Source organism: Eublepharis macularius, chromosome 1, assembly GCF_028583425.1.
Source record: "Eublepharis macularius isolate TG4126 chromosome 1, MPM_Emac_v1.0, whole genome shotgun sequence".
Classification (NCBI taxonomy): Eukaryota; Metazoa; Chordata; class Lepidosauria; order Squamata; family Eublepharidae; genus Eublepharis; species Eublepharis macularius.
Window position 1 is genome coordinate 81,067,633 of NC_072790.1, and position 144,179 is coordinate 81,211,811.

Sequence of the window (144,179 nt, forward strand, 5' to 3'; positions counted from 1 at the left end):
AACATTCCATATCAAGAAACTCATCATGCTAACAAATTTTGTTTACTTTATTCCCTGTGTTACTATATTAAGATTACAATAAAATGTGCGACGTCTAAACCACAAATTTTAATTTCCGCAGCATTTTTGGCTTTTTCATCAAACAAAGACTCTAAGGGGTTTGGCATGTCTAGTGGGATTTATCTATTGCTTTGAACAGCAGTTCTTCTGTCACATCACAGATCTTCCTCAATTTCAAGACAGGGATGCAACACAGCAGGGAATGGAGGAGGGGGAGGAGGTCTGCTCTTCAAGAAACACCAATTCAAAATTTACATTCCAAACTAATGTGGAACAAGCTGTGTTGTTCTTTGTCTCCAAGTCAAAGTGATGAAATATCCTCTATGGAAGCAGTTGAGTTTAGGAGTGCTTCGCAGCGAATGAGATTAGGTGAATCTTGACACCCCTTTTCACCCTCTGCTTCTGCCTGAGTATCTTCATAAAATAATATTCTTTTCCTTTCATGGAAAAATTGTCATATGTCATTCCATAAGAAGGCAAGGGATGCACTCTTGTGAAATGGCTGCCATTCTGCTCATTGTTCCTAGAATACTCTGTGAATTCTCACCCTCACGAAACAGGCTTATATAAAGGTTAGGTTGCAGTACATTCACAACGTCCCTCCACACGGCAACCCAACTGCGTATTGTCCAACTTGACTCAGCTGGAGTTTAACAACTGGCTTAAAAACTTATGCGCTAGAGATGTCAATGAGACTTGGTTGTGTGTGTCCATTCAAGCATAGAATGCTTGCCAGTGAGGGTTGCCAGCCTCCAGGTAGTGGCTGGAGATCTCCCGGGATTACAACTGGTCTCCAGGCCACAGAGATCACCTGGAGAAAATGGCTACTTTGAGGGGTGGACTCTATGGAATTATGCAATGCCAAGATCCTTTCCCTCCCCAAACCCCACTTTCTCCCGGTTTCTCCAGGTTTCACCCCCCAGATCTCCAGGAATTTCCCAACTTGGAGCTGGCAACCCTATTGCCAGTCAAAGTGAGAAGCTGGTCGGGGGGAGGGGGGGAGAACATAGTCTTATCAGAAGGCCAACTTTCTGGTTCTATTCCAAAACAAGATGTTCCTGTGACATTTCACAGTTCCTAGAGTGATTCACTAACCCCCACAAGCCCAAAGTGCTATATGTATCCAGCACTCATGATAAAACTTGCTTTCCTTGGGGCAGTGATTCACTAACCCTCCCCCCGCCCCCATTCACAACCTACTGCTGTTTGTCTTTTGGATAATGAGAGAATTAATCTTTTATGGGCTGGGGAGAGGGCACATGCTCAGTGCCTCCATTTTACAAGAAAACTTATAGCAAATGTTTCTTAATGGCTGGAGCGAACTTGAATTTGAAGTGAGTTAGCAGGAACCCTAATGATGATAAGGAAGATGCTGGGAATCAAACAATAGTTGTGGTGTATGTGAGAACAACTTCTGTGACAATTACATTTCTGAAATAATATCCTACAAGAAAAGAGGATTCTACCAGTAAGTCTTGGTGGGGTATACTCACTGAAGGACGGGCAAACTTTTAACAGCAAAGCTAATGAAGATTTCATTCAGAGAAGTCAAGCAACAAGAAAAAGAATGTGAACCTGAATAGGATGTTTGTGGAAAACCTCATCAAACCTGTGTTTAACTCTTTGATTCAATGGGATTTAAATGCCCCTAATTCTGCCTAATAAAATATATACTGTAGTACATCCCAACTCTTTGTTGTCTTCACCAGTGGGCATCTCAGTGTTCTTAAGCCATCTTGGAAATGATTGTTCTTGTGTGCATCCATGCACTTTAATTTTTGCTCAGCTTCAAAGCTCTAGGACTACTCGTTTTTGAGTAAAGTTGACAAGGTAGACCAAAATAAACATCAGCCTTGAAAATTAAGTACTTCAGAAAGCCTTTTGATTGCAGCAAATACCTTTTGCCACAAAGATCACACAAGCCATTTATTTGCTTGCTTGAAGAGTATAACGGATGATTCACGATGTTTAATTTACTGAAAGCGGTGATAGCTAAAGGTTGCTTGAAACCTGTGTTTTGAAAGTTAAGCTCATCCAGGGAAAATGTCTGTGAAAACTGTATCATCCTACTGAGGAGGCTGCTCCTTGAAGGGTGGGCTCCTTTGCTGAAGCTCGCCTTAGCACAGAGCCAGAGGAGTTAGCCATGTTAGTCTGTAGTCACAATATAGTAAAGAGCTAAGTAGCACCTTTAAGACTAACCAACTTTATTGGACTCTTTACTATTTTGCCTTAACACAAAAATGGAAGAATTTAAACTCAAGCCCTGTTTCTTTCTCTCTTTTCTCTTCTTGCCAGCTGTCCAGACAAAACTTGATGCTGCAACTTATGCTTGACTTTGTTCTGTCCAGCTCCTTCACAGCTTTACTCTGGATGGAATCATTGTTTTCTAAAGAGAGTATCCCTTGGGTTCAAGTCCTGATGTGAAGTTAGGCTGTGGACTTCCTATGGTGAGGCAAAGGCCCTGTTCAGAAGTTTTCTTCAGCATTAATTCATGTTCTCCAAAGTATTCAAAACAAGTTCTAGGGCTGAGTTCTGGCTCATTTAGAACCAAAGATATAGATATAGATATAGATATAGATATAGATATAGATATAGATATAGATATAGATATAGATATAGATATAGATATAGATATAGATATAGATATATGCCCCATGCATGTGTGTGCATACCAAATCCCAAGCAACTTATGGTAACCCTACCAAGGAGTTTTCAAGGCAATTGAGGAGCAGAGATGTTTTGCCTTTGCCTTCCTCTGCAGAGCAACCCTAGTCTTCTTTTGTGGTCTCCCATCCAAGTACCAACTTTGCTTAGCTTTGGACAAGATTGAGCTAGACCATGCTGTTAGCAGCCATACCCTCCCTCACACTGAAAGAACAACTTATGAATATGAACGTTTCATAAGTCTTTCCCCCATGTGTTTCAAGCACCATACATGCTACCTGGCTAAGAAAAACAGTTCTGGGTGGAGATGGAAAAATACTGGAATGTGAGTCATGAGGCAAGACTATCAGCGCCACACCCCGGAGATGTGCAAAGATTTAAGACAAAAGAGGTCTTCCAGAAGCTCCTGCTTTATCTCATCCACACCCTGCTGACCCTAACCCTCCCTCCTTCCTAATCCAAGTTAATCAAACTCCTGATAATATCTTCCCTTCCTCTAATTGGGGTCATCAATCACCTTTGCCTACCTATAGTTACTCCCAGGAAAATTTAATCAAACTTTCCCCATGTTATTGTCTCACCTCCAGAGCCAGATGTTAGTTTTGCCCCTGGATATGTTTTGCAGTATAATTGGGCTCTCAGTGACATGCTCAGTGTGTATTATGGACCCTAACACACACCCTCAGATTACATCTGAGACCCCCTTTCCCCTTCCATGCAATGCTGGCTGTCCTTGCTGCTATTTCCATGGACCTTCTTCTCTCTCCAGGATTGGTAAATATCACCCCATTCCAATTGCTCTTTCCATTTTCCTCCCTGTTTTCTAGTTAGCTCTGTGTGTATGCTGTGTGTGTTTTCTGTTTGCTTGCCTTTTACCTCTCTGTTAATAAAGAAACTTTTCCTGTAGAATATCTGCCTGCTTATTTGAAAGTTCTCTAACGGAACAATCCTGGTATATATGGGGGAGATCCCTTTTACTCCTTTTCACAGCTTTTCCTTGTATGCTAATTCCCCCAACTCACAAGGAGACCCCCCCATTTAGAGTAACAATGCCACCTTCCCACCTCTATAAATGCCACAGTCCAACTAAAGTTAGGTGTGACCAAGTCCTGTTAAAAAAGAAGTACTTGAGTTAGCCACTGCTAACTCTGAGATGTGCAGAGATCTTATACATGTTATCTTGCAAGTAAGCACTGGAGAGTTCAGCAAGACTTATTCCCAAATAACTGTGCCTAGAATTGCAGACTTAGTCATTACTAGGCCACTTTAGGTGGACTAGGGCCATATTCGCCCACGGTGGAGAACAGTTCCGGTATATAGGCAGCAGGAGTGGAACAGACTTGCCTTCAGTCACTCAAGAATCAGTTAGTTTTACATGTCACAGAACTGATTGAGAGGAGCTTTAATAACCAAAGAGTGAATGTGGGCTACTTCTGCAATTTCTGCACATGGCCTTTTTAGTGAAATAAATGACAGAACTCCCATTTAACCTAAGCTGTATGAGTAGCAAGACAGAATGGCAATTGAACAAGGCTGTTCAATAGAAATGAAAAGAGCAGTGTTGTGGAGCTGTTATTTCATAGTGCTGAAAAAATTACTAGGTTGCATCTACCCAACTGCATGAATGTTAAAATTTTGTTAGCAAAAATTCTAAATGCCAAGAATGTCAGTGGCTGTTTTAGAAGTATTTTAAAAGTTATGGTTTCTTTGCTATCATGGCCATTTATTTTTTTATTATTCACTTTTAAAGAATAGAACTGTCTTACAGTGTTTGGAGAGATAGGCTGGGTGATATAATGAAACACACTTTATTAACAGGCTGGTGGCAGCGGCCTCCATTAACGTTTCTATATGAATGCCTCTTTTTTTTGCCTCTTTAAGTTTGATTTCTTCTTGCTATTTTGTGGCAATCAACCATCCAAGAAACTCGGTGCCTCCTGACAAATATGGGGTGTTTCTTTTAATAACTTGAATACAGTTATTCTCTCCTCAGGTTATTAGCTGCTAGAAAAGCTCTTGTACTTTTGGAGTAACTTTAAAATATGGGTATTGAACCAGATTAGGCACTGTCGTGTTCACATTGCTTTTTGTGATCAAATACATATTGTATACTTGGAGCAACAAATGCAGCCGCCATCCTTTAAAGAGCTTCTTTGTAAAGAATTAGAAGCCTAAAGGACAAAAGGAGGAAGGCATGTGCACAGGAATGCTGCCTGCTTGAGGCTGCATCTACACACTGATACCTACACATATTGCACCACTGTTGAGCTACAACAATAATTTCCAATAGGTTTATCTAATGTGGACGAGACAATCCAGTTGCAGATGACTGCTATATGCCATGTGACAGCAATAGCCAACAATAAGTGGCCACATCCTCTGTAAGCATTTACCATGCATACTGTTTGGGAGAACTACATTGCAATCCTAAACAGAGTTAGACCCTTCTAAGCCCATTGACCTCAACAGACTTAGAAGGGTGTAACTCTGCTTAGAACTGTACTGCTATTAACTAATAGGGAAATACTTTTTTTTCTTTTGGCACACCTTTGCCATATGATTATCATAACATCACTAAAGTATGTCCATAGATACAAACCACATGAGCCTCAAGAGTCAATGCTAGAGTTGCATATAGTCTTCTGAAGAGTGTGCAGAACACCAGAAACATTCTCTCTCTTAAATTTTTTTTTTAATTTTATTCATAGAATTAAAAACGTATTCACAGAGTATATAGAGTCAAGATTCTTAGGCTTCTTTTGCACTGTGCCCTCATTTCTGTTGGTCTGGAACCTCTCAGAAAGGCTACATGCAACGTTAGGTGTTCCTGTTATAGAAATGATCAAAGATAATTTTGTTGAGAAGGAGTTTTGCTAAAGGAACACATTCTGTGCACATAAAAGTCGCATAATCACAGGGGATATTTTCATCTATGATATGCCCTTATTTAGGGCCTCCAGTCTTTTCAATCCACAAACTATGCACCAAATCTGAGCTGCTTATCTGCACATCTGGGAATGGTATGTCCAACACAAGCACGGTCTAGGTCTGATATTTGCAATGGGTTTCACAAGAAACATCATTAAGACAGGGAGAGGCTCTCTCAGAACTCTAATTTAACAGTCAGGTATTGAATCAGGAATTCTAGAATTTCCCAGTGCTGATGTGCCATAGAGGAGAATGCTTAGTGAGTGATAAACCAAAACCATGATTTTATTTTTTGACTAACTTCAGACTTAGCATTTGGTGTAATATTAGCCTGACATTACTCTCCTTGCCTGCATAGCCTAACTACAGGATAATTTTACAGATGTGCATGAGAATATTTGAATAGATCAAAGGTCCATTTCACCAAGCATTCTGTTTCCAGAAGCACCCAAACAGATGGGTGCTCACAAGAGGTTTATGAAAAAAGATGGCCTCCCATTGGTTATTGGTCCCCAACATCATTCTTCCTACCCAACCCGCAATCCTCTGAACAGTGGTGTTACAGCTGAGGGTCCCAAGCAGGCTGTACATGCAGCATATAGGACCACTGCATTTCTGGGTGCTATCTTTCTCCTTCTAAGAAGACATTTCATTCTCTGGGTCAGATCCTGGACAGCTCACAATCACAATTTCTTTCTTGCCATTTCACATGCAACATATAATGCTTCAGTTCATAACATGTAGCTCAGGAAACAAAGGCAGTCGCCAAAAGAAAAGGGCTGCTTTTAACAGAAGAGTAATAACTAAGATGTAAATATTGACTCTGAAAACAGAGTGTACTTGGTGACATTTCAGTATGATTATCTCCATGTTAATTCGGCTAGCACTATTTTCTCTGAAGCAGATTTCCTGGTTCTGAGGTAAATATTTGTACTTGTTTTGTCTTTAAGCAGCAACATAAAAAATGAAGAAGTAAAACTTATTGTCTCTATGGAGAATGTCTGGCCATGTTGTGCCTTTAGTTGTGGTTGTTTGTACCTCTTCATCCCCCATAGTTTTGGACGATAGCTGAAGGGGATAGAGTTTAGTTTTTAGCATTGTTCTGAGGCAATTAACTTAGTTACGTATTTAGTCCTGCCCCTTGACCTCATTTCTTACTGCTACCAAATTTAGCAGTGTCCATATTTTTAAAAGATACCTGAATAGGATAGAAGTACTTGTGCCAACTACACTGCTGGTGTTAAATAAATGTTAAATGGGTAATGTTTCACCAATAATGTTCTCAACTACACACATAAGCATTATCACTGCTATACATGAAAGACAAGAAAATAATCAGGGACACACTCTGGAGGTTATTCTAGCATCCCGCAACATTTGGAAGAACTCAATAACTTGTAATCCAGTAGTCATTTGGTTAAGCCACATAAAATAATCAAGTGGTTGTCAGGTTTGGGCAATAAGCCGAACCACCAATTTTATGAAGCAATTTCATCTATTCATGCCCCTTGTCCCATTTGTTGCATACATGCTTCTCAGTATGGGTCCTAGACTGGCCTTTCATTGGCCCAATCCAGGTCCAGTTTGGGCTGTGCAAATATACTCTTTATACATACTATGGATTGTATCTTGGCACAAGAAAATAGAGGAGTGATGTCGTCTAGTTCCTCTCCTCATTGGAGCCCATATCCCAGAAGGCTCCAGCATTGTCTTAATGGGGTAAAAAAGGCCTCTCCTTTATCCTGCACCAGCAGAAAAGTTATTAGGGTTCAACCCATATTAGTTCATACATGTGTTTGTGTGTGTGCATGTCCAGTTGCCTCCAACCCATGGCGACCCTAGGAATCAACAACCTCTAGACCATCTTATCATTAACAGCCTTGCTCAGATCTTGCAAAATGGAGGCCATGGCTTCCTTTATTGAGTCAAGCCATCTAATTTTGGGTCTTCCACTTTTCCTACTACCTTTCCTAGCTTTATTTTCTTTTCCAGTGAGTCTTTTCTTCTCATGATGTGAATGAAGTATGATAGCCTCAGTTTCATCATTTTATCTTGTAGGGAGAAATCAGGCTTGATTTGATCTAGAACCCACTTATTTATCTTTTTGGCAGTCTATAGTATCTGTAAAACTCTAGCACCCCATTTCAAATGAATCAATTTTTGTTCCTGTCATTTTTTTTTTCATTGTCCAACTTTCACATCCATACAAGGTAATGGGGAAATAATATAGCGTGGATTACTTTATCTTGGTTCCCAGCAACACATCCTTATCCTTAAGGATCTTTTCTAGTTCATTCATAGCTGCCCTTCCAAGTCTCAATCATCTTCAGATTTCTTAGTTTCAGTCTCCCATTTGGTTGATGCCAAGGAACAGAAAACCTTTAACAATTTTAATTTTTTCATTGTCATCCTTAAAATTGTTTATTTCCTCTGTAGTCATTACATTTGTCTTCTTGATGATCAGATACTGTATTTCCATATTGATATTTCAGCATCCCTTGCTATAGTTTGGTTTTTCCTTTGATTTCCTGAATCTTGTGGAACAGATCTTTTGTTTTTCCTTTGTTCTTGTTCTCTTCTATTTCTTTGCACTGGTTATTATAATAGTTTACTTTGTTTCTGCATACAAGTTGCTGAAAACCTGCATTTAGAATTCTATTTCTGTCACCTTTTGCTTCTCGTGTATTAAGCATTTTTAAGAGTTTCATTATTCATCCATCTAGGCTTCTCCTTTCTTTTGGCTATAGGAATAATCTTAGCCTCTTTTTCCTTGATAACATCCCTGGTTTCAGCCCATGGTTCTTGCAGTTCATGATCAATTAAACTTAATAATTCACACCTTTAAATTGTTCAGGAATGTTACTTAGATTATATGATTCTTTTAGTATTTCTCTTTAGCTTTATTGTAATTTTTGATATTAACAATTTGTTGTTTGTACCACAATCAGCTCCTGGTCATGATTTAGCAGACAGAATGGAGCTTTTCCATCTCCTGCTTCTAAATATGTAATCTATTTGATTCCTTTATTAGCAGGACATATAAGTGGGGTCAATTAAGTATTGTTATTGTTATCACCACCACCACCACCACTATCATAATCTCTTTCAGCTGAGAGGTTGGGCCACATGTGTGGCAGAATGAGGTGCAAATTCCATAGTAAAAACATGAGGCGGTAGATTGGATTTTAACATTTCAGACAGGAACATTTTAAAATGGTTGGTATCTCCAATTGCTATTGAAGCATTTTTGTCAGATTTCATTTTATTTCATGTTTTTGTCTCCCACAGGCACAAAATCTTTCTATGTATCTTGTATGTGTGTATTCCACTCACTCAGAATTGCATTTTCTATGCTGCTGGACCTGGGCAATTGCATCAACACATCTATATAATTTACTATACATTTTATGCATTGTGCTGGAATATTGTTGTTGGACTTGAGAGGAGTAAGGAGGTTGAATGGGGTCATAAAGTACCTGCTTTCCAATATCCAGGTCCCTGTTTACAGTGTTTATTGTACTAGAAGCAGATTCACTATAAGAAAGTGCATGCAGGCAGACAAAGTTTAACAGAAAGCTAAGCACTCAGGACAATGACCAGGAATGAGATTCAGTAATATATATGAAAAAAATAGGGAAAACTGTATAGTACATACAGCCCAGATTAGCAGTACTGTCTAGTGATCTCTGTACAATATGCCTGCAAAAGTCTCCTGATTCATTTCAGTAGAGGAGGATACTGTGAGCTTTCAGAATTATGCATGTGTGGAACTAATTTTTCCATTGAAATGAATGTGGAAGAACATATGTGCAGAAGCATTATAGATCACTGAAGTCAGTGGTTAGAATGGAGTAACTCTGCATAGGATTGCACCATAAATCTCTCAACAGTATCATAAACAGCAAGGCTCAAGTAGTTTCCTACATCTTATTGTTATCCTCATTTAAAAATAAACTTTATTGTGTACTTCTTGTTCAGTTGCCTCTGATTTAATTCAAATTGTAGACAGCTGTGTTTACAATTCAAACTTCAGGACCTTGGACAGCAAGTCAGAACCTGTTTGGAACAACAATTAAGAATGACTAAAGAGATCCTATATATAGAATTAGATTTTAAACACTTTGAAACGTGAATACATGAAACATTCATTTGTTCAAGCCAAGACCCATATCAGACATCCAGCTGTTACAATTAAACTGTACTAATTTCCCTTAGCTGTCACAGACAAATTTGGCCATCTTCACCCCAAGTATTCTAATGGATCAGTTGTTAACAATGTTTACTGTATAAAATGGCTCACATAATTTGTCACTACATAAACAATCCCTGGACATGTGCACTCCTTCTTCCTGCTCCCTCTTTCTGTCATACATGGTCAGCTACCAAAAGACTTCTGCTTTCATGGCAAGCCATGGTTTGTTGTTCTGTCCAAGTGACACAATATGACTTTGACATATCAACGTAACTGAATGTATTTATTTCATTTAATTTATTTATGTTATTTATAGTCTGCCTTTTGCATTGGGAGTCAAGCAGGGCTTTTTTTCTGGGGAAAGAGGTGGGGGAACTCTCACCTGGGGAAACTCCCAGGAGGAGGTGGTAGGCCTGTGAAAACATGCACGTGCATCCACGGCACACACATGCGCATGCACGTGCTCCTGGGACTGCACGATGATGTGACTTCAGGAAACTGACATCATCACACAGGCCATGGCTGCCCCAGGAGTGCTCCTGTGTTCCATAGGGGGGTCCAATTTGGCCTGGATAAAGCAAAATTTGGCCCTAAATGGGCTGCTCCACCGCAGGGGAGCACTCCCTCGCCCTTGCAGGGCAGCGGCCCACTCCTAGCCATTTTGGGCCTGATCCTGGCAATTTTAAGCTGGATCCTTGCCATTTGGGGCCTGGATTGGGCCAGGATTGGGCAGCTGCCAGCAGAGACCCAATCTTCGCCATTTCAAGCCCAATCCTGGCCACTTCAGGCCTGTTCCTGGCCATTTTGGGCCTGAATTGGGCCCAAAATAGCTGAAGGGGCCCAAAATGAACAGGATCGGGCTGCTGCAGGGCAGGGGACTCTTCCCCCGCCTGGCAGGGGCCCAATGCTGGCTGTTTCGGGCCCAATCCTGACCACTTGGGGCCTGAATTGGGCCAAAAACAGCTGATAGGGGCCCAAAATGGCCAGGATCGTACTGCTGCCGGTTGGAGGAGTGCTTCCTTGCCCGGCAGAGGCTCAATCCTGGCTGTTTTGACCCCAATTCTGGCAGTTTAGGACCTGAAATGGACTCAAAAAGGCCCAAACAGCCCAGATTAGGGCTGAAACGGCCAGGATTGGGCCAGTGTCAGGCAGCACAGCCTTTGTCTATATTCACTAATTAACTAGAGCCCATAGCCCAGCCTGAAACCACAGCGAAAGGGGTCCAGAGCACAAGAATTATGCAAGAGGATCTGAAGTTTGTCTGCTGCTGCTCTTTCAATCACTTTGCCTAGAAAGGGAAGATTAGAGACTGGGCATTAGTTGGCCACAACATTTTTGTCTAGAAATTGTTTTTGTTAAGTAGTGGGCAGATAACTATCTCTTTGAGTGACCAAGGAAAGGTGCCTCGAGGTAGTGAGTGATTTATGATAAACATTAAGGGCTCATTTATGTGGTCCATGATTTTAGCAGCCAAGGTGGGCAAGGATCCAGTACACAAACAGTGGTCTTCACAAATGCTGAAATCCTTTCAATATTCATTATTGTGACTGGGACAAAAATAATATTACCGCTTATTTCTTAATATAACTGATTAACATGGCCCTTAATATAAATATAAAGTACTATAGAAGATTCTAACCTATTTCTATTCCCTATCTTGAACAAGAAGAAAGAAAAAATTCTAATTTCCCTTCTGCATATTATTACTGTTATGACCCCTTTCTTTTTCTTGGGTAGATTTTGCCTTTAATCTTTCTCTTACACCCTCTGAGTAGATTGCTGCCACCAGGAATTATATTCCAAGATATTTTATTTAAATTTCCCTTTTGTTAAAGTGTCCAAGGGTCAGGATTTTCTTGGTACTATGTGGCCCTGAGGATAGGAATGGGATATAGGAATGACAGATAATCTGGGATATATTTTTTTTTAAAAATTAACCTTTTTTTTTTAAGAAGCATATCGGTTTCATATTATTTCTTAAGCTTGATGGTTTCAACGAGTGTTATTGGTTCTTAAAGTTTCCTTTCATAGACACAGTCACACAGATCATCTCTCAGGCTTCACACACAGTTTGCCTGCTTCAGATATCAATCTCTCACTCAGATACACATAGACTTTCTCTCTCAGGCGCACACACAGTTTGCCTGTTTCAAATAGAATAAATATATAGTCTCACAGACACACAGTTCAGGCTTCCACACAGGTTGCCTTTCTCTCAAAAATACAAGGACACTCTCAGGCTGCACATAGCTTGCCTCTCTTGCCCTGACTGAATCTTTTTCTCTCCCTCATTCTAAAAACTGCATTCACTCTGCCCACACTCTCAGTTATCAACCAATCATATCACTCACACGTCCCTCTCTTTCACCCCCACACTTGATCTATACCACACCAAACATTTAAAGACACATACACACATTTACTTAAAATCATTACAATTACCTTATACTTTACTTTTCAGTAATAGTATTGACTTTATACCAATATTTCCATATTATACAATCTATTTTGCCAATTATTTACCCAATCTACCAATTAACTTTATAAAACTAACTATGGTACTTTTCGTACTAGGGTTTTAAAGTGTCTGTACTTGTTCCGCATCCCATGTTTGCTGGGGGTTGTTTCACACTTGCAAGCTAGTCATGGCATGCGATGCCTCTCTTTTTCCCCCATTACCCTGATATTTCTCTCTGCAGACATACCCCAATGTTAATTTTTAATCAGCTGCCCAGTCGAGGCAGACTCAATTAATGCCAATATAAACGTTTTGCAGTGCTTCCCCCCCTCCTTTTCCCTGGGAGCTGAATGCTTTGTGTGGAATTAACCACACCCACCGAACTCGGCTCTCTGAACTCCTTTTTTCCGCCATTTTTTTTGTCCGCTTTGCAACTTTATCCACTTTGCACAGCACATTTTTTAAAACTCGGAGCATATGCTGTAATGTTCCTGTATTACATCTTTGTACAGACAAGCATCCCCCCATGCTGCCCTTTCAACCACTCACCCCCACCCTACTCTTCCCAGGGTAAGGCAGGACTTGCCTCCCAGGGGTAAGGTACGGTGGAGGGAGAACTCATACCCACCTCTGGCTCAGCTGAGACACGCTGAGCCGGGACTTGGCTGGGACAGCCACTCTCATGCTCCACAGCCAGGCTGCGGAGCACAAGAGCCACCTCGCCCCAGCCCCGGCTCGCTGTGCATTCAACTGAGCATGCAGCGAGCCAGGGCTCGGACAAGGCAGCTCAGACGAGGCAGCTCTTGTGCTACACTGCCTGACTGCAGAGCATGAGAACCGCCTGCTCAGCCGAGTGTGCAGCAAGCAGGGGCTCGGACGAGGAAGTTCAGGTGAGGTGGCTCTTGTGCTCCGCAGCCTGGCTGTGGAGCATGAGAACGGCAGTCCCAGCCAAGCCTGGCCCAGCTGAGCATGCAGTGAACCAGGGCTCAGACGAGGCGGCTCCTATGCTCTGCAGCCTGGCTGCAGAGCACAAGATCAGCTGGCCAAGCCAAGCCTGAGCTCAGCGCGTCTCAGCTGAGCAAGGGGCAGGTATGAGTCTGCTCCCCCCCCCATTGTGCCTTACCCCTGGGGAGGCAAGTCCTGCCTTACCCTGGGAAGAGTGGGGTGGGTGGTTGAAGGAGCAGCATAGGGGGAGGCCTGTCTGTCTGAAGATGTAACGCAGAACATTACAGCATATGCTCAGAGGTTTTTTTAAAAAAATGTGCTGTGCAAATTGTAGTCCTGCCTTGGAAGAGTGGGGTGGGGGGGTGTGGTTGAAGGGTGGGCATGGTGGGACCTTGTCGGTAGATGTAGAAACATTACCACGCATGCTCAAAGTTTTAAAAAGAAGGTTACATGCACTGCAATGCCCCGAAAGCCCGAAACAAAACAGAGGCTTCGAGGCAGGATTCATGAGAGGCCAAATCAAAACTGCTGGGAAGTGTGAAAGGATCGGTGCCAAGCCAAAGCCACTGCAACTGCTCAAAAACACCTATCTTACAATCAAATTATAAAATATATCACTATACACAAATTTTAACTTGTTCTGTTTCAGTATCCTATTGAAATAAAAGTTTGTAAATTTGACCCAAAATATTATTCTTTTTCTGCGTGATTATCTTCTCAAAATCAGTAAGATCCCTCAATTGACCTCTGTATTCCTTAAGGGCTTCTTTTAATCTAAAGATTGCCTGAAAATATATCAGCCATTGTACTTCCTTTCATCATGAATTTCTTGCCATGATTTTATCTTTCCTTGAGAGTTTATCATATCTTGATAACTTATAAAATCATTTTCTCTGATTCTTATCACAAAAGGCGTCAATTGGTGAAAATATTGATGATATTGAAGGGCTTATTCTCATTTTAACCAAAACCCAAATTTGAATCAGGCTATCTCTTATCATATGACTCTTTTGTTGTGTCCTTGCTCTTCTTTTCACCTAAAGGTAACTATGTAGCCCATCAGGCAAGTCAGCCACTTCTAATCATATTAATCTGTCTTTAGGGATTTTAATCCAACCTGTAATCCAAACCAGACCAGCTGCTTCATAATATAACTTGATATTTGGGACCACCAATCCTCCTCTACTTCTTTCATCTTGTAATACTTTAATCTTATTCTTGGTTTTTCGCCATTCCAAATGAATTGATTTAACTGTCTCTGCCATTCTTTCAGTATCTTATCTTTTATACTGATTGGTAACGTTTGAAACAAAAAAATAATTTTCGGTAAAATATTCATTTTAATTGCAGCAACTCTTCCTATTCAGGACACTTTCTTTCTAAATCTTTTTGAATTCTCCTCCCTAATGTTTCATAATTGTCTTTAAATAATGTTTCCTTTTGTCCTGTTAGATTTTTTTTCTTATTTTATTCTTTTTATTAACTACATTAACTAACGATACAGAGGTAAGGAAGGGGGACAGGGGAAGGAAAGAAAAAAAAACCAACAACATATAACAACACTACACTACACAAAATGCTTTCCCTTCATACTGCCATTATTTAAAAAAATTAAAGCTTTGTATGATATTGATGGAGTGGTTGACCTTGCGAAATACAAATTACAATTCAAATTAAGTCTTCCTCCCCCTCCTGGGCCCCGGACGTAATTCTCTCTGAGCAACTGCAGCCGCAGTGCTCGTTTCCTCCCCCCCCTCAGACTTCGCCTTTTCTTCTTGCTTGGTGTTTTGCTAGAATTCCGGATTTTTGTCCTCAAAATCCCTTAGTTGATCTTCTGATATAATCTTGCAAGCTTGATCTTTGTAACTGAACCAGATACCTTCCGGAAATAGCCATTTGTACTTTATTCCACGTTCCCTCAGAAGAGCTGCGAGCTTTTTATACTTAAATCTTCTTTTCCGAACTAAAAATGGGACGTCTTTCAGTATCTTGACTTTATTGCCCAAAAAGTCCAGATCCGCATTATATGAGTTGTATAGGATAGTGTCTCGGATCCTTTTAGATGAAAAATCGATGATGATCTCGCGAGGCAGCTGACGCTTCGTTGCATATTTTGAAGAAGCCCGACGGACTTCCAAAATGGCGCTTTTAACTTCTTCTTTAGTTGCCATCGCGGGTGTCGCCAATAGTTCCGAGACCAAACCCCATAAATCCTCATTTTCCTCCTCTTTCACGTTCTGGAGGTGCAAAATTGTCTGTGTTCGTTCCACTTGTAGTCCGATCAGCTGGTTCTCCACCAGCTTTAACTCTTTATTCGTAGCCCTCACGAGTGACGCACTTTCCCGAGCAGACTTCTCTGCCCCCCCGCTACTTCCTTAATGGTTTTCACTTCGTTCTCAATTAAGCCCACCCTTTGATCTGTTTCATTCAGCTTGTCAACAAAGGGTTTTATGGCTTCGATAACCGACCTCTTCACCAATTCCTCGAGCAACTCTCCTTTCCCCTGCAGGGCAGCCGAAATTGACTTGCCTAAAGCGGGACTCTGTTTTTTCGCTGCCATTTTAGGGGGGGGGGACCGCCAGCCGAATTCTGAAACTCAGCAAGGGGGAAGAACAAGCCTTCTTAGCTTCAGATCCCACCACTCCTTCACGTGCTCTTGTAATAACAGAAGGGATTCGCTTACTTGCAGGCTTCCGCCTAGTTCTGCTCTTTGCCGTTTTCCATGGCCCGGCAGCACTCAAGGCTCCGCGCACGTCTGCCAGCCTCCATAGGGACAAATGGGCAATTTACCCCCCGCATTGATTTTCAGGGGGCTCTTCCCGCAGCGCCCCAGACCCTGCCTCCCTCACTGGGAGTCTGGGGGCTAATCCTCGCAGATCAGCCGCCCGGTCAGGGTGCTCGGGCGCTTCCTCCCGGACCTGCGGAGAGGAGCGTCCGACATGGCCGAGAAAACGAAACCGAATCCTGTCCTGTTAGATTTATGTCCAAATATTTCACTGGATTCACTGCTATTTCACATCCCGATAGTTCCTGAATTTTTTCTTCTTGTTGTTAAAAACTTGGGAATTATTTTAGGTTTTTTACTGTTGACTTTAAATCTTGAATAGTTTCCAGAACTCACAAGGGGCTCCAGAACATATTGTAGTGTCTCCTGTGGGTTCAAAATTGTCAAAACCACATAATCTAAACATTTCAGTTTAAATTCATCATCCACTTTCTTTTTTTTTTTATAATTTTTTTTTATTTTTCATAACTACAAAACACTACACAGCACTACACAAGACTATCACAAGGAAAGGGGAGAGGGAAGGGACAAAGGGGGGTGGAAAAAGAGAAAAAAGAAAAAGGGGGGGAATGAACTACAAACACTAAACACTACACTTCAATGTTTCCCTTCATACTGTCATAATACAAAAATAGCTCCATAGGATAATGATGGAGTGGTTAATCATACAGAGAATAAACATTTCAAATTCTGATTAAACTTTCCTCCCCCTTCTAGGTCCCGGACGCAGTTCTCTCTGTGCAACCGCTGTTGCGGTGCTCTCCTCCTCCTCCCCCCCCCTCCGGCTCCTCCTTTTCTTCGTTCTCGGTGCAGCAGAGATCTGGGTTTTTATTCTCAAAATCCTTTAGTTGATCTTCTGATAATATCTTATAGGCCTGATCTTTATATCTGAACCATATTCCTTCCGGGAATAACCATTTGTACTTTATTCCATGGTCCCTCAGAAGAGCTGCAAACTTTTTATATTTAAAACGCCGTTTCCGGACTAGAAATGGAACGTCCTTCAAAATCTTGACTTTCAAACCCATAAAGTCCAAATCCGCATTGTATGAGTTATATAGGATGGTGTCCCGAATCTTTTTAGATGAAAAGTCAATAATGATCTCACGAGGCAACTGTCGCTTTGTTGCATATTTTGAAGAAGCCCGACGGACCTCCAAAATGGCGCTTTTAACCTCTTCTTTAGTCGTCCTCGTGGGTATTGCCAATAGTTCCGAGACCACCTCCCACAGATCCTCTTTTTCCTCCTCTTTCACGTTTTGGAGACGCAAAATTGTCTGCGTTCGTTCCATCTGTAGCCCGATCAGCTGGTTCTCAACCAGCTTCAGCTCCTTTTTTGTAGCCTTCACAAGTGACGCACTTTCCAGAGCAGACTTTTCTGCCCCCCCCCCCGCTGCTGCCTTAATGGTTTTCACTTCGCTTTCAATTAAGCCCACCCTTTGATCAGTTTCGTTCAGCTTGTCAACAAAGGGTTTTATGGCTTCCACCACCGCCCTGCGCACCAACTCTTCGAGCGACTCCCCCTTCAAGGTAGCCGAGATTGACTTACCGAGAGCGGGACTTTGCTTCTTTGCTGCCATTTTGGGGGGGGCGCCAACAAAATTCTGGAACTCAACGAAGGGGAAGAACGAGTCTTCTTCAGATCAACCTCTCCTTCACAAACGCTTGTAGAACAGAAGGGATTCACTTGTTTACGGGCTTCCGCCTGTTTCTTTTATTTGCTGTTTCTCGTTGCCCGGCGGCACTTGAGGTGCCGCGCACGTCTGCCGGCCTCCATAGGGACAAACGGGCAATTCCCCCCCTGCATTGATTTCGGGGAGTTCTTCCTGCCGCGTCCCGGACCCTGGCTCCCTCCCTGGGAGTCCTGGGGGCTAATCCTTGCGGATCAGCCACCCGGTCAGGGTGCCCGGTCGTTTCCTCCCGGACCAGCCGAGAGGAGCGTCCGGCATGGCTGAGAAAACGAAACCGACATCCACTTTCAAATCTTTAATTTCGAAGTCTTACCTTAACTTTGAAGCAAAAATTTCCATTGCCAAGATAAATAATTGTGGTGACAGAGGACAACCTTGTCTGGTAACCTTTTTAATTTGTAATTCTTCTGTTAATACTCCATCAATTAAAGTCTCCATTAATTAAAGTGCTTTGTATAAATTCCATGTAGGGGCATGCACCCCCCCAAAATTTGGGTTTCCCTCTTCAGATTTACCCGAAGCGGGAAAATGCTCTGGTATTACCTGAAACCAGGTAACTTAAATCACTTCAGTATGCTTCGTAAATATTCGGAGCATACTGAAGTGAGGGGGGAGCTTTGCCCAAGCTGCTCCAACCACCCCCATCCCAACTTAGCTTCCCTCCCACCCCACTTACCAGGCCAGGAGGCAGCCAGGACGACCAGCTGGGCAGCAGGATGATCAGCTGGGTGGCAGGATGGCTTGCTGCTGCAACCTCTGCTGCCATGGAAAAAACAACAACACCAGGGAACCAATTCACAATAGTTGTATATTCTGTATATCATATGAAAGTGCAAAAGTGCAGTAGTGCAATTGTACAGTTAATAAATTCACAATACAAAAATACACAATATGGTCATATTCAGTACACCTATCATTGAAAAGTCTTTGTTGTCCGTACAGTTCATTACATTCATTTAAAGTGCCAAGTGTCTTATTTTGATGGAAAGCCGAAGGTGGAGAGTCATAGAGAGGTGTTGTATCATTCACAGTCCAATAATTTAAATTATTCAAAAAATGCCGACGGGGATGTGCAGGCAAGTACCATTAACCCGTTTCGTGAGTAAAAACTCACTTCATCCTGGGCATGAAAGAATTCGGACTGGACACACTGTAAATATAAAATGCAATCAGCAAATACATACATAATATTACATATAAAGATACATTTAAAAATCAAATACATGTTCACTTACAATGTGTTACAATCTCCAGTTATGCTCTCCTATGGCTTATGAAGAGGTGGTGCTAACGGACAGATAATTGATTAGGTAATGACTGTGTATATATCTCTCATTTGGGGCCGAATCAATGAATGTTCTATCTAAACCAATTACAGCTGGAGGAAGGTCCGGGGGAAATCCACTACTTACAATGAATCACAATTCTCATAGGAAACAAGAGTAGACAATCTCTAAGTTTAATCCATGCGGTGAAAGAGTGTTAAGTTGGAAAATCCATTTGGATTCCAACTGCATGAGTGTTTTACCTATATCCGAAGCGTATGGACGGTCTAGATGTTCAATGACAGAGACTTTAAAGTCATGATGTGAGTGTTGACACTGATGGAAATGGCCAACCAAAGGTGCTTCTATTACCCCGTTCTTGATCCTAGATATATGCTCTTGGATTCTTGTTCTGAGTGGGCGAATGGTACTGCCTATATATAACAAGGGACACTGGCATTGGATGATATACACCACATTTACTGACTTACAGTTTGTAAAATCACGCCGTGCAAAGGTGTGGGTTGTCACATCATGACTTTAAAGTCTCTTGTGAAGTCTCTTGTACTGTAATATTATGATTCAACACCTCATTGTCTTCTATCTTAAACTTTGAAATTAATGTATCTTTAACGTAATCCTCCATTCCTTGTTCTATAGAGGTTTCTTTCTTATATAATTTGGGGGAAAATAAAATAAATTGTTGATGTATTTCTTTTTCTATGTAAGTGATTCTGTTATGCACAAACTTGTGCCTTAGGTGTCCCTCTCGCCAATCACAATAAGAGACACACACACCACGGGGTCCTGTAGAATGAAGCAATATATGATTCTTTAATTCAACAATGGAGGAGCAATTTACACAGGAGTAGATGGTCTCCTTGTGTCCAAAGCTCATTAAAAATACAATAGAAGTGCAAAGCAGTTTATACCCTCAGGTTAATTATAATAATATTACAATATTCTAATATTTGTTATCTTATTGGCTCACAGTCTTGATGTCTAGGGTTAGTTTGATTGAAAGACGCAAGTCTAGGTCAGCTACCTAATTGGGAAAATTCCAAGATTTGCAGTGCCTTATCTTGTCCTTGTACCTGTTCCTCTCGGAAGGACACCTTCTGCCTCCTCTTGCCCACTTCCCTTTTGCCAATGTTACCTTCGACGGCACCATGAAGTCTCATCTTGGCAACCTTGGGGCTTTCAGATAGCTGGGATCCGTGGGCAGAAAGGAATGTTCCCTCCACTTCTGCACTTTCTCCCTTTCGCAGCCTTGAGAGAGATAATACTGAGAGCGGCTGACCTAGCTTGCTACATTAATCAATTTTTACAAAAAGCTCTCTTGTATTGATTCCTATTAGAATCCTATAGGGTAATATAACATTTGTGTGACATTTCTACAGGTGCATCTCTACAAGCAGTATATTGTTTAGTCCTCAGTTCTTACAGAGTTTTAACATGTGTTACGTACATTCTTCTTTGGCCTTCTTGTTTCAAGTGTCATATTCTTGCAGGTTGCATTACAAATACTACAATGGCTCCTGAGCATAGAAAAGGTGCAAGGCATGTAATACTGAAAGGCACAGAAGTGGTATATAAAATCCGTTTCTTCAAATCCATATTCCTCAATTCCATTAGAATTTTTAACTGCTGTTATCCTTTTTTTTCCAGATTCTTTCCTTAAACAATAAGCCAGAAAACGACCTGGTTTATTTGTGTGTTCAAAATGTTTCAGCTTCATGAAGCTTAATTTCTTCTGCATTTCTTCAACTTGCAATAAGTTCAAATGATTTCTTAATTGCTTAATTTTGGTTAATATTGTCTTCTTGAGAGATTTCTTATGTTGTTCTTCCAAATGTTGAATTTTGGCTGTAATTCCATTCATCTGTTTAGTTTTCTCCTTCCTTCCTTTTTTTTTTTTTTGAGATCAAAGCTATCAAGTTCCCTCTCATGAAAGCTTTACTTGCTTCCCAGGCTGTGGTGATAGAGACATCATTGGTACAATTCAGTTTGAAGAACTCTTCTTAATCTTTCTTACACTTCTTTAAAATATCATCCTGTAGTAATATATTATCATTCAGTCTCCATCTTCTTTTCTTAAATTCTTCTTGCCACTCTATTAAAAGGGGATTGTGATCTACATAAATTTTCAGTTGTATCTCTACTTTCTTTAAATTCATTAATGCAATTTTTGATGTCCAGCACATATCTATCCTTGAATATGTTTGGTGCCTGTCTGAAAAAAGGTATAGTCTTTAGCTTTTGGGCTTGCAGTTCTCCAAGTGTCCACCAGATGTAACATTTTCATGTAATGTGAGACATTCTTGGGTAGTTTTCCTCCTCTTGTTCTTTTCAATCAACCCGTCTTTAGATCCAGTACTCCATTCATATCCCTGCAAATAATAATTTCTCCTTCTTGGAAGTTTAACAATTTGTCAAAAAAAACTCTCATAAAATTTTTATTTTGCATTGTTTGATGCATATATTGTAGCTAGGCTACAAATTCTCCCTTCTGGGCACTTAATTTTCAACAATATATATCTTCCTTCTGAATCTTTCAATTCCTCCATAATATTAACTTATTGATTCATCACATAGACCGCCACTTCTCTCCTCTTCCACTGATGATGTGTTACCCGTGCCTAATTTTTTATTCTCTAGAGTATATTCATAGGTTTTTCTTGATATGAGTTTCTTGAAGACATATTATGTCCACTTTCTGCTTCCTTAACAAATTGAATGTTTTAGATTGCTTTGTTGGGGAGTTTAAACCATTAATATTTATTGATAGTATACTAAAATTTTCCATTTTGCTAATATGCTGCTGCTTAATCCAGTTTTCCTTCCTCACTTTCTAGTATATTTTTACCTTCTTGCTCCTGTTGATCTTCAGGTGGATTTTCAGCTGTCAGTTCCTCAAACAGTTGTTTAGCTTGCTCAATGTTGATGATGATGATGATGATGATGATGATGATGATGATAATAATATAACATTTGATCTATATACAACTTAATGCCCACTCAGAGTGGTTTACAAAGTATGTCATTATTATCCCCACAACAAAACACTCTGTGAGGTGGGTGGGGCTGAGAGAGCTCCAGAGAACTGTGACTAGTCCAAGGTCACCCAGCTGGCTTCAAGTGGAGGAGTGGGGAATCAAACCCAGCTCTCCAGATTAGAGTCCCACACTCTTAACCACTACACCAAACTGGCTTCTCCCCTTTGGTAGTAAAACTTCAAGAGCAAATGGAATTCTCCAATAGTATCATCTCTTTTTTACATAGAAGTTGCCTCAGGAAGTAAAAATCTTGACCAGACAGTGTATTAAGTATTTCTTCCACCTTACCTACTATTACAGCTGGTTCCATACCAGTGCATATTCATATTTTATCAGCAAAAAACTTAACAAAGGTGTCACAAGTAATTGTGGGTTCTTGAGACAATAATGTTTCAGATTTAGGAGTCAGAAGACGTTAAGCAACCTTAAACAATTGGTATGGACATGAACCAGATGATGCAGTGGTTACAGAGAATTAACATTTCTTTGCAACGATCACCACCACTTCATAGGTCTTCCAAAGGGTTCTATAGCATGCTTTATCAGATTCAGAATGTTTCAACATATCCTCTTTCAATGTCATGAAATACAAATAAAAGCTGGTTCAACAAAGATATAACAAATGGAGACTTTATAGCATATTCACAAGACCTGTTCAACTCACCAAAACTCACTGGGCAAGTCAGTGGACTTTTCCTCAATAAAAAGGCCCTCTAAGTCAGCCTCCAATAGCTGGGCATGAACCCATTGCTATGTTCTAACCTCATGCCTCCTGAAGCATGAACTGTGATAGAGGAAAGGATGTGAAGGCACTTTGCATACAACTAGTAATACACTAGTATTCAGTATAAACAATGGACTCAGATTCAGAAACAAAAATGCAAGTATTTAGCAGGACTAATAAAACCAAGCTTACAAAATTCTATTTCCTACTTTATTGACCTCTTATAAAAATAGTTTTTCTTCCCCGTGCCTTTCCTTACTTTTTTTCTTTGGTTTTGAACCCCCACTGTGTAATATATAGTAGTATAAACCATAAATGATACTCTCCACATCTCACCTTCATTTTTTTTTAAATAAAGCTCACCAGGTTGCCAAAGCTAAAGGCATAAAGGAAATGAAAATGAAATGCAAGTGAACAAGTACTAGCTTGTTTCACAACCCACAACTATATCTGTAATAATCCAGCTGCTACCATAAGGCCATAACAAAGCAGTTCTCCAGCATGGAAGAGAAACAGTCCGAACCATTAACAGTGCGATCCTATGCAGTTTCTCCAGTCTAAACCCATTGATTTCAATGGTCCTAAATGGGAGTAAGTCAGAATAGAATTGCAGTGTAACAACTCTATAATGCAGTCTTCTGCAAGAGCTTAGCATGATGCAACTATCTTGAAATAAAATTTGTTCTAGGTACCAAAGTACGTTCTATTGAACCATAACGTGGCTGCCACACAAGAGAAACTAAGAGTTTTAAGTTAAAGAAAGTATATTGTTACCTAACAGGCTGCATTTATCAAGGTGGATGAGTAAAACATCAGAGGATAATCCGTGAGTTTCTGAGAAAGAACCCTGAAAGTCTACTAACTCACTTGACTCTTTCCTTAATAGGGTTCCCATCCTGGAATCCCCATAGAGCTCCTATGCCTTCATAACATTGCACTGCAAAAATGTTGTCTTCTGTGTTAGTCTTGCAGCAAACAAGGCCTTCGTCCACCTTCTTTTTCCACATCTGCTACTGAATAGAGCCAGGATCCCACATGTGACAGCACAAGCAGCAGGACAAACCAGCATTTGGAAAAATGATACTGGACTAAATTTTCAGAATGTGACTAACCACAAACTGCACGGTTTGGAATTTTCCCGGTCCGTGCCCATCTCTAGTCATAAATAAAACCATTCTAAAACCAGAATGAATCTGTTCGGGTTTTTTTTCACTTTTCTGGATTTCATTCAACAAGAAAAACAGCACATATAAAGGCAAATAGTAAAGGATCCTTAACTCTCTCCTAAAAAGACATTCTCAGTGGGATATGTGGCACATCAGCAATAATTACTAGAGCAAACTGCATGAGCTCCTAAAGACACTAATCATCTGTATGTTTATAAAACTGAATAGTTTAATGACTCTTTATATCTTTGCTTGAAAATAGCTTATTATAAAACTTGTACTTTTAATGTAGTGTTTCTACTAGGTTAAAAAATCTGCTACCAGACTATGAGAAAGTGCTTAAGAAAGGTTTTTTTCCTGAAACAAGAAAATTTCTCTCTTAAAGTGAAGAATAAACCAGATAAACAATAATTTGTCACCTTTTCATGGCACCAAAAATACACACTTCGCTCTGGATCATTGTGAGTGGCTCAAGATTCATCCAGAATGTTCTGTTTACAGTGTGAAAAATTAAGAATTAGCATCCCTCAGATAACATCCTTTCTGTGTTTATGCATGAGTCACCACTCTGTGCTTGACTCCTGAATGGAAGGTGCCAAGCCCAAAGCAGTGACTCATGCAGAGATACAAGCTGCCCCCTTTGAGGGTGGGTAATTATGCTCAGGCCCTACATTGGGATTGATTTGATGATGCCATTACACTCAATTCAGAGGCCCAGCATAAATATCCATCTTCATAGGAAAGAAGGAAAGGCTAGTGCTGTAAGCAGGGCTTTTTTTCTGGAAAAAGAGGTGGTGGAACTCAGTGGGTTGCCCTCGGAGAAAATGGTCACATAGCTGGTGGCCCCGCCCCCTGATCTCCAGACAGAGGGGAGTTTAGATTGCCCTCCGTGCTGCTTGGTGGCACGGAGGGCAATCTAAACTCCCCTCTGTCTGGCGAGCAGGGGGCAGGGCCACCAGCCATGTGACCATTTTCAAGAGGTTCCGGAACTCCGTTCCCCCACGTTCCCCCTGAAAAAAAGCGCTGGCTGTAAGTCATTCAGAATGACAGTAGGCAGCATTCTGTCAGGTGAGCATTTTAAGTTGTGATGCAGTAGTGGTTTTCTCACAGCCCAGCTGTGTGCCCAATACAGTTTGGACATTTCTGGGTTAGATATAGGAGGTCCTTTCTTAACTACTCATTGAAAAAAATATATCATAGAATCATAGAGTTGGAAGGGGCCATACAGAACTTCTAGTCCAACCCCCTGCCCAGTGCAGGATCAGCCTAAAGCATTTCTGACATGTATTCATCCAGCCTCTTCTTGAAAACTGCCAGTGAGGGGGCTATTACTTTGAAAAAGAAAAATATAAAGCTATATAAATATAAAAAATATAAAGCTATATAAAGCTATTACTCTGAAAAAGAACAATATTCTGTAATAAACTGTGACTAGATTACTTTTTTAAAAAAATCCTGCACTAATCTGGTAGATTATAGACATGATCAGAGTAAGTGATGCACATCAAGAAAATTCTACCAGGTTACTGACTATGGGTCTCACCACACAAGACAAAATGCACTTGAATTACACTCGAATTACACTCAAATACACTCAAATTACCTGTGTAATTCGAGTGTATTTTGTCTTGTGTGGTGCGACCCATAGTCAGTAACCTGCTAGAATTTTCTTGATGTGCATCACTTGCTCTGATCATGTCTATAATCTACACAGGTAATTCGAGTGTATTTGAGTGTAATTCGAGTGCAATTCAAGTGCATTTTGTCTTGTGTGGCTTGACCCTAAGACTGATGGTGACATGGAACAGATCTGGATTGGGTCCTGATACTGTGGCATACCTCTTATGACTATTTTATACTTTAGCTGATACAGAACCAGAATGGAATAGATGTTCGTGTGCCATAAGAACATGGTTTAAATCTTTCCCTAATGCTGATCACATTGTGTTGCACCACAGGGTAATTCAATCCCCATTATGACAAATTCATTTGAAGGTAAACAATTGTGTGTTGCATTGCAATGCATCCATTCGTACTTTGGATGGTGAACAGCCAGAAATTCTATTTCTGAGCAAACAGATTCCTCTTTGCATGATAGGACCATGATGTGGCATCATTCCTTGCCTGCAGTCACAGCATTCCAAGCCCATAGACTCTGCTGGGTAGAATAGATGCCAGGGACATAACATAGAGCTCTTGGGGCCAGATAGTCAAATAATGCAAGCCATATGTGCATTGGCGTAAATCTTTGGAAACAGAAATGTAAGATGCATTGTTAACGGACTTTTTTTTTTTTACCATCCAGGAAAACAGTGAGAGAAAAAAGGGCTACATCTGGAAAAGACGAGCTATAACTATTTCTGTGTTTGCTCTTGAGATCTTCATGAACGGAAAGATTTTAAATTTGACACTGTGAACTCCTAGAAGATAGTGACCTCTTAGTGGTACACCAGGCATGATGAATCACACAAATTTCACCTCAGAAACCAACATGGCTGTTAAATCCAAAACAGTGACTGAAAACATGCTTATCACCCTGACTTTGTCCATAATCACCACCTTGACAATGCTGCTGAATTCTTCTGTCATTTCAGCAATTTGCACAACAAAGAAGCTCCACCAGCCTGCAAACTACTTAATATGTTCCCTGGCTGTTACAGACTTACTTGTTGCCGTTTTGGTCATGCCATTGAGTATTACATATATCGTAATGGAAAGGTGGACTTTGGGCCACTTCCTGTGTGAAATTTGGCTAAGCATCGACATGACCTGCTGCACATGCTCAATACTTCATCTTTGTGTCATTGCACTTGATAGGTACTGGGCAATCACAGATGCTATCGAATATGCCCGGAAAAGAACTGCAAAGAGAGCTGGCTTTATGATTGTCACTGTGTGGACTATCTCAGTTTTCATTTCCATGCCTCCTTTGTTTTGGAGAAACCAGAGCAGTTACAGCAATTCCACTGAGTGTCAGATTCAACACAACCATGTTATCTATACAATTTACTCCACATTAGGGGCATTTTATATCCCTTTGACACTCATCCTGATTCTCTATTACAGAATTTATCATGCTGCAAAGAGTCTTTACCAAAAACGTGGGTCAAGCCGACACCTCAGCAGCAGGAGCACTGACAGCCAAAACTCTTTTGCAAACTGCAAGCTCACACAGACATTCTGTGTATCAGACTTCTCCACATCTGATCCGACCATGGAATTTGACAGAATGAATGCTTCAGTGAGGACTCCAACCTCGGACAATGATCTTGATTTATCTGGAGACCGTCAACAGATCTCCAGTGTACGGGAACGAAAAGCTGCACGCATTCTTGGCCTCATTTTAAGCGCATTCATTTTGTCTTGGTTGCCATTTTTCATTAAGGAGCTCATAGTGGGCATTGGACTTAGCACTGTATCTACAGAACTGGCTCACTTTTTGACATGGCTTGGTTATGTGAATTCTCTTATAAATCCTCTGTTGTACACTAGTTTCAATGAAGATTTTAAACTTGCCTTTAAAAAGCTTGTTAAATGTTGGTAGTACTCTTAAAACAGCTCTGGAAAGTGACAATGTGACTTGCTGGCCTTAAATATCAGAAAATTCAGCCTATCTTCTTTTTAGATGGAGGCATTAAAAAGGGGATTTGTTTTGCTTGTCTTTAACCTGTGTATCTGTACTACTGTTTTCTACCTCTTTGTATCATGAGTACAAGGGTTTCTATGCCATGAATTTCAAATACATTTTATTACACAGGGTCTCTCTTTTTAAAAACCAAAAGTGCATGCAACATAAATTGTGCTTAAGCAGCTTCTAACCAATTATGAGAATCAATCCATCTCAATAATGTCCATTCCTCCACCCCCAGCTGGCTCTTAGGTAGCCATTCATTACAGTATTATTTCCAGTGAGAGGCTAATGGGTGTCTCCTGTATACTGATCCACCCACATCTGTCCTTCAAAAGGTATTGCCTAAAAGTTATTCCTATCTAGAGTAAGTTGTCAGTATATGAAATGTAAGCACTGCTTCCCATCAGAAATAATGGCTTGTGGCATATGCATGCTGGTTTTAATGCCAGCTAGAAATAGGGAAGCAGGAAAGAGGAATCTCTTGAGGAATCCATTGATCTATATGGTGATTCCCATCGACGAAGCAGTGTCTGTGGAAGATCACACCCTGTGGTTTTTATAAAACTATAAGTAGTTTTATAAAACTATTAGATGTCCATACCACACAATTATGACTTGTGTAGTTATGACTACAGAGCTGATTTCTTTGGTCATCTACAGAAATATATGTTTGTTAATTATTGAATACATTAAAGCTCAAGTCGTTCATTTTAAATGATGACTGATGGCCTCTGTCACACTGGAGTGACAATTCCCATGCAGAATCATGGAACTGATATATACTACCATGTTACTGTGATCCTCCTTCATTGTGAGCTATGCTACTGCCACTAATTGATTTTTCAGCTGTTTGCACATCTGTGCCAAAAGCTTCAGCAACTGATATGTAAGCTGTAATATTCAATAGAAACACAGTCTTTGATCTCTCCTTCTCTAGCATTGCAATCTCTTCCCCAACTGCTAATTAGCATCAGGCCTAAGGCTGTACATAATTAAAACTAAGAAGATGTTGATTCTTGGCCAGATGGCTTGCAGTTGCCTGATTAAAACATCAGCTAAGCACAAAGCCACATTTTCAGAAAAGCATGACAACAGCTGATGAAGATACATGGCTCCTCCTGACTGCTCTGAGTCAAAACTAATGATCAAAAATAACCATTCCAAGTGCTATTTGAATATAACCTCTAGGGGTTCACCCAGATGTTCAATAAAAATGTGCAGCCGACTCAAAGTAACAACATAATATCTAATCCACACATAATGATAGCTGCCACTGGAGATGAATGAGTTGCTGGCCTCTCTCTCTAAAGTCTGGATGATGCTTGCCTTGGAACATAACATATAGGCTGCTTCCACACACGTTGGATAATCCACTTTCAATACTCTTTAGTGAACATTTGGAACTGCTTTTCCATGTGTGGAACAAAAAATCCACTTCCAAAGGATTGCTAAAGTGCATTGAAAGTGCATTATTCAACATGTACAGAAATGGCTATAGAGTGCTCAGGCTTCCAAAGAGACTCGAGAGCTCAAATGGACTAGTGTTAAAGCTAAGCCAGAAAGAAGCACCAAATACAGCAAGACTCATGGCAAAATATGTAGATGTACTTTGAGGAGAGAATTTCACATGATGTTTCTCTGTACAGGCCCTGCTAGTGCTGAGGTCCCTGCATAAGCCCCCTTCTCCATTCATAGTTTTGAATTGGTTTCAGGGTTACAACATGAGGCAGGCTTTGAGTGAGCCTTATCCCATAGCCAATAGGGCAATATAATAGGACAGCAATATAACTAAAAAATCATTGCTGTTCAATATTCATTAAAAACAGATGATGTTTAATTGCAGCAGCTGTATATTTAAACACATCCAATGATGTATTAAAATCCAAGTCCACTAACAGAATCATTAAATGATGGTTAGAAGAGCGAATAGGCTTCTTATCCAAATGAGGATCCAGAAATTTTCTTCTCAGATCTGAATAACTGACACAGAAAAAGAAATGCTCAATAGTTTCTAAAAAAAAAATAATTTTTTTTTAGTGGGTCAAGAAAGTTGCATTTCTCATTATACATAATATCATGGGCAGTGTCCAGTAGGTACCTGTAACACTCATGTAATTACATTCAAGATGCTACTCCAAACTACATTTGCCTTTCTAGCTGTGGGAATGACTGGGATTTTTTCCAGCAACATTGCTGTTTGACTGTTGCAAAAACACCAAATCTATAGAACAGAAGCATTATCTTGAAGCATTCCCTGTCGTTTATGTGCAATGTATAAGCACGTTTGTGTGTGCTATAAGCTGATGTCCAAGAAAATCTCAAATGTTATCTTCCTGCCAATACATAGAATGGTTCCGTGCCTGCTTTAAATTACAAGCATGGAAAGGAGGCAGTGGCCCCTGTAAACAGGCAGCTAGTTTCCTGTCCAATGAGTATCCTATATGTAACACATCAACAACAAATGCCTCTCAACCTTCCTTTTTAACTGGTGTTATATGGAATGGGAAATAAAACCTGGGACAGGCGTTTACTTGGACATGATGCATCTGGATCTAAGTTCTTCATTTTCTCTGTTAACTAGCATAGCCAAGTCTTTTATTGGCAACCTGCTTGATTTTGTTGCTTGATTGGCAAACAGGAGGAGGCAATAAGGCTTCTCTCCCTGTCACTAAAAGCTTCACCTTCCTGGTTCTGCAGAACAAGCTGCTGCTGTATCAGAGCAGGGCACTTGTATCCAGTCAGTATACAGCCCTACTTGCAGTTCAGTAGCAGATTTTAATGTACAAGAAGAAGCTTCACGAGGAAGCTTGGCCGCCATATTGCACAGTAATTCCAAAGTGGTTGCCCATAATGGTTGCCAACTTTAAACTAGTCCCTCTGGTGGTGGCGAGTGCTCTCAAGTCATAGCTGACTTATAGTGACCCCTGGTTGGGTTTTCATGGTACAAGACTAACAGAGGTGATTTGTCATTGCCTGCCTCTGCAACCCTGGTCTTCATTAGAGGTCTCCCATCTAAGTACTAACCAAGGCCAACCCTGCTTAGCTTCTGAGATCTGACGAGATCAGGCTCACCTCGGCTATATGTCCCTTTAATATCAAATACCAAGTTATGTTATTCAGCTGCATGCCATGAAAATCTGCACCTGCCCGTTTCTGGGCATTAAGACTCTGCTAGAGGGACAGGACATTTCTCTCCTGGCCACCTGATGATGCCATTAGTCATGTGCTGCAGCAAAACAGTGGCACCTTATGGTACATATTTACTCAGAAATAAGCCCCATTTTTTTCAATAGGGCTTAATCCTAGATATATGGACATAGAACTGCAGCTTTAGAGACTCAGAACCTTTTGTGGACTTCATGTCTGCTTCATCAGATGCATATAGTGACTTCTTGCTAGAAAGACATCACTCTGCTATCTCTATAAGCATAATGGAAGGAATCACATCGCCTCCTTGGTTCCCATCTTCTGGAGCCAAGCAAGAAACAGCACCCCATAGCTCCAAAGAGACAGTGATAAAAAAGCCAGAAATCACAACAGGAGACAGAAGCTAGTTGCAAGCAAAAGAGAAAAAAAATGTAATAACAGAACATCATAGAAAACTCCTATGCTTTTTAATAATTAAAGGATTTAACAAGACTAAGGCGATATGAAGCCCAATAATATAACTAATAATCTCCTTATGCCTTACCTAGGGGATCAAAAAAGGAACTTAAGAATTTATTATAAAAGGGATAAAAATTTAGGTTCATTCTGAAAGAAAGGCAAACATGGGGGAAAATATACTTTCCTTGATTCTGCCCTGAAACTGGCCATTAGCCTAAGACAAATACCAACCATTTGTTCAGATGGGAGCATTTATTGACGGTGCCAAGAGTGTACTGAAGCTTCTGAGAATAAACACCAGCCATATTCCGTTAATCAAAGCAAGCCATGGCAGGCAGATTCAGTCAGTTAAAATGTTATATCGACAACTATTAAAGAGAGAATCAATACATCCTTTGCCATTCATAGCCATTAAGTCCAGGACACAACAGCTGGGATTTCTCTTTGAGGCTGGCTAACCAATTCCACATGAGTGAGTATGAGTTGCAGTAGCTGTTGCCAAGGAAATTTTGTATGCACATGTCCACAAGTACTCTGAATGATACTCAGGCGGAACTAGACTTAAGATGATGCATTGACAATGAAGGAGAGGAAATTTCCTCACCAGGTCACAATGGAAAATTGCACCACCCAAAGTACAGCATACCTGGAAACCTTTTCTTACTCAAATGGCCTCAGATATGATAACAACGAAAGGTGCATGGCTGCTACCCTCCAATAGTAGTATCATAGACACTCACCACTCTATGCCTAGCCTTGACAGACTCACAAATGGTTGAAAACTTTCAGAGTACTATAGACTGAAGAACTAAAATGATGGGACAACACAGAATAAAAGAATCTGTCCCATCCTCAGCTGACACTTTTTCTAAACAGAGCTACATCCTTCTAAGACAGTTGACTTTGATCGACAGAAGGTTGTGACTCTGTTTAGGATTGCACTGATAATTCCCGTGAAAGGACTACATTTTCAGAGGACAGTTGAAGCAGGTATATTCTTTAGCAGAATACAAGAGTATGACATATGCAAAACCATTCTGTATCACGACTAGCTGAATGCTGCAACTTGATTAAATTTACAAGATTTCCATTGTAATTTTTTACATTTTTATATTTCATTCTGTGTTTGATAGTAATTGGGGCAGGGAGGATACCTGTACAAGGAACTGAAAATCCATTTCCTAAACACTGAAAAGTCTTTTTTCAGCCACTTCTCTAACTTCTGAAATTAAAGCAAACGTTGCCTACACACTTTCAAGCATATCTTTGGACTCATAAGGGCTAGAAACTTAAAAAAAAAAAACAGAAGTAGCGGTTTTAGGAAGCTTGAGTTCTACTTTCAGCACCATGTTTTGGACTTTCTTTTTGTGCTCCTGCAGAATGACAATGTTCCTGCTCATATGTTACAGCTGAAACGAAGCTATGACAAAATCATTGATATTTAAAACTTCACTTCAAACTGTAACACTTGATTCGTTTGTAGCATCTATTTAAGGGGTGTTTCCTGATTGGTTAAATGAATGAAATAATTAATATACAAACTGTTATTTTCATGATAAATGCTATTACTTGTCAGCTGTCAAATGCTGACTGATGCATCAGAGATGAAACATCGCTAGATGTCAAATACTGACTTTAAATGTAGAATATTCAATCACTATCTGACATGAAATCAACCCATCACGTGAAGCTTCTCCATGCCCGCAATGACTGTAGCTGGCACTGGCGTGAAGATATCCCATGCAGGTCGGCTGACTCATATATAAAGGCAGCAAACCTAAACAGGTCTACTCAAAAGTCAGCCCCCTTTTTCCCTAATGAGGCTTGGTGTATTCTTATCAATACTGCAACACCAATGTCCCTTCTTCCTGATATGGAGAATATTTTAAGTGGTTTCAACATGGGAGACTTGACTTATGAAATCAGACTTCAGAAGTATTCTGAATTGACTAAAGCTCTTTTCAAAGCTGTTGGGCAGAATGCTCCTCCAGTTACTTGCAATCAGCATTTTGTCTAAAGGGGTAATGAGTATATATTCCAGCTCTGGTAACACGCATATCTGATTTCCCAGGGTCCTAATATGCATGTACTTAGGCTGAATATATATATACATTGTTCCTTTCAGACAAAATTGAAGATTGGGAAGATTGTATGAAGCACATTCTCCTCATACACATGGTCAAACATAACAACCAAAAAGGGCTTAACATAATGTCATCCTATGTGTGTGATAAAAGTTTTAAATTCTCTAATAGTTACCACCGTCCAGATGTCTCTTTCCTATTCACAGGTATTATTTATTTTACAAAATTTTACAAAATTTATACCCTGCCTTTCTGCCCTCATAAGGACCACCAATGCTAAAACAAATTAAAACATACACAATAAAGCTATATCATAAAAACCATTAAAACTACAGACTATCAAATTTATATTTATTTTATTTACATCAATTATTTACACACAGCAAAAACAAAACGAATTATAGTTACCCACTTAACCCTCATACCTGCCCTAAAATGTATCCTATTGGAAAGGGCAATCCTATTGCATTGACATTCCAGATTATCATTTTGTACCACTTACCCTGTGAATCAGGGCCAAAACATCATCAATTTCTGTATCCCAGCTGCCAGCCAAAGTTGGTAAAATGTTCAATCATCATACATCCAGAACTGGCCAAACACCATCTCAGTGCTCCATTGTACTACCCATCCAAAAAAGCTCAATCTTGTCTGGACTGAAGGTTAGTGTATGGAACTTCATTCAGCTCATTACTGAGTCCAGACATTGATCCTGGAATGGATACCTACCCTCATACCTGGAGCAGATGAAAAGGAAAAACAGAGCTAAATATCATCAGTGTACTGCAGGATTTGAATCCATTGGCACTTTATATCCCAGCCAAGGCTCCATTCCTACTTCTATCTGAAAGGTGGAGCTTTGACTCTTGAAAGCTTGTACCCTGAAAATATTGTTGGTCTCTAAGGTGCCACTGAACTCAAACCCTGCTCTTCTGTTTCAGACCAACATGGCTACCCATCTAAAACTATCAGTGTACTGATGGCACTTCAAGTGTCTGGATGACCTCCTTCAAAAGTTTTAAACTGCATTCAAGGGGGGGAAATGGGGCATGATAGTACCTTTCAGAACAAAGGCCACAAGGTGGAACAGTAGATTCTAGTCACCACCTTCTAGAATCAATTATCTAGATAAGATTAAAATTATAGGAAGACAGTGGCCCCAGTTTTCTGGTCAAGTATGTATTCCAAAAGGATATCATGGTTGATGGTATTAGCTGCTAATAGATATAAAAGAATTAGTGTAATTGTGTGTGTGTGTCTCCCTCCCCACCTCCTTAGTCCTTCTGCTGGTGGAGATTGACCACAAGAGTCACCAAAGTGGTTTCAGTTCCAAAACTGGGCCAAAGCCAGATGGAAATGGGGACAGACAATCAGTGTCATCCAAGAATGTCTGGAATTGTGCTGCCACCAAGTGGTCTACTACTATGCCTCCAATAGCTGGGGGCGGGGGAGGGTAGGAAGAACTTTCACGGAATCTTAATGGTCTCCTCCTTCAAGGCAGCTGAGATCACCCTTTCTCTGAGTAAAGCATCCTATCGCTCTTGGAACTCACTTGGTCATAAGTTTGAGATTGTTACCTAAAATGGGCAAGGATCTAGCACACAGCTGGTAGGCTGCAACCTTCCAAACACAAGGGCTTGGATTTGCAAATATTTTCTTTGCACTTGCACCCCTCTTCATCAATTGTGGGAGTAGTCTTCCACTAGCACTGGGCACTGTTCAGCCTTTTGGAAGACACGACTTACATGACTCAGCACCAGAGACCCCCACGTTCTGCAGCAGAAATCTGCCTCCACAACTGCCATAGAAGAGTGCAAATAGAAAGAAGTTATTGGGTCTGAGCATTTGTCAACATCTTCATGCTGCAATAACTGGAACTCATCTAAGCAAAAGACATTAGAGGTGCTGCTTGGAATCATGCTAATATATATCCGGGACAGATACAACCTATTATCTGCATAATGCTTTGCAGATCTGTAACTGAGGGTTCAAAAAAAAAAGCTGTGGTCCTCCTAAAAAGAGAGGTCAATAAATAGTGTCTTACTGTAGCTACTGGTTGTTGTTGCTGCTGTGTGTACTGTGTTGGGTTTTCCCACAATAATTGAGGGTGGACAGGACTGCGCTCTTTAAATATTTGAATGACTGTCATTTGAAGGAGGGCAAAGAGCTGTTCCAGTTGGCAGCAGAGGATAAGACCCGAAGCAACAGGTTTAAATTACATGTACAAAGGTACCTGCTGGATATCAGGAAAAACTTTTTTACGGTCAGAGTAGTTCAAAGCTGGAATCAGCTGCCTAGGGAAGTGGTGAGCTCCCCTTCACTGGCAGATTTCAAGAAGAGACTGGATGAATATTTGTCAGAGATGCTTTAGGCTCATCCTGCATTGGACAGGGGGTTGGACTAGAAGGTCTGTATGGCCCCTTCCAACACTGTGATTCCATTTCTTGGAATGGCTATAACCACAAGGCACTGAGGAAACATGACATTGTTTTACAAAGTAGATTGTAACAATATTCAGATGCAATACATGAGTCCGAACTTTTGAGAACACTGTATACTTTCATTTAAGGAAGCTATACAAGAGCATATTGACAAGGTGTTCAAATGCAGAATGGTTCCAAAAGCTAAATATGTTAAACCTCGTAATATGAAAAACCCTTGAATATTGTATTCACAAGAAAGCAGAAAGTATGTAGACTTTCCTTGGCTTTGTGACTGGTTGAAAATAACTGTAATAAAGACCTCCTTTTATGTCTTTTTTCTTATCACAAGCAGGCAGGGTGCAGAAAATGTGTTTAGTTGCATATTCCGTTTGCTTTGTTTTCTTTTTATGTTTTAGCAAAAAACAGAACCTGTAATAACTTTCACCACTAGATGGTGGTCTAAAACTGTAACATAAAAATAGGAGCCCTTCACGGCCCCCAAACTTACCTAGTGTCCTCATTCTCAAACTTTTTGAACTGGAATCCACTTCTAAGTTTGGGGATTTGGTGTGGGGGGGGGTCAGGAACCACTTGAAAAACAAAGCATGCTGTGTCTGTTAATCTTTGAAACTCCTAATCTTGGCAGCTGTTGCAGGGTCTTGGGAGGGCGAAGCGGCCCTATAGGGCAATGGCAGGGCCTGGCCTGAGAGGCCACTTACCACCGGGAGGGGGCCCACCAAATCCATTTTCTAGAGCCCATTGTATTTGTTCACATAACGGGCATTGTTTCTAGTGAATTCATCATCCAGTTGCCTGCCCATTCTGCGAGTCCTTATTTTTTCCCCATATTTATGTCAACCATTTCCATGTTCCTCTCATCAAGTTTTTAAAAAGGATCTTGCTCTTAACATCACAAACGGCAATGTCTAAGATTGTCACTGAACATTTTTATAACACCATTGGAATGGTAGAAGAACATATTTATTTACCTTAAAGAAAGTGGAAGCATGGGTATATGTTTGGAATATGCTATAGAGTTACCAGAGAATGATCTGGCGGTCTAGACCTATCAGCTACTTAGATGGGGGACCAACCTCTCAGGAACCAAATATGAACTGCTCTGAATTCTGTGAAGAAACAATGGGATACATTACAGCTAAAGAAACAAATATATTTGATAGAACCAGGGCTTTTTTTCAGCAGCAATGTGGTGGAACAGAGTGCCGGCACCTCTTGAAAATGGTCACATGGCTGGTGGCCCCGCCTCCTGATCTCCAGACAGAGGGGAGTTTAGATTGCCCTCCATGCAACGGCTGAGGGCAATTTAAACTTTAAAAAAATCCCCCCTTGTTCCAGCTGACTCAAAGTGACGTCATTGTGCAGTCCTGAGTTCCACCACTGAGTTTCGCCACCTCTTTCCCAGAAAAAAAGCCCTGGATAGAACACAAATTCTGACTCATGAGTAGACATGGGCATGAATGGGGGGCGGAAAGCTGAACACGATGAACACGAACAGATGAACAGTAACGAACATGTCCCATTAACTTACATTTGGTGTTCATTGGGGCCAGAATGGCCCCTGTTGGACTTAGAGAGCCCATATTCACAGAGAGTGTTCAGCAGGCTCTCCTCCAGCCATCACCCAAGTTTGGTCAAGATTGCAATATGGATCTTGGAGTTATACAGTCTTAAATCTGATGCCCCCAGGAAACTCCCACTCAACACAATTGGAGCCACCAGTTGACTTTGCCCCGTGTACAAGCGGTGGACTCGGAGGCGGGCCGCTTCCCCTCTAGGGAGTGGGGGGTTTAGCTGCTCACCACCAGCACCCCCCATGTGCCCGCCCGCCAGGCCTTCCCAAGGCCACTTTCCACCAAGGCCGGAAGATGGGTCAGGTCGGCGGCCGCTGCGTAACCAAATGACCCAGCAGCAACATTCTGCAAAGAAAACCCTCCAGCAAGACATGATGGCGTATGCAGAGGCCTTGCACACACAAACACACACCCTGGTGGGTCAGAGACACCAACATACATCCATCAGATGGGGACATCATGGCATCAGGGCCAATGATGTTGTCCACACCTCGCGTGGTGCAGAGGCTGTTGCCGCCCAAACACACCAGCTGGACATGGAGCATTGGACGTTTAGGTACATGGGATAGCTAGGTTTCTCAATAGATGCATAGCTGTATGGGATAGGTGTATAGGATAGAGGGATGCATGGACATATTGAATACCTGCATTGGATTGATAGGAGAGACAGATACCATGTACAGGCATATTGGGGAGACGTGGATTGCATAAATATCTGCGTTATCCAATCATTAGAAAGTTGGAAGGAAAGAACCAAGGGTGGGAGGTGCTTGGGGTCCCCCCTCCCCCTGCCTCTGGAACAGCTTGCAGGAAGAGTTGGTGCTGTGGGAGAAGTGGGAAGCGATGCGGCGGCAGCTGTCCAGCAGATTGCGCGTCCATGATGTTCCCTCATCCCAGCTGTCCCTTGGCTTGCTCCCCAGCCCGAGTACGTCCCTCATCACCAGGTGCAGCTTGTGCACTGTGCACACCAGGCCTAGGAGGGATGCCTCTTTCAGGGCTGCCAACATGTTGCTTCCCACATCCGTCTCCATGAAGCCACGGACCAATACTTTCCCTCAGCCATCCGCTCCCTCAGTGCCGCTGAGCTTGGCCCCAGGGCCTGGCAGCAGTCCTGGAACCAGAGGGAGGGGGTAGAGCCCTAGCCCAGCACTCCCAGAAACCTGACCAGATCAGGCACTAATAATAATGTGAGCCCTCAGCCAAGGTGCCCACTGAGCTTCGCCCCAGGCCCTGGCAGCAGCTCTGGAACCAGAGGGAGGGGGTAGAGCCCTAGCCCAGCACTCCCAGAAACCTGACCAGATCAGGCACTAATAAAAATGTGAGCCCTCAGCTGAGGTGCCCACTGAACTTAACCCCAGGGCCTGGCAGCAGCCCTAGAACCAGAGGGAGGGGGTAGAGCCCTAGCCTAGCACTCCCAGAAACCTGACCAGATCGGGCACTAATAATCCATGTGAGCCCTCAGCCGAGGCGCCCACTGAGCTTGGTCCCAGGGCCTGGAAGCAGCTCTGGAACCAGAGGGGATAGATCCCTATCCCACCACACACACAAAAAATCCCAGCTCCAATGCACTCTCCCTGTCTCTCTCCCAAAAGGCTAGCAACAGCTCTCTCCCACTCCACTGCCTGCTGCAACTGAAAGCTAGAGCTTGGAGCACACTTATAACCAGAGGTCCCATAGAGCAACACAAGAGGTCTGTGGATAGCAGTCAGAACAGCCTAACAGGGTTTGCGGGGATGAAATTGGAGTTTCCATGGCCACAGAACACCCCCCTCCCCCCTCCGGTGTCTGCTCCCATGTAACCAATTGTAATCGATTTAGAGCTCCACACTTGGAAGGAAGACCTGCCCATCAAGCTAAATTGGGCTTAGATTGGGGTTTCCAGGGCGACAGAAGGAATGCAGACAGAGTTCAGGCAGTCCCTCCCTCCATTGCCAAGTGACTTGATTGAAGGTGCCTGACTTTCTGGCTTCATGAACAGTGGACAAACTCAACGAACGAGGCTTGCGACGACCACTTGTTTGTCTAGAATGGGGTCTCACAAATTGCTTGTTCGCGAACCACGGATCAGGCTATTCGTGACTTTTTTGCGTTCGTAATGCTGTTCATGCCCATGTCTACTCATGAGGACTGAGTAGAGCTCAAGTAGATGATGAGTATGTCATCAAGAATTATTTGTATATGCACTTAGTTAGGCCATTGTCAGCTTTGGTGCCATAAAGAACCAGATTAAACTTTGCCGCAGCAAAGAACTAGATTTTGGTAACATGCCAAAATAGCATACTTTGGGTATGTAACTGGAAAACAGAAATACACAATTAGCTGGATACAAAGGCTGTAGAGATAAAGAAAGGATTGGGACATACTAAAACATTCCAAAAGGATGGAGACGACTTTCATTGGGTTGAAAATAAATATAGTGCATCTGTGGAACCGTGGCATTTCTCATTAATGTCTCTTTTCACATCGAGGATCCTGTTAAGTATGAAATTTTGGAAATCTTTCTAGAAACCAAGAACAGGAATTATTGGAGGCTGGTATTCCTTAGGAAGGCTCCATTGTTCTACTATAACCATTTTCTGGTTTCTTCTTCTCACACACCCCAAAATACTATTTATTGTACCATCCTGGTGGAAGTAGGAATGCAATCAGAGTATTGTATCATTGTTTTCCATATGCATGCTTTACTGAGGGCTTTATATTCTTCGCAGATCCCTGTTCAGGATAATGTAGGTAGATGCAGCATCTGCTTTGAATCCCCCGTTCTGTTTCTTGACTTGGATAAACTAGATCCCATGAAGAAGGTATGAGTGCAAAGATATGTCCTACATGATAGAGAAAAGTAAACAACAGAGTTCCTAAAGAGACCCAGGGATATGCCTCTGCAATTGCTGTCTCTGCACTAACCCAGAACATCAGATATAAACAAGTGGGGGACCCACAAAAACTTGTGGAGGTGATCTCATTTCCCCTCCCCCCTGTTTCCTCTTTCCTTTCACTGAAAGCCCCCATAGCCTTGCAACTTGTAACACTGTTGTGGTTGTCTAGCAACAGCCACTGAAGGCATTTCTTTCTTAAAGCTACAGACACAGCTTCAGATATGTCTTTTCTGCTTATGGCTCCAAAGGGCACTTCATTTTGACTTTTACTGACAGAAACCAAGGCTTGAAGCCTGGCGATACCATTGTAATTGCTTAGTAACTCCCACAATAAGCACTGCAGAGGGCATTCCTTTCTTAAAGGTACAGGTGCTCCTTTTGTTATTTGGGTTTTAAAAAACCCACCTAATTTTAATTTTTTTTTAGATTTCAGATTTTTCTGCAAACCTGGGGCTTTATTCAGGTTTGTAGAAAGCTCCATCTTGTCTGTTCATAGTTCCAGTCTCTGGTATTAAGTATCCTTCGATTTGGTTACATGAAGAATTTTATATATTGACAAGCAGGGGACCTGTATGACACGCTATGTGTGTGGGAGGGGGGGGGAGGATCTTATTTTTACTTCTCTCCTTCTCATCTACTCACACACTTTATCTGCCCCCCCCCATCTCCAGCTTTCCCCCTGGCAGACTCAACCCAGGAAAACGATGACACAGCTGTATGGTGCTTTTCTCCTTCACATCCACTCACTCATCAACCTTTTATCTGCCCCGCCATATCTATCTATCTATCTATCTATCTATCTATCTATCTATCTATCTATCTATCTATCTATCTGTCTGTCTGTCTGTCTGTCTGTCTGTCTGTCTGTCTGTCTGTCTGTCTGTCTGTCTGTCTGTCTGTCTGTCTGTCTGTCTGTCTGTCTGTCTGTCTGTCTCCACAATGGAGACCTAAAGCATTCTACCGTCCTCTAGTATACATACAGTGCAAGCCTAAACAGAGTCACACTCTTCTAAGCCTGTTCCCATTGATGGATTTAGAAAGGTGGAACTCTTGGGACTGCACTATAGTCTTTTTTAAGAGAAAGAATTCAACTATGTTGGAATTTATCAGGTGAAGATTGTTTTGACTTTTAATTTTTTTCTTAAAAAAGAACAGTAGACATGAATTTACACCTTACATATGAAATAAACAAGGCTCTTTTATTATGCAGAATTCTATATTTGGTCCCTAGAAGAAATAGTGAAACATATTTAGCCGAGATTAATGTGTGGGGAAGTAAAGAGGAAATTTTTTTAAAGGGTATTTCATAGGATGCTGGATGGTTTCCCAATTTCAGAAATTAATATTATGCAATGTCGCTACAAAATCCAAACAAAATGAAACTCCCTCCATTGCTGTCTATGGTCCAGTTGCAGAGGTCTTAAGATTTATGGTAGTAGCAAGTACTGCAGTGACAATCAGTGTGATTCTCCATGGTTGTGTTGTCCTCAAAGGGAATCTTGGAAGAAGAAAAACAAATGATAACAACAACAACAACAACAACAACAACAACGACAACGACAACGACAACATGGATTGTTGGCTGAAAAGGTGAAAAAACCTTAGTTGCACCACACTGGGGATTTTCATCTATTCCAGCTCTACAATTATTTCCATTTGAATTTCTATTGAATCAGGAACCTGGCAGAGTGTTGAATCCTAAGTTGAATCCTCCTGAGGCCAAAATATCAATTGTAATTATGTCTCTGGATCAGCAGTATCTCATTCTGTATGGCAAACTATATTTTGGACTGATACTGAATTTATATTGCCTATCAAGTGCAGGAAAATTGTAACCCACCTGTCATATTTTTACTTCACTCTTCCACCAAACAACTCAGGATGGATTATTTTCCCGTCTCCATTTTTACCACACAACAACCCTCAACATGTGTGCTCCTAGCAGCCTGTTGCTGGTAGCAGCCTCAGCTTCTGCCTCCCGTCCACCCCACCACATTCACATCCAATCGTATATTCACAAAATTCATAGCACCAGAGCAAATAGAGGATGAAAGAGCAGGCACCACCCACAGCTTATATGGAATTTTAAAAGCCCTCTCCAAGTCAATGGGGACAGTATCAATGAAGGGCAATTGAAATACTGTGCCTCTCCCCCGTCACTTAGGGCAGATCCACACATCATGACACCTTGTGTCCTGTATCCATCACAGTCCTTCTGATGTGTGTTCAGAGTTCCATACGTAGAATTAATTCCAAGCCATACACAGACCCAGCTTGGCCTGAGACTTGGGATATGGGAAAACTTTCCCTTCATTCCATTGGCCCAATGCAAAATGGTTGTGGGAAACTGCTATTTGCCTTATTGGGAGCTATACATGTACTAATGGGCTACACAAGTTTCACCAACATAGCAAACAGTGGCTCTCCAGAGATATTTTGGTTTGGGACAATGGCTTAAGGCCCTGCTTCCCATGCACTGACAGCAAGATATGAATTGAGTCCCTGGGTGCCTCTGAACTACTTTCTGATCACAGAACTCCCAGCACACAACTAATTAAAGGAGCAACAAGAACTTCTCAACATGTGAAACAGCCCTAATATGATCTGATGAGTTATTCTTTAACAACCCCCTGATGTGACTGTTAAAAGCAGGCAGTGCACATACCAGAAGTTACAGCAAACAATACCATTTGTCAGGATTTTTGCTATCACATATGAAATATTGAGAGGTTGCCATAAGTCAGTTGCGGCTTCATGGCATAGTTATTATTACTATATGAAGTATTAATTATATTAAAGACAAGAGAGGATGCAACTTGGAGATTCATTTGTTGATATCATAAAAACATAAGAAGAACCTGCCGAATCAGACCAGTGGTCCATCTAGTTCAGCATCCTGTTTCACACAATGGCCAACCAGTTGTCCTGGAAGGCAAACAGGGCATAGGGGCCACGGTCCTCCCCTGTTGCTGCCCCCCCAGCACAGGAATGCAGAGGTTTGCGGCATCTGTATATGGAGGTTCCCTTGAGCCACCATGGCTAGTAGCCATTGTTGGACCTCTCCTCCATGTATCTGTCTAACCCACTTTTAAAGCTATCTATGTTTGAATCCATAATTACCTCCCCTGCCAGTGAATTCCAAAGTTTAGTTACTTGTTGAGTAACAAAGTATTTCCTTTTGTCTACTCTAAACCTATTTCCCAACATTTTCTTGGGATGCCCCACAGTTCTAACATTAGGACAAGTGTACTCCCTTGCTCTCAAGGTATGATTGTCTCACTCTTCCTCTCCATGCCAACCTTTGTACACAGATGAGACTTAGGAGATGTCTGTATAGAAGATCTCTGCGATCATCATGCATGTGGGTGGATTCAAGAACCTTCTGGAATGAGGAGAAAGATACACATGCAAAAGGAAAACAGCCCCATATTTCATTACCCTTGTGAAGGCTTTTGCTACACAGCATGTTGCTTCTGAGGTAATGTTCTTTGGGACCCGCATTGTTTTCTTTGTCCTCATGGGCGTGGGATAAGCCCTTGAAAAACAGCATCCTACGCACTGGAAAACACGCTGCCCATTGAGTACTCCTGTCACATGTCTATTCAGTTTTAGTTGACATTCTGTACAACCTATCAAAAAGAACACACAAATACATTAATCTTGTTCTAGGTTACGCTTTACATTCTGTTACATGATATTAGTCTGTATCCCAGTTATTTGACCCCTGGGAAACTGGCAGAAAGTTTTTGTCTCTCTAGCCACTTTAATTGCCAAGCAATTAGTATGGGTAGCATGAAAATCCCAGTGTATGCCATCAGTTCATGAATGGCTATCACATTGATTAAGGGAAGTTCTTTAGAGAAAATGAGAAGTTTTAGAATCAGATTTGGTCTTCTATCACTAGATTATCTGGAAGTTATTAAGGCTGTAATCTCGGAAAACCGAGAACTCCCCTCCCCCTTGTTATGTTTGGCAATGTAAATAAGTTTGCCTAAGTCAGGGGGGAGTGTTTTAGCCTGTTGTAGTTAATTTGGGTCTTTTGCTGGTTTTTTTTTGCTATGTGGGGGGAATGCTTTGGTTTGGCTTTTACTTATTATAGCTAGTGTTTATTTTGCTGTTCTTCTAGTGGAGGTTCTTCTATTTTATTCTGTTTTGGGCATGCGTGCTTGCTGGTTTATAGATTCACTTGTTCTTCAGGGGGTTCTGTGTTTTCTCCTGTTGTGGGTGTTTTGTGCTGTAAATTTTTGCTTCTTGGGGGTGGGCTGTTTTCCTGTGTTGTTGGGGCTGCTCTTTCTTTATAGTAGTTTGGTTGGTGCTTCTGTTTTCTTTTGGCATTGAGGTTTGGTTTATTCCCATAGGGAATAATGGAGATTGGAGGTGGCTGGGTGCACCCTCTCTGGGGGAGCCATAAAGTGGCCCCCATGGGGTCCAATCTCCCTGAAACTTGGGTGGCCTTTAGAGGACAGTGAGAAGTCAGTCCCCTGAAAATGTGGTGGATTTTGCTTACAAAATGCCATTCCTAGCCCCCTGGATAGCCCCCATAGTTTTTTCTCATAGGGAATAACAGAGATTGGAGGTGGCTGGGGGCACCCTCTTGGGGGGGCATAAAATGCCCCTCTGAGGTCCACTCTTTATGAAACTTGGGGGTCATCAGAGGACAGTTACAAGTAGGTCCCCTGCAAATTTTGGGCAATTTGGTCCAAAAATGACCACCTCCACCACCCCAGCCACTGGATATACTGGAATTGAGTTTCCCATAGGAAGCTGTGGCCAAATATTACCAAATTTTACCATATTTGCTCTGTATTACCAAAACAAACTAGAAAATGAATTTGGCATTCAGGGATACTTAATTTTTTTCCCTAGTTCGATATTACCAAACACATATTTACCAATTTTTTTCCTGTGCTCACCCCTAGTTACAGTATGCTAAAGGAATCTGGTGATAAGCAGATGATAAATCCAGAGTAATAAAATCCAGAGCTCCTTTGAAAGTGAGTAGCATTTCACTGATGTTGGGCAAGAGATGACAGTCAACAACATTTGAGTTTAGGTCTCTCAAGTCCACACATGTACGAATTATCCCACGAACCTTTCTTGATAAAAATGGAATAAAGATGCTCAGAGGAATTAACAGATTATGCATGATTTGAGAATCTCTTCCTTAAATGGTTGTCTTAGAATAATGAATACATTTTCTTTATGACTGGAACTGCATTTTCTTTCAGCTTGAGCTTGTTCCTGAATTTGATAACCTAAAACTATCCATATAGACATCTGGAAACTCAGTGATAATGTCCATGGTATGAACTTTCCATAGTTGCAGAACATGTTCCAAGCTATTAGGGTCCAAACTGATTTTGAGATCTCTTTGAAGACTCCATCCCAGGATACACACATCCTTTGTGAGTACATATACCTTTCCATGGGCTTTACAACCTTTGTATTGAAGATTAGCAGTAAAGTAGCCTTTGACAGCAATGGAAGACCCACCTTATCCTCCTAGGCATGTATCTGAAGAATGCAGTGATGGGCAATTAGCAATAAATAGTACTGTATAGAAGCAAAGAGGGATTACAGTATATGGGGAACTAGAATTTACTAGCATCCTGATTTCATAGTCATTGACTTGCAGAAGGCAATGTGAAAAAGTTGGAGCAACACAAAAGGATCAATGTCTTCATTTTCCTGATGACAACTCCTGAGACACTGTTGATGGCATTTTCTTTCAGAACATGTTACTAACAGCTCTGTTTTGAACAGTTCAAACATCTACTGGCTCAGGGGTTTCTGATGGACAGGACAGTGATTTAGCTCAATGGAGAGCAATTTCTACTCTGGGCAATTCGTAGTTTTTGCCAAAGTCAGTCCCTTCATCATAGCATTGGATTTTAGAATTATTTGTCCTCATGACCGTCCATTCTCCGATCACATAATCTGTAAAATTCACATGTTGCACTTAGTTCACACAGTGTGGCTATTTAGTGATCAACAGCCTCATGAAGTGATTGCATGCATGGATAGAATTTGAAATATATGTTGAAATATATATGTTGAAATATAACATTTAATAACAGGTTAAAATGACCATCCAGAGTATGGGCAGCCACTTCATATGGAGCAGAGTCCTGTGGCGATTCAGTGACTGGAGAAAGAGGTTTGACGATTTTCTGTGCTTCAGGACCCAGGCTATATAGAACAGTACCTTTTTCTGGGGTCAGATCGTTTTTTTTCTATGGCCAGAAACTAATTATTGAAATAATCCTATTGTTCCTATGGGAGCAGAGACTTCCCAAGGCAGACATGAAGAAAGGTGGAAGTGGAATTCGTGCCATTGCTGTACTATTGAGAACAAACTGTGAGGGTATGATGTGTACCCATCACAAGCAGGAATACTTCTTTCAATTTGCTTCAGTCTCCTGCAGAAACGATCACCTGCCTCCACTTACGTTCCACGTAACAGCTCACGGAATGAGACATCCCTCTGCTGGCCAACAGGGGGAAAACATACCCTAACACCACATTCCGTTTATTCCGTTTATACCCCCATTCTTCTCTCCCATGAGGACCTAAAACGGGTGACAGCTTTCTCCCCTTCTTGATTTTATCTTCCTAACAAGCCTGTGAGTTAGGTTAGGATAAAAGTGGGAGTTTACACCTGGGTTTCCCAAGTCCTAGCACTAGTACTCTGACCACTACACCACACTGGCTCTTAATACATATAGAATAATCTCCAATACTCATAGGTTTCCAAATAAATGTAATGTGATCATAAAATAGTAGTAAGACTGCTGCCTATCTAAGAATTTACAGCAAAAATATATATTAAAGTATTTGATTTTAAGGAATTAATGTAGAATGTTATTAACCACAGTTTCTAGGAATAACATGCAGCCTAATCTTGACCATGTTTCATCAGTAGAAGGCCACAAAGACAATGGAATCCTGTATAAAGCTACTCCACTAAATCTGCACAGGATCGCACTATCAGTTCACTGGGGTTTACTCTCACATAATTGTGCTTGGCATTGCAGATCTATTTTAAAAGTCCAGTCTAGCAAAATCCTGAAAAGAGATTACATGAAAGAGACAAAAACACACACAAGTAACTTTAAAAGAGAGATTTTTGTAAATTCTGTTTAAAAAGTATTACTGTACTGCCTTTTATTTTGGTTTCATAATTTGCTATGCCAGGAAATGTTACCCAGCAGAGGTTTGTTTTTGGATCATGGTACACAAAGAGTGCAGATTTAATTTAGAACTTTTAATTTATCCAGATCATTTGTTTATCTAGATTATTTGTTTTCTTTTATTTCAAGTGTCAAAGATATCTCACCCTGTCTGATGAGCTCGCCATCTGGTAATGCATGAAGGATGTTCAGAAATACAGACAATACAGCTAAAGTGATGGCTGCGCGCTTTCCGTAGTAATCCATAACTCTCCTGTAATAAAGGAAGGGGATCAAGACCTTTTAAAGCCATTTCTAAGCAATATATTGTCGAAGGCTTTCATGGCCGGAGAACGATGGTTGTTGTGGATTTTCCGGGCTGTATAGCCGTGGTCTTGGCATTGTCAGGAACTACAATGCCAAGACCATGGCTATACAGCCCAGAAAATCCACAACAACCATCATTTCTAAGCAAGTTTCTTTACATGATCCTGTGAAATTCGGTGAAAGCAAAAGGCCTAGGATCACTTTTGTAATTTGATATATTTGAATTCTATGTGACATTAAACACAGCAATATCTGTTTAAAGTAGTTCTGCCCTGCCTTTCTACTGCAAGGCCATCCTAATATATAAAAGGCTAAGCATATTCAAGACAACTCACGTCCTACCCTGGTGCACCTCCAGAGGGCGCTGCTGTGGAGGGAAACTCCAATGAGGCAGTCAGACCTCCAGAGAAGACGCCAGGGTGGGAAGCCCAGACTCAGGGATTAGGCCCAGGGATTAGGAATGAAGCAGGAGGCAATGCCCACCTCCCGCCTTCACCCAGCTGGGATCAGGAGCAGAACAGGTGGCAATGCCCGCCCCCTGCCTTCATCCATCTGGGATCAGGAGCAGAGAGAGGGCAATGCCTGCCCCCCATTTTCACCCAGCTGGGATCAGGAGCGGAGAAGGTGGCAATGCCCAACCCCTGTCTTAACTTAGCTGGGATCAGGAACAGAGCAGGTGGCAATGTCCACCCCCGTCTTCACCCAGCTGGGATCAGGAGTGGAGCAAGTGGCAATGCCTGCCCCCCAACTTCACCCAGCAAGGATCAAGAGCAGAGCACATGGCAATTCTCGCCCCCACCTTCACCCAGCCTGGATCAGTCACGGAGCAGGAGGCAATGCCCAGCCCCCCCATTCAACCTGCCAGAATCAGGCACAGAGCAGGTGGCAATGCCCCACCACCACTTCACCCGGCCGGAATCAGGTGCAGAGCAGGAGGCAGTGCCCGCTCCTTCTTCTCTTGGCCAGGATCAGGAGCAGAGCAGGTGCAATGCCCACCCTCGCTTCACCTAGCTGGGAGCAAGCATGGATCAGGCAGCAATGCCCGCCACTTCACCCAGTTGGGATTAGGAGTGAAGCAGGTGACAATGCCTGCCCTGCCCTTCACTCAGCCAGGATCAGGTGCAGAGCAGGAGGCAATGCCCGCCCCCCTTCACTGTACATACATATCACATGGACTGATGGCCAGCCAGTGTGTACAAAAGTGTACACACTTTTTTTTAAATGACAGTTACTTGTTATAGGGAACAATACTTTGGCTACACTTTGAACTGAAGCATGTGCCCACTATCTGCTTAATACATGAAGTGAGTACAACAGTAATACAGTATATGCATTGTATATTTGACAGAGTTTGTTATTTATAACAAGAGATGAGCAACAACATTCATACATATGCAAAGTTTGCTAGAAAAGCAGCCTTAAAAAGCAGCTCTCTTTCCTTTCCATACCCAGTCATGTTGCCATATAATAACAAAATTCAATGTATATACTGCCCTTTAGGACAACTTAATGTCATACTCAGAGCCCTTTACAAAGTGTGCTATTGTTATCCTCACAACAATCACCTGGAGAGGTAGGTGGGGCTGAGAGAGCTCCCAGAAGCTGTGACTGACCCAAGGTCACCCAGCTGGCTTCAAATGGAGGAGTGAGGAATCAAACCTGGTTCTCCAGATTAGAGTCCTGCCACTCTTAACTACTACACCCAACTGGTTGAGTCATATCAGTTAACAAATTCAGTACTCATAGAAATGATCTATGAATTATAGTTATTAAAGGATCAGCCATCTAATTTTTAATTTGATACATAAAATTTGGGTAACTTTGACTTAAAAACATTGTGTGTGTCTCTTCTAAAAGAACCTTGTCTAAAGATCTATAAGAGGACTGATGCTCCTGCAATTTAGCTTTCCCACCTGCTCTCCCCCTCATGACAATCTGTTTCATTACAAAAAGTCACTTTTGAGTATCAAGAGGGACCTTCCAGAATTAGAGAAGTCTCCTTGCAGAGAAGATGTGACTTCTACTCAAATGTAGGGCTCTTGGGATCCAAGCCAAAGAATACAGAGGAAGACTATACACCCAGGCTTCCCTGAAACAGATTACCACATATGGTTTCAAAGGGTGGGGTGGTATGTGCTTTCCACAAATGCTAGCCTCTCCTTGGCTTCAGGCTTCCTTTCACCCCAAACGGTAACATATTACATTCCCACAATAGCACACATAAACACACAATTTGCTATAAAAAACAAGCCTATCAACTTACAGATTTTTCTCCAAATTATGCATCCATTTTCAAGAAACTGGGACAAAAGCATGCAAAAAGTGTAAAAATAATTGAAGTTAGGGTGCCGAGCAGACAGACTCACAAAATTGTGTCTGCAGCAAGCAACCTAAACATCTAGCAAGTGAATACTTGCATTTTGTTCTTTGACATGGATTCCACAGTAAAGAAGACAAATAAATGCATTTATCAATTCAACTTTAACAATTAATATTACCCTTCTTGTATTCCAGTTGAGGTCAGTTGATAAAGGATTGCGAAACTTAGCTGTACCTTGTCTCTCAATTCTGAGAAGAAATAAAGCCTGTGCTTTTCTTTTATACCAGCAAAATTAGTCGACCTTCCACCTAGCCTTAAGCCAAAGGATCGAGTGTAATTTCTGCTCATTGGCTCATTATGCTTGATGTAATTACTGTTCCATTATATGGATGTTATCTCTTCCTTGACTTCTAAACATATCACTTTTTGCATTGTAATATTAAAGAAAAGTCAGATGGTGAGCACATGGATCAGTGTTGTTTATGATCAGGGGTATTTTTCCTTGCTTTTTCATCTATGTTCATAGCCATTTTCTGTAACTGTAACCATTATGAAACAACAACAAATGACTAGGATTTCACTAGGCAGTTAAGTGACAATAACATTATTGTCTTTTATGTATGCATAATCTGAGAGATTACAGCATTTAAAAAAAACTGGAAAGGCTTGAACTAGTAATAACAATAAAAATTATGGCAGCCATATTAAAAACATTGCTATTTCATATCATCTTTTACTCTTTCATTATTTCTACTTTCCCCTCCACATTATTCATTTAAGTTCATACTAGCAACAAAGCTCATTATGGGGGAAAAATACAAGCTCTAGAAAGGGGAGAGCAGGTATGGGGGGGGCATTCCTTCCTCCTCCGTCACTGATCCTGGCTGAAGGCAGGGGGGCATTGCCACCTGCTCCGTGCCTGATCCCAGCCAGGTGAAAGGAGGGTGGGCATTGCCACCTGCTGCGCGCCTGATTCCAGCCAGATGAAAGGGCAGGCATTGCTTCCTGCTCCACACCTGATCCTGGCTGAGTGAAGGGGGGGCATTGCCACCTGCTCCGTGCCTGATCCCAGCCAGATGAAAGGAGGGCAGGCATTGCTTCCTGCTCCGCACCTGATCCTGGCTGAGTGAAGGGCAGGGCAGGCATTGTCACCTGCTTCACTCCTGATCCTGGCCAGGTGAAGTGGCGGGCAATGCTGCCTGATTCATGTCTGATCCCAGCTGGGTAAAGCAGGGGAGGGCATTGCCACCAGCTCTGCTCCTGATCCCAGCAGGGTGAAGAAGGGGTGGGCACTGCCTCCTGCTCTCCACCTGATTCCAGCTGGGAGAAGTGGCAAGTTGATCAGGAGGTGAGCATTGCCTCCTGCTCCACATCTGATCCCAGCTGGGTGAAGTTGGTGGGCAGGCATTGCCATCTGCTCCGTGTCTGATCCTGGCTGGGTGAAGGGGGGCGGACATTACCTCCTGCTCTGCGCCTGATCCAGGCCAGATGAAGGGGGCGGGCATTGCCTCATGTCCTGCTCCTGATCCCAGCTGGGTAAAGGGGGTATTTCCTCCTGCTCCGTGTTTGATCCTGGCCGGGTGAAGGCGGAGGGCATTGCCTGCTCCACAGCTGATCTCAGCCATGTGAGGAGGGCGGGCATGGCTGCCTGTTTGCGACTGGGTGAAGGGGGGGGCATTTGCACCTGCTCTCCTCCTGATCTCAGCTAGTTGAAGAGAGGCAGGCATTGCCACCTCCTCCACTCCTGATACTAGCTGTGTGAAGGCAAGGAGTGGGCATTGCCACCTGCTCTGCACCTGTTCCCAGCTGGGTAAAGGTGGGGGCATGCATTGCCACCTGCTCTGCTCCCACCTGGGTGAAGGCGGGATGCAGGCATTGCCACCTGCTCCGCTATCTTGGCTGGGTGAAGGGGGGAGCAGGCATTGCTACCTGCTTTGCTCCTGATCTGCGCTGGTTGAAGAGGGGCTGGACATTGCCACCTGCCCTGCACCTGATCTCAGCTGAATGAAGACAGTAGGCGGGCTTTGCCACCCACTCCGGTCCTGATTCCAGCTGGGTGAAGTGGGGCCAGGCATTGCCACCTGCTCCACTCCTGATCCTAGCTGGGTGGAGGGAGGGCATTGCCACCTGCTTTGCTCCTCATCCCAGCTTGGCAAAGTGGGGCCGGGTACTGCCACCTTCTCCACTCCCGATCCTAGCTGGGTGAAGGCAGGAGTCGGGCATTGCCGTCAGCTTCATGCCTGATCCCAGCCAGGGCTTCCTGCCTTAGCATGCTCTCTGGAGGTCTGGCTGCCTCATCTGGGTTTCCCTCCACAGCAGTGCCCTCTGGAGGCACACCAGGGTAGGAAGTGAGTTGTCTTGAATATGCTTAGCCTTTTATCTATTAGGATGCATTAAAGTTTCTGCATTCTGCAATGTTCCACAATGCAAAGAGGCTTGCATACTGTATATGGACAGCCAGAGTGGTGAAGTAGTTAGAGTGTCAGATTAGCATCTGGGAAACTCCAGTTCAATCCCTATTCTGCAATGGAAGCTTGCAGGTTGATCTCAGGTCTGTCACATACTCTTGGCCTAACCTACCTCACAGGGTTGTAGTGAGGATTAAAGGAGCATATTGATGTAAGCCACTTTGGGGAGAAAGGGGGGGTATAAATAAAGTAAATACATAAATAGGTACAACCATGGTCTCATAATTGTAAAAAGATTGGGAGTGACCTGTTCATTTCCTCTTCCTCATCCAGTACAAATTCCTCCTCTTCTTGTTTTCAAGCCTTAAACTCACATTTCAAACCATGTTTACAATGGAAACTCCTTTTTTGTGTTAATCATGGATAGCAAAGCACATGTGTCATGGAAAGTTGTGGTGAATACCAGAAAAAGAAGAGACATTTGCACTCAGAGTCCCACAATGAAGACACTACATATGCATTGGTTAAGGAAGAGTTTATTAATTGCGTATTGAACCACACAAGTTCTTAAGCTCTCCCCCCCAAATTGTGCAGGTTCTTTAAAAGTCTTCCCCATTGGATTTGCCAGTGGTTGAGCAGTAACCCCACTCTGGCAGCAAGCTCAGCAAGGACATATGCCACACATAGCATTTCCTTGCCTGCAACAAATGGGCAGTCATACCACCCATCAATTCTACCCCTCCCCTCACAGTCCTGAGAAATTTAATTAATGCTTTGATATGTGGAGCCTTAAGTGCAATAGCAAGTCATGTGCACTTTGCACAAAGGTAACTTGGTGACAATAAGATAGCTGTCAATCTTCCCTTATACGGAAAATACCAGGCCTAAGAGTAAATTTGCAACATTTGTGGTTAATGCTCACACACCCCTCTCTCCTTTATTTGGAGATAAGTTTTTAATTGGCTCCGTTCTCGCTCTTTTGTTGCAAAGGGGCATAAAAGATTGTGATGTAAGTTGCTCTGTGCTTCTGTGGTTGGAGACTCCCAGATTCTGTGCCATAAAAAATAAACTCTTTCTGGTTACAAGGAATAGAGTGGCTGTTTCCAGGTTCAGTCTACCAGGGATAACCTGGCTTCCCCAAACGAATAAGTTATCTGAACAACGCACACGAACAGCCAGTAAAGGTTCAAGTGGTGATGTGCCGCAATAAGAAATTAACACACGTATCCTCCAGTCCGTTGTACTATTCAGCCAAGAGTGGCTGGCTTGGGTATTTGCCAGTCTAATAATACAAAGCATCAAACTACACAAATCCTAGCAACCCCCGTTGGGAAACCTTTCCAACCCAGTCAGGGCCTAACCAACCACTCAGTATTAGGCCTAATTATATGACCCACTCCCACAACAATGTGAAGTACATGAAAAAAGGTTTCTTCTAATGCTGATCAGACAGAAATTCAAAAATTCCTCTTTAGCTCCTGTGATCAGCTAATCCTATATTGCTGTCGGGGGAGGTGGAGCCACAGAAAAAAATGCACCTCACAGCTGGAGAACTTTCCCGGTCGTGGAACACGGTTTAAAAATTGACTTTTGTATTGGCGAATTTTGCCTTTTGTATTGATCTTTCTCAGGTGTGCTAGAACCCCCCCCCCCCATTGCCTGTGCCGCTTGTGCTTGCCATACTAGTTTCACCACCATAATTCCTTTCTGTAGTTGCCAGAGAGTTTTGGGACATAGTATGATATATATAAAGGAAGTGAGTAATTGCTACAGACTTAGATGGTTTCTACATTTACAATGCTATCCTAAGCAGAGTTACAGTCTTCTAAATCTGTTTAAGTCAATAGGCATAAAAGGATGCAACTGCGGTTAGAACTGCATTGTTAATGTTTTTTTTCCTGTTTATGTGATTCCGCACTGGAAGCAGAGGTATGGTAGCAACCATTTTAGGATCTTATTTATAGGATCAAGACTGACAGAGTGGCTGGGTAATGCATAGGCACTGTAACAAGAATTTATAGGATTCCATATTATAAGTGAGGTTAAAAGTAATTCCTAGGGCAGCATGGGTTAATGACCGCTTCTCCTTCCTTCACTAGATGTAGTTCCCTTTTCTGCATCAACTGTAGAACAGTAATGTTATTAAAGGCATGCTTTTCTGGTCTCTAGCACCATACCATATCTACATAAATTTTGCTGTTCTTTATAACTGGCTGTCGCATTGACCAGTTTAGCAGATTACACCACAGGACTCTTGAAATCCTACCTATCTAACCCACAATATGTAGTATACCCCTATAAAACTGTCCTAAACACAAAACACATACTGTACATAAAAAATATTTAATTAAATTTCAGATTAAGAGGAAACAAATCCTTGAAAGTGATCCCTTTTCCCAAGTTCCCATCTTTAATATTGGAACCCGATTATGCTGCCCTATGAATTTATTCCACAACATTTCTTCTGTTTCGTCTGTATTATTTATGCCAATAAAGGTTGCTGTGCTGTGTAATATTCACAATCCTACTTCCAAGCACAAATGAATCGTTTAAGTTTTGAAATATGGAATAAGCATCGATACTTTTAAAATAATCACTGAAGCTCCGTGTTGTATATTCTGAATCACTAGATGTTGTATACAATTATTCATAATTTATATGTGGGCAGGCGGGGGGGGGGGGACAGCAATCTTCTCAAGGTTAACCAGAATAAGCTTTGCCTGGAAGGTAGTGAGGGAAATACAGCACTCGCATTCCACCCCCACGCAAATTACTTTGGCGGTCTCGCGTAAAAGGGCTCACGTAAAAATCTCACAGATTTTCCCTTTAGCCATGAATGTATATTAGCATATTCCTAAATATTTGTATTTCCTGAAGGGCCGGCTAGTTGTTCTATTAAACAATTATAATATTTACTATCCAAACGTTCTTCTATGCAAGGCCTGTAAATGTCTTGAGGGAAGTTCGATAAATCAATGTTAGGGCACATGGCTTGCATACAAAGCCCCAGGTTCTGTCTCCAATACCTGAAGCACCAGTGGATAAAAAAGACATTTCCAGTGTAATTCTAAGCAAAGTTACTTCAGTTTAAGCCTACTGAGATCAATTGGTTTAGCCTGGAATAACTCTTCTAAGAACCGCACTGCTCGTCTCCTACGCCTAAAGCGCACACACAACGCGGCTACCGAAACCGAAAGGCTTCGCTATTTTGCGTTCGCTTCTCCGCCACCGCGAGCCCTCGACATACGTCACGCAGCAGCAAGTGCCACTGGGCGCGCGCCGTTTTGTCCATGTGACAGCGGGGGGGGGGGGAGTTGAGGGCGCAGCATTTCCCCGCCCCTCTGCGAAAGGAGGGATGGGGGGGAGGGAAAAAAGAGAGAGAGCGAACGCGAACTGTCTTTTCGAACTCTCCTCCCTAATCCCGCACGTGACCCCGCCCCGGAACGTGGTATTGTGTAATCACGTGACACACGCGGGCAGGGGGGCGGTTGGCCGTTGAGGGAGGAATAGTGGGGGGGAGGGGGGCTGCGTACGCGACGGAGCGGGGTGCGAAGATGGCGGACGAGGAGGCCGAGCAGGACAGCAGCGCCAACCTCGGAGCCGAGAGCGGCCTTCGGGATACGCAGCGACTGAAGGAGCGGCTACTGGCGCTGGAGACGGCGCTGAAGGAGAGCGAAGAGACAGCCGTGGAAGCGGCCGCCGAGTACTGTCAGCAGCTCTGCCAGGTCAGGACAGGCCGGGCGGCCCTTGGGGCGGGAGAGGCTGGCGGGCGAGTGAGGTGGTGCTCACCCGGTCCACGCTCTTGCTCCTTCTGCCGCTGCTCTTCATTGAAACCGTCGCGAGGCCAAGCAGGCGGCCCAAAACGGCCCGCCCCCCTGCGCCGGGAGGGGAGCGACTCACGGCCCCATAATCCCCTCCCCCAGCCGTTTTAAGAACAGCCCCCCCTCCCCTCTCGCTTTCTGCCTCCCTCAGCACTTTTGGACGGTTCTCGTGCTCTGTTGGGCCCTTTTGTTGTGCTGGTGCCGCCTCGACTCTGGAGGGGCCTTTGTCTGCTGTTGGCGGCGACGAGCTTAGATCCCTAGCCCAGTGTTAGTGGCAGCGCGAAGAAGGGGAGGGTATTTGATGCAGGTCCCCTTCCCGTAACTGGGAGCCCCTACGGTATATCCGCTGCAGGTTCTTCACCCCGATCCTGCGATTATGCAGCCCCTGTACTTTGCGCAGAAGAGTGGCTTGCATTTGCCCCATAGTGAGACTGGGGGCTCGCTAATGACTGCCATGAAACTCCCGTCGTCCCTTATTCATAACACTCGGTTGATCCGGTAATCTAGCTTCCGGAGTATCCTTGTGTTCTCCCTATTGTTATAGCTGCCTCCTTACAGCAGTCTTGTAAGGGACTCTAAAATGGGAAGTGCCCTTTAATCTTTTGAATTAACTGACCTTCCTTGATTTTTCCTCTTTTTGTATACCTTACTGAATGTTCTTTTTCATTTCAAGCTGTTATAAAGAATGAGAGCCATCTATGGCTATTGTAATGTTTTGTAGCAACTTCCACACACTAGCATAGATGTATTGGTTTGCAAATGGGTACTTAGCCACCAATCAACATTAGTTCTCTTATTCATTGTAAGAATTCCACCAGCTATATGTTTCCATATGTACTGCACTGGAGAGCAGAAGTTTATAAAGGAATCTGAGTGCTTCAGTACAAGTTGAGGAGGCATTCTTTTAATTCACTTGCAGCCTGCCTTCCATCATGGATCTTGTAGTGAAAATTGGTACAAATCACTCATCTGAGTTTGCTGAAAAGGGGGAAAAATCCTAGCTATGAAATGGGTACAATATCTGTGACTGTTTACATCATCTTTGTATTTTAAGCATTGTGGAATGTAAGCAAATTATACTTTATAGCTTCACTGCTTCTGTTTTAGAGTTCAGAATCTCTAAAACAATATGGAAAAACCTAATAAAGACTGTGACATAGATTTAAAAGAAAGGTATATGCTAGTTAGCATAAAATACATTAAAACAAATAAAACAATAATTTAATGTACTCGTGTAACAGCAGTTGTTTTGTTGGTGAGGAATCTGCAATTCTGGAAATCAATAATCCAATATTTTTAATATTAAGTATGAATTATTTTAAACATGGATGAAAGAGCATATCTTTGAAGCATGCAGAAATATTTCTAGAAGGAGCTTTCGTGATATACCATATTGATTCTCTGTTTTCATTGAATTGGTAACCTAATGTTACGGAATGTGAAAGTATCTTGATTGCAGATCTTTATTCTAGAGGAGTGTTACAGGTTATTGAACAATGTATGGATTGTAGGTTGTGGTATTTAGTAGGCACTCTCTTTGCAATGCCAGTTAATTCCCCTACTCTACAAAAGAGGTGAAGCATTAGTCATGTAGAATGCCTTTCTGAAATAGCAAATGCTGGAATGTTTACTACAGAAGAAAAATCCCCCCCCCCCCCGGCAAAGCATGTAGGTAATTGTACAGTTGGAGTACATGTTCTACAAAACTTGCAGTAGTAGGTGAAGTATAGAATTAAAGTGTATTGAAAAGAAAATATGCGATCCAGTGTTGTGCATGTTTACTTAGATGTAAGTCCCACTGAGTTCAGTAGACTGTGTGTGTGTAGACTTGTAGTGCAGTCTTTCTTACTTTAGTTGAAGCTCACTCTAATGATTGGGTTTAGACTGGAGTAAGTGTGCAAGATTGCACTGGTTGATACCCTTGCATTTTAAAAGGCTTTTAAAAAATGATACTAAGTGCAAAGAAGTAGAAGTAAAATCTTTCTTTTGTGTTATTGTGTGTCACAAATTATCTACTGCTTCAGTGCCTGAAAGCTATAGACTAAATATTTGATATTGTTTGTGTAATACAGAGAAGCTTAAGATAATGTAATTATAAAATTCCACTAATGTTGTGGAATTCTGTTAATGTTACACCTTTAGACTTCATATATAGCAAAACTACACAGATAGCATCACCACCACACTTGGGACTTTGTTTTGGTTCCCAGCCAGTCCATTCTGCACAGCACCTCTTCAACAACCAGTAGCCATTTAGCAGGAGAGGAGACTTCTTGCAGAATACGCTGCTCTTTTGATACTTCTTGGGACTGGTTATGCCCAGTGTGACATGCCTGTTCACTTTAATTTAAATGGATGTGTTTATAACATGCCATTTTTATTTATTTATTTTTGCCTCAGTTTCTTTCAAACCTGTGAACTCCTTGGAGACAGAAGTGTTGAAGTTTAGAATACTGTAAATGGTAGTATGGAGCAGAATATAAGTCTATCAAAATAAATACCAGAAGACTGTCATGATCAGGAAGGATTTCTTGGGTTGAAAGTACAGCAGAGAACCATATTTTGATGTGCTTTTGAATCCTGAATATTCTGTTAGTTGGTGGAACAGCCCCTCCATGGAGACAAACGGCTAATATTTAAAGGCCCAGCCAATTCTCAAAGTCTTGTTCACCAAAATCCAGTCCCAGCCTTGGTGAATTTCAAGATTTGCTTTGTCTGTATGTTCTTTTTCATACATAGTTTTAACTTTATCTCGTTTTTATATACTGAGTCTTGTTTTAAGCTTATAATAAGTATTTCACAGCCATAGCTGCCTATCTTTGATGCCTATACAGAGATAACACTGGCTCAAGGCAAACAGGAACCAGCTTCAGGGATGAATCCCCCTACCTTTCCTCCCACTTTAGATGATCTTTGCACATGTTTTATTCCGGACATTGGTGTAAGCAATATTATTACAAATAGGATGATCTGTAAACTATGATTTGAGAAATCTCATCAAGATTTTGTCAATCTTGACGAGATTTGATGCATATTTAACACAAAACCATGGGAAGCATATGGCTTCTAAGCTAGTTCCCAGCTTGTAAAGTATGGTTTCCATGAACTAGCATTAATGTTTGCAACAACCCATTTTGTCTGATCTTGCTGTCCAGAGGCTACCAGGGAAATGGCTGTTTTTATCTATAACTAATGCAAGCTGTTAGGAAGAAGGCAGAATAAACTTCATAAACAATTATAAAACAATCAAGTTAGAGAGCAACTCTTAAAATCTCTTAATGTTTAAATTAAAAGCTTATTTCTCACTAGATAGGGGAAGGGGGGCATGCATTTTCACTTATCCACACTTCCACAACTCCCACATTATTCCTAGTTCTCTTGTGTTTGGGAGAGGGACTCTTGAACCCTGATAACATTTCAGGGGGTATGGTGGGCTACAGGGAGAGAGGGGAATGCTCAGTTCTTCAAACAGAGCTCTGTATTTTATTGGGTACAACTAATAGATAAGTTTTTAAAGAGCTTGGAGTGAATATAGAACACTGTCCTGATGCAAAGAATTGCATGAATTATTCTCGGTGTCCAAGAAAGCTTTGAAATTATGTTTTCAAACAGCAGTTCCCATACTGCACCGCAAACCTTTTTAAAAAGTTCATAAACAGTTTATAATGCGAGGTGGGCACCTATTATTTAGAGAACAAATCTATTAAGCTTGCCTCAATTTTCGCCACACCAAAGGTAACTTTTTAAAGAAGTTTGCCAGTGCAGTGGTTATTAGAGTAGCAGATATGGAAATATACTGTAGCACCATGTTGGCATGCTCCTGACTAGAGATGGGCACGATCCAAAAAAAATTAACGATCCAGCTGATCGTGGATTGGCGCCGGCGATGATCCCGAATTAACGATCCACACCGATCATCTCCCGTTCCCGGATCGTGGATCATGGAGGCCAAAGTGGGCCGCACTGCTATTCCCAGCTATGTGGGAAGGTGGGTGGTGGTGGCGGCCGCCGGGCCTGGCGGGCACGGGGAGGCGGCGACGAGCCACCTCCCCTCAGGTCCCATTCAGCAACACAGGAGGTCTGTGTTTGGCTGCCAGAGCTGCCTATCAGGGTTTGCAGGGATGAGATTGGAGTGCCCATGGCTACAGAACACCCCCTTCCCCCTCCCTCCCCTGGGTGTCTTCTCCCAACTTGTGACTGCTTTGCTGCTCCGTGGTTGGAAGGAAGCCTTGGTGATCAAGGAAAGCTGGGCTTCCATTCGGGTTTTCAGGGCGACAGAAGGAGGGCAAACAGAGCTCAGGCTTTCCCCTGGCTCCATTGCCAGGGGAATAGATTGCTGGCGCCTGAGTGTCTGGATCCCCGATCCGAGCCCGAATGCAACGATCCAGGCCTCTCCCGATCACTGGATCGTTGGCCGTGGACGATCACGATCCGCCGGGTCACGATAGCGCAATCGCCATTATCGTGGGGTTTTTTCTATCGTAATGTGGATGGTGCCCATTTCTACTCCTGACTTTTTCCTCCCTTCTTCCTCAAAGGAAGCAAATCTAATTAGTGATTTACTGTTCTTTGTCTGTGGTGAGGCATATACAAGGACTGGTTGCTTTGAGTTTACCAGTAACAGTAGAAAATCTCTGGGTCTAAAGTAAGTGATGGCAGTGACAAGGACCTGACCCACTCTCCCCTGGGAGTACATATCACTGCTTCTTGCTGTGATGGACAGATCCAGTTCCTCCTCTCTCAGGGTCTCAGATGAGAGCTGACACAATGTAGTGTTGGCAGAGCAGGAGAAGAAGTGTGAGTAAGAAATGGGATGTGTCAGTAAGTGAATGAGGATGAATTGAAAGCTCGCTGCAAGAAAGATAGCTATCTGTGTACCTCTCTCACCCCAATGTTGTTTTACTGTTTGAAATAAAAATTAACTCCTTTTCATTATCTCACAGGGTGAATTTGATTTAAATCAAATCGATTTAAATCATGATTTAAATCACTAGTCAGTAAGAGTAGATTTAAATCATGGTTTTCTACATAAAGACTCATTCTTGCTGGTAAAATCTTAATATTTACAACCAGATGAAGGTTTCATTTTTAGAATAACTTTTCAGATTAGTTTTACAGTTATATAAAAAAATTACTTATTTGGTTATATTATTAGAAACACATCATAGATAGTTCACCTCGCAATAATTTCATAATTATCTATCTCCAGTTTCATAGGTTAATTATTCATATTTGGATAACTTTTCTGCTGTACTTTATTGAAGGAAGAAAAATAATTGTTACCTTAATAATAACAATGTACATAATTTTATTTTACTAAAACAATATTACAGCATATGTATTCTTGTATTTGCTTAAACATCCATGTTTGTTAACTGATATGGTTAAACAAAATATCTTTTTTTAAAAAAACTTAAAAAGACTATCAGCCCCGTCTACACATGGAAAACTTAAAATACTGTCCTCTGTAGCTCACTCATCTTCATTTTCTTGTTTGTTCATAATCTGGAAAAAAAAACAGGCTTTCCTGCTTTATGGGGTCCCAAACAATTTCTCAGTTTAGAATGAATGAGTCCAAAGGAAGAGAATAGTCTTTTATGCCAGCAGAAGAAGCTACTGCTGTTAAAATTGAAATAATTACTTCAACAGTCTCTAAGTGACTTCCAACAGTTCACTGGTGTAACTTTCATTAAAACATCATCAGCAAACATATATTTCTTGAACGGTTCCCCCTGAGCTCTGAAGTTGGCATTACAGACGGATGGTTGCTGGATACCCGTGCCATAGTTAACTAGTTTTCTCAGCACTTAAGGTGTGACCCTGGTACCAGATATTGACAATATTTGTGAGAAAATGAGCTGGAGACAGTGTTTATCACATTGTTTTTTTTAATGCTTGTAATTTAATTCTGTAAGTGCATTTAAGTGCTCACTCAGTTCCTTCCAAATTTCAACAGCATCAGCAATGAAACAGGTATTTTTCTGTATTTTGTTTAAAGCTTCAGAAATGGGTTTCAGGATGCTCAGCATATGTTCAACATTTCTCTTAAGCCTAATGATGACGATTTTGGCCTTGACAGTGCCATCTATTTTCTTTCAATTTTGTTTACAAACTGTCATCAGAATAGGCCAGTTCTTGATATACTGCTCAAAACAGTCCACTACAGAGTTCCATCTAACATCTTGTGGGACCATTAGCTTGGTTCCACCCATTCTTTTCAGAGCTGCTGCTGCAAAATGATTGTTACAGAAGTATTTAGCAATTTCAACAACATTAGTCTTTATTTCTGGACCACTGAAGTCTTTGGCTAGGAGGTGGAGCAAATAAGCACTGCAACCATATGTTATTATTAGCTTTGTATTCCCTTCCTGCTCTTCGAAATTTCTTCTCATCTTGGATATATTTGCAGCATTGTCCGTGACCAGACTGCATACTAGACATTTGATTTTTTGTTCCCATGTTGTTATAGCTTTTGCTGTCACTTCTTGTAAGTATTCTGCTGTGTGTGCATTTTCTGATGTATCAATTGTTTCTGCAAGGAAGACATTCCCTTTTGTTGTTGTAGAAGCACATACAGCAGGATCATTATGGACATTACTCCACGCATCAAGACTTAGGTTAACAATTTTACCCTCTAGAGCTGTTGCACGTTGCTCGATTTCTCCAGCAGTTTCCCTGCAACATCTGCTCCGCTGGGTGGACTGTATCCTGGTCTCAGTGACTGAACCATATTAATGAAGTGTGGGTTTTCGATCAGATGGAAAGAAGAGTTTATTGCATAAACAAACTGGGCGTAAACAACCTGAAGATTCTGCCTGTTTCAAACATGTTCCTTTTGTCATCTTCATCACAGCACTTCTCATGATGCTGTTTCGTTCAGGTCACCAGGCCTTGCATTTCTTTGTTGCAGTGTTTGCATTTTGCACACATGCCTGCCTTACCCATAGGTAGAGGAACTTCATTAAAATATTCCCAAACTGGGTCTCTTTTATGGCCTGCTGTCATTATAGATTTTCTCCTCCAAGGAAAGAATAATATGATAAACCTCAGACGATACACACAAAGATCCAAAGACTTGTGGAGTATTCTGCTCAGAAGGTTTCACTTTCATTTTTACTGCTTGTTCCTCCCTCTTCACACTTAGCTTTTTGTGCAAATCTATTCCACTCACAACAATCTTATGTTCATTGAATTTTTTGAAACATAGCACTTAAGAGATAAGGGGTTGATTCTGTGTCCATAGATTTGCAAAGGAACAATGAGATTAAGGTCTTTTTCTCAACTCTGTATGTTTATAACATTTTCTCTGTGAAGAAGAGGCATGTGATCTCTGCAGACACAAATTCAGTTTTGAGGTCTGTAAAAAAAACCCAAGCATCTGTGATAATATCTTCTAGATAGAAAAATTGCCCAATAATCTTACAGAAACCTCTGTAAGAGTATGACATTGTGAATGAATTAATAGAATACATTTACCAACAAATTTAAACATTGCATGAATATATAGCCTCATGCTACATAATTAAAAACTAATCCTTATTTCATGATGGACTATAATGTATCTTAAATAAAAAAGTATCTTTAGATGGATTTTTCCTCAAAAACATTTTATTAAAAAAATCCAATTTAAATAAATCCGATTTTATTTATTTATTTATTTTTAAATCATTGATTTTTATCCACCCTGTCATCTCAGGGAAAGAAAACATACACAAACCAATTAGGCCTCCCTTACATCTATCTCTATAATGGCAGCATGAAGAAGTATTTTGTTCCCTACGCCAGTAGCTTGAAGAAAGATCTGGGTGAGAGGCAACTGATAAGAGACCTGGGCTACTTCGTTTGGTGGGGCGTCAGAGAGAGTGGCAACTTGCTGTGTTAAAGGGTCAGGACTCTCAGTGAAATAAGTAGATACAAGATGGGGAGTGAACTTAAGATACTCTAACCTGTCTGTGCCTCCAAGGATACTGGTAGCTTGAAAATCTGGAGGTCACCTACAGTAGGGATGGTGGAACTGCAACTGGGGAAACTCACTGTCTGGCACTCGGACTAGCAGTTCTTCTGACTGCATCTTTCCCTTTTTGTGCAGGGTTATAGATTCACCCTGAGTGAAAGAGATCAAACTTTATTTGGGATGGGAACCCCTGGAACTTTTGGCCAGCTAGCCAAGCTTCACCCACTCTTTAAATGGGCATTTCCCTGCAGCTCAGAGTGGTAGGGAAATGCCCATTTAAAGAGTGGATAAGAGAAAAGGGCAGATTTGTAGCCATCATAGAGTTTAAGCAAGTTTTATGATACTCCTCTGTGTCTTGGAGAAGGGGAAAGCCCAAGCTGTATGTGGGATTTCAGTTGAACCACGAACTCCATTATATTAAGATAAACAAAAGCATTGATGAGGTAGACAGATGTCTCATCTAGCCATCTATCACAGTGACCTGGCAAATGTCAACCCAGGGAAGGATCAGTCTGATGCCCATTAATTTCCCTCTGCACTTCAGCCACTTCCTTTACAGTCTGCATGACAAGACCAGCATGCAAAGAACCTCATGATCTTCAGGTAATGGTGGGGATTGAATAAACACTCCACTGTCTGACTCGGCCAAGAGAAGTTCCTTACTCTTATGCGACTCTGTGAAGTATGGGTTAGTAAGGAAGAAGACTTTCACTCTTTCGCCATACTCTCTTCCAGATGCCTGCTGTGGGAAAGTACATCTGTCTTCAGGGTTGAGATGTCCAAAGTCTTTTAAGTCTTTAGGCAGCATGAAAGTGCGCTTTTATTTTTACTTTCTGTATTTTTCATCGTTTAGATTTCCCAATTACCTCATTTGTGTTTATGTAGAATAAAATTTTTGTTTCAAATTTTTATTTGGTTTTGGATTACTTTCTTTTATGAATCTGCTACTGAAACACAATCTACCTGCTAAAAGAAAAATGAGGTAGAATCCTTTCCCCTATCTCACGCACCCACACTGATTATGTACAGGAAGACTATGCAATAACTATGTTCATTGACTAGTGGAAAGAGAATAACCACTACCCCCAAAAGGAAGTACAAGCTTGGCTGCATAATTTAAACTTCTTAAAATGTCATACTTCTTTCTTTATCAACTTCATCACAAAATATGAGAAGCTTCTCCAGACATGAAAAAAGAGACATTCCTTGGTGCTACTTCTTTCAGGTTTTTTAACATTCAGAGAATTCCCTTCAGATTTGCTATGGTATATCAGACAACTGACCTCTGTTTTATTTATTTACCATATTTCTGTGCCACTGTACCACTCTCAAAGTGGCTTATGATCTTTAAAAAAGCACATTAGAGGATTCAAATACTAAAAGAAAATTACACATTTCTAAATCAGCATACGGTATATGTCATTAAAACAGCAGCAGTCAAACATCAGATCAGGATCAGATAAAATAAGTTTCAGTTCCAAAAGCTTGGGAGAATAAAAATGTTTTCTCTCTGTCAGGTTCCGCCATGGCAGCCGCGGAGTCCTGGACGCAAGTATCATCAGGAGGGGCCTTGAGCACAAGCAGGCTTGGGATTGTCCCCTGGATAGTGGAAGGAGGGAGTATACATCACCCTCTCAGCCACCTACAGACCTATCCTTCTGTAGCCTTTGCTCTTCCCTCCTGCACTGTCCCTTGCCAAGTGCTCCTCCATTCATTCTCCCTCTCCCTCTCCAACCATTCCTACGCAACCCACCACGACCTCTCTACTGAGCCTGTCTTTATAGGCCTCCTTCCAACTTCCGCCTCCCTACCTCCCAGGCTCCCTCCTATCCTTGGGCAGCCTACCAGCCCTGGGCAGACTCCTCATGATGCTATCCAGTTGGGGGAGCTCTCAGGTGTTCCTTCTCTCATTCCAGTTCCTCCCTGCTCTCCTATCCTTTCTTGCAGGATGGGGATAGATGTCATCCAGCTGGGGATGCTCTCAAGTGTTCCTCTTCTTGTTCCAGTCCCTCCCTGCTCTCCTTTCTTGCAGGGTGGGGCTAGATGCCGTCCAGCCGGCAATGCTCTCAGGTGTTCCTCCTTATTCCAGTTCCTCCCTGCTCTCCTATCCTTTCTTGCAGGATGGGGATAGATGTCATCCAGCTGGGGATGCTCTCAAGTGTTCCTCTTCTTGTTCCAGTCCCTCCCTGCTCTCCTTTCTTGCAGGGTGGGGCTAGATGCCGTCCAGCCGGCAATGCTCTCAGGTGTTCCTCCTTGTTCCAGTTCCTCCCTGCTCTCCTATCCTTTCTTGCAGGGTGGGGCTAGCAGGGACTTTCCAGGTGACACAACTTGACCCCTTTGCCTTTGTTTGCAAAATGCCAGACTGACCTCCTTGATTCTGGCTGGTCCCCTGGGGTGGATTTCGGGCCTGCCAGCCCCACATGGGGACGGGTGCAGGGCTTCTAGCCCATCTGGCTGGGTATCAGCGTCCCAGGCGTGCATGTGCACATCTTGCCTTGTGGGGCTTGGTTGGGCAGTGCGCACCTGGCTGGCCACCCAGGCTGGTTCTGTTTCTCCTTCACTCTCTGCCAGCTGGTCTTTCACTCCCTGCCAGCTGGCCCAGAGTTGCCTCCCCGGGCTGTCTGTGCCTGCAGCATGGGTGCTGTTGGTCCTCAGGCAGGGGATCTGTGGCAAGTCCGGGGTGTTCGTCCCTGGACACTCTCCTAAGATGGGCACGTGATAAGAAAAGATAAACTTCTAGTTCCTTAATGACAGGACAGTTACTGAAAAGCTTTGCTGCTGGTGGGTGTCAAGTCTTTTGTATCCACACTGTAATGCTAGTATAATGTGCTTTTTTGCTCATGTAAGGAGACAGGCAGCAACATTTTTAACTAGTTTTACAGTGCACTCCTGAGGAGAGTTACTCCAGTTTAAGCCCATTGAAATCACTGAAAAGTTTGCTGCTGGTGGATTTCAGACATTTGTATCCACACACACTGGAATGGAAACTCTGCTTAAGATTGTACTGTTAGTTTCCTAACAGTCTTTAAGAGCAGTCTCTAACAGTAGCATAATCTATAAGTCACCAGGCACATATGAAAGTGGCAAATTCCTTCTGTTGTAAGCAGCTGTTGAATCAGCTGACTCCAATAAAATGCAAACCTGAACATGGCAGACACCCAGTGTTCTAATGCCAAGGCTAATTCTGGAGAACTCTTAAGCTCTGACACACTCATCTGGGGAGAGTGTAATCTCCTCCAGAATGGAGATTTCCTCTGCTGTTCAGTTTATTGAATCACCCGCTGTCATTATCATCTATTGTATTATCATCTGTCATCTATATATTGTATTCCGCTCTGAACCCGTTCGCAGGGAGTGCGGATTATAAATATAATTAATTATAATAATAATCTCTGTTTTACTTGGGTTGAGCTCCAATATGTTACCCTCATCTAATCTTGCCATTCCCAGATATCTGTTCAAACTGCAACCACTTCATCAAGGGGAAAGGAGATGAGTGTCATCAGCATATTAATGATGCCACACTCCAGACCTCCAGATAAGCTTTCTCAGGGTTTCTTGTTTAATGTTAAACAGCATTGAAGCAAAATTTAATTCTGAGGAACTTCATTGGACAAGCCTTAGGGAGTAGCCTCCAAGGACTCTTGTGGGATCTATCTCCAAAGCAGTGCCTCTCAGTCCTAATTCTGCATACCTCCGAAGGCTACCAAGATGATGATATGTATGCTGCTAAAAAGTCCAGGATAATCAGCACAGTCATGTTCTCCAAGAGAAAGTTGTTAATCAGTGATCAAAACTTAGATATAATCTGTCTAGATAACAAACCTCATCTAAATATAGCTGGTGTGTGACCACTGTTCCATGTCCAAAAAACATAAGACTGACGTATAATTTTTTAGGTCTTCTTAGACAGATAGTTTTTGCTCAGCATTCAGTAATCACCTAGTCAAAAGGAGTAAGGTCCAAGATGGGATGCAATGGCCTAGGTTAATCCAAATAGCTTTTAAGCATTCTCAGAGAAATGAATGGAAATTGTTCCAAGTAACTGACTAGCAGAATCTACGGTGAGTTTTGATATGAATCTTAATGATGTAGTGTAACTTTTAGAGCAAATGTGAGTGGATTTATCTGCAGTGTTCTTTGCCAAAAAATACAGCAAGCTTGAAGATGGCTGTGTTTGAGCTAACTTTGGCATCAGTCTCTTCTGGAAGTGGTTCTTTCCAGGTGCAGTTCACTTCTCGGTTTGGGGGAGGGAGAACTGCTAGAGGAAAAGAGTGGGCTGTGGATAATCTGCCACTAGTAGCAACTGCTATGAGTCCAGATGACGAATGACAGCAAAGCATGCACTTCTTTCCTCCTGCCACTGATATTTTTTATAGGCTCCCCAAATAATCCTCTTCTGGAAATGCTTCTTAGGCATATTGGGAATCAGGAGATTGCACAGCCTGGCTGTTCTGCAAGTACTAATGGTATGTATGTATCTGGTTAGAGGAATCTGCCACCCCAAGAATTGGGCATTGTGCTTGCAACTTTTTGCTTGGGCTTTTTGTGGCCGCTCCCAGCAGTCACAGCTGTGGGACGTTAGCTGGGCTTTATGGTTGCCTAACCCCATGTATAGTTAGGATTATCTTGGGCTGCTGTGTGCAGGGCAGTACTCCCCAGTTCTATACGCTGTCTCAGGATTGTGATTCAGGACCAGAAATATGTAAATGATGCATATATTTTTTGCTGATGGTTGGGGCGAGGTGTTCATTTTTCAGGTTATAAGAATGTGGGTGTAATGTGCTGAGCACTTGTGGACGGGCTGATATAAATTTATTAATGAAATGAAAAAACAGTAGTCATCTATATATTATTACCAACACCATTTGTAATCCATATTTATTTCCTAAACAGACACTTCTTGAATATGCAGAAAAGTGGAAGGCATCTGAAGATCCCTTGCCCTTGCTGGAGGTGTACACAGAGGCCATTCACAGTTATGTTAAAGCACGACCTTACCTTACCTCTGAATGTGAAAATGTAGCTTTGGTGCTTGAACGCTTAGCTCTGTAAGTACATTTTGTTAGTTTTTGCTATATTATTATTTTTTTAATTGCTTAATTTTTTTGTCTTAGTAGTAGGGAATAATTTTTCCCTATAATAATCAGAGTTTTTCTGTTTGTATTGTAAACTGTTAATTGACTTGTCAGCCTTGCTTCCATTTTCAGAAGCTGTGTTGAACTTCTGCTATGCCTGCCTCTTGAACTGCCTGAAAAGCAATGGAAAGAATTTCAATCCTTTATTCAGGTGAGAGGTTTGTAGATTATTTTCTAAACACTTGGGATCATAGCTGGGCTCAGAGTGGCACACAAATTAGGTAGAATGTTTTTCCTTTATCAGTACTACTTTGTAGACCATGTAACACCCTCTAACAAGGTAGGTATTTGTTCTCTAGTATTTCGGTCTGTTTTCCTCATTGGGGTCTTGTTTAAATTTGAAGATTTCACGCAATTGATGTTTGGTTAAACCCCAGTTCAAGCAAATCGAATGGGAAGTAGGGAAATATACTGCAGGTAAAAGGTGTTGGAGACCAAAATTATCTCAAACACATGTCCAGAACAGATTATGCTGAAACATATATTGCCGCACAACACATGTTGTACTATATTTAAGTACCTAAGTTAAGGAAGTGTCAGCCTTTCAGAATATATTTTGATTACTCCTCTGGAAAGCTACAAGTTGGAGTAAAGGCCTGGCCCCTGTGGAGAACTTTGCTGATGGAGGAGTGGTCATTTTAGCATTCCCCACCCCATTTGTTGCAGGCCTCTGACTTCCCCACGCTCAGTCTGCTTCTGTGGGACCTTTTTCTGCAGGAGCATCATTTGGGGATGTATTTTTGTCTGCAAGGGGAGGTGGGGAAGTTGTGATCCATGATTGGAAATACTTCGTGGGATCCTAGTCAAAATGCATGTGGGTCCAAATGACCCATACACGGGTCCTGATTATTAACAAAAAGCAAGCCAGGGAATATGTCCCCATTAGTTCCTTGCAAACACAGCTTGAAGAAGCCATGTAGTTATATTTGGCTTTCGGCATAATAAAGGTCTGAGGGCACTTTAAAGACTAACATTTATTTCAATATGAGCTTTCCTCAGTGACCTCTCACTTCTTCAGATAGAAAAAGTTCATATTGAAATAAATATTAGTCTTTAAAGTGTAATTTTACCCTACAGCGTAGGGAAAAGGTTTTACATTCAGATTTATGTGATGCTCTTTCTAGACATGTCACAAAAAAATGGCTAAGCCCAGTAGTCCATAAAGTTTGGCTTGATTCTAGTAGTTCATTGTTTCTTGTCACTATTGTTTTCTTGACAGCTATTGCAACTGACACCTCCCATCCCCAAGTCCTCTGTTATGTACAGAGATATTAGGAAGGTGTTTTTTCTCATTTCAGTGAAGAGAGATAATATATAAACAGGTAGTTCTTCAGTACAGGAACAAAAAAATAGCAGTTGTTTTGTTTTTAAATAAGAGTTATGAAGAATAAGTGTTTTGGAAATTTACTATATGTACTTCTTCTCAATGCATACAACCCCTTCATATTTGTTTAGGATCTGCAGTTTAGGGTGGGCCATATTATCTGTATTTAATGCTCTTTTTACAGCCTCATAGGATAACAGAATAGTTAATATACTTCTGCAGTACAGAACAAAACAAAGGGCCACATGGAATTAATATTCGTAGAAAAAATATAACATTCATGGAAAATGACAGATCTTAACAAACTAGCAACAAATCCTGTTGTGGGGAAAAATACAACGGGTTCTAGAAAGGGGAGGGCGGGCAGGGGGGCATTCCCTCTTCCTCTGTCACTGATCCCGGCTGGATGAAGGCGGCATGGCATGGCATGACCACCTCCCGGCCAGGGGAAAGGAGGGCGGGCATTGCCTCCTGTTACCCACCTGATCCTGGCTGAGTGAAGAGAGGGGAGGCATTGTCACCTGCTTCACTCCTGATCCTGGCCAGGTGAAGTGGAGGGCATTGCTGCCTGATGTGTGCCTGATCCCAGCCGGGTGAAGCGGGTATGGGCATTGCCATTTTCTCCGCTCCTGATCCAGGCCAGGTGAAGAAGGAGTGAGCACTGCTTCCTGCTCTGCACCTGATTCCGGCTGGGTGAAGTGAGGGGGGAGCATTCCCTCTTCCTCCGTCACTGATCCCAGCTGGATGAAGGCGACGTGGCATGACCACTTCCTCTACGTCTGATCCCGGCCGAGTGAAGGGGGCAGGTATTGCCACCTGCACCGTGCCTCATCCCAGCCAGGGGAAAGGAGGGCGGGCATGGCCTCCTGTTCCACACCTGATCCTGGCTGAGTGAACTGGCAGGCATTGCTGCCTGATCCGTGCCTGATCCCAGCTGGGGGAAGCGGGTATGGGCATTGCCACCTGCTCCACTCCTGATCCAGGCCAGGTGAAGAAGGGTCGGGCACTGCCTCCTGTTCTGCACCTGATTCCGGCCAGGTGAAGTGGGGGGGGGGCATTGCTGCCTGCTCTGCGCCTGATTCTGGAAAGTTAAATGGGGGAAGACATTGCCTCCTGCTCTGCGTCTGATCCAAGCTGGGTGAAGGTGGGGGCGGGAATTGCTCCTGATCCCCACTTGGTGAAGTTGGTGGGCGGGCATTGCCATCTGTTCCACATCTGATCCCAGCTGGATGAAGGGGGCAGATATTACCTCCTGTGTGCGCCTGATCCAGGCCAGATTAAGAGGGGGTGGGCATTGCCTCATGTCCCTGCTTGGTGAAGTTGGAGGGCAGCCACTGCCATCTGCTCCACATCTGATCCCAGCCGGGTGAAGGGGGGCGGATATTACCTCCTGCTCTGCGCCTGATCCATGCCAGATGAAGAGGGGCGGGTATTGCCTCATGTCCTGTTCCATATCCCAGCCGGGTAAAAGGGTGGGCATTGCTACCTGCTACGTGCCTGATCCCAGCCGAGTGAAGGAGGGGGGTGGACATTGCTGCCCTCTCAATGGCTGATCCCAGCCGTGTAAAGGGGAGGCTGGCATTGCTGCCTGCTCTGCGCCTGTTCGTGGCTGGGTGAAGGGTGGGCGTGCATTTCCACCTACTTCACTCCTGATCCCAACTGGGGGAACGGGAAGGGGCATTACCACCTGCTCCGCTCCTGATCCCTGCTGGCTGAAGGCAAAGGTGGGCATTGCCAGCTGCTCTGCACTTGATTCCAGACACATGAAGGGAGGATGGGCATTGTCACTTGCTCTGTTCCTGATCCCAGCCAGGTGAAGGTTGGGCAGGCATTGCCACCTGCTCTGTGCTTGATCCTGGCCACTTGAAGGGGGGATGGGCATTGCTGCTTGCTTCACGCCTGATCCTGGCTGGGTGAAGGGGAGAGTGGGCAGTACTTCCTGCTCCACTCTTGATCGCAGCTGGTTGAAGGGGGGGACATTTCCACCTGCTCTCCTGATCTCAGCTGGTTGAAGGGGTGGCATTGCCACCTCCTCCACTCCTGATATCTGCTGTGTGAAGGCAGGGGGAGGGCATTGCCACCTGCTCTGCACCTGATCCCAGCTGGGTGAAGGTGGGGGCATGCATTGCCACCTGCTCTGCTCCTGATCCCACCTCGGTGAAGGCAGGGTGCAGGCATTGCCACCTGCTCTGCTGCTGATCTCAGCTGGATGATAGGGGGAGCAGGCATTGCTACCTGCTTTGCTCCTGATCCCAGCTGAATGAAGGCAGAGGGCGGGTATTTCCCCCTGCTTCACTCTTGATGCTGGCTGAGTGAAGGGTGGGTGAGCATTGCCACCTGCCCCATGCCTGATCTCAGCTGGGTGAAGGCGGTGGGCAGGCAGGCATTGCCACCCACTCTGCTCCTGATCCCAGCTGGGTAAAGTGGGGCCAGACATTGCAATCTACTCCACTCCTGATCCCAACTGGGTGAAGGCAGGGGGCGGGCATTGCCACTTGTTCTGCTCCTGATCCCAGCTGGGGGAAGATGGAATGGACATTGCCATCTGCTCTGCTTCTGATCCCAGCTGGGTTATGTGTCAGTCCTTGGCAAGTAAATCCCCAAGTTCTCCACAGCTATCCCACAGGTGAATTGGTTGAAGTAACTTTTATTAGAGATCTATCAGGTTCTAGATGCTTAGACAGTGGAATTGGCAGAAGTGACGTATTGAGGGAAAGCATGGTTAGTTATAGGTTAATGTCCCGCCCCTAGGTTAGTAGCCCATTGGAATTCTGGTGCAAATGCCAGAGACAAAAAGTTTTAGAGTTTAGACTATGCTGAGCAACAATAGCAATTTGGGAATGAAATCTTCCTTGTTCTCAGGGAAGATACATTTCAGACTGGCTGCATCTGGTCTCAAAGCTGTTGGCTGCAGAAGTAAAAGCGTTTAACTTCAAAGCAGAGATAACACACTGAACTTTTAAATAAAAGACATTGAATGGTACTCAGAACTCTGCATAGTGTGAGAGGACCGACAGGTTGCATATAACATACACATGGCTTGTACTGCAGGCAGGCATACATGACATTAAGACGGGGGTTGGGGGTTGCCACCTGCTCCGCTCCTGCTCCCAGCTGGGTGAAGGCGGGGGGGGGGGCATTGCCACCTGCTTCATTCCTGATCCCGGCCTAGGTTTCCTGCCCTGATGAGCTCTCTGGAGGTCTGGCTGCCTCATCTGGGTTTCCCTCCACAGCAGCGCCCTCTGGAGGCACACCAGGGTAGGAAGTGGGTTGTCTTGAATACGCGTAGCCTTTTATATATTAGGATAATGAGACTTCAAATAAATTATTGTTTCATGTATCTGATGAAGACATTCTTTTCTTGCTGCTGGTAGCACAGTTTGAAAAAATGCAGATCCTTGCCCACTTGTTTGAAGATGCACATTTATTTTGGTAACTTATTGGGGGGATTATTTTTCTCTACTTCTTGATTCAGATGATGGATTTATATGGATGGTTGCATAGGGTTTTTTTGTCTAAATTAGGATTTCTCGTTACTTGTAACAATTGTAATTTTCTATTCATGCTGTAATTTTTTTGTTCTCATATTGGCAGGGCAGCTGTTAATATCTTGTGATGCTCTGTTTTTGTTTTGTTCTGTACTCCTTTCATTGTGGACCTGGCCCTCTCTTTTTTTCTTGATGTACTTCTGCAGTAGATAGAAAGCCGGTTCATCCACGATACAGTGCATCCTGTTGTCAGGTGGTCACCTGTCACACCCAACAACATCCTATGTACTGTTTGTGCTCTAATGTTATGGGTATAACTGCAGGCTGAAGCTATTTCTTGATTGTGATGTGAAAGTATGTAAGGGAGGGTGCTGTCTGTTGTTATCTGTATGTTCTCTTAACCTCCTCTCTCCTTAGCCTGGGAAGAGATGCTTGCATGGACCCTCACGGCCTTGAGACTTCTCATATATCAACTCTGCTTTTTTCTGCCTAGATGTTTGCATCTGAATGTAGCTGACCATTACCGTATAGGGGTGGGGATTTGGGAATTCACCAGCACTTAGAACCCTATATATGTCTTGTGCTTGTAGGGAAAAGTCATTCCTGTCAAAAATTGAGTAAGATACTGAAACTGGTAACTTGTCAATAAAGTTCTTTAGTTCATTCAGTGAAGTCTTTTGAGTTACCTGGCAGATCCTTACACCTATGTAGTAGGGAAGTTGGAAAGTAGACACTTGTCAGTGCAATCCTAAGCAGAGTTACTCCAGTCTAAGCCCATTGATTTCAATCGGCTTAGTCTGGAGTAACTTCTGATTGCTCTGTCCATGTTGCAAAGGAGATGGCATAACTGCCTGCTTCATATCTCTGGTCAGCATCCAAAGGTAGGGATGGCATAGAATATTGGACTGTATTGTCGAAGGCTTTCACGGCTGGAGAACGATGGTTGTTGTGGGTTTTCCGGACTGTATTGCCGTGGTCTTGGCATTGTAGTTCCTGACGTTTCGCCAGCAGCTGTGGCTGTCATCTTCAGAGGTGTAGCACCTGCTACCAGGTGTAGCACTCCAACTACTTTGTCAGACTGCACAGGGAAGCCATTGAAATTCACAAGCATAAGCAAAACTTCAGCAGGAAAGAAGAAACCTTAAGAATGAACAGAGCATGGTTTCCAGTTCTGAAAAACACCAGGCTAACAAAACACTCTACACCCGACAATAGCCCTGCAGAGAAGATTAGCACATCAAGCACCAATCCATATGCAAAAGAACCTCCTCAGGATACAGTGAAGCCTCCCGCCATTAGCATTCCACACCCTGGGAAACTCTTACAGGATGACTCAGCTCAACCTCACCCCTCCTGAGTAGATATAAATGACCTGCCAACACCTTTTCCACACTGTGACACTGAGAGATCTCTGTCGTTTGGTGCTACACCTCTGAAGATGCCAGCCACAGCTGCTGGCGAAACGTCAGGAACTACAATGCCAAGACCACGGCAATACAGCCCGGAAAACCCACAACAACAACCAATATTGGACTGTTTTTTACATATATGACACAGTCTCCAGTTGAGAAAGTAGAGATTTGCAGTGGCAAGTAGGAACGTGGGTTGGATCTAGACTAAATTTTCTATCCGTGGATTCCAACTGCAGTCCACTAATCTCCATGAAATACTGCTGTTGGTTGATAGGGAACACTACAAAATAACATAGAGGAGTCTGGATCAGGAAGTGGGAATCAGTGGAAATAGCCAGTTTAGTCTAGATCCAGCCCAATGTTTATTCTTAAAAGTGCAAGCAGTATTTACATTATAATCCATATAGCATGATGACCTACACCTTGTATTTTTATCACCAGAAAGTGGACATATATACTGTTTGTTACAGCACCATAGTCCTGCAAGATTTAATGCACTATATTTGCTGGGGTATCAGGCCTAGGAATCTAAAATGACTTTCCACTGGTTGGAATTACATTCTCTTTCATGCATTTGTCCTTGTCAAATTCCCTTTTTTCAGAGCTGCGACATCTAGATCCAGGTTTACCTGAATCTTGGAGGGTCTTTAGAGGATAGTGAGAAGTAGATTTCCTGCAAATTTTGTGGAGTTTGCTTGAACCTCCCCAACCCCCTCAGAGAAGTTTCCTCACAGAAAATAATGGCCGAATAAGTCAGAGATGCTCTAATCTTGTTGAACCCTATTAGAGAACCTTACCGCAACCTGCTCTACCACTCTCCATTGTTTCCTATGGTGGGAAGGCTTCCAAGATAGCTTGGAGGCAGAAACACACAGGGGCAAGGGTACCACTGGCCAGAAGTACACTACCAAATGCAAGATCAACCCACAGAAACTAGCAGAACCAAACTGAAGCAAGAGAATGGATTCCCCCCCCCCCCAGAACCAAAGCAAAAGAAGACCAACATCTAACCAGAGAATCATGTCAAAACAGCAAATTCCAGCCAAACCATACTGAAGCAAGGGACACTGTTGCAATTTAGCCCAGCTGAACCAGTGTCACACACACAAGCCAGGCAGACAGGAGACCTCTTGCATAGATTGGCCACTTCTCCCTCCCTGCTTCACTCCCCCTGCCTCTTTCCTTCTTCCCTCTCCCCTCTTGGAAAAAAAACACTGGAGAAGCCCAGGAAGGAGCCAGTCTGAGGCTGAAGGAATGTTTCCCAGATAAACCCAGATTTGTCTGGAGGTCTGGATCCGGGTTTCTCTGATTTGATTCAGGAAAGCCAGCTTTAGCTGGATCAGCAAAAATCCAGCTTTTTTCCCCAAAGCTCAGACTCAGATCGCATACTCCTGTTAGAACTCTAAGTAGTCCACAGCTAGAACAGTTACTAGGGCATAGGGTTATATGTGCACCTCATTTTTCTTCCCTGGGCAATACTGCTCAAATGAAAGAAGAGGTTAGATAATTGACTAGGGATGTGCGTTTCGGCATTCAGAATGCCGAAAGAATGCCGAAACAAAAGTGTTTCGGCTTCTTTCGGGGAATGCCGAAACGTTTCGGGGAATGCCGAAACGTTTAGGGTAGCCGAAAGAAAAAAGCCGAAACGTTTCGGGATTCTTTCGGCTTTCTTTCGGCTTTTCAATGGGAAAATGCCTCCGTCTTCCCGGACGTCTGGAGGAGGCATTTTCCCACCGAATAAGCCCAAAATTGGTGGGGACCTTCCTCTAACCCTTCTCTAACAACCACCCAAGTTTCAGACAGATTGGACTTTGGGGGGCCATGTTATGTCCCCCCAAAGCAGGTCCCCCCATCCTCCCATAAGAAAGCGAAGGAGCAGCATATTGTTAGCATGCTGCTGCTCATCTTTCTTCATTATTTCCTATGGGGAAAAAATGAAGAGGCAGGCTTCCTTTGCCAGGGGTGGCATTTTGCATGCAAAATGCCCCCTCACCCTCAGGGGCCCTTCTCCCACCCCTCCTCCCACCCCCCACCAAGGCTCAGCCTGCTCCCACTTGGGGGGGCCATTTCATGGCCTCCCCAAGTAGGTGCTCTAATCTCTACCACTGACAGCTGGGGGAGGCTTGTGTTGCCAGGGGTGGCATTTTGCATGCAAAATGCCCCCAAGCCCTCAGGGGCCCTTCTCCCACCCTTCCCCCCACCCCCCACCCAGGCTCAGACTGCTCCCACTTGGGGGGGCCATTTCATGGCCTCCCCAAGTAGGTGCTCTTTTCTCTACCACTGACAGCTGGGGAAGGCTTGTCTTGCCAGGGGTGGCATTTTTCATGCAAAATGCCCCCCAGCCCTCTGGGGCCCTTCTCCCACCCTTCCTCCCACCCACCACCAAGGCTCAGACTGCTCCCACTTAGGGGGGGGCATTTCATGGCCTCCCCAAGTAGGTCCTCTCAGCCCCTAAAGTCCACCCCTTACAGCCCCACACAAACCCAATTCCCCCCCAGCTGCCACACACAGACCCAAATCCCCACATTAGCCCCTCACAGACCCAAATCCACCCCCACCTGCCCCACACCCATAACCCCAGGAACAGGCTGGCAAAGGCCAGCCCTCTCCCTTTGTTCCCTATGCTGGGAACTTCTAAACTCTCTTTCCCTGGGCAATTCTGCACAGCCCAGGGGTGCCACAATGGTGGGCACACTTCTGAGTGCCAGCTGGTCCCTGTGAAAGAGCACCTGAACCACAGACACCCTCCCTCAAATTCCCCCACCACCTACAGAGATGGCTGGCCAGCCAGCCCCATTGTTCCCTATGATGGGAACCAACTGCACAACAAAGAATAAAACAAGAACAACACAAAATAAAGTTTTAAATTTTTTTTTCTCCCTTCCAAAGTACAAGTAGGCAAAGCATTATGACACATTACACCAGCAGTCCCCCACACAGAAAAATTAAAACAAAACTCACTTAACATCAGAGAATCACAAAGCACAATTCCTGTCAAAAACACTTTATTTCTTGAACAGCTTTAGGTTACACAGCAGGGGGGAACACCAAAGGGCATGGCAGCACTATCTTACACAAAAATAACACAACTCACTTAACATCAGAGAATCACAAAAACAGAATTCCTGGCAAAAACACTTTATTTCTTGAACAGCTTTAGGTTACACAGTAGGAGGGCACAACAGGGCATGATAGCAATGTACTACAAAAAATAATACAACCCACTTCACCGTTTTTGACAGCAATTGTGTTTGTGTGATTCTCTGATGTGAAGTGAGTTGTGTTATTTTTGTGTAGTACACTGCTTTCCTTCTCTGTGGTGCCTTCCTACTGTGTAACCTAAAGCAGTTACAGAAATAAAGTGCTTTTGACAGCAATTTTTTGGGGTGATTCTTTAATGTGAAGTGAGTTGTGTTATTTTTGTGTAAGATACTGCTTCCATGCCCTTTGGTGTTCCCCCCCTGCTGTGTAGCCTAAAGCTGTTCAAGAAATAAAGTGTTTTTGACAGGAATTGTGCTTTTGTGATTCTCTGATGTTAAGTGAGTTGTGTTATTTTTGTGTAAGATAGTGCTGCCATGCCCTTTGGTGTTCCCCCCTGCTGTGTAACCTAAAGCTGTTCAAGAAATAAAGTGTTTTTGACAGGAATTGTGCTTTGTGATTCTCTGATGTTAAGTGAGTTTTGTTTTAATTTTTCTGTGTGGGGGACTGCTGGTGTAATGTGTCATAATGCTTTGCCTACTTGTACTTTGGAAGGGAGAAAAAAAAATTTAAAACTTTATTTTGTGTTGTTCTTGTTTTATTCTTTGTTGTGCAGTTGGTTCCCATCATAGGGAACAATGGGGCTGGCTGGCCAGCCATCTCTGTAGGTGGTGGGGGAATTTGAGGGAGGGTGTCTGTGGTTCAGGTGCTCTTTCACAGGGACCAGCTGGCACTCAGAAGTGTGCCCACCATTGTGGCACCCCTGGGCTGTGCAGAATTGCCCAGGGAAAGAGAGTTTAGAAGTTCCCAGCATAGGGAACAAAGGGAGAGGGCTGGCCTTTGCCAGCCTGTTCCTGGGGTTATGGGTGTGGGGCAGGTGGGGGTGGATTTGGGTCTGTGAGGGGCTAATGTGGGGATTTGGGTCTGTGTGTGGCAGCTGGGGGGGGGGAATTGGGTTTGTGTGGGGCTGTAAGGGGTGGACTTTAGGGGCTGAGAGGACCTACTTGGGGAGGCCATGAAATGGCCCCCCCAAGTGGGAGCAGTCTGAGCCTTGGTGGGGGGTGGGAGGAAGGGTGGGAGAAGGGCCCCAGAGGGCTGGGGGGCATTTTGCATGCAAAATGCCACCCCTGGCAAGACAAGCCTCCCCCAGCTGTCAGTGGTAGAGATGAGAGCAGAGCACCTACTTGGGGAGGCCATGAAATGCCCCCCCCCAAGTGGGAGCAGGCTGAGCCTTGGTGGGGGGTGGGAGGAAGGGTGGGAGAAGGGCCCCAGAGGGTTGGGGGGCATTTTGCATGCAAAATGCCACCCCTGGCAACACAAGCCTCCCCCAGCTGTCAGTGGTAGAGATTAGAGCACCTACTTGGGGAGGCCATGAAATGGCCCCCCCAAGTGGGATCAGGCTGAGCCTTGGTGGGAGGTGGGAGGAGGGGTGGGAGAAGGGCCCCTGAGGGTAAGGGGGCATTTTGCATGCAAAATGCCACCCCTGGCAAAGGAAGCCTGCCTCTTCATTTTTTCCCCATAGGAAATAATGAAGAAAGATGAGCAGCAGCATGCTAACAATATGCTGCTCCTTCGCTTTCTTATGGGAGGATGGGGGGACCTGCTTTGGGGGGACATAACATGGCCCCCCAAAGTCCAATCTGTCTGAAACTTGGGTGGTTGTTAGAGAAGGGTTAGAGGAAGGTCCCCACCAATTTTGGGCTTATTCGGTGGGAAAATGCCTCCTCCAGGCGTCCGGGAAGACGGAGGCATTTTCCCATAGAAAAAAGCCGAAAGAATGCCGAAATAATGCCGAAAGAATCCCGAAAGTCGAAAGCCGAAAGAGATTCTTGTTTCGGCTTTCGGCTTTAACGATAGAGAATCTTCTTTCGGCTTTCTACTTTCGGCTATAGCCGAAAATTTTTGGCTTGCACACCCCTATAATTGACACTTACAAATACTTATGATTGAACTGCTCATTTAGAAGCAGTAGATATTTTAAACTAACAGTTACCCTTCACTTTCTCTGAAGGGAATTCTGTGCTTTACAACAGAATCCCTTTCATACAGGTATGAGTAACGATTGTGTAACAACTTTAGCATGCCCCCTTCTCTCCCCTAATTATAATATTTTCATGCAATTTGATGGTATTAGTATTTGAAATCTTAACAGTTTGAGGAAACAGTGGCCAAAAGAAGCTATAAAAACTAAACTAAGGAATTTTTGCAATATTTTAGCTTTAAGTAAATTATAGCATTCCCATGTTGAAAAAGACCAAATTATGTAGAATGTGAGTTCAATTTTAAACTGACTGTCTTCTGTTGTCTGTCTTTGCTTGACAGTACTCACTAGTGATTCCAGACTGAAAGACGTTGTTGACAGGCATGGAAACATTCTTAAGAGAACCATTATGGTGTAATGGTTAGAATGTTAGACTAGGAGACCCAGGTTCAAATCTCTACTTTGCTGTGGAAGCTCGCTAAGTGATCTTGGGCCAGTCATACCCTCTCAGCCTAACCTACCCCATAGGGTTGTTGTGAGGATAAAATGGAGAAGAGATTGAAGTAAGCCAGTTTGGGTCCCCAGTAGGGAGAAAAAGCAGAGTATTAAAAATAAATATATTTTAATAGTCAAGAGTTCATGTGATTTTATGTAATTGTCATTCATTTGACTTGATAATTAGTGTCAGTTTTGTTTTCCCAGATGGCGCACACAACATTGATGGAAAATGGCAGCTGCCAATTACAATTTTTAGCTCTTCTCACCCAAGCAAATGGGATCTGGAACAATCCAGTTCTTTGCGATATACTTTCTCAAGAACCAGTGGATCAAGATAAAGGTAAGTTTGTACTGTGAGTAGGGGAGAGGGTGTGATTACTGTAATCTTTACCATTCACATAGGGGAAATCATCTAAAGTTCACTTTTTAAGTCATTGGTTTTCAGGTGACATCTGCACAGTGATAGTGTTATAGCATATTCAGTAATCATACATTTTCATAAGTCTGCTTCTTTTACCACTTATAATTTGATTTTTATCATGTTAAAGATAGTGCTAACACAGACATCTAGTAATTATATATTTTTAAATTATTTTTCTGATGTCAGAAAAAACTCTTACACTTTCTTGCCATTTATGTTAGTAACTACTCTAGAAGTGTGTCTTGCCATGTAAGATTTGTGGGAGGAAAGAGAACTGAAAGTAAAATATTATGAATACTTTTTATAAAATAAAATTGAAGCTCCCTAAACAAGCTTTTCATGGTGTCACTTTGTAGGATGGATTTTGTCCTGACCAAGGGCTATTTAGTTCATTCTTCAGCAACTCTTCTGCACCATAGCTTTACTTCCTGAAGCCTGTTTGGCTGCTTGACTCTATTGACCATTGAAATTGTATGTAAATATATGTGTTCACAAAATACGTAATCTTACAGTTGGCCAACTACCTCTTCAAATTTAACCATGCAAAAGCTAAGTTAGTTGTGATGAGATAAGTTATGTAGTCCATATATTCACATGGTTCTGGCTAATTATAATAACATTTGATTTATATACCATCCTTCAGGACAACTTAATGTCCACTCAGAGCAGTTTACAAAGTGTGTCATTATTATCCCCACAACAATCACCCTATGAGATGGGTGGGGCTGAGAGAGCTCCAAAGAACTGTGACTGACCCAAGGTCACCCAGCTGGCTTCAAGTGGAGGAGTGAGGAATCAAACCCAGTTCTCCAGATTAGAGTCTCGCTGCTCTTAACCACTACACCAAACTGGTTAATACATCTTCAGTTAAGACCTTGAAATTGGTAGTCAGATAGATTCTGCTTAAACTAATTGATGGTGGCCAGTTGGTTAAAGCTGAGAAAGTTGCTGACTGGAGATATCTGTGCCTGCTTTTCATACAACAGTGCAGTTCATTACTTTAATCTGTACTTGCTGACTGTTGCTCAAGCCATATAGATCCAAAAGCTGCAGTGGGGACAGGGAAGAAAGTGAAATCCCTCCTTATTGTCTGTCAGACAGCTGTGCTGATGCAAGAGGGTGATTTCATTCCTGCCTTTCTAACAGTCCATGTAGATCCCAGTATCTCGGGGTCAGAACGGACTGCTAAGGGGAAGGAAATGCTTGGATGGATATGGGATCCAACCCTCATATTTCTTCTGGTTTTCCCTGTAATCAGTAACTGCTTATTTTAAGTTATCTAACTTGATCATAAAGATTTTAGAAATTCTGTATAAATCCCTCCATAAGACTGTTCAGAATAAGAATTAAGAAAAATATAGGTGACTATTAGAGATGTAAATTTTATATTTCAAAATATATCACTCTGTGTGATGTAGTGGTTAGAGCATGGGGCTAGGATCTGGGAGCTCCAGGTTCAAGTCCCCAGTCTACCATGGAAACTTGCTTAGTGACCTTGGGCCAGTCATATACTCTTAGCTTAACTTACCTCACAAGTGATGATAAAACAGGAGAACAGAATGATGTAAGCTGCATTGGGTCCCCATTGGGGAGAAAGGCAGGATATAAATGAAGTAAAATAAATATAAAAAACTGGATATATATGAGAGTGGGAGTGGAAATTTTGGGGAAAATTTAGGACCCTTCTTCCTTACCAAACCTACACTTACTCTACTGCTTTAACAACTTTAAATGCATATATAACAAATTAGTATATACAATTGTATTGTTTAGCATGTTTATGATATTAAAAAGTATAAGTACCTTCATTTTCTACAAGCAACTTCAGAAATATACTGAATCTTGAGAGCTGCAAACTGCTGCACTCTATATAACATGTGTTTTAGCTTATGCTGTCTAAAAGGCAGAGAAGAATAAGTTGAAAATAAAAGAACAACTTTAATAAACAAAAAGTATATCATTTAGACAGAAGCAGTCTCATGCAGTCACAATAGGCTATTGATCTAAACTTTGTAATGCTGAAAACACTGAACTCTTCAATAGCATATTATCGTCATACATATTATAGCAAATTAATTTTGTCACAATTAGTCACATTTAAATAATGAATATATATTTTAAAAATATGTTGTATATATGTTCAGTATGGGTAAGGTAAAGGTAAAGGTAGTCCCCTGTGCAAGCACCGAGTCATTACTGACCCATGGGGGGATGTCGCATCACGACATCGCAGACTTTTTACAGGATGGTTTGCCTTTGCCTTCCCCAGTCATCTACACTTTACCCCCAGGAAACTGGGTACTCATTTTACCAACCTCGGAAGGATGGAAGGCTGAGTCAACCTTGAGCTGACTACCTGTTCAGTATACACAGCATATGTTCAGTATACACAACTTATTATCTAATACTGTAATTTTTTTTGATGAAATTCTTCATATAGCACATTTCAGGTGAGCTAACACCTTGACTTGCTGAAGCTATAAGAGTTGAAAACTAAGGGAGGGAAATCTCCAGGGAGACCAAAAAACAATCATAAACAATCAATTCTTCTTCTTATTATTATTATTATTACAAGTGATTAGTGCACAGTTTATGATTGGTTTTGGTCTCCCTGGATATTTCCCTCCCTTAGTTTTCTAATCTTTTTACGGAGACCTCCCCTTCTTTTTGAGTAGTGAAGCTATAAGAGTTTACAAAATCCCAGGGGAAAAGATTTTGTGGCGTGGGATTTCACAAGGGTTCCTTTGTAAACTCAGCTTCTGTCTGGATCTTATTTCTACATTGGCTGTGAAGAGGGCTTTGCCATGTTATGCTATATGTGCAGATCAGCTTCTCTCTCTCTTTTAGCCTTAAGTGCTGGAAGAGAGATCTTGACCTGGCTATATGCATAGCTTATTAGCTTAGTCTTGCTGTATCCCTTGCTCACAAATTAAGTATACCATGAATCAAGAACTGTTGTGTGTTTCCAAGAGGAAAATTAAGCCTTGACATTATAACTTTCAAATGTTAATAATATTAATGTAACTGTTAATTCTCATTCATGAGTTAGAAATATACTTTTAAAAACCTCAAGGTCCATCTATATCTAATTTCAGTAACAGCAAAGGACGTTCCTTTGTTCATGCAAGATAGTCTACCTGAAATGGTAAACACTGTGGTTTAAAGGATTATTAAAGCCTGTGGGTGGAAGAGCAAGGCTAAAAAGTAACAGATGTAATTAGTCACTGGGTAATTTGGACGTGAATAAGAATATACTTTTTATTAGATTAAAATGAATATTGAATACATTCATCATTTTGTTTCATCAGTGAACATCCCACCATAATAAAGGTATTAAGCATGTATACATAGTGAACATAGTCATATAAATTTAACAAGATGATGATTTACCAGACCCCACTACAATGATTTGTTCCTTGTAAAAGTGTAGTGACCATGGTTTTGCATTAATTATAAAATTATATCTGTTTAGCTAAATCTTTTAAAAAATACATTGTTGTTTCAACTGCTTTTTATGAATACCTGTTTACTCAGTTTGTCCTTGTGTTAAATCAGCTTTAGTCAATAAATATATCAATTACACAATTACTGATGTAAGGCTCAATTCAGACCCTACTGAGCTGATTTCTGAACATGGTTTAGCAGTCAGAAACACATAATTGAGTGTGCACACTGCTCCCTTTCCACAAAGCTGTGTCTATCATTGTTTATTTCATTCTAGTAAAGTTAGTTGAACTAGTTGCAGCTTCAGGAGGGTAAATTTCAAGTCGTGGAAATGGCATGTGAGGAAAGGTAAACATCACCACTATCTCTGTAACTTTCTCAATATTTAAAAAATAATCTTGGAGTAGTTCCTAATTCTGACTTGTTCTCAATAGTTTTAATTAGATTCTTCATCTGAATTCACTCCAGCCTTTTCCCAGTTTTGTTTGCTGTGATCATTTCTTTCTTGTCTTCTTCCAAACAATTCTTATTCTTCAAAACACGTTTTCTTATTCATTCTTTACCACATCAATGTGGTACTCTTCCCTTTCCCCCAGACTGTTTCTGTTTGCTGCTGCCCTCCCTCTCCTGGATCCTTTATGGTCCCTCAGAATTGGCCACTGGGGTACCTAAGCGCTGTTTCAGTTGGAGTAACCAACTCAGGCTGTAGCCAATACGTGTACTCTGTCTCTTACATTCTTAAAGATGGGCTGGTATATCCAAGGTTCAGTCTGTCATATCCAATTAAAAGGCTCCCAAGTGCCAGGATTCAGAAAACCTCATTTTGTGTCCTCCTAAGGGGTCTCACTGCCAAGCAGAGTAGACAGATAAATCAAGTCAGCCCCTCTGTATAACGCAGTTTTTTTGTACTGGTATTCATATGATATTATAGCAGAGGCAGTGGTAGTCATAGAGATGCGGTCCAAGAGGAAACTGCTTGTCTGTTCCCAACCCAGTTCTCCAGATCTTTCTAATTGAACACTGTCTAGATCATGGTTTTGTAGAGATGATTTTTAAATCCAAATAATTTAATTTAATTTAATTATATTCCGCCCTCCCCACTTCCGCAGGCTCAGGGCGGATAACAGAATACAAATATACACATCATTAAAACACATTAAAAAACACAATCATATCATCTACAGAAATAATTATTTCTATCTTTAGGGTAGCTAACCAAATATGTTTGAACTATGGGTGTGCAAAAAAAATCAGTAAATCTGAACTGGGAATACTGAACCAGAGAGAAAAATTGGTATTCCCTGAATTTTATGGGTCCCCAAAGAAGGTCCCCTCAGCCACTTTCCATTATTCCCTGTGGAGAAAATTATTTGGGGACTATCCATGTTGCGACGGGTGGCATTTTTCAAGGAAACTCCACCAAATTTGCAGGACACCCACTCCTAACTGTCCTCTAAAGTCTCCCCCTCCGTATTTCATGAAGATTGGTCCCGGGGTCCATTTCTATGAACCCTTGAACAAGGTGCCCCCAGCCATTGTTTCCTATGGAGGAAGAGCCAAAGCTGACTCCCACTGCCGAAACACACTGGGACAAGGCTGCCATGGCCAAGGCACACTCCCAAATGCAAGCTGAGCTTATCCCAAAGAAAGCCGAACAGAACAAATGAAGCAAGAGAATGGAGTCCCCCCAAAATCAAAGTGAAAGAAAGGGACCAACATCACACCAGAGAATCACATCCATTCCACCCAAACCAAACTAAAACAAGGAACACTGTTGCAACCTAGCCCAGCAGAAGCAAATTGAAGCAAGGGAAAGCCTTGTGCTTGTGGTTGGCTACTGCTTGGTTCTGTTCTGTGGTGTTCCCCCGCTTGCTGAACTCAGTGCCTGGCTGCAGTGAATGACACTGGTTCTGTTGGGCTAAGTGGCAACATTGTCACATCCCTTGCTTCAGTTTGGCTTGGGTGGAATGGGTGTGATTCTCTGGTGTGGTGGTCCTCTTACTTCACTTTGGTCCTAGATTCCATTCCCTTGCTTCAGTTTTGCTTCTGTTGGGTGTCACTGGATGTATTTACTGCAGTAATTCCCACTGCCAAAGAGAAAAGTTGCAACTTGTCCCTTCAACCCTGGGAACTCCTGCAGGGCAGAGAAAACTCCTGTTTGGGGGCTTTAGGTGTTGTGTCAAATATATTGGCTCATCTCCTAATAATAATCTATTTTTAATAGATCATGCCCTGCACACATCCTTTCTTGAGATCTGTTGCAGTCTCCAAGACTGTCAGTATGCTCTCTTTACAAGATGGAAATAAAGACTTACAGTTTGGGTATATAACAAGAAAAGTAGTTAAGGATGTACTGCTTAATATAATGGAGAATGTATATCTGTTTTAGACAGAGGAATTTAATAGAAGCAAGGGAAAAGGGACAAAGGGTGGGAAAGCTGTTGGAAGTCAACAAAAGGGGGGGAAAGGGAGGGTTAGAAATGAAAAATTTGGGGGAAATTGAATGTAATGTAAAAATAATGGATTCTAACCCAATAAAAATTTTTCAAAAAAAAAAAGTATGCTCTCTTTACAGTGCTGTTTGTTTACAGATAGTATTTTATGAAATCTGAAGGGAAACCAGAGTATTTTACAGATAGTATTTCTTGTAGGGTGTGTGTGTGTGTGTGTGTGTGTGTGAGAGAGAGAGAGAGAGAGAGAGAGAGAGAGAGAGAGAGAACAATTCGGTAGAATGTAAGTATTTACAGGTAGATGCTTTGTTACTTAATTTTGTAGCAGAAAAACACGGACATTTAGTGGAATCTTTAACTGTTTACCTTTCACTAAAAAGATTTTTATTTATTTCAAGAGAGTGTGCACTGTCAGTTTGCGCATGTTGTGATTCTGACTGCCATTGTATTCTTCTCCTGTGAAATTAAAAGGAATGAGAGAAATATTGCACTCAGAATCCAACTTTTGCAGTGCACAGTGCTGCTGGTCATCCTCTATTGTGCATATAATTGCTAATGCAAGGCTGTTGATAGTAAATATTACATAAATAATTAAAGCACAATAAATGAATCCATTGATCATAAATTGTTTTAATTCTGTTTGTATTTCACATTTCAGAATAAGAATTTTGGTCCTTTTGATAATTATTTTACAAAGTAAACCAATTACTGATTCTTTTGGAGATGGTCATTAAGTGTAGCTTGATGTTTTATTGATTTGGTGAGGGAGGATATAAAACCACAAATACATGTAGTAATCCAATAAAGACATCAACTTCTGAATTCATCTGATGACTGCAGAGGTCACATCAAAACCAAATCTAATCCTATTAATATATCTCCTCTCCCATGTTGGAAGGGATATTGTAGCCCCAGTCTGCTGTGGAACTAGCAAGTGATGCTACAAAAAAATGACAGTTAAACTAAGGCGCCCCAATAACTTCTGTGGAAGATACTTAAATTCTGTTGAAACAGATGAGCACACAAGGATGTTCAAGGCATGTCGTTTACAGTTCGTCAATTGTGCAAAAATTAGCATGTTAGCAGTTTGGGGTGCATTTTTTCCCTGAAATATAAAGGAAGTACTTGATATGTTGTCTTTTAATATTTACTGGTATTACTCAAATGAAAATAATTTCCACATAAAGCTTGAATTTATTGTATATAACATTTATTAAACCACATGTTCTTCTTTATAATGAGATACTTCAAGTATTTGTTGGTATGGGGACAGAAAATTAACATGGTTTAATGGTTTTGTTTGCTGAATATAAGTCAAAATAAACATACTGAATCAGATCATCATGTTCTCTTCAGGGCACTGGAAAATTACCTGATTCAGATTTTTCACATCACTGTTGGATATCATCATCATTTGGCTTGTATTACAAATTAAATGTTCATGTAATCAGTGTGTAAGTTGGGGAAATCAGATTCTTCTGGCAAGAATCTTTGTAGAAAGTCTTTTATTTCCTTATTCTTGTAAAGAATCTTTTATTTATGAATTCAGATGAATTTGTCCTTCATATATATACATTCTTTACTACTTTGTGGTCTCTGTGCACCACTCATTTCTGCGTGAGTGCAGACTAGCAATTTGAAGATTTCTAGGGCAAGCTTTTAGGCACAGATGTCCTCTCAGAGGTGCGGCTTTGGCTGCACATGCAGAGGAGGAGGAGTCATGCTTTCTTGCTCAGTTTCTTTGCAACAGCAGCAGCACTATTGGGGAATTAATCTGGAGTTCTCCTCAGGAGTTCATTTTTTTAGTTAGTTTTTAAAAATTAAAAGTAATTAGTCATCTCTTTCCCTCTTTCATTCCCTCAAGTGCTTCTTTTTGCTATCTGTGTACACTAGTCATAGGTCTTATATATAGTCTTATATAATTTTAATCATAAATAGTTATAATGAGTGTGCTGTACCAGTTTTAAGATTCAGTTTCTGAACCCATGCCTTCAGATCCAACCACTCATTAAAACGTCTGAACTGCTTAGCCATTCTTATGCACACTAAAGTTGCATAAGAAATCTGGATCTTCTCCTTGCTGAGACTCAGTGCCAGTAGCCGTGCCACAGCAATCAGTATGGATGAGACCATTGGTTCCACTGTCCTAAAGATTATTCTTGTGTCTGTGCCTATCCTTGGGGTGTTACCAATGATTTAGCCAATCCCAGTGATCCCAAGTCTATACATGAATCTCCCTTTTCCGCTATTGCATCTTTGTCTGAAAATCAACTTTAAGATTCACCAAAAACTTCTCCATGGCCTTTTCAACCTCTCGTGCAGATTCTACATGCACTGTCTGGACATGCTGTCTTAAGTTAAAATCTTGGGCATGGGTATGGCAACACTTTTACCCCATCTCTCCAAAGTATCCACTGTAGTGTTGGGAAAATGAGATGACGTACCATCATACACACACCATTTTCTACATTGACTGGAGCTTGTACAAGGTGATTCTTGTACGCCTCCACAATCTTCCATCCACCTGAAGTGCTACTTCTCTTCCACTAGTAGTTTGTTTTCTGTTTTCAGCACCACAAGTCACACAATCTTCCTTGCAAATTCCATTGGCACTCAGTCTGTCACTGGCCTCATCACCTGTCTTGACATGACTCATCAGTTTTATCTTCACCAGCTCAACAGGAAGGATAGTACCTCCTCTGACTCCAAAAAAGGCATCAGATTGGTCACCAGGCATTGATGTGTCAGAACCACAGGTTCTTTCCCCAAGTGAAGACATTTGAATGTATTCCAAACAACTTCTAAGATCTTTGATATTGGCATTCTCCACAACAACCATGGCTTGATGGAATCTGAACCATAAGCTCCTGTTGTGTTCCTGGTATTTCTAGCCCTACATTTAACAAAAGATACAGAAGGTAAACTGCTTTCATTACTCCTATCTCTAAGAGGATTGTTGCAGAACAGCACCACTGACCCAGGAGCATTGCTCCTTCTTGCCTTCTGGGGACAGGTCTAAGTTTAACCTGTGGCAGGCCAAGTCTCCACCTGCCACGTACCACTTACATTGTGCCCCCCAACCCTCACAGGAGCTATTGCTTCCTTTTCTCTTGTGCCCACTGCCACCACTTGGCCTTAGTGGGAAATGCCCATGGGGAAGGCCAAGGCTCCCCTGTGCAGGTTTGCCACCCAGATTCCTGCTACCCAGCACCTGGTTACTGCATGGACTGTTTGCTGTACTTGTGCACCACTGGGGAATTAGCCAATTGCCAACCACCCCCCTCCTGTGGCATCTGTTTTAGATCATGTGGTTGAGCAGTGGAAGTCTATTTGGTGCAGATATCTACCAGCATTTAAGAAATTTTAAAAAGCATGTATTAAAAGAAAAAATGTTCATGCTTCTAAGCACAGCACCAAAACAAACAAGGGAACTCAAAAAGAAATGGGTAAACATCCCTCTGTCCCTCTACCTGGATATGCCTAACTTAGATCTTCTGTTTATGCAGGCACTCTATCCTAGAAAATTCCAGCTTATTAAGATGTCCTCATACCTTTCATGGTTCAGACCTCCAGCCTCCACTGTCAGCAAGGGGACAGCTTCCAGCTCAAGCCAGCCAAAGAGAGCCCCTTCTTCCTTTATCAGGAGAATTTTTTCTCTGCCCACTCCCTGGGCAGATCAAAGGTGCAGGTCAGAGAGGCTTTTCCTAGAGATTGGAGGAAGATGCCTTTCTGGGATTTTAGTCCTCCAAGGCTCTTCTCCCCTGTACACATATCTGGAAGGGTAAGCTTTTATCAAAATGTCTTCTGGCTTCATCTGCATGACTAAAGCCCAAGGCTGGCTTAGAATGCATGTGATTTTCCCTCCCCCCTGCTATCTCAGCTAGGAGACCCTTTTTAAAGTAGGGGTGAAGGTTTTGATAAAATCCAGATCTACAAACAAAAAGCATTTCTCCACAAGGGTCAAGAGCCTACATTGTCTGCAGCTGGAGGGGTGTGACCTTTTTCCCCATCCTTCACCAGATTCTTTCATGGTGGCTGTGTATCAGGGAAAAGGGAGACATATATCACACTCCACACCAACAGACAATGAAGGCAGGGAATTGAATTGCATGGGTAACAAAATTTCATCATCATTCTTCTTCATCATCATCATCACTAGGTCACTAGTTACAAGTATGTACAACCCTGTTTTATACTTCCACAGTCAGTGGTAAATTAATTAGCCTCCATGGCTTCTTACCAATATTTCGTCTAGGAAATTGTATTGCCAGTGCATTATCACCTCCCCAAAGGTGTCAAACAGATGGCCATTATTTTTAAAAGGGATTCACTCTGCTTGACCAAGAACAAATCCTAACATTGAAGTATATTGCTAAATGTGTATCTGAAACAGTGATTGTTGCCATTTTTCTTTATTGCCATGCTGGCAATGAAGACTTGATTTTTGAAGAAGAAGTTTTATTCAACAACAAGACAGACAATATCTTGGAGAAAGTCCAGAATCTACAGTCTACTCTTTGGTCTGTGGTTTTCACAGCCTCCACCTGCAGATTCCAACAGTGGCAGTGATCTCAAACATCAAGCAGTTTAACCCATCGTGCTTCTCCTTGGGTCAGTCCATGTTCTATAAAACATTTAAGTAAGTTTATTTCTTCATTGATATCACATGACTTTTTTCTGCCACCCATCCCTCACTGAAAACAACATCTTCCAACTCTGGAGGCCATAACATCAGACAGCTGTGTCCTCATTGTCACCATACTAAGCATAGAACTCTGGAGGTTACAGATGTGTTCCACCTGATCGTACTTTTCTTCAGGAGATGAACTCCGTTCCATAGAAAGAGGCAGTAGAAGCTGAACCTTCTTCCATACTACTCTCATTTTGTCAGTGTTCAACAGAGAAAGCCCTTTTCCTGAGTGCTGTAGAGCAGCCACCCAACCTCCCCCCTTTGTAAATCACCATGGTAGTGCTCAGCACTCTCTTGTCTTAGATTTACCAGTACCCTTCTCCAGGTAGTCCAGTGTAAGGATCTGCCAGGTAACTCAAAAGACTTCGCTGCATGAACTAAAGAACTTTGTTGATAGGCTACCAGTTTCAATACCTTACTCCATTTTTGACAGGAATGACATTTCCCTACAAGCACAAGACATATATAGGGTTCTAAGTGCAGGTGAATTCCCAGATTTCCACCCCTGTACGGTAACTGTCAGCTACATTCAAATGCAAGTATCTAGGCAGGAAAAAGCAAGAGTTGATACATGAGAAGTCTCAAGGCCGTGAGGGTCCATGCAAGCATCGCTTCCCAGGCTAAGGAGAGAGGAGGTTAAGAGAACATACAGATAACAATAGAGACAGCCCCCCCCTTAACATACTTTCACATCACAGTCAAGAAATAGCTTCAGCCTGTAGTTATACCCGTAACGTTAGTGCACAAACAGTACACAGGATTTTGTTGGGTATGACAGGTGACCACCTGACATCTAGGTTGTGATGCACAAAGACCATGAAGGAGTAGAAACAGATTGCTTACCTGTAACTGTTGTTCTTCTGAAGAGCTATCTTTGCATTAACATGCCTGGTCTGCCTTCCCTGCAACAGTTGCCATTGATTTGCTGCATTGTATTCTTAGTTTTGGAAGGAATTGAGTGGGAATGTGTGACTCCTTCCCCTTGGGCATGTACAATCATATCTGTCTTTTGAGGGGAGAAAACTTAGGTGCCTAAAAGCTAACTCTAGAAATTTCCAAATTGCTGCTCTGCACAGGCAGAGAGCCCATAATCATGAATACATAGAGGACCACTCAAAGAATAATAATGAGCAAGTGACTTGTTTATTATGACTGTCTTTTTGTGGCTGTAGCATTACTTTTGTATATGCCCCTTTCATCCCATTTCATCACTTTCTCTCTAAAAACTAATTAGAGTGATGAATTTACCTGCAAGGATATGTTTTCATATTATAAAACTACTTAATCCAGTTTGTCTGAGGGATGCTTGCAGTGGCATTTTTAATTGATTTTTTTTAATTAACTTTGTCATCTTAGCCATGTTGATGTATTTTCTAAATTATCTTTAGAGATGGGATGGACAGAAAGTTAAGTATAAAACCATCTGGCTTCTTCTCCGATTACTTTCTCATCTTACCATTATGTTCAAGTAGTTTCTACCATTGTATTTATTATATGTATACCAAGTAGGCAAACACCAACTCGCGTGCTAAACAGTAGAGTGCCAGACCATTTTGCTTGGTTCCTGAGTCTGTTCTCTGATCTTAAAGCACTGACAACAGTGCAGAGGTTCAGTTTGCTCCCAACATGTTTCTTTGCCCCCCTATTTTGCTGTCATACCACATCTTCACAGGTAAATGCTGCAGTTTTGTTGGCGGTCAGGGTATATAGAAAGGTTGCTTACCACTAATGTTTATCATTCAGCCACTGTCTAAAAAGAAAACTTGCAATAATTTTATATTTAGTTCCTTTAATTTAAACTTAATCACCATAGGGTGTCTTGCATAGGGGATGAGCCCTCACAGTGTCACTTCAGGGGTGTCTTTAATTGTAGCTCTTTACTTTTTTCCTCCATGAATGAATTGAAGTCACATATATAGATAGAAGTAAAGAAATGCATTTGTGGATGCATTTAGAGTTGGTTTTAACATACTGATAGTGTTCCACAATTCTGGGGATGGGGGAAATTTTGTGGCTTCCAAAACACAGTTTGTCTCATAGAACTCAAGAAGGGAGGTATAAAGTATTCTCTCTCTGTTAGAGGAGTCTTGTGTCATTTTGAAGACTGAAGCTTGGATCTTACTTATTTGGATGCTGTATTTGCTAATTCCCCTTTTCTGGCTTTAATCCCCACTCTGGTCCAAAGGATCTGCTGGCAGGCTGCAGCGGAATGGGGGAATCAGCAGCCCTGCCTCCCTTCAGCTTATGAAAAGCTTAGGTAAGGCTCCAACCTGTAAAGCAACCACATGCCTGCAGACAAAATGGGAGTCAGCTCAGGTTTGGTCCCATTGGCTGCCCCTGCCTAACACTACTGCATTTGACCAGGTGAGTGATAGGACCACATCCCCAGGGATGGCCCTGGTGACTGCCCCTGGTCCCCAGAATGCCACCACCAAGCCAAATGAGAAGCGAAAGCACATCCTTGGAGATAGAAACACCTAAGGAGTGAGAGAGGATTGGGAGAGGCTTTGGCTCAAGTTGCCCAGCTTACGTAGAATTGGTGGTGGGGGTAGGAATAGCTGGTGTGCCTGAAGGGAGCTAAAGTAGGATCCAACACCATCGCAGTTGCAGAGGCAGTGTGACTGTTAGTTTACATTTTGAACCCTCTGCACTCAGAGCCAAGGAGAAGAGGACAGAGTAAGGCCCCAAGGTGAGAGAGAGCGCACATGGGAGAAGTCAGCAAAGGGGAGAAACTGGATGCAGTGAAACCCCTTATCTCTCTTATTTGAGGTCCCAGGATCACCTGGAAAGCTTTTTGCCTGTGCCAGTGCTGTTTATTTCTTGGACAGCAAATTCTGAATACAATTTGTCTTCCAGAGCAGGGGTCCCCAACCCCCGGGCCACGAACCGGTACTGGGCTGCACAGGAGGTGAGTGGCGGGCGATTGCAGAGCCGGCTCCAGGGAGCAGGCGAGGTAGGCGGTCACCGTCTTGGGAGGGGTGGACACGCCTCGCCTGGCCGGCCCTGCACTTTTCATTAGAAATATGACCTGACTCCCATCATGCCTCTGGGTCTCTCCTCCGGCTCCCAGCCAGCACATGCAAAGTTGCTGCCTCGTGCTGTGGTTGGTGTAGCTGCGCTTGCTGGAGCTGCTGCCCTGCCCTGCCCTCGCGCCTTTGTTTGCTGGGTCACTGCCGGGCAGCCAGCCACCCTGAGTGCCGCCTGCCCCAGTCTACCTCTGCCTCCTCTGGTCACCACCAGGCCCGCTGGGCAGCCAGCCGCCCTGAGCATCGCCTGCCGTCTGTCTCTGCCTATCTCTTCCTCTCTAGTGGCATGGCCACTGCTGGAGAATGGAAAAGTGCCACTGGCCTCCTGCCTGCACAGTTGCACTAAAAAATACAGACCTCGTGGCGGTGTAGCTGCTGGGCGGCTCTGTGTGCTGCGGCTGGCTGCTGCTGCTGTTGCCCTCTCCAACAACTGGTCTGTGAGTACTGGCCTTATACTGTGTCTTCTGCTGCTGCCGGCCTGGGCTACTGCCTGCCTGTACCTGCTGCTAACCCTAGCCAAAATGAGTAAAAAAACAAACATTGCTGAAGAGCTTCTTTGAAAAGGGGGGGAAATACCCAACGATGAGGCAGCAGAGGACTCTAAGACTGCCAACAAAAAGAAAGCTGTATTTAAAAGAAAATACCAAGAGTCCTACTTAAATTATGAGTTCATTGCAACAGGTGATTCACATTCTCCAAGCCCGCTTTGTATAATACATGGCGACTGGCTATCCAACGAAGCCATGAAACCTTCAAAACTGCTTCGCCACATGGAGACCAAGCACCCTGCATTAAAAGACAAGCCTTTGGAGTTTTTCAAAAGAAAAAAATGTGAACACAAACAGAAGCAATTATTGAAGGCCACCGCTTCATCAAATGTGTCTGCACTGAAAGCATCATTGTTAGAGGCTAACCACATTGCTAAAGCTAAAAAGCCCTTTACTATTGGTGAAGAGTTGATCCTGCCTGCTGCTAAGGACGTTTGTCGTGAACTTTTAGGAGAGGCTGCAGTTCAATGGCACGTGTTCCTCTTTCGGCTAGCACCATAACTAGATGAATTGATGAAATAGCAGAGGATATTGAGGCACAATTGTTAGAGAGGATTAATGAATCACCATGGTACACAGTCCAGGTTGATGAGTCTACCGATGTTGACAAGGCAACAATGCTTGTTTTTGTGTGATATATTTTTCAGGAGGATGTGCATGAGGATATGTTATGTGCACTTTTTTGCCAACCAACACCATAGGTGCAGAACTATTCAAGTCTTTGAATGACTACATATCAGGAAAACTGAATTGGTCATTTTGTGTCGGTATCTGCACCGATGGAGCGGCTGCCATGACTGGACGGCTTTGTGGTTTCACTACTCAGGTCAAAGAGGTCGCTTCTGAATGTGAGTCTGCACACTGTGTCATCCATAGAAAAATGCTGGCTAGCTGAAAAATGTCACCTGAACTTAACAGCATTTTGCAGGATGTGATTAAAATTATCAACCACATTAAACCACATCTGTTCGCGCAGCTCTGTGAGGAGATGCACACGTCTTCTGTTATATACAGAAATGAGATGGCTTTCTAAAGGTAGATCACTGGCCAGAGTTTTTGAGTTACGAGAGCCGCTCCAGAGATTTCTTTTAGAAAAACATTCACCACTGGCAGCACATTTCAGTGACACAGAATGGGTTGCAAAACTAGCTTACTTGTGTGACATATTTAACCTGCTCAACAAACTTGATCTGTCACTTCAAGGGAGAATGACAACTGTGTTCAAGTTGGCAGAAAAAGTGGCTGCATTCAAAGCCAAACTGGAATTATGGGGGCAACAAGTGAACATTGGAATTTTTGACGTTTCAAACATCAGAGATTTTGAAAGAGACTGAGCCAGGACCTTCTTTCTCCCAGCTAGTACATGATCACCTAGCTCAGCTTTCAAACAGTTTGAGTATTCCCAACCACAAAAGACCCCCAAACTGGGAAGGGATGGATATGAGACCCATTTGTGAATAAGCCACGTTTATCGACTTTGACCGTGCTAGAAGAGGATCAATTGCTTGAGATCGCAAATGATGGCTGCCTTAAAAGTATGTTTGAGACAACTTCAAATCTCCATACTTTCTGGATTAAAGTCAAAGTGGAATATCCTGAGATTGCCACAAAAGCACTGAAAAGCCTGTTTCCATTTCCAATATCCTATCTTTGTGAAGCAGGGTTTTCTGCAGGGACAGGAACCAACATGAGATCACAGAGTAGACTGGACATAAGCAACACACTTCAGGCGTCACTGTCCCCTATCACCCCCAGATGGGACCGTCTAGTTGCAGGGGGGAAAGCCCACGGCTCCCACTGATTCTACATTGAGGTGAGTTGTATAATTATTTCATTATATAGTGTAATAATAAAAATAAAGTGCACAATTGTATCATCCCAAAACCACCACCACCCCAGACTGTGGAAAAATTGTCTTCCACGAAACCAGTCCCTAGTGCCAAAAAGGTTGGGGACCGCTGTTCCAGAGCACAATCTCTGTGACAATGATGGGAGTGGCTGTCACTCTCACCACTTAAGTCCATCCCCTGGTTACTCCCGTCTTCCCTGCTCCCCTATCCCAGTTGGAGAAATTGAGCATGCTCTGGGAAAACTTGCTGTGCCAGCAAGAAGCAGTGATAGCTTCTTTACCACAGATCAGCACAGGCAAGATTTATATATCAGGTGAATGGGAGGGAGCCATTCATGGGACTGCAGCTGGCAGGGTCTGCTTCTCTTTGCTTTATCACTTCTGCTCAAGCTCCTTGTCTTGCTGGTTGCGCCTGTGCTCTCCTCCCCAAACGAGTTGAGTGAGGCAAGTCCCTCCATGAGTGTCTGGGCACTTCAAGGATGCGCATGGCAAAGTTTCCCCCATTGTGGTAGTGGAGAGTTTGCTGGTTTTGCAGGATCCTTTGGCACTGGTGGTAGTTGCCTTCCTGAAGACCAAAAAGAACTTGCATTCCTTTGCTCTTTCCATTCTGCCTCTCATTAAGATATGTATTTACAGTGTAGGTCTCTGCATAGTTGATTTCAGAAGGCTAAAAGTGGAGTAATTATATGTAGTTGCACTGCTAGTCCCGGAATTGAATTAGTTTCAATCTAGCCCCCCCCCACCCTTTCCTGAAGTTACCTGAAAGTTTTTGGGAAAGAGCCCATAGAACATACATGCTTCATGTTGAAGGGTCATACATTTAATCCTTGGCATCTCCAACGAATCAAGTTATTAATATCTTAATAATCTTAATCTCTTAATAATCTTAATACTAATTAGTATTACAATTAGTATCCTTTTTTTTGCATTTTGATAGTTTTAGTACACATGAGTCAACTGAGTTACCCTTATGGCAGATCCAGCCCTCGTAACAAATGAGTCAGTCAGACCTTTAAGATGCCACAAAAGTTAGGCCTTGTCGCTACTCCTCTGAATTTATTATATTGAAACAAGAATGGGAAGTAACCTTGAGGGTTACTACTAACTTTTTGGTTTAAGAAACATTTTCCTCAAATATTGCCTGACACCATTAATCACCAGTAACCCTCATCCCTAAATCCCCCACCTGGCTGGCTCTCTGGGATTAGTGAATGGCTGCTGAGTGGATAACATCTGCCTTTTAAAATGTTTGTGCCTTTGTTGAGACTAAGCAGTTAAAGAATGTTGCTTCTGACTTACGGCAACCCTATGAATTGGCAAGCTCCAAAACATCCTATCATTGATAGCTTTGCTTGCGTCTTGCAAACTGAAAGTGGAGGCTTCCTTCAATCATGCTGGATCTTCTTCTTTTCCTACCGCCTTCAACTTTTCATAGCATTGTTGACTTTTCCAGTGAGTTTTGTTTTCTCGTTATGTGACCAAAGTACAATAATCTCAATTTCATCATTTTAGCGTCTACGGAGAATTCAGGCTCAATTTGATCCAAAACCCACTTATTTGTCTTTTTGGTTGTCCATGGTATCCTTAAAACTCTCCTTTAGCACCAGATTTCTAATGAATCAATTTTCTTCCTGTCAGCTTTCTTCATTATCCAACTTTCACATCCATACGTAGTAATGAGAATTCCATAGTGTGGATTATTTTGATCTTCGTCCCCAGTGATACTTCCTTGTCCTTTAAAATCTTTTTTAGTTGCTTCATGGCTTTCCTTCCAAGTCTCAGCTTTCTTCTGATTTCTTGGTTGCAACCTCCCTTTTGGGTGATGATTGACCCAAGGCATAGGAAATCTTAACAATTTCAGTTTCTTCATTGTCAGCCTTCAAGTTATGTAATTCCTTCGTGGTCATTACTTTTGTCTTTTTAATGTTCAGCTGTAATTCTGCTTTGGCACTTTCTCATTTAACTTCTGTTGTCATTTCAATTCTTTACTATTTTCTACCAGTAATCTAGTATCACCTACATGTTCAAATTTTTAATGTTCATTCCTCCGATTTTTGCTCCACCGTCATTTAAATCAAATCCAACTTTCCTTATTATATGTTCAGCATATAGTTTGAACAAATAGGGAAATAATTTACATCTTTGTCTGATTCCTTTTGCCAATTGAAACTACTCTATTTCCCTATATTCTGTCCTAACAGTAGTCTCTTGTGCAGAGTACAGATTGCTCATTGACACAATCAGATGTTGTGGCACACCAATTTCTTTTAAAGTAGTCAATAGCTTTTTATGATCCACACAGTCGAAGGCTTTGCTGTAATCTATAAAACACAAACTGATTTTCTTCTGAAATTCTCTAGTATGCTGCAGTAACCATTGTACATAACATGTACACTATCTTGAGTTCCTTAGAAAAAGGACACAATAGAAACATATAAAGTAATTGATCAATTTTTGTATGTGTTGTAGTAGAATACTACCTAACTAGCATGTTGCAGCATTTGATATATTGTTCAATTATTTTCAGTTCGGTTAAATAAAGATCTCTGTTGGCCAGTTTGTTTTCATATCTAATCTTGTTGCAGCTTTGTTATATTTTGATGTTGCATATCTATAAGGGAAATTTCTGGGCCATCAAGGAGTGCTGACAGAAGTTGTGCAGTTTTCTGTACTTTAATACAATTTTAAATATGTTTTTCTTGTTTAATAGTTTTTGCTTCATTCATTTTTTATCTGCAGTGGTTTTTTCCCAGTTAGCAATTCAAAATCTGTAACTGCAAAATTGCATTAATTATTACAGGGGCTGTTTCATTACCAGTTTTGATTAAAATAGATTGACCAGTCTTCTCCATGCCATCTGGCTTATTGGAATTCATATAGTTGAATCTGTTTATGCCTGATAGATTAAAATACCTTTTTTGTATAATCTTGAATTCCTGCAAACTCTTAATTATTCATATTTTTGATATCCTTTAATGAGTATTAAATGTTGAAAGTTAATCACTTTATGTAGATCTGAGGGGTAACAAAATGAAACTGTTGTCTTTCAGTGAATGAATTTTTAGTCTATGAAGGTCCTATGCTACTGGATATGCGCATTAAGCATCTGATGAAATCAAAGCTTTTAACTCAAGCAACTATTCTAGCAAAACTATGCTCTGATCACCCAGAAATTGGTATCAAAGGCAATTTTAAACAAACTTACCTAGTCTGTCTTTGTTCTGGATCACCAAATGAAAAACTAATGCAAGAGGTGAGTATATTTTATGTGACTTTGATAGCTACAGTGTTTGAAGTCATTCCACTGGGAATGAAGTATTAAGAAAGCTTTTATGATTTCATATTGGGAGGATCTTTCAGAAAGAAATTCTTGAACAGTTAAGTTTGAATCAGTTGACATAATAAAATATAAGACTTATTAAGTGCTGCTGAGATTCTTATTGTAATGCAGGAAAGAGTATATCATTCAATTAGGAAATACTAGGTCGGATCAAGACTTAAATTTTCCATCAGCAGAATGGGACTTTCCTAGTTTCCCCTCCTATTGCAACCCATCGATCTCGACAAAATGCTACTCCTAGACAATAATGAACTCTTAAACAACAGTGAAAGGAGGGAGCGGTCTGCTGTGGGAAGGGGGCATTGACAGAAATTTCCAACTTGGTCTGGATCCAACCCACTGTTTATACAATGCCTGTAATTGATCATTAGCTCTTTGGGTAAGGTGAGATGTGTCTTAAAACAAGCACAAAAGATTCTTAGGTATTTTTGAGTAAACACCTTTCCAAAGGAGGTCCTTAAGATTGAACTATGATCGCCGAATTCTAAGTGACAAATGCTTGAGAGATGCATAAATGTCAGAACCCAGCTTAATTGAAACTAACAGATTTGCTCAAACTCTTGAAGAGAAATGACAAAATTACTCTAAGTGGCTTTACTATTGCACGAGTCTGCAGATAGCCATCACAGGTCTCTAGACAACAATTCCCTCTGTGGCCCTCCATAATAGCCAGACTCAATACCAGCATCATATGAAAACAAACCACTTGACTTTCAAGGCGCCTAGAGTGACTAGGTCACCTACATCCCCCCACACACATACACCACTATCTTGGTGGACCTGTTAATGTCATTCTTAAATGATTTTGAAAAAGACATTCCTTTGCAAAAGCCTGTAACCTTAATTTTCAGGAAAAAGTATGGAATCCCTATTAAAACTTGATTTTGTTCGCATAGGGTGTTTCATACAACTCTGCAATTCTAGTGGACAAGCAAGCAGGTGTGACTGTCATCTTTTTACAGAACTCGTGTTTATGCACAGACTAGTTTAAATCTAGTTCCTACTGAAGTGATAAACCTATTGGGGGTGCATCACTTCAGTCTGATTGCATGGGCTCATATAATGGAATGGTTTCCAGAGGAAAAACGTGTAGATATATATCAAGGAAACAGGTTGTGGTCTAACCACCTCACTTGCTTTGCGGAAGAGATTTTTGTATGGAGAAGTTCAGTCATGTAGTCTAGAAGTGGTACAGCCCACACTTTAGTCCTAAACATCTATTATTTATTATTAATTTCTAGTAAATCTTGCAATCCAAAGTGCTATATAATTTTTCTTAAGTCTCACACCTACCTTGTGAAAAAGGCAGTATACACATTGTTACATCTTTACATTCACAGATCTGTTGTTCAGAGCGTAACCTGCAAAGTACAGGCACAATTTGAAAGTTAGGCCTGACTGCTTTTTTTTTCTCCTTTGCACCTTCCTCCTCCACAGTCTTCTCCCTCCTATGTCTGGATGGTGGTATTTGAAAGATACCTGAGGCTACTGCCTATTTTGTCTACATAGTAGATCCAGGTAGGGTGTTTCACTGAACCCTACCAGTTACTTCTGCCTCCTTTTAGCTGCCACCACTCAGCTTTCCTGTAAAATGCATCTGCTCAAGTTTATAGTCAAGTCCTAGTTTAAAGATAGATAACTTCCTGACCTGCTCATGGTAGATGGGTAATGGGTATAAGAGCGTTTTTTAAAAAAGAAACCATTATTTTTTGGAAAAAAACAGAATATTCAAATTTGTATTACTATGAGCAAGTAGATTTATTCAAAACATCTCTGCCCCAGCAGCTCAGCCATCTAGGTTAATTGTAACAGATCTCAATGATGTAACATGTACTAAACTGGTAGCTATATTTTTTCCTTTTCTGTACTATCTTAACAGTAAAAAACTTTCTCTTTTTAACTCTCTAGGCTCCATCACTCCTTGCTCTTCAGTCTTAGCCAGTACACTCCCAGCTGCCCAGCTTTAACCAGTACAATCCCTGTCATTCCTCTTCAACTGTTAGTTCTCAAATGTTTCTCCTCTTTTAGGCTTGGATCCCACCAAAAAAGTTATCACTGAGAGAAGGGTTTCCATCAGTAGGGTGACTTACTCTTGGAGAAGGTGCAGTGGCATGTGAAAACAGAGGAGAGAATAGATTTTGAGTGCAAAGGAAGAGCATGTGAATCTACATAATTTAACAAAATATTTATCCAGTTTATACATAGAAATTTTTATTTGACTTTTTGGTCCTGATTTCTTTTATCTAGTGCTTGTAAGCTTTCCTTTGTTTCTTAAAGTTTATTAGATCAAATTTTAAAACCTTTTGATGTGACCCAGTTATGTTTTGACTGAAATTTAATGATCACTTCTTTTGTCTTCCACTTCAGATTGCAGACATAGATTGTAAAGATGCTTTAGAAATGATCTGTAATCTAGAATCTGAAGGAGATGAAAAGAGTGCTCTGATTTTATGTGCAGCATTTTTATCTCGACAACTACAGCAAGGAGAGATGTACTGTGCATGGTAGGTTGTTATCGCCCTTTGAACTGTTCTAGAGCTATGCAGCCAGGATATAGGACATTTCAAATGGAGTCATGGAGTAAAGATGACAAAGGCTTCATTGTATAGCAAATTATAGTCAAGGCCCATTAGAGTCCATTTCTCTGGATTAATGTCCATGAAACATTATGAAAATGCTAGTTTTACTCATTTCTTTATTTCACAGAAACTTCTCCATGTCTTTGCAATAACCTAACACCTAGTATATACTTCTAGGATATACTTTAATATCATTGATATTAAAGTTCATTTTAGTATATGAAGGAATTAATTTTATTTGGAATCCTGTGAGGCTATTTGATCTCTCTTCTCCCTTCATAACAACATTTGGTGAGATTATGTCACATTAATTACTATGACTGGTAGACTGTTCATTGTGAGTATAAGGTTCTACTAGAACCAATATCAATATAATATTTTCCTTGAAATGTTTTCAAATCTAACATTTAGCTACACTTCATTCATTGAGAATTGCTGCTAAATGAAGCTTGATTTTAGGAACGATAGCTTCATTCTGCATTACAGATCTCTCTGATATACATAAAACTGTAGAATTGTAAATTGTAATTGATTTGTTTTTCTGCCTTTTCTATGATGCAGGTTGCCTCTTCTGTTGTTATTTATCTGCCTGTTAACCCAAATCAACTTGCTTTTTCTTGCTTCTCACCCTTTCTTTGCTTACAGTTGAAAATTGATTTGATTAATTATAGTATATATGTTGTTTCAATTTTAGCCCAGTTTAACTTTGTAAAAAAATTATTTACAGGGAACTGACTCTGTTTTGGAGCAAACTACAGCAGAGGGTTGAGCCTTCAATACAAATATATCTGGAGAGATGCCGTCAGTTGTCCGTGTTAACAAAGACAGTATACCACATTTTCTTCCTAATTAAAGTAATCAATTCAGAGGTAAGGTATGAAAGCAAGTTATTTTTTGTGACCTGAGTCAAATATCAAATTTTGAGTTGAAATCAAATCAGCAAGTTGTTATATGCAAGCCAGCAAGTATAGTTAGCTTAATGCATGAAAATGATGTTGTAATTTTTATGCAGTCTATATGAAGGATTTGTACCCGTATAAGGCAGCAATTAAAACTCTCTGCAAGACAGTTGCTGCAGAAGAATCTAGGAAATAACGGCTTTATTCTGAAACCACTGCTTCAATGAGATCATTGGCTTGCAGCTTCCCAGGATTCTGTGATTAGCCACAGCATCCCATGGTAGCTATTTTAAGATTTGCCATTACCCTTTCCTATTGCAGTCATATATCACGGTGCCTATTCTCCATTTTCAGAATTCCAAAAGGGGTCACAGGTTCAGTAAGATTGAAGACCCCCAGATTTTACTTGTTCTATGATCTGTTTCTGTTCAGTGCCAGAATGTGATATCTTATCCACCTCATGAGTTCTGGGATGATTTGTCTTCATAATTATCAGAATAAAACTCAACAGGAAGTGCTGGCAGAGCCTATTTATGGATAGAATATGGCAATTCTCTGAGAGAAGGGACTCTAGCAATTCCTATGGATTTTAATTTTTGCAGAAGTGTGTGATTTTTGTCCAACAGAGATGCTGCTCCCTAGTATATCCCTTGGACAGAAAGTTGATTAACAAGTCAGAGTATAACAAAGTGGTTTGCCATCCAATGTTTTTTAAAGTCCAGAAAAGTCTACTGAGCCATGGTGGGAAGCAGTGCTGTAGTGGGAAGCTTTGTATCTAGTTGCATTTATTCACTTGTGTAATGATTTTAAGCATGTGCATGTGTGTCTTTAAATGCTTGGTGTGGTATAGGTGAAGAATAGGGTTGAAAGAGAAGGGTGAGTGAGTGAGATGATGGGTTGATGTGTGGTTGGTTGATGAGTGTGGGTGGAGTGAATGCAGTTTTTAGTTACTGAGTGAAGAGAAAAGATTCAGTCAGGGCAGGAGGCAAGCTGTGAGCAGCCTGAGCATGTTTAAGCATTTCAGAGAGAAATATAACCTGTGTGGAAATCTGAACTCTGTGTGTCTGAGAGGAACCCATTCATACTATCTAAAGCTATCTATGTGTATTTGAGTGAAAAATTGATATCTGAAGCAGGCAGACTGTGTGTGCAGCCTGAGAGAGAATGTTTATGAAGATCTGAGTGACAGTGACTATGAAAAGAAACTTTAAGAACAGATAACACTCTTTGAAACCATCAAGCTTAAGAAATAACATAAAATCAATACGCTTCTTGTAAAAATAAAAGTTTATTTTTTTATTGCTATATCCCATTCCTTTCCTCAGGGCCACATAGTCCCATGAAGAAGCCTGATGCTTGGGCATGTTACTAAAGGGGAAATTTAAATTATTTTGAAATATAATTCCTGGTGGCAGCAATCTACCCAGAGGGGGCAAGAAGAAAAGGGTAAAAAGCAAAATCTAACTAAGGACAGAAAGGGGCTCATAACAACCTGCATCTGAAAAATGGAATATAGTGGTTCAGCAGTCTGTCCTAGCATCTTATATACTAACTAGCTTGATACCTGTGCTTTGCTATGGTATTTAACTACTTTAAATCCAGTTATAATACTTACCGGTATGTAACTTTTTTTTTTTGGTTTATGACCTTTGTTTTTTGGTCGGCAACCTTGTGAGGGGAAGACTGGGAAGTTCATTTGACCTCAGGACACATTCAATGACTCCCAATAGCAACTGCAAACCGTTTAGAATGTGGGGGTGAGGACCAATCAGGCCGCATACGCAAATGACCTCTGTGTTCCAGCTGTCTCTGAGGGGGGCGGATGAGGTGTGAAATGTTGTGAACCCCAATCAGCCCACATATGCAAATGACCTTGAAAGTCTGGCCAATCGGCGAAGAGCGACTGTAAGGTTGCCAGTTCCAAGTTGGGAAATTCCTGGAGATCTAGGGGGTGAAACCTTGAGAAACCTGGAGAAAGTGGGGTTTGGGGAGGGAAAGGACCTTGGCATGGCATAATTCCATAGAGCCCACCCCCAAAAGTAGCCATTTTCTCCAGGTGAACTGATCTCTGTGGCCTGGAGACCAGTTGTAATTCCGGGAGCTCTCCAGCCACTACGTGGACACTGGCAACCCTAGTGACTGAGCTGGCAGTGGGTGAGGGCGCAAGCAGGCAGCAGCCTGCCAGCCACACAGGGAATCTGTACCCCTTTGAGAAAATGCATTTGACCCCTTTTTACCCCCTTAGAGGGCGAACTTTTTAAAATCCCTTCTTAGTGGGTGTTTACATCATGAAAGGAATGTTCTCCCCAAATTTCATATTTATAGGTCCAGGAGTTTGGGCTGAGTCAGTCAGGAAATTTGTCTTTATATATAGATAGATAGTGGCCCTGATCTGTGGATACTTAAATCTGGGGGTGTGCAGCGGGGAAAAGATTCGGTTTTCTCGCTTCGGATTTACCCGAAGTGGGAAAATGATCTGGAATAACCCGGATTTCGGGTTTTCTGAAATCGCTTCAGTATGCTTCGAAATGATTCGGAGTATACCGAAGAGAGATTCCCACCTCCCCCCTGAGCCCCCCTTCCCCCAACCCCACTTACCTTGAAGGCCGGAGGAGACCTTCTGCCGCCGCCACTGCGGCCACCAGAGCGGCGGGGAAGGCTGCAGCTGGAGCCTGCACTGCCCACACCGCTGCTTCGGCCTCTGCGGCAATGAATGCCGGTGCCAGCACCGCCGTTTCGGCCTCTGCAGCGGCTGGCAGGGTGGCACTGAATGCCGCCGCAGCAGAGGCTGAAGCGGCGGCCAGCAGGGTGGCAGCAAACGCCGAAGCGGTGGCTGGCAGGGCGGCAGCGAACACCAGCACCAGCACCACCCACACTGCCACCAGAAGACTGCCCCAGGTAAGTGGGGTGGTGGTGAGAGGGCGGGAGGCCGGGCACCCTTTAAGGCCCTGAAGCTTCCCAAAGCAATCTGAATTGCTTTGGGAAGCTTTGATTCAGTATTTCCGAATCAGGGCCATCATACTGGCCTCGATTCGGAAGTACTGAATCTTTACAAATCGGGCCCGGTTCAGTGTTTTTTCCAAACCGGGAACCCAAAGCACACACCCCTACGTAAATCCAGAGATTGGAGCTGTGAATGGACAAAGCAGAGCTTCCTACAACCTGAAAAAAATGCCTCAAGTTTGCAGAAAAATCTGAAATCTAAAAACAATACATGGGAGGGGGGGCTGGTTAAGAAAACCCAAAATGATAAAAAGAGCACCTATAACTAACCAGAAACTCTCAGTGGCTGCTGCTAGGAAACTGTAACAGTTTAGCCAGTATTCTTTCTTGGTTTCTCTCAGTAAAAGGCAAGGAGAGGGGGCAGGGGCTTAGCCAGGGCTGTTTTGGCCTTTGATGGAGAACTCATTGGGCCTAGGCCCAGATACCACATAACTTTGATGACTCACCTAGTCCCCACGCTCCCACCCCCCCACCCCCATTCCATAGCTCAGATTCAAGATACCACTTGTTATGGAAGCTCACTGGGTGACTTTGATCCAGTCACACACACTCAGCCTAACCTACCTCTCAGTGTTGTTGTGAGGATAGGGTTGCTAACCTCCAGGTAGTGCCTATAGATTTCCTGGAATTACAACCAATGTCCAGATGACAGAGACCAGTGTCCTTGGAGAAAATGGCTGCTTTGGAGGGATGGACACTATGGCAGTATAACTCCACCTCCGAAATGTCTAGGTATTTCCCAACTCAGAGCTTGCAACCCTATTTGAGGATAATATGCGGGTGAGGAGAATGATGTAAGCTGCTTTAGGTCCTCATTGTGGAGAAAGGCAGTACGTAAGTGAAGTACATTAATAAACATAGATGAAGATGCGGGGCAGATAAAAGTTAAGTTGTTTAGTGGGTTTCAAGGAGAGAGGGATGTAGGGAATGGTGAGTGTATGGATGCTGCCAGGAGGAGGAAAAGAGGAAATAGTGTGGAGAGGGGATACAGAGAAAAGTGAAGTACTCCCTTCTTTGTAAATCCTTGCAGATTATGCATATTTAAATTATTTTTCTGATGTCAGAAAAAACTCTTACACTTTCTTGCCATTTATGTCAGTAACTACTCTAGAAATGTATCTTGCCATGTAAGATTTGTGGGAGGAAAGAGAACTGAAAATAAAATATGAGTACTCTTTATAAAATAAAATTGAAGCCTCCTAAACAAGCTTTTCATAGTGTCACTTTGTAGGGTGGATTTTGTCCTGACCAAGGGCTATTAGTTCATTCTTTGGCAGCTCTTCTGCACCATAGCTTTACTTCCTGAAGCCTGTTTGGCTGCTTGACTCTAATGAACACTGAAATTGTATGTAAATATATGTGTTCACAAAATACGTAATCTTACAGTTGGCCAACTACCTCTTTTCACATTTAACTTTGCAAAAGCTAAGTTAGTTATGATGAGATAAATTATGTAGTCCATATATTCACATGGTTCTGGCTAATTATAATAACATTTGATGTATATGCCGCCCTTCAGGACAACTTAATGCCCACTCAGAGGGGTTTACAAAGTATGTTATTATTATCCCCACAACAAAACACCCTGTGAGATGAGTGGGGCTGAGAGAGCTCCTAGAAGCTGTGACTGACCCAAGGTCACCCAGCTGGTTTCAAGTGGAGGAGTGAGGAATCAAACCCGGTTCTCCAGATTAGAGTCCCGTGCTCTTAATGATGTTACAGTTAGGACAAAAGATTTCTTTTCCCTTATGCCAGAGGGGAACGTGTCTGACCTTCCCTTTCAGACTCTCAAGCACACTTTCCGTAACATCCTGTCAGCAATCAACACTCATCCTGCAGGCTGGTTCTGACTGGCCAATCAGAGAGAAGGGAGAAGTCAGCTAATCAAGCTCTTATTCCAGGAAATTGTTAACTCCTTCCTTTCCAACTCTCTTGAGTGTTGCACTTGGGAAACCTTTAAAGTGTATTCTGTCACAGATGCATAGAGTTCAGACAATCTCAGAGATGTCAGTGTTGTCTTCTTTGGCTGGCACTGGTTCTCCTAGGTGTCAGGCCTTTTACTTCACTTACTACCTAGCTAGTCCTTTTAATTGGTGTTACTGGAGAATGAATCTGGAATCTTCTGAATACAAAGCTGGTACTCTTATCACTGAATCAGAGGCCCATACACAGTTTCATGTGGAAATCATTGTTCCTCCTCTAGTAAAATGTCTGGTTCTTGTTCTACCATTTAGTTATTTGTTGAGTAAAGAAGTATTTCTTTTTGTGTGTCCTGCACAACTTCTTTGGATACCCCCAAATTCTTGTATTACGGGAAAGAAAGAAAAAGTTCTCTCTATCCACTTTCTGCATCCCATGAATAATTTCATAAATTTTTATCATGTCTCTTCTTAGTCACCTTATTTTCTAACCTGAAAACTTCCTGACACTTCTTAATTTAGAAGATTAATAGGATTCAGATGCTGGATTTTGTTTTTGTTTTTCCTATGTTCAGTTACTAGGCACTAATATTAATCAAATAAATACTGACATTTAAAGTGTATGGAAATTGGGGATGAAGAGAGGGATGGGCTTTCTTCTTATAGTGTAGCTTCCTTCACTATGCCTATGCTGGGCTAAGAGACCTTATCGGTGCAGCTGTGTGGGAACCAGGCATGGGAACTTCGGCTGGGCATCTCTTGCAGAACTTTTGCTGACTTCAACTGACTTGTTAGGGCTGGAGGAGGGGAACTAGAGTATAACCTTTCGGAGAGGACTGTACTTCAGCATTCTGGGCAATCTCTATGTAACAGAACACTTCTAGGGAGTTTTATCTGAATAAAGACCCTTTTAACTCATACTGCTGTGTTGGATGAAGTGGAGAGTCCCCTAGCCAGGCCTGACATCCAGTTTACAAAGGTCACTTCCCCTGGACAAGATAACTGCTTCAGAAGGTGGAATGTATGGCATCTTAAAATCACTGAGCTCTCTCCTGGGGAGCTACCCCCAAATTTCCAGGAATTTCCAAAGCTAGAGTTGGCAAACTTCAATATAAAAGATGTGTACATTATGGTAGGGATGAAGCCTTATAAAAATGAACTATAAAAGAAGTATGAAAATAATTTAAGGAAACCATAGCTGTTTTGATAACCCCCCCCCCCCCCCCAGGCAAGAGCAAAAATAAATGGCAGTCATGAGAAAGAAGATAGCAAGTTCACTTCCATTCAATCCTAAGAAGAGTTACTCCAGTCTAAACCCACTGTCAGTCATGAGGCATTTATAGTAGTCTAAAACAGAATCATAAATATAGGTGAAAATAATAAAACTGAAAGGGGCATTTGTTAAGTTTACTGTTGTAATATCCTGCAAGTAGAACTTTTTGAAATGAGAAAAGCTAAAAGTGGGGAAAGATCTCTAAGATGTTTATGTGCACAAACCAAGTGGAATTGGGGAAAAGGTTACAAATGAAGTTACAGTGTTATGGAAAAGAGAATCTGAGAGGAAGAAGATCTTATGTTTCTCACGCAGAAATGCTGTTTTCTACATTTTTAACAGTTTAAGTGTTGCGAGAATGTACAATATAACTTCACATGATAAAACATCCAGAGGTATTCAGTTTGCCAAATGTATTGTCAGTTTTCAATATAGGCAATTTGATATGTGTATATCAGTGTAGCTTAGTCAAACTGTTCAGGTGCTATGGAAGTGATAATCATATAACAAGTAGGAGACCTGTAAGTAATCCCTTTTCTTCCTGTGAAATTTTTCATGGGTACCCACTTTTGCAGTGTATTTATGGAACTGGTAGCACTAACCTATTACGTAAATTATCCTTCTGTGATTATTTATTTATTTCCTTCATTTATAACCCACATTTCTTTCTGATGTGAATCCAAAGTTCCTTACTACACCATTTTGGCAAATGCATGAATGCAAGAAAGAAGGAATGTTTCCAGTTGTTAGTGTTATGTTCAAAAATAAGTAAAGAGATCTGACTTCTTTATAACCTTTTTTCTACTAGCTACTGTGCAGCCTGTCTCTTTTTCAAGCATGCAAAATATTAAACATAAATTGCAGACATTTATTGATTGAAATCCACAAAACAGATTATATAATATTTATGAATATAGATACCTATAGTAGTAATGAAATTACTGTTTAAAACCTGTCTGTTTCTTTACAGATTGAAGCTGCTGGACTTGCCACCTGCATTGAACTGTGTGTGAAAGCATTGCGTTTGGAAGCCAGTGAGAATACAGAAGTGAAGATTTCCGTTTGCAAGACTATATCTTGCTTACTCCCTGATGATTTGGAGGTTAAACGTGCTTGTCAACTAAGTGAATTTCTTCTTGAGCCTACAGTGGATGCATACTATGCTGTTGAAATGTTATATAATCAGCCTGACCAGAAATATGATGAAGAAAACCTTCCAATACCAAATTCATTACGTTGCGAGCTCCTACTTGTATTAAAAACACAGTGGCCTTTTGACCCAGAATTTTGGGACTGGAAAATGTTAAAGCGTCAGTGTCTTGCATTGATGGGAGAGGAGGCATCAATTGTTTCTTCAATAGATGAGCTAAATGACAGTGAAATGCATGAAAAAGCAGAGGAGTGCCAAGATGAAAACAAAGAAACTTCAGTGAATGGACTTTCTGGATGCTTTGATGAAGCTACAAACTTACTTAGAGGAATTAGAGATAGAAAACAGAAAAACAGAGAAATAAAAAAGTTGAGAGAGCGAGGATTCATATCAGCTAGGTTCAGGAATTGGCAAGCTTATATGCAATATTGTGTACTATGTGACAAGGAATTTCTTGGACATCGGATCGTTAGGCATGCACAGAAACACTATAAAGATGGAATTTACAGTTGTCCCATATGTGCACAAAATTTTAGTTCTAAAGAATCTTTCGTTCCTCATGTAACACTACATGTTAAGAAATCCAGTAAAGAGAGACTGGCTGCAATGAAACCATTAAGAAAATTAGGAAGGCCACCTAAAACAGCAGCCGTGGGTATGAATAAGAAGAACAATACAGTAGTTAAGCAAGAACAACGGCACATAAAAAAGAACAGCCTTTATGCAGCAGACTTCATTGTTTTTAATGATAATGATGGCTCTGATGATGAAAATTATGAAAAAGACAAACCTTACATTCCAGAGATAATACCAGTTCAGAAGCCATTGCCTGTCAATGAATTTACCTGTCCAGTTACTTTGTGTAAAAAAGGCTTTAAGTACTTTAAAAATTTAATTGCACATGCAAAAGGTCATAAAGACAGTGAAGAAGCTAAACGCTTTCTTGAAATGCAGAGCAAAAAAGTAATTTGCCAGTACTGTAGACGGCACTTTGTAAGTGTTACCCACCTCAATGACCACTTACAAATGCACTGTGGCAGCAAACCATATATCTGTATACAGATGAAATGTAAGGCTAGTTTTAACAGTTATGCTGAACTACTGAGTCATAGAAAAGAGCACCCAGTCTTCAGGGCAAAATGCATGTTTCCTAAATGTGGGAGAGTGTTTTCTGAAGCATATTTGCTTTATGATCATGAAGCGCAGCATTATCATACCTACACGTGCAGATTTGCAGGTTGTGGAAAAGTTTATCGTTCTCAGAACGAATTAGAAAAACATACTGAAGATCACACTAAACAATCTGAAAAAATACTGCAGCGTGATGGCGAGGCTAATTGTTCTCAGCCTTTAGAAGATAATGAAACTCCTGATGAAATTAATCCAAAAAAGGAGTTGGTATTGCCATCAGAAAATAACACAAATAATTGTGTCAAAGGTGAAAATTATATCACAGAACAAGACAAAGATGAATTGCTCACGCTCGAGAAAACAAAAACATCTAGTATATTAGAACAGATGAATTGCCTCTCCACTGAAAGTTTGGAACATCCTTTGCATACTCCAGCAAAGTCAGAATTAGTAGTTCCAGCAAGCAATGTTTTGATGCCTCTTCTAGGTCAAAAAATTCGAGAAAATATGGCAAGAAGGGGCAAATTGCCAACTTTAAGCACTAAAATAGATACTGTTGCACCTGTACCCCATCAGTTGTGTTCAACAGTTGAAGATAATTGCAATGATCTTCCAGTTTTTCAGGAAGAAAAAGAGGACAGCCCTGTTAGCCAGTCTCAGACTGTTTCCATTAATTCAGTTACATCATCGTCTACTTCACGTTTAACAAAAAGCCCAGAAAAACAGATAAGCCAAGTGCCTTTAAGCATACAGAATCAAGTAGGATATCAACATTTACAGACTTCAAAATCTCAAGTTGAAGAGAGTATTGAGACTAATACTAATCCCTATAATTTGCCTCTGAAGACTTTAGAAGGAATTACAATTAGTCCAGACCAGCCTAGCCTGGGTACTCCTTTTGTTCCAGTCATCCCATTGGCAGCTCCTGTCCAGAAGTTTACTTGCCAGGTTGAAGGATGTACACGAACCTACAATTCTGTTCAGAGCATTGGCAAACATATGAAGACAACACATCCTGATCAATATGCTATATTTAAGCTGCAGTGCAAGAATAAGAAAAGTCGAAAAACGAGCAGTTTGCAAAGCTTGCCAAATGATAGCAAAATAGTTTATTTTTTGCCATCACAAGTGGCCTCTCCCACTAGTGAGGCTTTTCCTCAGCAAGCCAAAACTAGTTTAAATCCCTCATGTACAAGCCAGTTGCAGCAGCTCTCTAATGCTCTTTTTCCGACACGCCTGGAAAGTACTGATTCATTATTGCCTACTGTAGAAAGTATGAACACAGGTCTGTCTCCTCATATTAAAAGTGAACCAGATACTGCATTAAGCTCCCAAATTGAACATCTGTCTAGTGCAACTTTATCTTCACACCTGGATGATCTGGAAAAACCAGTTATGCCTTTGGACATTGACAGTGGTTCAGATCCTTTCCTCCCTTTGCCTGCAGAAAATGGCCCAATTTCTCTTTTTCCTTCTCCAACAGACAATGGTCCAAGTTCTGTCTTCTCACAGATGGAGAACACCAATCACTTTTCTTCCCAACTTGAAGGAAACACAAATTCTGCTTTCTCAAAAGAAGAAAGTGTTGACTCATTGTTTTCTTCCCAAGTGAATAATGATAACTTCAGTGAAACCACATCACAGCCTCTGCGATCAGCAAAGGGAAAAAAGGATCGTAGAAGAGGTCTAGATGGGAAAGAGAGAAGGCCAAAGCATAATAAACGGGCAAAATGGCCAGCAATTATCCGGGATGGTAAATTTATTTGTAGTAGATGTTACAGGGCTTTTTCCAATCCCAGATCACTTGGTGGTCACTTGTCTAAACGGTCATATTGTAAACCTCTGGATGAATCTGAGATTTCTCCAGAAGCTATACAGCTTAAAGGACAGTCCTCTCTACTTGCCAGTATGATTCTTTCTTCAAATGCTTTAAGCTTACAGCAGCAGCAGGAATCATCATTTAATCCAGAAACATGTTTTAAAGAGCCATCATTCCTGCAGTTGCTTGCAACTGAGAGTCGGTCAGCTGCTTTTTTACAGAACTTGTTTCCACGGACCAGCATGACTAATTTCAACACAAATGAGAATGAGGAAGGAAATGAAATTATAAAACAGGCCTTGGAAACTGCAGGCATTCCAAGTACATTTGATTCTACGGAAATCCTGCCACACACAGTTACTTCAAGTTGCATCTCTGGTACTAGTCAAATAAATGCAACAGTTTTGCCCAATCCAGGAGTGTCACCTCTGTTACAAGCTGTTTGCAATCCTGCTACCTTGCTAACAGACCAAAATAGAATACTTAACACCAAAATTTCCTCCATAGATGATTGCAACAGCTTACCTGTATTTCCAGATGAATTAATACTAAAGACTATTGAAAATGGCCTGTGTCCCAGTTTGGCTTCTAATTCTCCTGCCTCATCACATAACTATGGAAATAATACTTCACGTGTTTCAGTAATAAGTAGTATTAAAAATGCAGAATCATGTAATTTGAATAAAAAAGGAGTCAGTGGTTCAAAGAAAAAGAGGAAAGCAGCTGCTTCCTTAGTTGTGCCTAACATCTCCCAGAAATTAATCGTTAATGATTTAACAGCATTGGGCCTTTTAGCTAAAAACGTTGAAGAAAGTGTGCAGGTATCCGCAGAGAACTTTCAGTCAAATGTATTGACAAACTGTGAATCTCCAGTGTTAATGGAAAGCCTTACACAGAAACTAAATAATGTAGTTGATGAATTAACAGCAGAAGTCAAAGAGAATTTCAAAACCAATGAAGAAACTCATGCAGAAATTTCTCCTGCATTAGTGAAAAGTGAAAATGGTGAGTCGCAAGTAAGTTTTGGTTCTTGCATTCAAGGAAACTCTGCATTAGATGTTTCAGAGGTTAATGTTATTCAGAATTTTGAGAAGACACTTGAAATAATTAAAACAGCTATGAATTCCCAGTTGGTTGAAGTGAAAACTGAAATCCAGGAGGTGTCAATTGAGTCATTGCAGAAAGCACAGACAAATGCTATTGAATCTTCTTCAGAAACCTCTTCACAAAATGTTAAATCATCCAACCCTGCTCAACTTGTCATACACACACCAAATGTCATCCCTGGCAAAATTTTACCTTCTCAGTCTGAAAGCTCTCATAAAGATGATGTTCAGATTATGGAAATTTTAGAAGGTTTGAAAAAACTGAAATTAGAAAGTGAAACACCTAGTCAAGCATTGGACAGTGTCATTCATTGTTTTTCAGCAGATACACTGCTGCCACAAATTCTTGTTCCTGTTGTAACAGCTGAGAACAAACCTCTTGCACAACCATCTTCAGAAGTGCGTTCTCAGTTCACTGAAAAAGTCCACAAGCCCTTTATGTGCCAGGCACCAGGGTGCAATTACAGTGCTATGACAAAGGATGCATTATTTAAACACTACAGCAAAATACATCAATATACTGCTGAAATGATACTAGAAATCAAGAAACACCAGTTAAAATATGCCCCTTTTAAATGTGTTGTAGCTACCTGTCCAAAAACATTTACAAGAAATTCTAATCTCCGGGCCCATTGTCAGCTGGTACATCACTTTACAACAGAGGAAATGGTAAAATTAAAATTAAAAAGGCCATATGGGAGGAGATCTCAAAACAAAACTGCAAGCTTAACACCAAGGCCTGCTGAACTAAAAACTATACCATATGTGTTAATAGAAAGTAAAAATGAATCTCAGTTGACTAAGGAACTTGAAATAAAGAAAGAAACATGTATAAAATCTGTGAAAATCCCAGAAAGAGTGAGGACAGAAAGTATTCCTTGTGTTCCTGAAAAATTAGAAAAGCCTCCTCAAGTAGTTCCAGTTCCACTTGAACTTCATAGCATCGTCCCACTTAGTAATGTGCAGGTGCAACCAAAAGTTCGTAAGATCCGAAGACACAGGAAAGAAAAAGAAGAAAGAAAATACAAAAAACCAGTTCAGAAATCTCTGGAATTTCCTACCAGTTATAGTCCATATAGACCATATAGATGTGTGCATCAAGGTTGCTTTGCTGCTTTTACAATACAACAGAATTTAATTCTTCATTATCAAGCGGTGCATAAATCTGATCTGCCCTCATTCTCTGCAGAGGCAGAAGAAGAAAGTGAGCCAAGTAAAGAGGATGACTGTACTAAAGAAGATTGTGATGAAACTGAAACACATTTAGCTGTGAAAGAATTTAGATGTGAGGTGAGAAATTGCTCTAGAATATTTCAAGAAGTAACTAGTCTTATTCAACACTACATGAAGCTCCACGAAATGACTCCAGAGGAAATCGCAAGCATGAAATCAGCCCTGGAGGTTGGAAGATTCCCATGTGATCAGTCAGAATGTAAGTCATCCTTTACAGCATATATTAATTATATTATTCATCTTGAGGCAGATCATGGAATAAAGATCAAGCAAACTAAAACAGAGGATGGCATGTACAAGTGTGATTGTGAAGGATGTGACCGTATTTATGCAACAAGGTCTAATCTTTTAAGACACATTTTTAATAAACATAATGACAGGCATAAAGACCATTTAATAAGACCAAGACGGTTCCTGACACCGGGTCAGGAAAATATTTCAAGCAAAGCTAACCTGGAAAAAACTATGAAAATTAAACACAGAGGATTAAAATATAATAAGGCAGGAAAAAATAGAAACAAAATATCTATTAGGACCAAGCGAAAGAGAACTATTACTGTGGAAAACAAAAACTCAAAGGTGGGGCAAATTCATGAAAATAAGGCTTTTTCTTTGAAACGTGGAAAACACGTGTATTCAATAAAGGCTAGAAATGATGCTTTATCTGAATGTACAAGCAGATTTATCACACAATATCCATGTATGATAAAAGGTTGTTCATCAGTTGTCACAAGTGAGAATAATATAGTAAGACATTATAAATGTCATAAGTTGTCTAAAGCGTTTACTTCACAACACAGAAGTCTCTTAATTGTCTCAAATAAGCATTCATATTCATCAGATAAAGAAGCATCTTCTCAACAGGTTATTGAGGACAAAAAAAGTGATGTAAATAAAGAATTGCAGCCCCATTTGTCAGAGAACTGTGAGGACTTAAGAGCCTCCACTCCAGTGACACAGAGTGAGCATGAAAAGGATGAAAAGGATGAAGTAGATGAGCTTGCCGAACTGTTTATTACCAAACTTATTAATGAGGACCTCACAGGTACAGAGAACCAAGCAAATCCCTCTTCCAATGTAAAGAGTAACTTTCAAGAAACTGGTTCTTGCCCTCCAGGAAAGCAAAACATAAATGGTAATGCAAAAAGAGCATGCAAAGAAAAAAATCCCCCTCAAAATAAAAAAAGGAAAGTTGAGAAGCAAGATGAAATACTGTCTGTTGAGTTGAGTGGGGTGCACAGAGAGGAGGAAACTGCAGTAGCTGTTCAAACTGCTGAAGAACAGCCCGCAGCTTTTGACTGGAGTTCATTTAAACCCATGGGATTTGAAGTTTCTTTTCTTAAGTTCCTTGAAGAGTCAGCTGTGAAGCAAAAAAAAACTACAGAGAGAGGCTTTCATGGCTGTGGAACCAGAAGAGGTTCTCACTCAAACTCAAGAAAATGTCATGACAAGAACTCTTTGGCAAGAACACGGTCATGTTCTGAAACAGAAATCCATGTACAGTTTGCTCACCCATCACAATTTCAGTGTAGTGGTACTGTAAAAATAGTTCTAGACAAGACTTTTAAGGATTGCACTGAGCTTGTGTTGAAGCAGCTTCAAGAAATGAAACCTATTGTCAGTCTGACAAAACTCGATGGACACTGGGAGACAAATCTAGAGGTTATAAAATAATCGGGTAATATGAGTGGACTCAGTACTGATAATTAGTGTGTAATCATGACATGTACTACACTTTTTATTGAATAGGAAGCCATCAAGCATGATACTATTTCCTAAAATTTTCAGTTGAAGTGATTTAAACTAGCAAAATCATGACAGTTGTCATGTAAATTTCTTTGTTTTTATCCCTATGGGACTCAAGGAACAGAAGCATTGTTTCAGTTTTGTAAATAACTGATCAAAACCTCAATTTTTTAAATCAGATTTGTCCTTTCCATGACTGAACTCTTTGTGAATTGTCTGTGGTATCTTTCACTGGGTCACTGCTCATATATAACAGTACTTTTTATTTGTAGATACATTTTTGTATATATTTATTATTGTAAATCATTTGCTGCCACCAGCAGTCTGTAAGTCTGAAATATTAAATGACACATTTATATTCAGAATTTTAATTTGTAATTAAGTGATCCAGTTTTTAAAATGTTCTTTTAATCTTAAATTTTTTGAAGTAAAACCTAGGTAAGTCCATCATATCCAGTTTATTTTGCATAAAATATATGTACAGGAGAGGAGTTTGGTCAGATCACACTTAATTGATTAAATACATACTGAAACTGTTGTTTTTGTAACTTTAAACATCCAATACCTTTGGATGATACTCATATGTAGCTAACTCAATCTTTATCCTACAACTGCATTTACACTGCTTTTAATTGGATCGACAACTCTTCCGCTTCCATAATATGATGGAAATGTACATTTTAAATAGTTTGCTGACATTGAGGATTTAAACCACATTTTGGTATTGAATAACTCATCGTGAATGTGATAGAAATCTAGTAGTGTGGAGCAGTGTATATATTTGAGGTGGTGATTTGTGAAGTAGCCCAGTATTGCCTTAAATAAAATCACATTTCATTTCTTGTTTTATACATGTTATCTTATAAAGATCCTTTTTTTCCCTGTAGCTAGCATCTACAACAATGCTTTGGATACATTGTCTTTTATAAGGAATTGATTTTTAAACATAATGGACTTGGTAAAATGTAAAATATGTAATATTCATAACTCAAGAAGTAACCCTAAGCAGCCCTGCTTGGAAATGTCCCATTTTACTCAGTGGGGCTTATTTCCAGGAAACTATTCTTAGGATTGCAGCTCAAGTATTAGAAAATAAAGTGCTTTTTTAAATAAGAAGTGAAATTGTGCTCTTATGAGCAAAATCTCATGGCTTTATTCAGTAAATGATCTGTTTTATCTATTACCAGTTTCAGTAGGAAACTTGGTTTACTTACACATTTTGTTAGTAGAATTTTTGTTACTAAATTTAATAATATTTAGATCAAATATTAAATTTAGTATATTGTTTAGTTGAGCCTAGGGAACAGGGACCACTCATTCCTTTTCCCCAGAACATTCTACTTTTTCAGTTTCCTCTCCCTGTATTGTGGCAAGATGTTGCTATACTCAGAGTACCAAAGTGGGAAGTCACTCCTGTATCCAACCCCTGGGAAAAATGGAAAACTTTCTAATAATCCTCTATTTTCTACAGGGGTGGGATATAGAAACACCATTCTCGTATTGCATAGCAGCAGTAAAGATTTTCATTCATGCTTTGAAAAGTATCTTTATGAGAATAGCTTGTTTTGTATGAGCATGCATATATATACACCTGGATGTAAATGCCATTAATGGAAAAGCTCACAGAAAAGGTCTCTCCCCTCTGCAGCTGCTTATACCCCAAAGCTGCTTCTGAGGGTTGAGGGAACTCTTCAGAACAGAATGAAATGTGAATCAGGAATTCAGCAAGAAAGGAGAACTAGAAGATTTGTTGATTTCCTTTAAAACTACCATCCCTTGCTCTGCATCCTGCTCTTTTCCCCCCCAAGGATCTCCTCAGGAGTAGCATTCTGAGTGGCTGCGAAGAAAGATTAGGTCTGGTCTGGTCTTGGTTTAGTTCACAGGGTCCAAATCAACTTTCCTAATATGAACTGAAAAGGGCTGTTTCAGTGGTGTGGTGCCAAATGAATTGCTAGTAGATAAAATGAATCGCCTACAGTTTCTGTTCTGCAGTCTTTGCCTCACTTAACATTACCATCTCAGTACTAAATATTTCATTTTCACATCTTTTATTTTCTCTCGTAGTTAGACGTGAACAGTAAATGCAGATGAAATCTGTTAAAACTATGTTCATTGAAGGAGCAAATAACATTTGCAGCGTGCAGCAAGTGCCTTCATCTTCCCCAGCACTTAGCATAATCCAGCCTCTTAAGGAGGGCTTCAGAAGAGGGGATAAGCAGTATCTATAGTGAAGATCTCTATAACTGAGGGCTGAAGTTACTAGAAAGGGCTGTCACTCCAGTGCCTACCCCCTTCCAATAACATGGGCATCCAATAATAATCATCAATAACCTTCTCTACTCAAGATTATTTATTTTTATTTACAGAATTTATACCACACCTTTCAGCTCTCATCTTGGCTACCAAATAAGCTAAAAAAAATAAAACATCTTAAAAACCATTACAACCAAATTTGAACACTTCATTAAAATCAAATCAAATACACATCCAAAACCATAAAAACAATTATTAAAACACAGGAGAAAAAATGCCAGATAAAACAAGAAAAAATCTTCAGCTGTTGGCAAAAGATGGCTACAGAAAGGAACAGGCAAATCTCCCTGGAGGAGAGTTTCAGAGTTTTGGTGCCATGACCGAGAAGGCCCTCTCCTGAGTTGCCACTCCCCTGATCTCAGAAGGTGGGGGCACCTTTTCATACAGTCAAGATGTGTAATTACAACTTAGATGTGTTATAGTAGGTCTTACTGAGTAGTAGTCAAGAGCAGGGTAGAATGCCTGGTGGGAGGGGAGGCTGTCTCAGAATTGTGACCATATATAAAGCTGCAGACTGATGGTTGAAACTAAAATGTTTTTCAACATCCACTTTAGAATATATTATTTGCATTTTGTTGCAACTGGAAATCTCTGATGATCAGAGGTCTTATGTTAAATTTGTATTTGCTAAAGATGACTTTCTGTTTCTACTGTGAATTGCATTCAGGTATGTTCATATTTTGTGTTACAAAATATGGTGTTCACCGTGCTATCCAGGAGATATGTAGTGAATTTAATTGAATTTTGCCTAGTTTGGAAAGCTGAAAATGGCATATTTAGGCTATTGCTCTAATTCAGTGTGCAGAGGGAGAGTGCAATCCTAACAAAGTTATTCCAGTCTGGTAGTGGTAAAAAGTGCCATCAAGTCATAGCTGACTTATGGTGATCCATACTGGGCTTTTCAAAGCAAGAAACTAACAGAGGTGGTTTGCCATTGCCTGCCTGTCCCATTGAATTACTAACTGGAGCCAATCCGGCTTAGCTTCTGAAATCTAAAGATCAGGCTTGCCTGGGCTATCCAAGTCAGGGCTACTCCAGTCTAAGCCCATTGATTTCAGTAGGCTTAGACTGGAGTAACTCTGCTTAGGATTGCACTGTAAGTTACCAGTATTCTGAACCTTCTCTTTGGAAAGGGTGAATATGTCTTAATCATGACTGATATTTTTTGTAATAAGGTTTGTATCCCTCCTTCATGTATATTTTAACATTCAGAAACCAAATGAAGCTACCCTTAGGGCTCATGTAAACTTTGATGAGTGCTGGAATGCTGTCCATGGAAGAAAAGCATGATCTGAAAATGAAGCTTCAGTAGTATTCAACTGCCTATATCCTACTTGCAGCCAGTATTCCCAGTATTCCAAAAATCAAATAATAAAAACGTAAGTTTTACATGTAGGCTCATGCAGGTGGAGCAATAAGAATGCATCAATTTATTTTTCCATTGCAACAAATCCCATATTTTAACTTCAATTGAGGGATTTGGAACAAAAGCCACCAGTAGGGAAAGTGATAGAAAACATTGTTCACACCCTCCAAATGTTTTTAGTTGTTACCTGTTACACCACACCAATTTTTAAGCAGATGTGTGTTTGTGATTAAGAAAGGCAAGAATGTAGTCTGCAGCATTCTGGATTGTGCTGCATTGAAGAAAATGGATGATAATTGGTTATGAAGTCGTGAAAAGTTTTATGAATGTTGAAACAATGGTGTAGTCTTCCTGTAAGTATAGTCAGGACCCACCGAAAGAGATAAAAATTACCAACGTATCCAGAAATTTTCAGTAGTATTCAACCCAATAATTGCAATATTCATATAGCCCTTGCTCTTTTTTTTAAATTTACCCTCTTCGTAGTCTCTGAATATCCATCATGGCTATATTTAAGCTGCAAGTATACGTGCAGCCACCTCCTACACTGAAATATATGACTACTATTATGCGTAAAAAGGGAGCAATGTGTAGTAGAGGGAGGATTACTTATTCTTTCCTTTGCCATGACACTTTCATTCAGGAGGCCTCTTGGCAGTGAGCACATAAGAAAATGTGTATATTGGTAGATGAAGAAAAAGGGTATTCCAAATCAGAGTTAATAAACTTGGTAGACAAAACTATTGTTAATTTGTACCAAAATTAGAAATAAGATCCCTAATTGTTCATGAAAAAGTTGAACTGACTGAAAATAAAACAAGCTCTCCAGGCATTTATATTGGCATCCCTCTAAATGTATGTCTTGGATGATAGAAGACTGCTTATGAAATGATGAAATACAGCTTTTTAACAAGCATCCTGTAGCATTGCTAGAAGATATGCATAAGCATGAAGAATCTGTCTGTTGGAGATTAGAACACAGCTAACAAATGTGTGGGAAGACCCACTTGATCTTCCATTTGACTGCATGCATAGAAATTAGTCCATGAAATTGGTTGTTGCAGTAACACCTTTTTTTTCTTGGTTGTGAATTGAGATCATTTTGATTCTAATAAAAACAGAATGTTTATTTTAAAGTATGCTTTAGAAATAATAGGTTTTTTTACTATCATCAATGTTATGCATTGCTTCATAGTCTAAAATCCCCATTGAAGCAATCTTTCAAAGATCATGTTGCACGGGGGGGGGGGGGGGGGGAATACATAAATTGCCAGTTTGTATTTAGGTAAGTCATGGAAATTACATTTATTTGCATCAAAAAAGTAATCAGATTTAGCTTTTAACTTGAACAATTATCAATTGCAGCCCTATTTGTTCTGTGGCATGTTTCCTGACAAATCATACAGTGATTTCAGGGAAGCTCCAGGGAGTGTTTTCTATGTGCCCTTGAAAAAGAAGCTGTGTAGCAAAATCACCTGGGCTAGCTTTTGCTGTGTCTTATAACTTGAGTGCAGTTGGAACTTGCATATTTAAATATACTCTGTTCTTGCTAACATGCCAATATTATGTGTGTGTATTTATATGGGCAAGTACTCAGTGTCAATGGATATGCATCTAACAAGGCTCTTTTAACGCTGCTTGTTTACTTAAAGCTGCTGGGGTTTTTTTACTATACGAATGAATATATATATTTATGTACGAATGAGTACAAACGTATATATATTTGTGTTTGTGTGTGTCTATACACACACACACAAATACATATTTGTATCTTCCCAATATATTACAGCCAGTTTGGTGTTATGGTTAAGAGCAGCAGGACTCTAATCTGGAGAACGGGGTTTGATTCTCCACTCCTCCACTTGAAGCCAGCTGGGTGACCTTGGGTCAGTCACAGCTTCTAGGAGCTCTTTCAGCCCCACCCACCTCACAGGGTGATTGTCATGAGGATAATGATAACACACTTTGTAAACCGCTCTGAGTGGGCGTTAAGTTGTCCTGAAGGGCTGTATATAAATTGAATGTTAATATATTATTCTGAGGTGCATCTTACTTGCATGTTTGGTTTCTACAGCACAGTTTTTCTCTGGAAGGGAATCCCCAAAGGTTCCATGCCACCAGGACAAAAGGTGCATATGCAATGCTCCTGTATTTGCTGTTTGTGCATTGCTGTCTGTTAACATCAGTCAACAAGTCAGGAAAGACAGGGAAGATGATTAGAGGAGACAATCCTCTGCTGCATGAGAACTTCTCAGAACCAGTAGCTTAATCTTAGTTTTTTCAAAGTAAACAGTAATGGGTCTAAAATGGACAAACATTGATACTGAAAATGGGTATTTTAAAACTTGTACTTGATCCAAAATTAATCTTGAAGAGCAAACTATTTGAGCAGTAAAAATGCTTTGCAGAAGTGACTCAGTCCTTGCCAAGGAAATAAATTACATTTGCGAGTATGAGTAAAAAATAGCAGAAAAGCCTCCAAAGATTTTTAAGCACCACTGAAATCAGAGGGTTTGCAGTGGAAATTAATACAGGCTAGCCCCAAAACAGGCTATTGTACTATGGTCACATCATGAGAAGGTAACATTCTCTGGAGAAGTCAATAATGCTAGGAAAAGTGGAAGGCGGTAGGAAAAGAGGAAGACCTAAAACGAGGTGGCTTGATGTATTGTCGAAGGCTTTCACGGCCGGAGAACGATGGTTGTTGGGGGTTTTCCGGGCTGTATTGCCGTGGTCTTGGCATTGTAGTTCCTGACGTTTCGCCAGCAGCTGTGGCTGGCATCTTCAGAGGTGTAGCCTCTGAAGACAGACATCTCTGTCTTTTGGTGCTACACCTCTGAAGATGCCAGCCACAGCTGCTGGCGAAACGTCAGGAACTACAATGCCAAGACCACGGCAATACAGCCCGGAAAACCCCCAACAACCATCGAGGTGGCTTGACTCAATAAAAGAAGCCACATCCTCCAGTTTGCAGGACCTGAGCAAGTCTGTCAATGATAGGATGTTTTGGAGGTCTTTCATTCATAGTGTCACCATAGGTTGGAGGCGACTTGATGGCCATAATAGACATAGCATCATAAATATGCTTTATAAGTGCAAGCAAAAGACTGATCACAGCCTTGAGGAGTTTACTGTATTGCAGTGCAGTCCTAACAAAGTTCCAGAATCGCATCCGTTGTCAATGGGCTTGGAAGGGCTCAGGATGGCACCGTTAATTGAGCTAAAGGAAGTGAGACAGGAGGGTAACCAGGGACGAATCTGTAGTTAGGTAGATCTGCTAAAGCGCAGATCTACCTAACTGGGTGGGTGAAGCACAGGCTGCAGCGCATAAGAGCATGTATTAGACAATATTTCAAGAAAACTCTAAATATGAATACAGTGCTATCTAACTGTATACACTAATAATTTTTGCCATACTTCTCCCCTCCTCCCAGCAGTTCTTTTCTACCCTAGGAATATTGATACTGGAGTTGTGGGATTTGCATGGACTAATAGTTGTGCAAGTCAAGAGGGCTACAATAAGGAAGGGGAAGGGGATGAAATCACCTGCCTCTTGTCAGTGGAGCTGTGTTTGTGAAAGAATGAAGAGGTAGTGATTTTGCCCCTTCTCCCTCCTCAGTGCAGTCCCATCAATCTCTATGGTTATTGGTCCATGTTATCCTGTGATCTTGGGAATCAGTTTCTCAAGGCTCAGAGGGGACTGCTATGGGGAAAGGAAATGAGGCAAAGATCCATGTTTTGTGCCAATGGACAAACCAAGTCACCCTCGCAGATGATCTTTGTAGGCAGCTGGATCGAGGTGGGTTGGTGCTGTTAGATCTGTCAGCAGCGTTCAACACGGTCAACTACGATCCGTTTACCTACTGCCTCACTGATGTGGGGATACAAGGGACAGCCTTACAGTGGCTTGTCTCCTTTCTCTGAGGCCGGGGACAGAGGGTGGCACTTGGGGAAAAGTTGTCACGCCACCCACTGGAGTGTGGTGTCCCGCAAGGGGCAAAACTCTCCCCTTTATTGTTCAACTTTTATATGTGCCCCCTCACCCAGCTGGCACGAAGTTTCAGACTGGGTTGTCACCAGTACACGGATGACACCCAGTTGTATCTGTTAGTGGGCAGCCAGTCCAGCTCTGCCCCAGATGTCCTGGTAAGAGCCTTGGAGACTGTATCTGGCTGGGTGAAGCAGTCAACTGAAGTTGAACTCTGCGAAGATGGAGGTCCTGTACTTGGATTGTGGGCCGTTAGATTTGGGAATCCAGCTCCCAACCTTCGATGGGGTGCCACTAGTGCCTGGTCCGATGGTCAGGAGTCTAGGAGTGATACTGGATGCCTCCTTGTCAATGGAGGCCCAGGTTACAGCAGCGGTTCGGTCTGCTTTTTTCCATCTTCGGCAGGCCAAGCAGCTTGCCCCCTACCTTTTGACCCAAGACCTAATGACAGTGATCCATGCAATGGTCACCTCCAGATTGCACTACTGTAAATCACTCTATGCAGGGCTTCCCTTGGCCCAAAAATTACAGCGGATCCAGAATGCTGTTACATGCGTCTTCACCAGTGTTCTATTTAGGACGCATATTACTCCTATCTTGCAGCAGCTGCATGGACTCCCCATGGAGTTCCAGATAAAATTCAAGGTGTTGGTTTTGACCTTTAAAGCCCTTAGCGGACAGGGACCGGCATACCTATGGGACCGCCTCTCACCATATGTGCCCGAGAGTGCTGTGATCAGCCAACAAACATCTACTGTGGTCCTGGGTCCCAGGGAGGCTAGACAGGCCTCGGCCAGAGCCAGGGCCTTTTCGGTCCTGGCTCCAGCCTGGTTGACCTCTCTATCAGAGGACACACAGGCCCACCAGGATCTTCTATTGTTCCGGTGGGCCTGCAAGACTGAGATGTTTCACTAGGCATATGGTTGAGGCTGGTCTAATAGTCACCAGAAAGCCTCCCAACCAGCCTCCTGTCAGGGGGCTGTATAATCATCTGGCTCCCCATATGAGTTACAGCTGACTGAAACGCCTGTTTCCCCTCCTTTTTGCCCACCCCTTTGTGCATTATTGGCAGGGATGGGGTGTAAGGTTGCTGTCTGGGGGTGGTTTTAATTCTGTGGTGTTATTGAAGATTTTAATGTAAATTATGTTTTACTGTTGTAACCCACCCTGAACCCGCTTGCGGGGAGGGCGGGATAGAAGTTTAATAAATAAATTTCTTACTTAAAGTCAACAAAGGCTGAGGTAAAATGATAGAACTATTCTTTAAAGAGCAGTAAAGTATGAATTTTAAGAAACAGTATCACAAACTGTAAATAAAACATTCCTTGTTTCTAAACAATACATAGGACCAGTATTCTGTTCTAAAACAAGAAATGTTTTATATGTTCACTTTGATAGTGTTGTTGGTTTATTAAAATTCATATTGTATTTAAAGAATACATCTACTGCCATCCTTTTTCCTCAACCTTTTTTTGGTCTTTTCAATCTTTTAGTGGGTTGCAGGTAACTTCCCTCTTATTTGGAATGCTTTAGAAAGGTATTTTCTCACTCTATACTTCTATGTATTCTGTTTATATATTTAATTACTACAGTTTCTGTCAGGATGATGTGCTATAAATATTTACGCTGTGCAAACAAATCGTCCCTGCTGAATGTTGTTGAAAAATGCAAAGATTCTGCAGCCAGGAACAGAGAGCCTGAAAAGCTGATCTCTGCTCAGACTGATGCCCCAGGAGATCTTTTGCTCTTGCCTCAACAGTGTTCATGGCCATGCTCACGTTAGCTTCTTTCACAGAAGTTAACAGAAGCAACTTTATGAGAAGCAGGAAGTGGGCAGGTTCCGCCCAGGGAGCTTCTGTTGCAAAAACTGTGAGCACTGGTCTGGCACCAGTGGACTTGAGAATCATCCCTGCACACTGCTGAAGCTGGCAAGCAGCCACTAGGTCTCTTTTTGGTGATTACTAGCTGTCTCCCCTAAATAAGAAAGGATGTCTTTCTTCCCTTTTGATGTGAAAAATCATTAAGAAGGTCAAAGGGAATGGTGATATCAAACTACTGTCTTTTAAAATTACTGCTCATTTCAGTATTCTCTGTCATAAATAATACAACAGTTCACAGTAAGTCAGGTTTTTGCATCCTCATTAGTTAAAATCAGTTAACTAGAATAAAACCCTATGTGAAAAAGATACAGTTCCTGCTGTTCAAAATCCCCAAGCCGCCTTACTATTATCTGAACATACATTTAAAGAGTTATTTATTTAACAATCAGTGCTTTTATTCTTCATGAGGATTGGGAGGCAGATTTCGTTCATCTTGAATACTGAAGAGAGTAGCTGAACCATTTCTGCTGCCCAGGATTGTTCCATACTGGTCAATAGAATTTGAGTTTTTGCGTTCATGTTTTGTATCTTGAACTTTCTTGATGTAATTCCTGAAACAGCATTTGATGGAGTATTTGAAGATCAAGTAGGTGAGTTCAGTAATGTTTAAGACAATACACAAGCAGGACGTCACCACCACTATATACAGAAAGACTTTCTTCTCTGTTGGCTTAGATATGTAACAATCAACTGTGTTTGGGCATGGACTCATGTCACACTTAACGAGCCGGGGCACGTTGAAACCACCATACAACTTGTGAAATAAAAAGAGAAAGCTGATTTCAAATGCTGTTTTGGAAAGGAGGCTGATAAGGTAGGTGCAGAGCAATCCACCATCCATGCTTCCTGTGTTCTTGTACAATTTCTTCCTGTGTCTTTTTTCCCTGTTTTCTCGATAGGCAACATGGAGAACAACAAGAAGTGATGGGGTGGAGACCATGATCAGTTGTAAGGCCCATAGCCTCACCTGGGAAATGGGGAAGAAGTGATCAAAACACACATTTTCACAACCAGGTTGCCTGATGTTGCACTCGAACTCCTTCAGTTCATCTTTCCACACATTTTCTGCAGCCACTACATACACAAGCAGACGGAATATAAACACGATAGCCAGCCAGATTCTGCCAATTCCTGTTGAATATTGATTCACTCCACTTAGAACGTCTCGTAGGAATCCCCAGCTCATACTTTCTGTGTCAAAAAGGGCGAACTGTAATAAAATAAACATACGGTAAGACTGCACCCTTTGAATAAAGATTAGAATATAAGTAATCTTAAAATAACTGGTTCAAGGATTTGAGTTTAAATTGCTTCCTGCTACCTTCCCCTCTATAAACAAAATAATGTGTTGGATCCAATCCTGCCCCAAAGAGAAATGAGTTTGCAGAAGGAATTTTTGTTGCAGTGCTTTTTACTTTTGTTTTATTCTACTTGAGCAACAGTAGAGTGGCACAATTTTTGACAATTCTTCCTGCTATAGCACTGCCCCTCCTCACACACAGACCTGAGGGTTCAAACAGAAACCATCTGTTGAAACAGTTGATCCAAGTCTTAGTTTTTTATTCATTCCTGTCAGCTCTTGGACCAGTTCCCAAACCAGTTGTCGTCTATAATGCTTTCAAGTAATTGTGTAGGCCAAACACATCCTCCATCAGATTTGTCAAGGTTTACATTATGTGCTATACGGATGAGGAACATAAAAGCAGCATATAGTTTAATGACACTTTCCTAAAATTGCCATTGCCTGTTTCCATGCTGCACTGATAAGTAGAAAATTTCTTTCATAAAGTGAGCTCTTTTTCATTATCAATATTCCAAATCAATGGATGGAGGAAGTGGCTCCTATGTGTCAGCCTATAGATCCCAGCACCAGCATGAAGGAACAAGTTCTTTCACCAGACCAGAACCTGCTGTCAAAGCTACAGTGACAGCACTTTTGTACACAGCATAATGTTGCTACCCAGGAGTGTTTCAAGGTGGAATAGGAACGGAGCATGAACAGAGGGGTTGTGTTGTCCCCTCATGTCATCTTGTGAGCCATTTGTTGGAGCCAGGATCAGTAGTGCAAATTTCTATAACTCTTTGTTAGTACAAATAAAGATTTTAAGAACCAGTGACAACAAGAACTGACAGCGTGAAGCTTTAAGACCGCTGCACTAAATGTTTGCCCTTTGGTACTGAAAGCCAATTCCTAATCCTTAGGTGTTGAATTGGAGAGACGGAACAAAAATTTCTTTGTCCTACAGCAATTATCAGGATTTGAACAGACGTAAATAGAGTAGAAACATGCTTGTTTACCATTTTGCTCCAACCTTTCCCATCTTACAGGATCCTCAAGTCCACCTACAGTGAATAGTAGAAGCTAAAAATATAAAATATTACTAACATGATGAGTGAAGAACAAAAGGATGCTGCAGAAGAAACAGCAAATATAATTATTTCCAGCCAGCAATATGTACAAGTCTAGTTGGCCACAGACCTTCTGAAACATTACACCTAGTACCTGAAAGTGATAAGGGATTGAGCTTCATGGATTCAGTTACCTGGAACAGAGAGTTTTGGAATCTAGGTGACACTACCTTATTACTAAATGCACAGATACTAGAATACTTACAGGGCCATCTTTGAGTTACAGCCTTCATATCCTATTGATTTCAACCGAATGGTGTAACTGCATGGGATAGGTTGGCTAATCTTTTGTTACCATTACAATTGATACAGATTAAAATATTAACACTTTCTGAAAATTATTTGCAAAAAATCAGAATGTCAAATTATAGAAGGATATAACTACAACAAATTTATGTGTCTTCTTCATAAGAAATGGCATACATAGTGAAATGCAAGAAAATGGAAATCAAGTTAAAACCCTACTACAAGCCTGTTAAGAATTGTCTTTCTGTTTTTACTAATGTTGGGAGAAGTGCTAGAAGTGTGAGTAAATTGGACTACAAATTAAAATGAATACTTCCATATAATTATAATGGGTCTGGACTGTGCTTATAGTTTCCTTAATGGTAACATACACACATAATGGAGTAAGTCCTGTTAAGGGAGGACACTGGAAGCCATAGCCAGCTAGTTGAGACCTGTGCCTAATGTGGTTCAGCCCAATCATTAGGAAAATCTAGACAATTGCCTAGGGTATCAAGTTTTGAAGAATGCTCCAAAGCCCCACTCTAAGCTTCTCTCCTCTGGACACAGCAGCCTCTCTCACACTTGCACCACCGAGATGCTACCTACAACTGAAAGCCCAATGGTGCTGTCCCTGCGCCTGCTGGTCAGAGCTGGCCAGGTAAGAAGAACCTCCACTGGCACCCTCCCTTTTACACTTCCAGTAGTAAGTGGCAGGGAGTGGTAAGTGCTTCTAGTGGTGCCTGGCCGTGATGCAGATCTGCTCAGAGAGAACCCTCCTGGATCTTTTCTCCCACCCAATGTAGAAGGCGGCAGTTCAGGCACTGCCCACCCACTTGGGGAGATGTTGCAGGAGTCATGGGGACTCAGTAGCCTGCTGGGGGGGGGAGGGTGTAGCAGCAGAGAGGTGCAAGGCCAGTCAGATCAGCGTGAGCGTGACAAGCCCATTGCCTTAGCTCCTTCACTGACCCCTGTTTCTGGCTCAGAATCTTACACTTACTGGCCTTAACTCCTGGCCTCAGGCAGGGCTTGGCTTTTTAAAGAAGATACCCACCCCATCCTTTTGCTTTCTAAAGGCATTTTTAAAAGCAAGTCTTTTGCTTTTTTATTTCAACTTGAAACAGGAAGTAGGTGAGAGCAAGAGGATTTGAGAGTGATTCTAAACAGGTCAACTTAGAAGTGCCTTTTTATTCATTAGGGCTTACTTCCAGAAAACTCTTCTTATGGTTAACCTCTTACAAGACAATTCCTCCACTACCACCATCATTCAAGAATTTAAAATGATTTCTTTATAAATCACTGAAGTTGAATGGATTATCAGCTCTTCTAGGGTGCTAAAAATCCCTAGGTCTGTGGCTGTCTCTTTTCTTATCCTTTTTGCAGATACCTTTTGACCTCACCTAATGGCATGAGATGATGGGCAAGAGCCAAAGGAGTCTTGTGTTTTGGCACTTAGCCAGTGGCTTGCAGCCCATGGCCCTACTAGCAGAGAGACGGAGTGTTCTAAAAGATCAGATCATCATGTGCCTGGGCCAGCTGGCCTGGGGAGCTTTACCATCTCATTTGGTGACTCTTCTGGAATGTGTACCATAAAGAAGAAGACACGCTGCCATCTTAAAGAAAAAAAAATCGGTGTTCATTTTGTACTGTTTGTTTATTTAAACAGCATTTTCTCTACTTAAATGGTATGTTGGTATTCTTGTAAGCTGCTTTGGGTCCTCAGTGAGGAAAATATAAATCCCTAAATAAATATAAATAAACCAAGAGGAATTTACCTCTCAGTTCACATGCTAAACTCAGACTGTAAGATAATTTGCAATTGTACTTTTTAAGTGATAGGTGGCACTGTGTTCTCGCTACAGTACATAGTGCTTCAAGACTATTCTATAACTTTCTCTTTGCGGCAGGATAAGACAGTTCTAGTAGCCTGTCTATCAATATCATGAAACACAATTTACATATTGTAAGCCTAAAATGACAGCTCTCTAAATGAAAAATGCACAATTAAAAATATAATTTTGACCTTCTTAAATAGCTTTATAATTGTTTAAAATGGCTGACTAAACAATAAGTATCAAAATTTCAAAATTCAGTGGTGAGATTAAAAAATTATGTGTTTAAAATAAATAGCTTGCTACTAGGGAGTCAAACAGCCCAGGCTCTTGGGAATACATGAAGTATTAACATAAAGAATGCAGAAAGAGGAGGGAACCTTTGAACATTCTAACAGGTGGAGAGGAATTAGAAAACAGTGCAATCATAAAACCTCCATTACCTAGGATAAACAAGTTCTCTACCATGTTCTACAAGTCCGTATTAACACCTTGACACGGCATAAAGAATGTAAAAAAAGACTCGTGCACTTTGTAACCATGCTTTATGTAAGAACTATCTTTGAATACTTACAAAGTCTCTTCCCTCACAATGGAAGCAGGGCTTTTTTTCAGGGGAAATGCGGTGGAATGGAGTTCCGGAACCTCTTGAAAATACTTGGCAATAGTGCTTGAAAGTAATATTATTTCAAAGAGTCCTGTGTATCTTTTCCCCTCTTGAGAGTTCTGCCACCTCTTTTCCCAGAAAAAAAACCCTGAATGGAAGTATCATCACCAGCCTGCAGACCTCTCTAGAATTCCAGGGAAAGGCTTCTAGATCAGGAGGTGGGTTTTCCAGGCACCTCCTGAGTCCCTGCTCTGCTTAATTTAAAATTTAAGGACTGTATAGCAAGAAATTAAGTTTTTATTCTTCAGGATATTTGATGACATGCATTGTTAGAACAAATGCCAGCCATTTTCACAACTAGAAACAAATTCTTAAATAGATTTCAGTGAGCATTGGTAGGTGCACTTAAGCAACATATAGTCACACCTAAAGACCCCCTCCTCACTGCAGCCCACATGGCTATTCTACCTTGTAGACCCCAAACCCCAGAAATGATCCTTCAAGGAATCAGAAGGGATTGTAGGAATGGAGAGGAACACAGGAAAATCAGTTTTGTGGTTGCATTGCTGTACACACCCTACCATCCTGAGCTCCTTGGAGAAAGGAAGGGATAAAACCATGGTAGATTGTGTGATTAGACAGCTTTAGTCTTCCATATCCTGATGTCAGTGTTCATATGGAGGCTCTCAAAAAGCACTTGCCCACGTTGGCTCTCCACACAGCAGGCAAAATATTGGAAAGCCTCTTACTGTATGTGACAGCATACATGTACAATGTCGGCATTCCAGTGCTGCTACCACCAAGAATATCTTGTGTCAATGTGTGAAATACAGTTTATATATAAGCTGCAATAGGTGGTATGAAACATTTTTTGTACCAAACATGCCCCCCTCCTTAGGTGAATTTAGCTCCCATTGTATTCAGTAGGATGTGGTTGTGATGATGTTTTGATAGATTGTACTTTGGATGGATTTTATCCAATAGATTTCTTCACATTAGAGAAATAGTCCAATAGCCCATTAATATAATCCTGAAATGGGTTGAGTTTGCATGCATACCAATAGGGTCGTGTATATGCTGCATTATGTGCCAGAGTCTTCCATTTTCAATTCAGTGTGCATATTGCATATCAGACTAGTATAGAGAACCAGATTCAAATCCCCACTCAACCTATGAAGATTAATAGGTAGCCCTGAGTTAGTCATAGTGTCCCAGCCTAAGCTTCTTCATGAGGTTATTATGGGGAAAGTAGGGAAAGAAGGAGATGCAGTATCTGCACCTTCTTTGAAGAAAGTAGTGGGCCAACATTTCCTCTGACCATCCCTGCTCCACCTCAGAAGTAGAAATGGGCATGAACGGGGGAAAATACCGAACAGGCTGTTCGTTGTTCATTCCCGACAACGAACACGAACAGACGAACGGAAATGAACATGTCCCATTAACTAACGTGTTTGGTGTTTGTTGTTCGTTGGCGACAGAGCAGCCCCCTTAGCACTTCGAGAGCCCATATCCACAGGGAATGTGCAGTAGGCTCTTCTCCAGCCATCACCCATGTTTGGTCAAAATTGCAGTATGGATCTCGGAGTTATACATTACCAAATTTGACACCCCCAGGAAACTCCCATTCAATACAAATGGACCCACCCTCCCTCTCCAGTTCACTTTGGCCCCACGGGGTGGACCTGAATGTTGGCCACCTCCCCTCTCAGGTGGGGGGTCTGGCTGCTGGCCGGCAGCACCCCCCATGTGCCTGCCCGCCAGGCCTCTAGGTCGGAGGACACGTATCCGCTTCCACAGCAAGGTGGCTGATGCCTGTGGCTGCCGGGCCTGGCAGGCTTGGGGAGGCAGTGGCAGGCCACCTTCCCTCTTGGAGCTGGGGGTTCTGGCCACTCACCAGTGGCACTCTCCATGTGCCCACCCACCAGGCCTCTTAGTGGGAGGACACATCTACTCACGCAGTAAGGTGGTTGATGACTGCGGCTGCCGGGTCTGGCAGGCTCAGGGAGGTGGTGGTGGGCCACCTCCCCTCTTGGAGGCGGGGGGTCTTGCCGCTCACCAGCAGCACCCCCCATGTGCTCACCCGACCCGGAGGCCACTTATCCGCTCACACAGCAAGGTGGTTGATGACTGCGGCTGCCGGGCCTGGTGGGATCGGGTAGGTGGTGGCGGGCTGCCTCCCCTCTTGGGGGCAGGGCATCTGGCCACTCACCAGCAGCACCCCCATGTGCCCACCTGCCAGGCCTCTGGATGGGAGGTCACTTATCCGTTCACGCAGCAAGGTGGTTGATGACTGTGGCAGCCAGGCCTGGCCGGCTCAGGGAGGTGGTGGTGGCCCACCTCCTCTCTCGGGGGGTGGGGGCTCTGGCCGCTCACCAGTGGCACCTCCCATGTGCCCACCCGCCAGGCCTCCCGGAGGGTACCTTCCGGAAGGTATAGAAGGTGAGTGATGTCGTTGGCCACCGCAGACCAAAATGACCCAGACATAGTCTGCTAAGAAAATCCCCCAGCAACACAAGTTGGCATATGTGGAGGCCTCGTACACACAAACACACAACCTGGAGGGTCAGACACCGACGTACATTCACTAGATGGGGTACTTCATGGCATCAGGGCTGATAGTGTTGTCCACACCTCATATGGTGTAGAGTCCAGACAAAGCACACCAGCTGGACATGCATGGAGCATTGGACGCTCCTCCAGTGTCAAAGTAGAGGCTGCCTCCATGAAGACCCACCATCCTGCCTTCGCGGAAAGGATGTGAGTCGTGGTGGGACCAATTCTCCCTGGTCAGAGGGAAGAGCTGGTGCCATGGATGGGGGGCACTGTGTTGCACTACCATATGCACAACAGCAGCTGAGCTGGCCCTGTTTCTCAGGCGGCACCGGCAGAAACCAACCACGTTCCTGCATTCGCAGAAAGGACGGGATGGACGGGACAGATAAGAGAAGTCCCCTAATGGTCAGTGTGGTTCCACAGAGGGAGAGGGAGAATCAGGGACCATGAAATTGTCAAGGGGGAAAGGGGGACAGGAATGGGAAGACCCCAATCTGTCAACAGCTGCTGGCATCAACCACCTCCCTGCCGTCACGAAAACGAGGGGACGGGGTGGTGCAAGTCATTGGGAAGGGTCGTGGCTGTGCCTGAGAGAGGAGAAAAGAGGGAAGATGAAGTGGTCAGGGAGAGGGGAACAAGGAGTTCCGGCCGCAGTAAGAAGCTGGACCCGGAATACCCTGAATCAGCGGCTGCTGGCATCAAACACCTCCCTGCCATCATGGAAAGGAGGGGACGGGGCGGTGCAAGTGGTTGGGAAAGGTCGTGGCAGTACCTGAGAGGAGAGGTATGGAGCAGGAACTGGAAAGCTCCCAAGCGTTGTGAGTCCTCATCCGTGGAACCCACAGAGGTACTCTGCGGCGGCAGCTAACATCACCCACCTTCCTGCGTGAGCAGAAAGGGTGGGATGGATGGGACAGGAGAGGTAGTTTGGAGGTGTCGGAGTGGTCCCAGAGAGGGAGAGGAAGAAACAGGGCAGCAGCAGCAGCTGCCATCACCCACCTTCCTGCCTTTGTGGAAAGGATGGGAGTAGTGGGACACATTCCCCCCCAGTTCAAAGGGGTCCAGTCAGACCCATTGACAGGGGAGCCACTGTGCTGTGCAACCGTGCTGTACCACTATACTGTATAATCATTTATGCAATCGCATCCGAGCTGTCCCCCGTGACCAAGGAGGGAGCAGTAACACAGTAGTCCCTTGTGAAGTGGCGGCTGACATGACCCACTGTCCTGCCTTTATGGAAAGGAGGGGATAGGCAGGACAGGAGAGGTCGTTTGGAGAGGGGTTCCACAGAGGGAGAAGTAGAAAGAGGGACCAGCAGCCCCGAGAACAGAGGGGGGACAGAGCAGTTCCACACTACTCCGAGACACCTCAACTGAGCAGACAGTATGGGCACTACTCATAGCAGTTTGGGCGGCACCGCCAGACACCAGACACCTTCCTGCCTTCACAGAAAGGATGGGGTGGGATGAACATCAGAGGTCTCCAAAGGGTTCATAGAAGGAGAAAAGGGGGACCGAGTGAGTGATGCTGAAATGTGCAAACATGAACCACCTTCCTGCCTTCATGGAAAGGACGGGAGAGAAAAGGACAGGAGAGATCGCTAGGAACGGTTAGAGTGGAAGCAGCCCCGAGAACCGAGGGAGGCTAGTGCGGTTATCCCACCACTCAGACACCTAGGCTGAGCAGGCACTACTCATTGCTAACAGCCTTTCCTGCCTTTGCAGAAAGGACAGGAGTCGAGGGACCCATTCTCCCCTGCTCAGAGGACACAGCGTTTGTAATGGATAGGGGCACCATGCAGCTCAACCACATGTGTAACAGCTCCTGAGCTGTTGCACAAGTGCCCAAAGGAGGCTGCTGCCAGCATCACCCACCTTCCTGCCTTCGCAGAAAGGAGATGTCATGATCTGGCTGTGCCAGGAAGGCCTAGCAAGGCCTCAGAAGCCTGTTAGCAGTGAGAGTAGGCCTGCCTAAACCTGACCCAAACGTGCCAGCCTTCATTCGAGATACCCTCTGGACTCGACGGGCAAGGGTGCACAGCAACGGCATGGAGAACCAAGGGGCAAGATGCTTTAGTAGCCTGCAGAAGCCCACGCCCTCCACGATAGATAGGGGCAAGCCATGTAGGGCAATTGTCTCTGCCAAGACGCGAAGGCCCGCCTCCTGAGCCCTCAACCTCGCCATTCTAAGCGGCGCTGTCCCAGACCCTGAGGGAACAACCTCTGCGAGCACAGCCTGCCTGAGCGCTCTGCTCCCACCAGCATCACCCTCAGGGCAAGGATTCTTGCTTGGGGTGGATTCTGGTGACCCACTGATCCCTGCTCAGAAGAGCTGGTCGCCCCCTTTCTCCCCCCAACAGATGTTTCTCTGGGTGAGGACAGAGACCACAGGCTCAGGTGGTGCCTCTTCAGGTGCCTAGTCAGGGCCATCAACGACAGGTGCTTCAGGTTTTTGCCCCTGCGCACCAGGACATCACAGGCATGGCACCACACCACACAGGGGTCATTAGGAAGGGCCCAAAAGTGCCTCCATATGGAGGTGTTGAAACATGGATCACTAACTGTCCCAGGGGAAGGAGGACAAACGGTTACAGGCTGCGCTGCAGAGCTGGCCATGGACGACAGGGTGAGGGATGGACTGCAGGCAGGGACACCACTGAGAGTTTGGGATGGGGACAGGAGGGATGTTTCATAAAACACAAACCATTCCTCCAGGGATCCGTTACCCACCCCCTCCTCAAAATGTGGAGAGAGATCCTCTCCCCCCAGTGGAAAGACCTCTTTGGCCTCCTCCACAGCCCCCACAGGTGAATCTGGGGGAGTGGGAGTACTCTCTGCTGCCCCTGAGCCACATCCAGTACTGCTTGCCACAAGTAAACCAGGAGGACTGCCTTTGCACTTCCCCCCATGACCACCCATGGCCATCAAAACATGAAGACTCATTGTGCCACCAAACTAGAATTAAGGAGGACAGAAAAGGAGAGAACACTGTGAGCCCTCAGCCGAGGTGCCCACAGAGCTTGGCCCCAAAGCCTGGCAGCAGCCCTGGAACCAGAGGCTGGGGCTAGAGCCCTAGCACAGCACACTCAGAAGCCTGACCAGATCAGGCACTGATACTGATAATAATAATAGTCAGCGTGAGCCCTCAGCCAAGGTGCCCACAGAGCTTGGCCCCAGAGCCTTGCAGCATCCCTTGAACCAGAGGCTGGGGCTAGAGCTCTAGCCCAGCACACCCAGAAGCCCGACCACCATATCAGGCATTGATACTAATAATAATAATTGGGTGAGCCCTCAGCCAAGATGCCCACTGTGCTTGGCTCCTGGGCCTGGCAGCAGCCCTGGAACCAGAGGGGATAGATCCCTATTCCACCCACCACACAGAGAAACCCCCCCCAGCTCCAATGCACTCTCCCTGGCTCTCTCCAAAAGGCTATCAACAGCTCTGTTCCACTCCACTGCTTGCTGAAAGTGAAAGCCAGAACTGGGAGCGCAGTGCCCTTTTTTAAGTAGAGGTCTCACTGAGAAACGCAGGAGGTCTGTGGTTGGCAGTCAGAACTGTCTAACAGGGTTTGCAGGGATGAGATTGGAGTTCTCATGGCCACAGAACACCCCACTCCTCCCTCCCTCCCCCCTGGTGTCTGCTCCCACGTTACCAATTGTAACCAATTTGCAGCTCCACACTTGGAAGGAAGACCTGCCCATTAAGCTAAGTTGGGCTTTGATTGGGGTGTCTTGGGTGACAGAGGGAGTGTAGACATAGTTCAGGCAGTTTCTCCCTCCATTGCCAAGGCAATTGATTGAAGGCGCCTATGTGTCTGGCTTCCCGAACAGTAGCCGAATGCAACGAATGAGTCTTGCGACGACCACCTTTTCAGCTGAAATGGCGCCTCACAAACAGCCCGTTCGCGAACAGCTGAGTGGCCTGTTCGTGGGTTTTTTCCGTTCGTAATGCTGTTCGTGCCCATGTCTACTCAGAATCCTTTCACCTCTTTTGTCAATTCAAAATTAAAAACTAACATGACTGCTAAAAGTTCACTTGCAGTAAAAGTCAAGGATTTTACAAACTCTCTTCTGCAGTAAAGAAGATCTCAACCAAGGAGAACACTCCATAAGGTTCGATGAACCGCTTTCACTTCCTACCAGAAACGTTGGGTTTATTTTCTGAAAATTGTGTGCCTGATCAGTTTCCTAGCTGTTCTGTTATATAAATACTCATTTTTTAAAAATGTATTATTGAACATATGTGCTGGAACTGTAACTAAGTTTTCTACTCTCCTTTAGAAAATGTTTGTGTCTATTGTCCACTGAAAAGAACAAGCTGGGACCACCCTAAGGAATTCCAAGAAAGGGGAAGAGAAAATTGGGAGATCTGCCCCACCTCCAAAACTGATAAGCACTCAGGAACAGGAGCAGGCTAATTTCCCCTGCCCCCATTTAACTGGTTGTCAAGTTTCCAAGCCTCCTGAGACATACTCAGGCCTCACTGGGCTATTTTGTGGGAAGGAGGTGTCTTTTGGACAATTTAACAATGTCATTTTTTTCTTACATATCTGAGGAGTTCCCAAATGTTCCCAAATCTTGTCTCTGGTTTGACCTGGTTTTGTTGGTTCCATGGTTAGCATGAGCTAACCAGTTTGTTAGAAATAGCAATACAATAAAACAAGGAAAGCCTTATGAGAACTCATGGGATAGGGGGAGGGAAGTGAACTGGGGGAGGTTGTTTGTTTTGCTTGTATTGGGACTGTAATTATTTTATTTTATTCTATCCGTTCTAATTTGCAAGCAGCCTTGAGTAGGTGTCTGGAGAGGCAGAATATACATTTGCTAAATATTCTCCCAGCTGTGCTCTACTCCTCCCCTCCCGGTCTGGAAATGTGAGGGGTTTAAAATGGGCCCTCTTGTATCCAAGCAAATAATTTACCTTCAGTCAAGACAAGAGCCTCTCTCACTATTGCAGTTGATTCCACAGAATGCTCTATGTGGTATTATACGTCTTGTTTTGCTTTTTTAATACTAAGTAATCATCTCTAAGCTGTGATGACAACATCAACCATCTGTGTGAAGTATTTCAGCCAAATGTATTCCTTGTGCCTCACTCTGGGCAATCGTGTTTGTCGCAGGAACTTGAAGTACAAGAAGTAGAACATTGGCCACATTCCAGGGGAGTGTGCATTTCAGATGAGGGCATGCGGTGGGTCTTTCTCGGCCTTCTTCTTTCTCAGCAGAGCAATAGTTCAAGCAAGGGAGTGGCTGCTGCTGTACTAGCATGGTGGTAAAAGGTTGAAACTTGAGTGACAAACAACGGGGAAATGTATAAGGGTGCTGGGATTGTATTGACAAATCCTATGAGCTCTTAGCCATTCCTGGCCAATACAGCAGCCTTTAAAGTCAGGTGACTTGACTGAATTCCACTAAGATGTCTCCTTCCCGAATATTATGGAATCACTGTCAATACGAGAACACTTTTTCCCCCTTATAAGCCAACACATCAGTGCTTCTCCACCTATTTCCCCTACACTTCCCAAAAATGTGTCCAAGGTGGGTGATGTTTCAGAAAGAATGTAACATTCAAACAGTATCATTCAGTGTCATATTTGTTACACTGTAAGCATTCCCTGCAGTCCTCTTATAAATTAACAATGGTGGTATTCTATCCCACTCATACTGAACACATACATTTGAGAAGGTATAAACACCACTTAATAATGTAGCTGCTGTGCACTATGATATCTTAAATGTCTGCAGTGTTCATAGCTGCTTAAATTATCACGTACCTTGTGACATCCCATTGACTTTAAGGAGATGGCATATACGTAAGTGGCCACTGAGTCACTCCTTAATAGGTTAGTTAGGTCTTTAATCGGTTTATAATCAGGATGATCCGAAGGAGACTCAACTTATTGTATCATAGCATTGAGAGAAGTTGCATCCTCCACACGATTCCCCTTTAAACCACTATTAAAAGCACAAGAAAGCTTGACCCATATTCAGATTTTCCAGCCTATAACAGCTTACTTTCTATCTAGCTATCTATATAGACCTGTTCTGCTGTCTCTTTCCCCTTCCTCTTTTTATCACTTTTCTCTTCCCCACCCCCGAATGATTGTTGTGGTGTTGGCTGTGACCGACATTCTGTTAACTGGTTGTAATATAGTTGTGGTTTATGATCTCTAGGTGAAGATCAAGGTCACCTTGAATCTGACAACCCTACCCCCTTGGGACATTCACTTTCACAAAGACAAACATTCTCCATTTATAATATATTGAGCAGTTACTGCCTCTTGTCCATGTTCGTTATCAACAAATGGTTTCATAGAAGATCATAATTCTTACCAACATAAATGCATCCTTATTTCTTATTATAATTTCTGTTTGCTGTACCAGACAGAAAAACTGTTGGGTGATATGTAAAAGGAGGATCTTGGATAAGACAGAGTAACAAGAATTAAAGTGTTATTTGGGCAAACATGATTTTTTTTTTGGTAAAAGCCATCATAGGAAAATGTACTAATGGTCTAAGATATTTCAAGAGGACAACAATCCTATCTTTTAAGTCCTATATAACCAAACATTACAGATTGCTAGTTATCATCTATTGTAACATAACATTATCCATTCTCATTGCCAAAGCCATTTTTTCATGGGAATTGTACTTGTGCGAATTTTTACTACTTCTTTTTTGGCAAAACATTTTTGCAAGGTTATTGTTCTGACATATTTGAAGCTGTTTTACATGTAATTAAAATAAAACAAATGCACACAAGATTTATCAGAAGTAGAAATCAAGCTTACCTCTAGTGTAGCAGATGGTTTTCAAGAGCAGCTGCTTTCTGGTACCCTTAAAAATTAATGATTCATTTTCCCAGAAAGAGAGTTTTAAAGTCTCAGACCTTGGAAATGGTGTCCTGTGGTTTCCAGGGCAGTATAACCTAAACAGGTGTAACCTGATCACTTGTTCTGGCATACTATTCAAATGAGAAACATTGCATGTGTCCTGTTGTCAAGAAGAGTACTAGGAGTAAACAGAAACTCAGAGCAAATGGAGAAAGTCACACATTGCTAGACTTATTTCTATTTTTCATATCACACAAAGATCCATGGGGTTGCTAATTCTGATGCACAATTTGTGAGGGGACTCTTGGGTACACAGTGTGTTGAAAGAAAGTGTGCTACAGGGGAACAGCACATCAGGCTTAGACTCAAACTTGCAATCAAGTTCCAGGACAGCAATGAATCACTGTTGGTTACCTTGAGCCAGTCTCTCTCATCTTAAGAGGCTGTGGTGAACATCAAATGGGAGAAAGTTCGCATCATGCTGCTTTGAGCTTCTGGAAGAAGACAGAGATCCTCATACTATTTTTTGCCATGCTGATCTCTATGGTATACAGTACTTTGAGCTTTCTTCCAAAAATATCATTAATTTGAAAGTGATCACTGTAATAATATTAATCAGGTATATGTAAAATATTTTATACCCTAAGCATAAAAGTAAATTGCTTCTGATTGCTTCTTGGTCTTGGTTAGGAGCCTGGGGGTGATCCCGGATGCCTCCTTGACTATGGAGGCCCAGGTCACTGCAGTTGCCAGGTCTTCTTTTTTCTACCTTCGACAGACCAGGCAGCTTGCCCCTTATCTTTCGTCCCGCGACTTGGCTACAGTGATCCAGGCAATGGTCACCTCTAGGCTAGACTACTGTAACGCACTCTATGCTGGGCTTCCCCTGAACCTGATCTGATGGTTACAGCTGGTGTAGAATGCAGCGGTGTGGGTCATCACTAGAACATCAAGGTGTGAGCACATAATGCCGGTATTGCGTCAGCTGCACTGGTTACCAGCAGAGTACCGAATCAGGTTCAAGGTTTTGTTATTAACCTATAAAGCCCTATGTGGACTGGGACCAGTGTATCTGTGGGACCGCCTCTCCCCATATGAACCTCAGAGGACTCTTTGCTCTAATGGAAAACATCTGCTGAAGGTCCCTGGCCCCAAGGAGGCCCACCTGGCGTCGACCAGTGCCAGGGCTACCTCGGTCCTGGCCCCAGCCTGGTGGAACGCTCTATCTAATGAGACCAGGACCCAGCAGGATTTATTGTCTTTTCGCTGAGCCTGTAAGACAGAGCTGTTCCGCCAGGCATATGGTTGATGCTAGGCGGAGGCCCCCTGCCCAGTTGAGCATGGTTTGTGCCCTCCCCACAAG

The 144,179-nt window shown here is 42.2% G+C and overlaps 4 protein-coding genes across 5 annotated transcripts; 2 read left to right on the plus strand and 2 right to left on the minus strand.

The window, feature by feature from the left end:
- The first annotated feature begins 26,392 nt into the window (after positions 1–26,392).
- On the plus strand, positions 26,393–27,478 carry HTR1E (5-hydroxytryptamine receptor 1E). The gene has a single exon (XM_054992187.1). It carries the CDS (start codon positions 26,393–26,395, stop codon positions 27,476–27,478), a length of 1,086 nt encoding a protein of 361 aa, XP_054848162.1.
- A 14,088-nt stretch (positions 27,479–41,566) lies between these two features.
- On the minus strand, positions 41,567–56,672 carry CGA (glycoprotein hormones, alpha polypeptide). The gene is made up of 5 exons (XM_054977775.1): positions 56,611–56,672; positions 49,992–50,003; positions 47,483–47,589; positions 43,585–43,775; positions 41,567–41,644 (listed from the first exon to the last, which is right to left on the minus strand). Exons 1-5 carry the CDS (start codon positions 56,613–56,615, stop codon positions 41,567–41,569), a joined length of 393 nt encoding a protein of 130 aa, XP_054833750.1. The 5' UTR covers positions 56,616–56,672.
- Positions 55,917–119,659, plus strand: ZNF292 (zinc finger protein 292). Of its 2 annotated transcripts, XM_054977754.1 has the most exons (8): positions 55,917–56,095; positions 69,042–69,196; positions 69,356–69,434; positions 81,389–81,524; positions 100,663–100,865; positions 103,320–103,456; positions 104,259–104,400; positions 111,596–119,659. In XM_054977754.1, the coding sequence occupies exons 1-8, from the start codon at positions 55,925–55,927 to the stop codon at positions 118,736–118,738; spliced, it is 8,166 nt and encodes a 2,721-aa protein (XP_054833729.1). In that variant the 5' UTR covers positions 55,917–55,924; the 3' UTR covers positions 118,739–119,659. The 2 variants fall into 2 exon arrangements, with proteins under 2 accessions (XP_054833729.1, XP_054833738.1); XM_054977763.1 differs by lacking the exons at positions 55,917–56,095; positions 69,042–69,196; positions 69,356–69,434; positions 81,389–81,524 and adding an exon at positions 97,523–97,576.
- An 8,860-nt stretch (positions 119,660–128,519) lies between these two features.
- On the minus strand, positions 128,520–142,894 carry GJB7 (gap junction protein beta 7). Its single transcript, XM_054981155.1, has 2 exons — positions 142,775–142,894; positions 128,520–129,567 (listed from the first exon to the last, which is right to left on the minus strand). The coding sequence occupies exon 2, from the start codon at positions 129,541–129,543 to the stop codon at positions 128,752–128,754; it is 792 nt and encodes a 263-aa protein (XP_054837130.1). The 5' UTR covers positions 129,544–129,567; positions 142,775–142,894; the 3' UTR covers positions 128,520–128,751.
- Between the last annotated feature and the right edge of the window lie 1,285 nt (positions 142,895–144,179).

Bases quoted from the DNA above. Each gene is read 5' to 3' on its own strand.
- HTR1E (XM_054992187.1), top strand. From the start codon at position 26,393: ATGAATCACACAAATTTCACCTCAGAAACCAACATGGCTGTTAAATCC.
- ZNF292 (XM_054977754.1), top strand. From the start codon at position 55,925: ATGGCGGACGAGGAGGCCGAGCAGGACAGCAGCGCCAACCTCGGAGCC. The intron at 56,096-69,041 runs GTCAGGACAGGC...TTTCCTAAACAG, and splicing joins ACTGTCAGCAGCTCTGCCAG to ACACTTCTTGAATATGCAGA. The intron at 69,435-81,388 runs GTGAGAGGTTTG...TTGTTTTCCCAG, and splicing joins AATTTCAATCCTTTATTCAG to ATGGCGCACACAACATTGAT.
- CGA (XM_054977775.1), bottom strand. The intron at 43,776-47,482 runs GTGAGATATCTT...TCTTTTTGATAG, and splicing joins TGGCGAGCTCATCAGACAGG to GTTGTACAGAATGTCAACTA. The intron at 41,645-43,584 runs GTAATGAAATAT...TCTTCTTCCAAG, and splicing joins TAGCAAAAGCCTTCACAAGG to ATTCCCTTTGAGGACAACAC.
- GJB7 (XM_054981155.1), bottom strand. From the start codon at position 129,543: ATGAGCTGGGGATTCCTACGAGACGTTCTAAGTGGAGTGAATCAATAT.